The sequence below is a fragment of the Ictidomys tridecemlineatus genome, chromosome 3 (genome assembly GCF_052094955.1).
Source record: "Ictidomys tridecemlineatus isolate mIctTri1 chromosome 3, mIctTri1.hap1, whole genome shotgun sequence".
NCBI classification, from domain to species: Eukaryota; Metazoa; Chordata; class Mammalia; order Rodentia; family Sciuridae; genus Ictidomys; species Ictidomys tridecemlineatus.
Genome location: NC_135479.1, coordinates 19,565,893 through 19,704,643, shown reverse-complemented (window position 1 = coordinate 19,704,643; position 138,751 = coordinate 19,565,893). Strand labels below are relative to the sequence as shown.

The following is a 138,751-nucleotide window of genomic DNA, read 5'->3' as shown; positions in this document are numbered from 1 at the left end:
CTTTGAGTTTTGGCCAGGCAAGGATTTGTATTCTCTTTGATTTTTACATAGTGTAAACACTTTCTTAGTTCTTTTCTCTCTGACTCCTTATCCTGATCCCCAGGATCACCAAACATTCCAGTCTTTACTGGGGCAACAGGGGGTACCTCCCTTTCTCTTAGTTCCTGGATGCATCGGCAGAGTTTACTACTCTTGGCTGTTCCACTGCCCTGCAGGCCTCTGCTTGCTACTCCCACCATCACCCCATGACTTCAGTGCTGTAGCCTGGCCCAGTCCATCATTCAGGCTGGGCAAAGCTGGAGCCTTCTTCTGAATGCAGTCTCCCTGACTTGAGCTGGACCCATGCAGGAGGTGAGGTGAGCAAGCCTGTCAGGGCTTGCCTGGTGCCTCTCACATTTCCCTGCAATATCTTTCCATATCTCTATACTCAGCTGGCCTTTGGCTCCTAGCTCTGTCCCGTTCAACTAAGAAGGATATCAGTGCTGGACTTTTAACAGTCTCTAGTGAGGGCTAGTGGCTGTACTTTTTTGTGTTAAGACAGACCCTAATTTGTTCAAATATTCAGTTAGAGTCAGTATCTGGTGACAAGGGCCCTGACTTCCAGAGGGCTGATTGGAAGGGCCCCTTCTTTGTGCCCCAAAAGCAGATGGTATCATTCATGTGCCATCTAATAGGAGCAAGGGACAGGAGGGCTGTGGGGGGTGAGGTTACAGGAGAACCAGGGAGGGGGAAATAAGCCTGAACTCACTTTTTGCTGACTTAAGCTTTCTTCTGCCCTTACTTTTTTTTTTTTTAATATAGTGATAATGAGTATATTAATTTGCTTGATTGCAACAATCATTTCACAATGCACATGTATATAAAAATGTCAAGTTGTACAACTTATACAATTTTTATGTCAGTGATATCTTAATGAAGTTGTTATAAATAAAAATGTTAGTAATGCCCACAACATTCAGAACTACATAATAGGGAAGACTGGCAGATAGATATAATCTCTGAATTTTGCAACAGGGGTAAGATTAGGGGAATGGGAGGTGATTTATCAGGTAGTGTCCTTAAGAAATGGCCTGCCACCCTGACTCTTAAGGAGTGCCCAGTAAATGTGGGTGGCGTATGCAGCAGTGTAGATGGCATGTGCATACCCTGGCTCTGGAATGTCTCAGTTTCCAGTTTGGCTGTTCTCCTCAGTGCACCTAGGAACTGAACCTCCCTAATTGCCCATCTCTTCCTGTCCAGAGTTCCATGGTCTGGATGAGGCAACCCTACTTCGGGCTCTGCAGGCTCTACAGCAGGAGCACAAGGCTGAGATCATCACCGTCAGCGATGGCCGTGGTGTCAAGTTCTTCTAGAAGAGACTTGTCTCTCTTTACTTCTTACCTCCCACCCTTCTAGGGCTTTCAAAAAAAGACAGACTTAGTATCCCCACAGACTGGATCTGTGACTCCACTAGATTTAAAAGGGCTCTAGTCCTGAAGGCTGAGCCCCAGGGATGAGTATCCTGTTACCCCATATGTCTGTCCCTGGGATGGGTGAGTCCAAGGTGCCAAGGAGAAAAGATATGCTTCTTTGTGCCCTACCTCCTCTCCCATCCTAGACTGTCCCTGAGCCAGGGTCTGTAAACTGACACTTTACATGTGTCCACACAAGTAAGTACATATACATATGCACCTGCACAAGTTTCTGTCTCCACCTTCCCACCATTTGCTGCTGTTGCCTCCTTTCTCAGGCTGATGCTTGGTCCTTCCTAGGGAATGAGAAGCCCTGGCTGCAGGCAGCCTTCCAGGCAATATGAAGATAGGAGGCTCCAGAAGGGACCTGGCCATGAGAGGCAGGTCTGACCCTGATTTATGATATTAAAATCTTAAATCTTACTGCCTGCATGTTAAGTCACTGTTGAAATGAGGTTGGAGAGGGCTGTAAGGTGTTACGCCTGAGTTTCAGCCCAGGGGAAAAAAGAAGGCCTGTGGACTGGGCCCAGGAGGCTCCAATGAGCTTATGATTTTGCATCTGTTGTGTGGGCTGTGTGGATTGCTGATGGAACACAGCTTGAGGAAAAACTGCTTGATCTCTGAAATGGAGTGGCATAATGGCTCCCTCTTCCCTCACCATCTCCCGCATGAAAATCCTGAACTACTCTAAAACCCGTCCCTCCACTCATCTGGTCTGGGTGGGGTGGTTATGGCCAAGAGGAGCTGAGGGGGGGTAAACCGGATGTGGACTTCGGTTTATTGGAGACTTTGGCAAACAGAAGGAGGAGGAAGGAGCCCACAGCAAAAACAGCCACTCTGGCCAGGACCAGGCTGCGGCCAAGGTGGGGTAGAGTGGATGAGTGATCAAGCCCTTGGTTTAGAGGAGGGCCTTGTCTTGGGTGCTCACACCCATCCTTGTGCATACCAGAAGGACAACAGAGTTGGAGAACCATACTTTTCCACTGACCTCTATGTTCGGCCTGGGGCTACTCCAGATGATTAGAACCGAGCAGTGTTTCCTTATCTGTGGTGTGCAGGCGGGTAGTGGCCTCCCCAAACCACCCCCCACACACTACGGGTCCGGCCCGGCCCGGAGCCTTTCTCTGTTTGCTCCAGTGTCGTCCAATCCCCGCCCACTTCCACACCCCCCATCCCCCCCCCAAAAAAAAAACAGGTTTGCACACGCAGTGCGGGAGAACACTCTGCCGCCTTACACTCCACCCTTGCCAGGAATTGAGGTAGAAGGCTAGTGCTCAGAGACCGCACGCAGAGGGGGTGCACTGGCAGCTGCTGAGGCTAGGAGGGATGCACCGCGGCCTCTGAACCGCCGTGCGGATCACTGCTGGGAGTGGACCGCCCTGGGGGGTAAGGCCAGGGGCGGGCGCAAGGCGGGGCCGGGGGCGGGGCCGCGAGTAGGCAACCCGGGCTTGGGGCCCCTACAGTTCAGCCGGATAGCTGCGCACCCAGCTAGTCAGCCTGTCAAGCTGCCTCCTCCTCCGTCATCTGGCTTGGTCAGCGGCGCCCGGTCCTTCCCCATGCTGGCACCCCGGACCACGGACAACGCGGTCCCCATGTCCCAGACCGAGGCTGACCTAGCTCTGCTGCCCGCGCCGTCTCTCTCCACTACGGGGCCACCCCGCATCGGGCCCCCTCCTCGCAGAGCACGCCGCTTCTCTGGGAAGGCTGAGCCCCGGCCTCGCTCTTCCCGTGTCACCCGCCGCAGCTCAGTCGACTTGGGTCTGCTGAGCTCTTGGTGCCAGCCAGCGACACCCGTTCCGGAACCTCCTGACCCTCCTGACTTTGCTCCTCCGGGTCTCTCGAGTAGCCCACCACCTTGCTTCAAAGAGCTCCCCGAGGGCACGCGGACCGGAGCAGCCCCTGTGAAGACTGTGAATTCAGTGCATCCCGAGTTTACGGGATCTGCAGGAGGCTCACGGTCTGGGGAGCCGCCGAGAGTCTCAGATGCCGCAGCCCGGGAGCGACAGCGGGAGCAAGAAGAAAAGGAGGACACAGAGACCCAGGCTGTGGCAACATCCCCAGACGGCCGATACCTCAAGTTTGACATTGAGATTGGACGTGGCTCCTTCAAGACAGTGTATCGAGGGCTAGACACTGACACCACGGTGGAGGTGGCCTGGTGTGAGCTGCAGGTGCGGCTGGGTGCCCCCTCTGTGGCACCTCGGGATGGGACCTTTTGGAGGTATTAGGATGGGAGACTGGGCAGATGGAATCAAGGAAAGGATGTATTTTTCCTGCTGAATGCCCAGAAATCCCTGCCCTTACTGAGATATCTGGCTGACTGGCTGGACTCAGGAGAAACAGGAAGATAGTATATAGTAGCTCCCCAAGGGGCATGGACATTCTCATTTTAAAATCTCTCTGCAAATCCCTGACAGTTGGAAATTAGGATGGGAAATAGGATGGGGGAGCCAGTTCAGATCTGGGTGGGGACACCCTACCAATTTCCTTCCCTGAATACCCACAATCTTTCCCCATCGTTTCTCTGTAAGTCCTGAGACTTTCCGTTGTGACCCTGAGCCTTTTGCTCCCCCTTCTCCTCTGCTGAACAAAAGACTGGGATGCTAGAGATCAGGAGCTGGGTCAGGGTCTTCTCCTCTCCATCTCCAGAAGGATTTAGGGCAGTTTCCACAGAATGATTCTTTCCCAGGCTGCTTCTGGAGTAGTGGGGAAGGCCTGTGGACAGGAAGCTCCAGCCTTGGCCTGAGTTTCAGTCCTGCTTCTCATCCCTCTGCCTACCTGGGTTCTTTCTTACCAGACCCAAAGGCTCTAAGCTCTTGGACTTCAGGAAGATGTTGGTTGGCAGAACTTTCTTCCTATTGCTACTCTTCTGCATTTGCATGGGGAGAACCCAGTTGACTCTGGTCAGAAGCTTCAGATTCAGATTGGGGGACAGAGCCTGGGGGAAGGTTCCCTTCACTTTGGCCCTGGCACTGGGTTCACCTCTTGCGCCTGCCAGTGCCGCGCCCCAGGCTCTAGGCCAGGCCAACAGAGGAGGCCAAACCCGGTACGGGAGGGAGAGGAGAGGGGGGCGTGGCAGCCATGGTGGTGGTGGGGAAGGGCTCCTGGCGCCTGGTCTTAGAGTTTTTCGTTCTCTATACGTCCCTCTGCAACCTCCGCCTTCTGTCTGAATCTAGCAGTTCCCAGTATCTGGGGCCAAACCCTTGCCGGCCCCAATTCCCTGCCTGAGGTCCGCCTGCTGCCAGCCCCCGAGGCACCCCTCCCGCCCCACGACAGGCCAGGGCGGCCACAAAGGCGCTATTGAGCTCAGGGCTCCTGGACCGGGCTGCATAAAGGCGCTTGTGTCCAGCAGGGGGTCCAAGGGGCGGCCCCAGGCCTAGGATGGGTGTGTTCTTGGAGCAAACCTAAGGGACTGACAAGGAGTTTGGGTCTACAGTCCGTTGGGCTAACTATCCCATCATCCCCACCCCATCCATGGATTCCATCACCCTTTCCCCCTGCTCCACTCTAGGTGCCCCATCCTTCTCTGGGCCTAATGGGATCCCATTCGCCATTCCACAGACTCGGAAACTGTCTCGGGCTGAGCGGCAGCGCTTCTCCGAAGAGGTGGAGATGCTCAAGGGGCTGCAGCACCCCAACATCGTCCGCTTTTATGACTCCTGGAAGTCGGTGCTGAGGGGCCAGGTTTGCATCGTGCTGGTCACAGAACTCATGACCTCGGGCACACTCAAGACGTGAGCTCTGGCCGGGGTGGGAGGGAAAGGGTGGAACATCTCCTCACTGTCTCCCCACTGCTTCCTGAACTTTCCCAGGTTGCACAAATTTTTTACATCCAGGTCCAAAACCAGGCTCACCGTCTCCCATCCAACCTACCTATGTTCCTGCCTGGATGAATAGCAATGTCCACCCTGGACTTCAGTCAAAATCTTAGGTGTCTTTCCAGACATCTCTCTTCTCTGCTACACCCTCACCTTTATCAGTACAGTCTCCAAGTTCCTCTTCAGTATCTCCACACTGGGCTTTTCCCACCCCATCCTTCCCTGCAGCAGTATCCTAAAGGGCCTCACTTGGCTCTGCCCTCCCTCGGAGCTTTCCTAACTTCCTGCAACCTGGAGGATCTTTCCTAGGTTTCTCATGTCCCTGGGGGTAATGTCCATACTGGTTAACCCATTTCCAAAATTTTTAGGATTCAGCCTCCTCTGCTTTCGGCCAAAGATCCAGACTTCCAGAATTCTCAGGAACTCCTCCCACCCTCTCCTGTCACTTGCTTTGTCCCTTCCTTTGAGGGTAGTGTCCTCTCTGCCTGGAAAGTCTCCATCCCTTACCCTTTTCACACTTGAACTTCCTCTCCTGCAAGATACAAGTTTTTCCTCTGTGAAGCTTTCCCCCATGCTTGGGACAGTTAGTCATCCCTTCCCACAAACACTTTGGCTGTGGCCCTATCTATTTATCATCAGACCCATTTTGTAATCTCATGGCTATCTACCACACCCAACTTAAGTTTCTCCCAGGGACCTAGTGTGGAGCTAAGCTAGAAAAAGGCTGGTAGAAGGTGCAGAGGCAAGGGTGGGATGAAGGGGAACTTCTCAGTGGGAGCCCTTCCCCTGCTTACTTTTCCTGCACCACTGCCCTGGTTATGCACCCTTTCCCAGGTACCTGAGAAGGTTCCGCGAAATGAAACCAAGAGTCCTTCAGCGCTGGAGCCGCCAAATTCTCCGGGGACTTCATTTTCTACATTCCCGGGTCCCCCCTATACTGCACCGGGATCTCAAGTGTGACAACGTCTTCATCACAGGCCCTACAGGCTCCGTCAAAATCGGGGACCTGGGCCTGGCCACGCTCAAGCGCGCCTCCTTCGCCAAAAGCGTCATTGGTGCGTCCTTCCAGGCGGGTCCTTGCCATTAATATCTCCCCCACCTCAGAAGAGAAATGGGATCCTCCCTTCCCAGCAGAGCTTTAGAGATACACGAATTAGGAATTGGGGAGATCTATGGCATCCCTCCCACACACATTATAGGCAAGGGTTGGTCACTTGCATTTAAGAACTCCTGGGTTTGCCCCTGCACTTCCTAGCCCATGATATGCCCGTGTGGAGGGATGAGGTCAGAAGGAAGATTTGGCAGCCTGATCCTTGTTGTGGATCTTACAGGGACCCCGGAATTCATGGCCCCCGAGATGTACGAGGAAAAGTACGATGAGGCAGTGGATGTGTACGCGTTTGGCATGTGCATGCTGGAGATGGCTACCTCAGAGTATCCCTATTCAGAGTGCCAAAATGCTGCGCAAATCTACCGCAAGGTCACTTCGGTGAGAGAGGTGTGGCTAGGGGAGGAGGGATTCCAGATGCCCCTCTCATTTTCCTGCCCCAGCTAGCCGGTGATCAATGCCCTTTCCCTTCACAAAGAAAAAGATACCTTAGAGAACACTTAAGAATATTGGATGTACAATGCCTCCCCCAATCCCCGCAAGCTGATAATATTAATAATATATCTAGGGTTCCCAGAATTTTACAAAGGATTTCATATCCATTCTCTCATCCAGTCTTTCTAGCTGCTCCGCAAGTTGAGGGAGGCAAATGTTCTATCTTGCATGTTACAAATAAAACAGTCAGTCTTGTTCAAGGTCACACTGTTAATAATGGAGGAACTTTTAATTTTTTTTTTTTCCTGGTGCTAGAGATTGAACCCAGGGTCTAGTGCTTGCTTTGCTGAGCTACACCCCCAGCCCTAAGGACTAGGATTGGAATTAAAATCTTCTAGTAGTAGTCGCCAAGCTTTGGTGAATGCCTGCACTGCTGCCCGCACTAGAGCCGGGGTGTGTGTTGGGGGGTGTCTAGCAGAAAGCTGAGGTGTGGAGGACCGGAGACGTCAAGCAACCCCTTCTCCTAGGGTACAAAACCGAACAGCTTCTACAAAGTGAAGATGCCCGAGGTGAAGGAGATCATTGAAGGCTGCATTCGTACCGATAAGAATGAGAGGTGGGGTACCGGGAAGAGCTGGGTGGGGAAGAGGTGCAAACACTGTGGGGCTCAGCTCACCGCGGAACCACTCACAGGTTCACCATCCAGGATCTCCTGGCCCACGCCTTCTTCCGTGAGGAGCGCGGTGTGCACGTGGAGCTGGCGGAGGAGGACGACGGCGAGAAACCCGGGCTCAAGCTCTGGTTGCGTATGGAGGGCGCGCGACACGGGGGGCGCCCGCGGGACAACCAGGCCATTGAGTTCCTTTTCCAGTTGGGCCGGGACGCGGCAGAGGAGGTGGCACAGGAGATGGTGAGCGGAGGTCAGACTGTGCTGTGGCTGAGCGTGTAAAGGGCGGGTTGGCATTGACCAGAGGACCCTGAAGCGGAAGGAGGTGGTCTCTCCCCACTTTTGTGGCATCTCCTACAGGTGTCTCCCTGCCTCTCCTGTCCTAATGCACCTGCAAACACATTCAGTGTTTCTTTCCAGAAAAAGCCTGGATTCTCGAATTCCCCTGCTTTAGCTCCTGCAGATGTGTTTATCTTGGAATGCCGTTTACCTATTTTTCCTTTCCACCTTTCCCCTCCCCTATGCTTTTCTTCTTCTTCCCCCCCCCCCTCCTTTCTGTATACGCAGAACCCTCGGTTTCACTAAGGCTTCCCCTCTAGAATCAAAATTAAAAGCTTCTTTTCATGCCAGTGCATCCTTGAGTAGCCCTCAAGCTGTGGGTCTAGTTGTATGCATACATTCTGGTCTTTCTCCTCCATTAGATTATCAACTCCTTGAGGACAGAGACTGTCACCCCCCCCCCCCCGCGCCCCTATCCATGACAGTGTTTGGCATTGGCATGTGGTAGCCTACATTCCTATATGGTTTAAAGTACTTTAAAATGCATTTGATCATTGCTACCAATCCTACAGGAAGAGTAATTTTATCCTAACTTATTGATGAGGAAACGGAAGTTCAAAGAGGTTGAATATCTTGTCCAAGATGCCAAGTAAGTGGCAAATCTGGATTTAAACTCAGGTAGTTTAAATTTGCAGTCAGATCACCTGTATTTACTACCGCTACTCACCCAATAAATTTAACAGTTGAAATTAATGAGGAAAGAAGAGGGATGAATAGATGCTGGTGGAAGAGGGTGTGTGTGAATAAATGGAGGTTGAAGATGCCAGGGCAGAAACATGGGGAGAGATTTAGGAAGGCTTGAGTAGGGGAAAGGGAGAGAGGATGGGATCTTCAATAGAGAAATGGCAGTTGCTAAGGTGAGGATCATTGAAGGTGGGTGAAGAACCTGAGACAGTTTGAATGTAGCATAACAGCAGCTCTTCACAGCACAGCCCAATATGATCTGACATCAAACCCTACTTGAGTATGTACAAGGGATTCTTGACTTTGGCACTACTGACATTTTGTGTTGTTCTGTGCATTGTAGGATGTTGAAAGAATCCCTGGCTTCTACTTACTAAGTGAAGTAGCATCTACACTGTAGTTGTGATGATTAAAAATGTTTTGCAGCTGGGCATTGTGGCACATGCCTATAATCCCAATGATTGGATAGGTTAAGGCTGGGAGATCATAAGTTTGAGGCCAGCCTCAGCAATTTAGCAAGACCCGATCTCAAAATGAAAAGTAAAAAGGGCTGGGGGTGTGGCTCAGTGGCAAAGTGCCCCTGGGTTCAATCCTCAGTACAAAAAAAAAAAAAAAAGACTCTAGATTTTGTCAAGCTCTCCCCCTTTAAGAGCCACTGACTTACATGAACTGGTCACTCAATTTTTTTTCTCTAAAATGGGCTGATAAGACCTATCTCACAACGTTATTGGAAGGACTTAATGATGACAGTGTTAAGGAGTTGCCAATTAATGGATAGAGTGACTAATCAATAAATGGTTCTCTTCCTCCCTTATCCTCAAGATGTCCCGCTGGATCTTCGAGGGGGATCCCACACTGTCTTCCTCATTCTTCCAATTCCAGGTAGCCCTGGGGTTGGTTTGTGAAGCTGATTACCAGCCAGTGGCCCGTGCGGTACGTGAACGGGTTGCTGCCATCCAGCGAAAGCGTGAGAAGCTTCGAAAAGCTAGGGAGTTGGAAGCTCTCCCACCTGAGCCAGGACCTCTGCCAGCAACTGTTCCCATGGCTCCTGGTCCCTCAGTTGCCTTCCCCCTAGAACCTGAGGAGCCAGAGGCAGACCAGCACCAGTCTTTCCTCTTCCGCCATGCCAGCTACTCATCTACCACTTGTAAGTCATGTCTGATGGTGGACCTAGGTCAACTCTGGCTCTCTGCACCCCACCTACAAGTCCAACCCAGAAGCACTGTCACTCATCCTGCCTTCCACCCCAGCCATGAAGCTCCCTCTGGGAAAGAACTCTCCACAGCTCCCTCTTTACACTAGACCCCTGTGCTCAGACAGGGCCTCTTCTCTGCCACCACTTCCCTTTATTTTTTTGATTCCCTCCCTCCCTCCCTCACTAGCGGATTGTGAGACTGATGGCTACCTCAGCTCCTCTGGCTTCCTGGATGCCTCAGACCCTGCCCTTCAGCCCCCTGGGGGGGTGCCATCCAGCCCCGATGAGTCCCATCTCTGCCTACCCTCGGTGAGAAGGGATTACATGGGGGCTCCCAGCCATTCCAAGCCTATGACCTATCTCTCTCCTTGAAAGCCCAACTCCCTAACCTGTCCCCATGTCCTGGAAATTCACTACTTTTGTCCTTACCTTCCCCAATTCCCTATCCCTACTATCCTCCCAACATCCTTGCTGTGGTCTCTCTGGATCTCAATAGTTATCTTCCCCTGACCTCATGAACCCTTATCCTATTTCAGGCTTTTGCCTTGTCCATTCCACGTTCTGGCCCTGGCAGTGAGTTTTCTCCTGGGGACAGGTATGTTTTGGAATGAGTTGGGGTGCCAGGATGAGATATTTGGAACTCTGGGTTCCCATTGTCTACACAGACTCTTCCATCTCCCTTCCCTTTTCCAGCTATGCCTCAGATGCAGCATCAGGCCTCAGCGACATAGGAGAAGGGATGGGACAGATGAGGAGACCTCCAGGGAAGAATCTCCGGCGTAGACCCCGATCCCGGCTAAGGGTCACTAGTGTAAGAAAGAACATGGAGAATGACCTACAGGGCTAGGAGGGCAGTTTCCGTGGATGGGGAAGGTCAGCCAAGAAAGCAGAATAATGTAAATGACTAGCCATGAAGCAACTAGTCTAGTTTCTAATACTAGACTTTGGGGGTAGAGTCTACTTCTCTCCAAGTCCAGTCTGGCACTGTCACTTGGCTGGAGTAGAGTAGGAACACATGATGAAGACAGAGGCACTGACCACATCCCCTCTCCTGACTTTGACTCTGAAGGTCTCAGACCAGAATGACAGAGTGGTCGAGTGCCAGCTACAGACTCACAACAGCAAGATGGTGACTTTCCGATTTGATCTGGATGGGGACAGCCCAGAAGAAATTGCAGCTGCCATGGTGAGGGGGGTGAGACAGATAAGGACAGAGTGTATGCATCTGGGAAAAAAAGAGTCTCCCTCCTGATGTGTATTGGTGCTGAAACGCCTGATCCCACAGCAAGGGGAATGAATATAAAACCCTGCTTAGCATTGAGCACAGTGACTCTGAAGACATCTCAGCATTTGTTTTGGGGAAGATTTCTGTTTATCTGGTCAGGATTGGCTCCTCAGCTGGAGCTATTTGGGACTGGCTGTACACAAGTGCTGCATGTAAACTGCATGCTAGATGTGATACTGTGGCTGTAAGAAAAGCATGGATGGGCAGCAGTGGAACAAGTGGGGCTTACCCAAAGTCTTGAAAGATAAATAAGAAAGGAAAGGAGGGTATGCCTAGCTGGAGGTGCAGCATAAGCAAAGGCATTCCAAGTAGGGAGTCACTTGGAGTATGGGGCTGTGAGGACATCATGAGGCAACTACTGTCACTGGAAGTAAATGCTATAAGAAAATTGTGGGATGTAGAGGTGGGTTTGGAGTGGGCACAGATTATAGATTGTCATAAGAGTTAGGCAGGGTGTAATACAATAAGAGAAGGTTTTGAAGAATGAAGACTATTCTGCCATAGAATATGGGAGGGGACTACAGGTAGAGAATCCAGCTAGAAGGTAAACAAACACAAGAAGCCAGATGTGGCTGGGTGTGGTGGTACATGCCTATAATCCTAGTGACTCAGGAGGCTGAGGCAAGAGGATTGCAATTTTCAGGTCAGCCTCAGCAATTTAGTGAGTCCTTGTCTCAAAAAATAAAAAGGGTCGGGATCATGGCTCAGTAATAGAAAGCTCCTGGGTTCAACCCCCAGTGCAAAAGAAAAGAAAAGAAAATCTAGATGTGGATGAAGGAGAAGATGGATTATAGAGATGGGAAAAGAAGGGGTAAATCTGAGATTGTTTCAGGAAATTAGTAACCTGTTGATATAGTACAGTGAAGGTAATAGATGTCCAATAAATATTTGCTGAGTTGATATGATAGAGAGTTAGGGAGGGGTGATGTCAAGGGCGACTTGTAGCTTGGCAGAACTAAGAGGAGCAGGCCACCGAGAGAGAGAGAGAGAGAGAGAGAGAGAGAGAGAGAGAGAGAGAGAGAGAGGGGAGAGAGAGAGAGAGAGAGAGAGAGAGAGAGAGAGAGAGAGAGAGAGAGAGAGAGAGAGAGAGAGAGAGAGAGAGAGAGAGAGAGAGAGAGAGAGAGTGAGTGTTAAAAGCAGGCTTTTAAGGGGCTATATTGAGCTTGAGTGATAGCCAAGACAAGATCCTCCATAGCAACAGGATATGGGTTGGACTGGCCCTCGCAGTGAGTTTTCTCCTGGGGACAGGTATGCTTTGGAATGAGAGGTGGGTTTAGAAGTCATCAGTACAGAGTTGAGATTGAAGAAAGATGGGCCTGCAAAGTCAGAGACATATAGGACTTGAGTGCATCTCAGTGGATACCACCTGTTCTAGAAGGGGGAAACTAAGTTATTAAAGGGCATGGAGATAGAGCCAAAGAGGTAGGAAGATGTTAGTAAAATCTGAGTGAGGAGAGTTTCTAGTGACATAGGGTGAAGGCTGAGGCAAGACCACACTAGCTTTTTTTTAGGAGAAGGTCTTTGTGGGAGACTATTTTCAATAGAATAGAGTAGGTAGACACAAGCTTCTGGGATGTTGCAGTGAAGGCATTAAGAGAAATGTCAGGCTCCAGAAACTATAAATCATCTTCATCATGTCATTCACCTGTGTCTAGGAAAAAGAAAAATGTCACCCTGTACACAAGTCTGTCTTCTTCCATCAGGCCACTTACCCCTTCTAGAGTCTTTCCTCCAGCCATTACTGATTTCTTTTTCTTTTTCTGTACTACCAGGGTAAATCCAGGGACTCTGTACTACTGAGCTATACCCCCAGCCCTTTTTTGAAATTTTGAGACAGGGTCTTGCTAAGTTGCCCAGGCTGGCCTCAAACTTGCATTCTTTTTGCCTCAGTCTTTTGAGTAACTGGGATTACAGGCATGTACCACTATGCACAGCAAACCACACTGGTTTTTGAGTGGTCCTCTAAAGAGGCTGGGTGCCTTCCTGCCTCTGCTCCATCTGCTCAGGTACCTGTCACTGTTAACAGCCTTCTCTTCTAGGCTCTCATGCCCACTCAGACCACATACAACTAAAGTGACCTTGCCCCTGAACTCAAGATCAATTCCCCTCTACTTTCTTCTTACCAATTCTCCTGAGACTTGGATCTGATCTTGTTGCTTTTCACTCCAAAATCTTTAGTGGCTGCTTTGGTTGTAGAGTAAGGTCCAAATGACAAAGCATGGCCTTTAACATCTACAGCTTGCTCAGTTATGCTTGAGTCCTCACTATCTGAAGAATGTGCCATGCTTATGCCTCAAAGCTGTTTTACTGTTCTCTCTGCCTAAACTGCGGAACAGATGAAAGGGGAGCTTTTCCCCCTGCTCCCTCTAAGCTCCCACCCTGGGCACTGGGGGATTGAACCCAGGGGTGTTCTACCACTGAGACACACCCTAGTCTTTTTATTTTTTATTTTGAGACAAGGACTCACCAAGTTGCCTAGACTAGCCTCAAATTTGCAATTTTTCTGCCTCAGCCTCCTGAGTTGCTGGTATTACACGTGTGTGCCTCCATGCCTGGCAAAGGGTGGGCTTTTGTGTAAATACTTCAGTGTAAATTTCAGCTCTGTTGAAATTTGGTGAACTTGGGCAAGTTTTTTTTCTCTTTCTTTCCCTCTCCCTCTCTGTCTCTCTCTAACCCAGGACCTCGTGCATGCTAGGCAAGTGCTCTACCACTGAGTTAACATCACCAGTCCCTTGGGCAAGTTTCTTTACCTCTCTGAATCTCATTTGCTTATCAGGTGGTAATATTCATTTTGCAAAGATGTTCTGATATGATATGATATAATGCACGAGAAGTGGCCACTTATGGTAGGTGCTCAAAAAATAGTTGCTTTTCTTACTCCAACAAAGTAAAGTTCAGCTCCAAAGACTTACTCCGAAAAGTTGTCCCAGGTTCTCCCATTCCCAGGGTTGTGTGACCTGTTCCCTCATGGGAATAACATTTGGGGGAGGGTGATAAATAACAGACTTTTGGCATTTTTTAAAAAAAATATTTTTTAGTTGTCAGTAGACTTTATTTATTTATATATGGTGCTGAGAATTGAACCCAGTGCCTCACACATGCTAGACAAGGGCTCTCCCACTGAGCTCCAGCCCCAGCCCTAGCATCTTTTTATTGTGGTAAAAAAAAAATACAACATAAAATTTACAATTTTAACCATTTTTAAGTGTACAGTTCAGTAATGTTTGGTATGTTCACTTTGTTGTGGAACATCCATGAAACAGCTCTCCTTAGCTGCAGGGTAGTGTTTCTATCTGTCCTTATCTAAGAAAAGACTCATAAGCAGCTTACCTATGAGCACCTTACCAATGAGGCTAACTTGCAGTAGCCTTTGTGTTTGTTTGTCCCCTCCACTAGATTTTGGGCTCACGATTAGGACCTTGCTTCATGTTTCCATGTATTACATTGTACCTAGTACAATGCATGTCATGTAGTAGGTACTAAATATGTGTGGAGTTGAATGTGATATTTACCATTTATTGCCTTATTTCCTACTTCACTTTGTCATATGTGTGTATGTGAGCCTGTGTGATATAGTTTATAAATCCTAAGAGGGCAGGAGTTATGTCCAAAAGCATGCCAGGCAACAGAATAAAGAACTCAGATTCTAGTTAGTAGACCTGGGTTCAAATCTTGTGACAGCCTGAATTCAACCTGTTTGAGCACTGGTTATCTTTACTCTAAACTGAGGATGTTAATACCGACCTCAGAAAGTTATTGGTGTTAAATGTGATAATATATGTAAGGCATCTTGTATATACAGTACATGCATCCTTTGAGTGTTAGTCTGTCACATAATAGATATTGGTAAATACTTGTTTTAGGTTGGTGGTTGGCAGAAATGGCACTGTGAATGGTTGGTTTTTAAAGAGCAAGAGCAAGGGCCAGGGATGAGTGAGATAATGAGTATCCTTCCTATCCTATTAACCCTTGTTAGGTGTATAATGAGTTCATTTTGCCTTCGGAGAGAGATGGATTCCTGAGTCGGATTCGGGAGATTATCCAGCGAGTAGAGACCCTGTTGAAGAGAGATAATGGTCCCTCCGAGTCTGCTGAAGATGCACTAAGCCCCCAGGTCAGGCCCTTCTGGACATTTCCAGGAAGAATGGATTTTCTGCCAGAGTTCACTACTCTTTCCTCCACAGTCCCCTTGGATTAACTCCTCTTTACCTCTGGGACCTTGAACAGTGGCTCTTACCCCATTTGAAAATATGATGAAAGCCATAGACTCTTGTTAAAAAAAAAAAGTGTTGAATGCATACTTTTCTTTTAGCTCATTATTTTGAAATAATTTCAGACTTTCAAAGTTGCAAGAATTATTCAGAGAATTTGCAATTTGCCAATTTTTTGTTTCATGACATCAGCATTATCATTCTTTCCTCCTCTCTCCCCTCCCTGTTTGTATGTATGTATATGCACATATAAATATACATAATTTTCTTCTGAGCCACCTGAAAGTAAGTTGCAGACCTCATGCCCCTTTACACCTAAATATTTCAGCACATACTTTTGAATCCCTTGAAACTCATGTCTGGACTCTAGAGGCTCATGGATCCTTGCTTAAAAATCCCAGTCTGAAACCTTCCATCTAAGACTCAGCTTTCCCCACTGTGACTGTGCCACACCTTTTTTTCCCCTTAGGAGGAGCCACCACCACTGCCTGCCCTCTCAGGCCCCTTCCCAGACCCATCCACTGGTATGTACTGTGTATCCCACTCTTAGGATTGCTTCTGGGAAGGACCTAGGGCATGGGGGATTGGAATCGCAACACTTACTTCTCCCCACCCAGCAGAGCCCCAGTACAGCACCTTCCCAGAACAGAGAAGCTGGGCAACCTTCTCCACTTCTCCTGGAACACCCTTGTCTCCTGGAAACCCATTTTCCCCTGGAACCCCCATCCTTCCAAGTCCCATTTTCCCCATCATTTCTCCCCCGTGTCATCCTAGCCCTTTCCCACTCTCCGAGGTCTCCTCAAATCCCGTTCTCCACTCCCCCAGCTCTCCACTTCCATTCTCCTCCAATGCATCCCAGTTTCCAATTCCATCCTCTCCATTTCCTCTGAGTTCTCTCTCCACCAGTTCTCCACCCCCATTCTCTCCTAGTTGTTCCCAGCTCACTCTTAATCCTCCTTCTTTTCCTCTCTGCCCCTCCCCTTCTCCCCTCCCCTCCACTACAGCAGCCCCTCTCCTCTCTCTGGCTAGTGCCTTCTCTCTGGCTGTGATGACTGTGGCCCAGTCCCTGCTGTCCCCCTCTCCGGGGCTCCTTTCCCAGTCTCCTCCAGCCTCTCCTGATCCACTGCCTAGCCTGTCCACTGCCCTTGTTCCTTGTGACCAGGAGAGCCTTTCACCTCAAGCAGCTGAGATGGAGAGTGAGGTAAGTAGGAAATCAAGAGGGATGATTAGGGGGTCTCCATTCTGGATCATTTCCCTCCTCATGAACCCACACTTTGTAGGCCTCCCCAAATCCTGCTTGGCCACTCCTGGGTGAAGCCAGACTGGCACCCATCTCTGAAGGTGAGGCTTCTGCCTGCCCATTATTCCCAATCTGCTTTATATCCTACCAGATTTCTCTGTCTTCATTCTCTCCTTGTCTTCCTGCAGAGGGAAAACCACAGCTTGTTGGGCGTTTCCATGTGACTTCATCTAAGGAACCAACGGAACCTCTTTCCTTGCAACCAACATCCCCAACTCTCTCCAGTTCTGTAAAGCTTCCAACTCCTCAGCTGACCTCAGAGAGTTCAGACACAGAGGATGGTGCTGGAAGTGGGCCAGAGACCAGGGAGGCTCTGGCGGAGAGTGACAGGGCAACTGAGGGTCTGGGGGATGGAGTTGAGGAGGAAGGGGATGATGGGAAGGAACCCCGAGTTGGGGGCAGCCCCCCACCCCTGATCCATCCCAGCCCAGTGTGGATGAACTACTCCTACAGCAGCCTGTGTCTAAGCAGTGAGGAGTCAGAAAGCAGTGGGGAAGATGAGGAATTCTGGGCGGAGCTGCAGAATCTTCGGCAGAAGTGAGTCTGGGGAGAATGGTGGAGCAACAGGTGAACTTGGAGGAACAACATGGGAGAGCTCTCTCATGCCCTTGGTACATCCTCAGGCACTTGTCAGAGGTGGAAACATTACAGACACTACAGAAAAAGGAAATTGAGGACTTGTACAGCCGACTTGGGAAGCAGCCCCCACCTGGTATTGTGGCCCCGGCAGCTATGCTGTCCAGTCGCCAGCGTCGCCTCTCCAAGGGCAGTTTCCCTACCTCGCGCCGCAACAGTCTGCAGCGCTCAGAGCCCCCAGGCCCTGGTGAGACTGCAGCTGCACAGTTTCCATCTTTCCCAAAACCCCTTCCTTATCAATTCAGTTTTCTTGTAGGCCCTAGGGGACTAGCCTCCCTCTTCTCACTGGCCCTTCCCTCACTTAGTGCTCTCTGTCCCCCATCCTGCTCCCAGGCATCATGAGAAGGAACTCCCTGAGCGGCAGCAGCACCGGCTCCCAGGAGCAGCGGGCAAGCAAAGGGGTGACATTCGCCGGGGATGTTAGCAGGATGGTGAGGGTGGGCCCAAGGGAGGGAGAGCCCAGGGAATGGTAACTGGCAGCACTTTTGCCTTCTTCTCACCTTAAAGTTTTCTTCAGTGCTTTTTTTTTTTCCTTCCAGTGAATTCAGAACAGAAGCCATTTGTCTCCCCCCACACCATGGCCCAACATGGTGCTTGTGCTCTCTGAACCTGATGCTTTTCTGACCAACTCAACTCGGCAAGAAAGACTTCAGTACTGAGGGGCAAACAGCCAGGGTTGCATGGAGAATGCAGTTGTTATTTATGAGTCAAACATGGCAACTGTTTGCTTTGTGGAGGTGTCAGTTCTACAGCTACCATCTTCATTTCCAACCCCTCCCCAGCCAAAGGCCAACCACTAAGCAATCCCACACAAGCTCGGATGCTTCTAGAGGGCTCACTCCCAGATGGAAGAGTGTAGGTGGTGTGCTCACATCAGAATTAGTGGCAGCCAATAAAAAATGCTGGAAATAAGGACTGAATCTCTGTTATGTTTTAGAACTGGGGGCAAAGTCTTGTGCACTGAGTCAGGGGAGGATTTAAAGGGACTCTCTTTCACAATAGGAGGCAGAGTGGAAGCTGCCGAGCAGGCTTCCTGCCACAGAGGTCATGAGGAAATTACAAGGTCAGTGATCCACTAGACCAAGCTAACATCCCCTTCAGATCCCACCCTAAGCCTGTAAAGGGCAGTACCAGTGAAAATTAAAAGACAAGGCTTGTTTTTTTTTGTCTCACATCCTTCATCCATTTACCTAAGGATAAGAAAAGGCAGTAAAGTTTGAGTAAGTTTGTTCTTGAGGGTAGAGGGCAGAAAAGTGACCTTCCTTCCCCTAAGACCTGGTTCAGTCTCAAACAGCCCAATGATCTCTCCCTTAAATCAGGCGGAAAGATCTCAGGAAAAAGTGATTCTAGTTAAACATTTACAGCTCCCTGAGGCAATGCCACTGTGGTAACTGCTGCCCATGGAGCTTTCCAGCATTAAGTACCATGCATTTCTCAGCCCCCCCACCCCAGCATAGCTCCAGGAGAAATGACTCAGTTTATTATTCTTAACTTGACCTTACCTTTTCCACTTTAGCTTCTAACACTGCACAGAAGTGCCACCCCCACCCCAAACAATTGGGCCTCTGGAAAGTGAAGGAGGCTAAACCACAAAGAAAGTTTGAGAAAAGCCAATGTTGTATACGCTCAATCAAGGAAAAAAACAAAAAGGAGTCACTGTACACACTGCATAGGAAACGGACAAGATTGCATTGAGAATGGCCAAATGCATAGTCTCTTGGGTTCAATCATGATCCAAAGTCAGTAAGTAGGCCAGTGAGACTGTGAGCAGGCAATTTCTACAGGATCATGGGGTATCATCCATCATGTGAAGGGGCTCCACCAGATTGGAGATAGATAATGCCCGTCTGCCCATTCAGGGTCCTGATGCCCTCGCAAGAGCTCGGGCTCTGGCAGCTTTAGCCTCGTCTTCCAGCTCATCAAGGAAACGCTCCTGGGACACTGAGTAGAAGGTGTATCCATCTAGAGAGGTGGGTTCAGGAAGTTACTTGGAATATAGATTTTCCCTTCTCCTATCACCCTTTATTCTCCCAAATCAGTGATTCCAGAATCTCACACCGCTCTTTTTGAACCCTGACCCCAACAACTCCCTCATCATTCCCAAATCACATTTAAAAAGAACCTTAAAAATAGAACAGCTGGTATTAACCCTATTTCACCCAAACATTAAATGCTTGGTTCAGTCCTCCCACACGCTTCTGTTCCCCTGCCCTTATCAGGACGGATACAAATAGCTAACACCACGGCCCCGATGCCCAGGCCGGTCACGATGTTCCGGGTCCGCCGCTGTGGCAGCGTTTTCTGCCACTGGGCAAGCTGCACCTGCTGCATGAACTGCAGTTGCGCGGGAGTCAGTTTTTCCCGGGTCGGGTCGATGCGCTGAGCAAAAGGAGCCTTTCCGTTCTTGGCATCGAGAGGGTCACCAGCACCTGGCGCCGCCATGTTGCCGCTCCGCCCTTCGCAGTGCCGGGGTGCGGGGCTTGCTGGGAAAGTAGTCCTTGCCCACCGCCAGGAACGCTGGGAGTTGTAGTCCTTATTCACTTTCCCGGGAAGAGCGGAGGCTTTGGGCCCTAGGGCGAAGGCCCGGAATGGCGGGAAGGGGCTGTGTTTTCTGATTGGCTGAGGGTCCCGCGGCCGGCCGTTGGAGCGGGGAAAAACTGTGGAGAGCTCGAGGCTGTGGTGGGAATTGGGCTTTCCTCAGACTTGAGGCGGGGACAGACACATTGGAAGGGGACGAGGAACCCAGGGTGTGGCTGAAGGCTTCTGAGAGAAGCTAAGGGGGAGAATTTATGGATCCAGTGAACTGTCCCAGGGTCCCCAAAGGCTTCTGAATATGGACGGATCTATGAGGCCAAGATTGAGCTCCCTCGGTGACTTTCAGTTTGGGGCTGTTGCCACAGAAACTATTGAAGACGCCCTGCTTCACTTGGCCCAGCAGAATGAGCAAGCAGTGCAGGCGGCTGGGGGACGCATGGGCAGCTTCAGGGAGACCCGGATCGTGGGTGTGGATGCAGGGCCTGGGAGTGGGGTTGAGGGGAGCCTTTGAGGCACCAACTTTAAGATTCTTTTATTTTTTCAAAAAAAAAATTTTTTTTTTGTTACTTTGTACCTGCTTTATTGCTGGGTGCTAGGGCCATAGTGATGAACTTCTCTAGCACCTTCACTTCTCCAACATTATATAGAGTACTTAGACATTGCCTGCCATAGAAAGAAGAAATAGGTGGCCCTTGTTCTCAAACTATGTGCAATCTTTGGGGGGTTATTTGGACAAATAGGTAAATGACTAGGTACAAGCTTGGTTAGATAAGTGACATAAGAGATAAACTTTTAGGGGGATTGAAAGGAGGGATGGGGTAATAGGGAGAATTAAGGAGTGGTCTAGGCATTGAGATATTTGAAGCAGACCTTAAAGGAAGGTTGGTTGGTGAAGGTGGAGGAGGGGGACAGCCTTTCTACCAAAATGGGATAGCAGGAATAAAGTGAAGGAAGCTTAGGATGTGTGGGGGTCAGAGTAGCCCACCAGCCAGAGTTCATGGAAGAGTTGTTGGATTGAAGACATAAAGGTAGTTTGGAGAAGTTCCATGTAGAAGTTTGAATGTCAAGGGGGAGGATTTTATATTTAATAGGAAGATGTTGGAGGTTTTGAAATAAGGCAGTGGTATGACTGTAACTTTTGCCTGGGCAAAACTCATTTTGGATGTTATGTAAAGGATGAATTTGACTAGAGGAAGATGGGAAGTAGGCAGACCAGAGGAGCCTAGGTGACAGGATGGAGAAAATGACAAAGGAGGATGGATTAAAAACATTTAGGCAAAATCTAGGGTTCTTCCCTAGGTGACTTAAAGACATGAAGAAGGAAAAATGACTCTGCCAAAGGATTGAGTCTGAGAGACTGGGAGTATAATGGTGCCATTAACACACACACCAAAAACCAAAAGAGGAAGATCTGTGACTTTGAGAAAAATAATTGCTTTGGTTTCGGATTTATTGAGTTTAAGGTACTTGAAGAACATCTAGAGGAAATTTTCTAACAGGCTGTTTTAAAAAGCAGATCAGGGGCTGGGGAGAGAGCTCAGTGGTAGGGTGCTTTCCAATCATTTTGTTAAATTTTAAAAATTTTTTAGTTGTAGTTGGATATAATATATTTATTTTTATGTGGTGTTGAGGCTCTAATGTAGGGCCTTGCCCGTGCTACGTGAGGGCTCTACTGCTGAGCCATAATCCCAGCTCCCAATCATTTAAAAAATTTTTTTAAAAAAAATTTAGTTGTAGATGGACACGATATCTTTATTTATTTTTATGTGGTGCTGAGGATCGAACCCAGGGCCTCACACATGCGAGGCGAGCAGCTCTGCCTCTGAACCATAACCCCAGCCCCTCTTACCAATCATTTAAAACACACACACACACACAAAGAAGTAGGTCAGAACTAGAAATAAAGGTTTGCAAGTTATCTTCATAATGATATTGTTGAAACTGTTGGAGAGGATGAATGTGTAGGAGAAAAGAAAAGCAGGTCAAGGACATTTCCTTGGGAAACATTTTGTTTTGAGGGAATTAGAATAGGTGAAAGAGTTGTGAAGGGAATGGAGTGGTTGGGGATACAGGAGCAGAAACAAGGACTTTTGGAAACCAAGAGGAGAGTTTCCAGAAAGATGATGTCAGCAGGTTCAGACATTTTAGGAATATCAACAGGAATGAAGGTTGCAAAGAAATCCACGATATTTAACAATCTGGACATATAATCATTTCAGCAAGTTGGGGAAAGTAGAAGCCAAATTGCAGGAAATTAGAGAGTTACAAAAGTGGAAACAGCGGGTGTGTAAGAAATTCAGCAGTGATAGGAAGGAGAGAGATGGAGACTCAGCTTATGAGCATGGTAGGGGAGCTTCTTTTTATTTAATAGCAGATATGAATATGTTTGTAAGCAGAAGAGGTGGAGCCAGTATTGAGGGAAAGATGTAACCATCATCTATTCCTCCTAAGCCAAGCTGTTTTCTTGGAAAATTAAAATGGAAACCATAAATGAATGCCTAGATTATTCAGACCAAAACCAAAACAAATGTAAACATACACATGTAGGCATGCATGTGCATGCGCGCACACACACAAACACGTGTGCGCTCACACACACACTCCCCAAAACTGCTAAGAAATAAAGCCTGAAGTCCAGACTGGCTAGTAATACACAATTAGGTATTTTTTTTTTCTGAATTGTTTAATTCTATTCTGCATTGGACATTGCTAGCAAAGCTGTAGTCTGTAATAAGGTTTTGTACATATATGTGTGTAATGTGTGTTGGGTAGATCTTTAAACTGATCATGTGTCTTTTTTTAAAATAGTTTTTTTTTTAAGAGAGATTTTTCTCTAAAGACAAGTGATAATTCAACTACATGTGTACAGATTGAGCATCCTTAATCCCCATAAAAAATTTTGGAGCATTTCAGATTTTCAGATTAGGGATGCAAATATTACAAAATCCAAAAAGCCCTGAAGTCTGCAACGCTTCTGGTCCAAAGCATTTCAGATAAGAGATACTCAATCTGTACTCTTTGGTCATCAAGGTTAAAAGTTCTTAGGTCTGTAGGAGATTTCTTTCCTAAAATGGACATTTACCCTTGTTTCTAATGATATTGCAAGCTAAATAGAATTATATTGGGGATGTTCTTTTAAAGAGTAACAAGCAGACTAAAATCTTGCCAAAGTGTCTTGGTCTTCTCACCTTCCCAATGATTCTTTCCCACTAAATTGAACTATGTGCTCTGATTTAGGGTATGTCTCTTTAAGACAAGTCACTCCACAGTAATAAGTTTGCTCCTAGGGAGAGGCTCAGCCACCATAGATTTACCCAACAAACTGGTGGAGGGGAGGTAGTGTCCAGCTGTAAGGTGAATCCTGTTTGTAAAGCAATGGGAGTTCTCCAGAGGGTGGTTACTAAACAAACAGTGTTATAAAGACAGCCCCAGGAGGGACCTTTCTGTTCCCTGCCAATATTCCACTGAAAACAGAATATAGAGGTTAGGATTTTTATCAGAGAATCTTCCTTGAAGCTGAGAGTTCCTAGCATGGTGCAGCTGCTATATTTATGTGTAACTGGCCAAGGCCTTTATCAGCTGAGACCCACAAGAATGCTTTTGGGCTACTGAGGGCGCTTGTGAAGCCCATGACCCAGTCAGCCTCCTTTTCATGCCTCTGATCTGCCTTACTTGCAGCAAAGGAAATCAAGCTCTGCTTTGGTTGTTTCTGTCTCATCTTTCTAACCTCTTGACCCTCTTCTCAGTCCCATCATGGCTTTTACACAACACCAAGAGTTCACAGAGTGGCTTTGGTTGCATTTTGTAAATGAGCTCTTCTTTCCTGTTTTGGCAGAGTTTATTTTTCTCCTGTCTGAACAATGGTGTTTGGAGAAATCTGTGAGCTACCAAGCTGTAGAAATCCTAGAAAGGTAAAACCCTGAGCCTTTGTGAGTGGTACTTCTCAGAATGGCTAATGTGCCTAAATCTTAAAAAAAAAATTTTTTTTCATCCAGAGGAGGCGGTGCATGCCTATAATATCAGGAACTTGGGAGGCTGAGGCAGGAGGATGGCAAATTTGAGACTAGCCTCAGCAACTTGAGACTGTCTCAAAAAGCAGCTCAGTGGTAGAGCACTCCTAGGTTCAATCCTCAGTACTGAAAAACAAAACAGAAAAGTACTAGTTGCCCCTTACTCTTACATCCTCTCTCTTTTACTTGCAAGTATAAATTTCTTAGCCAGCACTTGTACCGGAAGTTAAAATATAGCATAGTTTGAAGCACAAACTCCCTTTAGTTTAAGTGTGGGTTCTCTCCTCTCCCTCTCCCTTCCTTGCAGGTTTATGGTTAAGCAGGCAGAGAACATCTGTAGGCAAGCTACAATCCAGCTGAGGGGTAATGAGAAGACAGAGTCTCAGAATTGGAGGGCTCTGAAAGAGCAGCTTTTCAATAAGTTTATCCTTCGCCTGGTGTCATGTGTTCAGCTGGCCAGCAAACTTTCCTTCCACTACAAAGTAAGGAGCTGGGGTAGCTTGTGGGCACCTGAGTGTTAGAAAGAAACCAGTTCATTGAAGGTGGCTCAGAAACCCATTCCTAGGCCAGGTGGTACTGCTCATGTGGAAATTCCAGAGTGTAATTGTTTCCTAAGCATACCTCCTAACACACACACACACACACACACACACACACACACACACACACACACACACCGAAGTAGTTATTAAATAACCTGAGGTTCTGTTCCCAAAGTATAATTACTGGACAGATGCCATCATTCATACAGGTCACCTTTCCTCTCCTTGGATTCAAGGACAGTTTGCATAAGATGCCTGATTTGCCAACATACCTATCACCATTTAAGGAAAAGTATTACATTTAAAAGGGATAAAATGTTACCACATGACTACCCAGTGCCTGTGCAGAAAAATGACATTAAATTTTTTAAGTTTCTCCTATGGCCAGATGTTGCACTAGGTACCACGGCCACAACAGTAAATATATTATCTGTGTTCTCAAGGAATTTATTATCTAATAAGAAAAGACAAATATGCAAGCAGGGTAAAAAGGTGCTATGATTAATATAAACAATAGAGGGTGAGACTACCTCATTGGCCTTAGAGAGTTAAGGAAGTGTATTTAGAGAATATGATTTCTTGAAGTAGGGGTGGGTGGCAGAAGAGTGAATCCCAAGAAAAGAGGGTTAGGGAGGGCAGGGAGAGAAGAAGGGGAGGGAAGAAAGTAAGATCTAGGTCCAGGAAGCAGTTTGGTAGATTTGGGAACAGCAAACATTCTGTGCAATAAGCATAGAGTTTAAGAGAATTACCAAGAGGGGAGATTAGTAATGAAGGCATGGGTTGGGCTGTGAAGAACTTAGTACAGTCTGCCAAGATAAGATGACCTATATCCTGACATCCTTCTCTCCCTCCCTGTTTTGTTCTTCTTTGCTCAGATAATCAGCAACATTACAGTCTTGAATTTCCTCCAGGCTCTGGGGTATCTATACACTAAAGAAGAACTGCTGGAGTCAGAGCTTGATGTTTTGAAGTCCCTGAACTTTCAAATCAATCTACCCACTCCCCTGGCATATGTAGAAATGCTCCTAGAGGTTTTAGGTACTTTGTTGTGTCAAGAAATGTGGGTTGGAGATTTCCATAGAAGGCAATAAAAATACGTGCCTGGGGTGTGGGAACAGCAGGCAGAACTTGCCAATGAGGAGCAGCAGGAAGCTGATATTGTCTCTAAATGACTGAAAAAGGTGTCCCCTCCAGCACCTGATAGGGGAAGGAGCCAGAAGTCTCAGAAACTGGTTTCTGTTTGGACTCGCTAGGTACTTTCTTATTGCAGGATCTAAGGGTTGATTTTATGGAAACATAAGATAGGAACAAATACTGTAATTGTATGTATACTATAGATGGAGGTTCTCTACCTGTCCCTTTGTCCTTTACAACTGACTTGCTTATAGAATGTAGGAACCAGGAAGCACATTAGTAGCTAAACAGCTTTATGTCATAAGACAATTGTCAGTACAATTAGAGTACAACCACTTAATGTTTCCTACTCTGCTCACACTCCATCTAGGATACAATGGTTGTTTGGTCCCAGCAACACAGCTGCATGCAACCTGCCTGACCCTGCTTGACCTGGTCTATCTTCTACATGAACCCATATATGAAAGTTTGCTGAGGGCTTCAATTGAGAACTCTACGCCCAGTCAACTCCAAGGGTAAGCAACTCCTCTAGGGTTGGCTCCTTCCAGGAACAGGGAATGGGGGATAGATCACAAGATTGTGGAGAATGGAATTACCCTAGTAAGGCATCTAGTCCACTGAAAACCTACACAGGTTACTGGTTCTTATTAACTTTTTAAATGTTGCTTGGATGCAGATGACTGAACCCAATCAGGAAAACTCTAAAAGCTTTTACTTCTGGATTTAAATTACTTCAAGTAATTAACTTACTTTCCTAGGTTTTTCTTTATAGCTGCTTATAATTTTAGGTTAGTAAACTGTTTTTATAGTTACTTGGGGGGGGGAAACAGTCATACGGTTGCAACTTGAACAAAAGTTTTTGATTACTGTAAATTCAGGCTGCTCAAAGGCCTTACAGATACATTTGTTAGGGAGACAGATGGAACAATAAAAAGCCTTATCACTCAAAGACATGAGGGCATGTTTTAATGCCAGTTGAGTTGGGGGAGTATAGGGGAGCAGGTCAATTAGCTATTACTTGACCATTTCCTTCCATGTCTCAAAACATCCAAGATGATCAATATAAGCAATTTATAGTGTAAGTTGGAAGATCAAGGATTTGGAAATTTCTTTCTAGCTCCAAAATTAATATGGTTTTAATCACTCAGGGAAAAGTTTATTTCAGTAAAGGAAGACTTCATGCTGTTGGCAGTAGGAATCATTGCAGCAAGTGCTTTCATCCAAAACCATGAGTGTTGGAGCCAGGTATGCATCACTGAGCAGGACCAGCATGGCCAGAATTAATTTAATAGAAAGCATTTCTCCATCAGTTAAACAGAAGACAACCTATAAAAGATAGGTGCCAAGACCCAGAACTGGGGTGATTGAACAGGATTTGGGAGGGGAAAAACTAAGGCAGGATTGAAATATTTTCTCTAGTTTTTCCCTTATGAAATTGGAAATAGATGCTCAAATTTAGCATGTTCATTTCCCTTTAAAATTCTGACCCACTATTATGTTTAAAGTCTAATAAGTATATCCTCCCCCAAAAGAAATGTTAAAGCCTAAATATCCCCCTTATATTCTCAAAACTTATCTCCAGTAGAGGGATATGTCCACAGAAAATTTCCATGCCAACACTAGCAGGACAAAGGTATCCTAATGTAATTTGGCCACTGGCAAACACTGGAATCTGGACTCTTCCCCATAAGTTCAGAGAAATGAAAAAAGTTTATATTTGGCTTAAGAGAACATCCCAAGCAGTGTGTGTTTGTGTGCATGTGCGCATGCACATGTGCACAAAACACATTGAGATTATTTAGTAATACAAAATCTGTCTCTATTTGTGAAGGTTGTGGAACATTTGCAGAGCATCACTGGTATTGCTTCGGAGAGCATTGCTGAGTTCTCTTATGCAATCCTGACTCACAGCGTGGGAGCCAACACTCCAGGGCGACAGCAGCCTGTTCCTCCCCACCTGGCAGCCAGAGCTCTGAAGGCTGCTGCTTCCTCTAACACATGATGCAGGCTGAATCCACCAAATATAAACAGCCTTCCATCACTGTACTCATCCCTCCCTTTGTTTACTTTCATACTCAGTGTACAAAAGTTCCAAGTCTCTTTTGAACTGTATTTTGTATTCTTTTTTTTTTTTTTTTTTTTTTTTTGCATAATAGGGATTGAATGCAGGACCTTCTGGTATGCTAGGCAAATGCTCCACTATTGAGCTATATTCCCAATACTTTTTATTTTCCATTTTGAAACAGGGTCTTGCTAAATTGCTCAGGTTGGTCTCAAATTTGGCAATCTTCCTGCTTCAGTCTTCGAAGTAGCTGGATTATTGTGAGTGCCACCACACCTGGGTGTTATTCCAAATTCATGCACATTTTCTTACATCAGAGAGTCAGGGTGGATAAGAATGTCCTTTTTGTCATATAAAACTAAAAGTGTCAAAGAGCTTGGAGGATATAGATTAGTGAAGTTGGTTCATTTTTATTTAAGAGTATATTCATAGCTTTTGACTTAATTTCATTAATCAGGACAATAAGACATAGAGATTAGCATAACCGGAGTCTCAAAACAGACTATCTGGTGACCTTGACTAAGTATCAAGGAGATAGTGTTTATTTATTTCTCCTTAGTTTAATGTTTCTCTCTGTTATCAAGGTCTACACAAACAGGGCTTTCTCTATAGCTATTTTCACTACTTTTTGTTTTTTCTAAAACCATACCATCTCTAAACATGTTTCAAAAGAATTTCCACATATCTGCACTTGAATTCAATTCTCCCAGAATACAAAGTACTCTATTTTAGTTAAAGAAAAACTCAACAGTACACCTCTGGACAGTTATTAGACTATAGCAAAATTTTATTACAAATAAATTTCTCCATAATGTCTCAAACAGTATCAAACACCATTTCATAACGTTATTCTTAACACAGAGCAAAATAGGCATTCAGTACTTGAACTGAGTGAGAAGTGTTAAATTTCAAGCTTCTGATCACATCACATGGTGACCAGGCAAAGCTTAGATGTCATTTTCCCACGTTATCCAACTGTGTATTTCAAACATCTCATCGTCTCAGTGGAGACAAAAGCTTGTATTTCATATTTTAAGTGCAGGAAGTTGAGAGAGATAAAATCCAGTGAAAACACACCAGTCTCAGTTCAACTCAAAGAAAAAAAAAAGCAAACTTAAATTAGTTGTTTGTTCAGGGGATAAAGGGAAGAGAAGGCATGGGATTAGGAGCGAAATTGTGACAAGGGCTGGTAACTATACATGGCATGTTGTAGCTCTGGAAATTATCTGTCATATGATATTTTAAAATAAAGTGGCTTTTATCTCTTTTGGTATTGTAAACATGTGCTGTTTAATATTTTCCAAATTTAAAACTTTTTCTTTTTTTGCAAACAAAAACAAAATTTAAAGCCTTTAAGACAAGTATCCTAAGAAAACAAGAAAGTCATTTATTATAAAACTGTGAGGATACCCAAGCAAGACCCCACTTAAGATTCGTCAGCATGAACTTGAGAGCTTTTGTCCACTGTTCCTCAGAGTTAAACTGGGTTTTGATGGAATAGGAGCCGCCACTGCCTCCTGTGTCTTCAATCTTGCCTTTTTCCACATCCATCCTGCAGATGGACACAGCAGAACTCATTAGTAACTGAGATCTGAGTTAAGTCAGTTCAAGCAAATGGACAGGGATTTGATCATGGGACCATTCACGTCATCTAATAAAGAACTCTTGGCGAGAAATGGTAGTGTATTTTGGATTTGCTTGAAAGCCAAAAATCAAGAAGGCTGTCACAAGAGCTTCATTGTCATTGTGGAGTACAGGGACAAGACACACACCCAAACACATGAGAAGCCAGAAGCGCAGGGGTAAGTGAGGGTTACAGTACATTGTTTTCCTAGGCCATCCCTGAACTCATAATAAAGGGTGAAGAAAGCAAAAGAAAAAATGCTTTATTTCAGGGTGATAGGAGTGGCTTAAGCTTTCTCTCTTGAACTAGGGTTTCCACCTATTACGAGGCTCCTCCAAATCTGACCCAAAGCGTTCCTGTATATTTCCAAAGGTTTCAAGGAAAAAGCTTCCTGAAATCAGGCTTGAGATTTGTGCCAAGAAAATCTCCAAAACCACCAAAAACAACATTCTATTACTATAGGACCAGGTGTCACACTATCTAGCTTGCAGTATTGGATCCGTCTTGCCCATCAGTATCACGTGCTTTCCACATCATGTTTTGCTTTCCCCCCATCTGTGTGTTTTCGCCTCTGTTCTGACTGTCCCTCAATTCTGTTCTGCTGGGTCCCACTACAAGCTCATTTGGTACTGGGGGATACTGACCTGTAAGGAAGACAAAATCGTGTTTCACCTTTCTCCACCTCTTCTTTGAATTGCTGCACACAGTCCAGGAAAGCTACCATTGCATGGTCAAACTTGTTGTCCCAGAAAAACCGCAAACCCCCAGAACAATATAATGGCAGCTCCTGTCCAAGAAAAGAAAACTGAATGGAAGCAAAGAAAGGCCACCAGAGATTGTTCTAAGTCCTATCAATCTTTCAAGTCATATTCTGTCTGTATCCACTGGCAACAAGATCGGGGCTGGGCTGTATCTTCCATAACCTTGAACAAATACAATTAACAAGGCACCTAGAACTACTTTCCCATCAGTGCAAATGTACTTTACCTCACAGTGACTCCTTCTCCATCCTAGTACATACATTCTCCTCTGATCTGCCCAAATTCCTTCTCAACAAGTTCTAAAAACCTAATTTTTCTCTATAAGCCCCAAAGAGCTAAGCCTGAACAAGACATTGACTCTTTGATTATCTCATTTTAAGAAAGAAAATAATACCAATATCAAACTAAACCACTTTGTTAGGAGGAATAGGAACTCTATTCCAGTGAAAAAGGGGCCTCCCATAGTACCTTAGATTTGTCTGTCAGAGACTCCAGATATGAATGATTTCCATAGGGAACAAGTCGATACCTAAAATCAAGATGCAGACAGAGATGGATACAGGACTCCTAAAGAGTAATGGGAAATTGTAGATTTTTGATCTGCATCCTACCCAAGGACTCTTTTATTATTCCCAACCCTCTCTCCAAGCTGCCCATAGATCCATGTTTAAAAGATTTTGTTTACTGAAAAAATTACATTTATTATATAACTATCTGGGGGCCTTCATGAACTAATATATGTTTTAGTTTAGAATTTAGAAAAAACTGAGCTAGTTTCAGTGGCACATGCTTATAACCCAAGCTACTCAGGAGGCTGAGGCAGGATGATTGCAAGTTAGTGAGATTCTGCCTCAAATTAAAAAATAAAGGGGCTGGGATTGTGACTCAGCGGTAGAGCACTCGCCTAGCATGGGAGGGATCTGGGTTCGATCCTCAGCACCACATAAAAATAAAGGCATTGTGTGTGTCCATCTACACCTAAAAAATAAATATTAAAAAAATAAATTTTAAAAATAAAATAAGGGGCTGGATTGTGGCTCAAGCGGTAGCGCGCTCGCCTGGAATGCGTGCGGCCCGGGTTCAATCCTCAGCACCACATGCCAACAAAGATGTTGTGTCCGCTGAGAACTAAAAAATAAATATTAAAAAATTCTCTCTCTCTCTCTCTAAAAAAAAAAAATAAAATAAAATAAAATAAAAAGGGGGGCTGGGGTTGTAGCTCAGTGATGGAGCACCTGCCTGGCATGTGTGAGACACTAGGTTTAATCCACATAAAAATGAATAAATAAAACAAAGGTACTGTGTCCATCTGTAACTAAAAAATATTTTTAAAAATAAAAAGTGCTGGAGCTGTTAACTCAGTGGTAGAGTGCTTGCCAAGCATGCATGAGACCCTGGGTTCAATCCCCAGTACCGTAAAACAACAAAAACCCCTGAAACTTAGTGTCTTGAGGGACACTAAGGTTCTAGAGACTACAAGTTGGGGACCACCACTCCCATCATATAGCTTGATGACTGCTCTATCAGTGGAACGAGCCCTGTGATAAAGGAAGAACCTCATGCAGACAGAGCCTCTACCCACAGAAAATTCTCAGTCTGCTGGCAGCAAGGGCTCCTGCCACAGTAGAGAGAAGTAGCAGGTGGGAGATACAGATTATGTCAAAGATACACCACACCCCAAGGAAGGACTGTTTCTCACCTCTGAAATTTCAGACCCATCTTATTGGCCAGGGCGTGAAGCAGCAACACTGTCTGACCCCAAGCAGCATTAATCTCATTCCATTCCACAGGAACACTGGGCAGACGACCCAGTCTGAAGTTATTAATTGTGCCAAATTGTCCACTGTGCCTGTAGAGGAAGGCAGAAAGGTAGAAGGAAAATACAGGGATTAATAAAACTTCTGAGATTTCCCACTCTCACTCCCAAATCAGCATAAATTTCTCTCCCTATCTTCAGATTCATGTATTCAACATCTACTTGGCCTTTTAAATACATGCCCAAAACTTGAGTCATCAACTTTCTCCTAGCTTCGCAGAAGCCAAAGCAAAAACCTGGGTGTCACCACTGAATGCTCTCTCTCAGCTCCCTCCCAGCAAAACCCATCAAATTCTATTGATCTTAACTCCTCAATCTCTTAAATCTGTCCACTTATCTCCAACTCAACTGCTCTTATGTCTTCTTCTTTCCAACCACTGTTTTCCTGTCTAGATTCCTACTGACAAATTTCCTTAATCTACTTCTCCCAGTCATTTCTCACATAGTAGGTAAGGCTCTCCTTATAAATAAAAATTCAATGATGTCAGTTCCTCATCTGAAATGCTTCAATTGTTCCTTCTGCCTTTTGGATCAAGTGCAAACCCCTTAATGAGGTCTACAAGATCCTTTAGGAAATGGTAACTCTCTAATTTCATATCCAATCACTTACCCCTTTACACTCAATCTTCAGTCACAATAAGCTCCTTTCATTTCTTTGAATTTACCACACCCTCATTCCTATTTTTTTTGCACATGATGTTCTCTCTGCCAGGAACAACTCCCCCTCTGCAGACATCTTCTTCACCTCTCAACTAAACCATCAACCTCTAGGGGGAATTTTCATGCTGCCTCCCTGAATTGGGTAAAGTTCCCACAGCACCCTTCTCATACTGTATTATCCTTGCCTACTATTTATCTATCCCTTCCACCAGATTATAAGTAACCTGAAGGTAGACTGCATATTGTCTGCTGTGGCCTTTCTGGTACAGCCCCTACAAAAGGTAGGCACACCAACAGTTACTAGCTAAGTGGATAAAACATGAAATGAATACATGAAAGACCTTGGGGTAAGAAATTACCAGGAAGCTGACCAGGTCCTCACTTAGTGGCTGGAAGACTCAGATCCTTCCCTTTCCTTGGATGAGTAGATATCACCAAGCTCTAGAATTCTAAGCCCTTGATTGTGCCTATCCCATCACAAGGAATGACAGAAACTTAAGATGGGGTGAAGATGATCTACAATCTCTCTTTTAGGGGAGTCAGACACCATGACTTAGTAGTCAACTGCTAAGGTCCACGTTGGTAGTGCTGCCCAGACATATCTCCAGCCTCATTACCAGATATGGAAGGTTGCATTAAAGACGTTGGTTTTCTTCAGCTTGTCCAGCTGCATCTGGGCATACCGCATCTGATTTTCTACACTCTTCAGCTCATCATCCAGCTCTAGCTGTTGTCGTTTAAATTCACTATATTCTCTCTGATACCTGTGAGAGCAAAGGGGGCCATTGAAGACTGTTAGTTTGGGGACTGATTTCTCTCCAATCACACGTCTGAACAACTTATTCTAATGATTACAGTTACATTTAGTTACAGAATTTTCTATATTTGGCATAGATCCCTCTCAGGAACATACATGCCTTTACCTAGGAGGAAAACAAATGTCTCAAATTCCAGCTGGCCCATATGCGTAAAGGTGGAGGAAAAAAGACTCTTCTGAACTAGACCAAAAAACTCTGATGATATTTCCAATCTTTTTCAAAAGTGAGGTGAATGCATTAAGACGGGCTTCTCTCATGAACTGGCAATAATTGGCCCCTATAACTTCACTTCTACACTTATTATCCTTTAAGTAGTTAGTATACACCATTTCCAGTGCAACTTTTATATCACTGTGAAAAATTGACATTTTTTCTCTTTCCTTCATTTCCCCAAATTTAGTGCAGACACTGTTATGTCCTCCATTCAACAGAGGGTTCTCTCAGGTCAAGAATATCCATGAGCCAGGCATGGTGGCACATGCCTGTAATCCCAGCTACTTGGAGGCTTAGATAGGAGGAGATCAAGCTGAAAGCCAGTCTCAGCAACATAGCAAGATCCTGCCTCAAAACAGAATTTAAAGGGCTGGGGGTGTAGCTCAACGGTAGAGCACCCCTGGGTTCAAGCCCCAGTACCACAAAAAACAAAACAAACAAAAACAACACCCATGAAACTTTTGCTCTGGGAGGGAACAAATGTAGGCCAATAGGCTCATCTTTCCAGATGATGGCTGCAAAGTATATTATCCAAATAGGCCCATTCTCTCGAGGACAGAACCAAAACCAGTGTTCTGGTGCTGGCACTCTCTAACCAACACCTTTTCACTTGATCATGCTGACTCTTCATATACAACCTTCCAAACAATCCTCTAGAAACAGGGCCTGGAAACAACATGCAGGATCTGGAGCAGACATGCTGCCAAATGACAGCCAGCTACAGTTTACAAAACTAATCAGACACATTCAGCTGGGAACCCTTCCCTCTCCTGGTGCCTGGAGGGCAGGAAGACAGAACAGGGTGAGCACTCACTGAGCTTCCTCCTGATCCAGTCTCTCAGCCTCAGCCTGGACCTTCTCCAGATTTTCTGCCACTACCTTGCGGTTCTTTTCCACATCTTCCAACTCCTGGATCAGTCTTTCCTCCTCTAGTGCCAGCTCCTTCAGCTCTCTCTGTAGTTGTTCACTGTCATCCTCATTCATTTGTTCTAGGATTTCCAGACAGCATCTGCCGAGGATGCAGGCAGAATATACTTACCAAAGGAACCTGTTGTTCTGTGTGTTCCAAGTGCAGTAAAGCCTTGGCTAAGGGATAAATAGCCTTCCAGACCCAGGTCTTAGTTGTTGAGCCCTGGCTCTGGAGACACTCACTTGTAGTTCTGACACTCATTTTCAGTAACATTGAGCTGAGTATCCAGCTGGTCTAAAAGAGTATCTGTGCATTCTTCACACAGTGGGTGATCCACATCTGTCTGGCCCGACATGATGTCAAAAAGGTCCCCAGTGACCTGGAAGTGTTGGAGAGGTGGGGTAGGGTCTCCTTTATAATACCTGCCCAGCCACACCCTCTACCAATTGGTTCAACTGCTTGACATTGGAATGAGGCCGACTTGCCTTTAGTCTTCGGCTGAGATTCTCCATAGTGCCGCCATCAGATGCCTCCCCGATCAGAGTGAAGCTGTTAGCACTTTCTGTAGACATCATCCTGCAGACAGCCCCCCGCCCATGGGCCACATGAGGGAGCAGAGAGGTCTCCTCCACCTACTGTGCTGCCAGTGGCAGAGACTCTCAAGCACCAGGTGAGGGGCCTCAAGGCACACATCCATTCCTAGCCTCACCTCCCAAGGGCACCTCTCTCCCAAGAGAAGGTCATATTGGTCTTCCACAGCAAAAGGTTGGCCTGGATGGACTAAGGAAGGAGAGGGAGCACCAAAAACTGATATATGGCCAGGCATGGTGGTGCACGCCTGTAATCCCAATGACTCAGGAGGCTGAGGCAGGAGGATCACAAGTTTGAGGCCAGCCTCAGCAACTTAGCAAGGCCCTAAGCAACTTAGTGAAACCCTGTCTCAATAAATAAATAAATAAACAAACAAACAAATAAATAAAAATAAAATGGCTGGGGGTGCAGCTCAGTGGTAAAGTGTCCTTGGGTTAAATCCCCAATACCAAAACCAAAAAAAAAAAAATAAATAAAATACAATAAAAATAAAAACAAACCCCAAAAACCCAACAACAACAACAAAAAAACTGACATGTGTCTATAGTGAAAATGGAAGGAGAATTAAGAATGACTATTTTTTTTAATATTACACTCATTGTCAGCAACCTTTAACTTGCTGTATTAATGAGAACTAAGGATCTGAATATCTGACCACATTTGCTATTTTCAAACTTCTCAAGAGCCCAATCACTCCTTCAATATTTCTCAATTCTTCACATTTAAGCTACTATCCCTTCCCACTGTGTGAATGGCTTCATGAAAAACTTAATACTAGGCCAGGAATAAGGGAATACATTTTTTTTCTAGAAGAGCCAACAGGCTGGGTGATGATTTGTCTACATCACCTAGCCCCAGGTCTCAATTTCTGCCTTTAATTAAAATTTGACTAGCAAGGAACGAGGGGCCAAGGAGTAGTAGGCACCTGGCAGGGGGGATGAATCTGCGAGAGACACCATCCTGGCGAGTTTCAATAAATGGCTCCTGGGAAAGAAACAGGTGGGCATTAGAGTTCTGGAAGCTTAGAGATGGAGTCTATTTCCCAAATAGCCTCTGAACTACTTGGTTTCACCCTTGATTGATAACCACAAGACTTAAGAAATAGCTACTATCTATCTAATCCTTATATTTATGAACTAAGAAAGGAAAGCAAGCCCCATGTCCATTTGACAGCTTTTGTGTGTGTGTGTGTGGGGGGGACAGCATTTTCTAGCTATTCTATACTTTATTTATGGTTAATTTTGCATTTTCTCAACACTTATCAATCAGGGGTAGGGGAGAAAATGCCCTAAATCATGGTACAAGGAGAAAGTCAGATCTGACTGCAACGAAATTTCTCAGCAAAGACAAAGTGGATAATTTATATATTCATACCACTTATGTGATCAAAATCTTATATGACATCTACTAACTTCAACTGCCAGTCCCAGGTGCCTCTTTGCTGAAAGCTTTCTCTGTCCCCTGCCCCTGCACTGTCTGCAAAAGGTCTCAGCCAGAATTAAAATCCTTCATCCCACCTGAGGTCAGCCTGCCCTCACACACTGGTAACAGTGGGTGGACATTACAGCCCTCTTGTTACTCAGGCAGGATAAGTCTCAGGTATGTGTTTAACACCATCTCACAGGATGGAATTCAAAGTATCCACAGGTGTTACTGGCTTGACCATATCCCCTTCCTTGGTTTATTTTACTTCCCATTTCACATCCTTGCTTCCTACTAGAGTTTCCTGGGATCTGCTTCCAAATAAATGACTTGTACTTAAAAAAAAAAAAAAATCTCATAACATCTGCCTTTGGCAATGCAAATTATCATCAGCATTGTCAGAGTTTAAAAATTAAATATTATCTAACACTGATAATCCTTTCTGTCTAGGGCAATCATATAATTCGCTGTCCAAACCAAGGTACCTTTATGAATGGGAGAAGTAGATGTGAAAAACTAACTAGAACAACAGACGCAAACCAGGAATGCCCTGGAATGACCTATATATCACCTTAGTAACTTTTAATCATACTTTTTAATGGATGCCTTATTCAGTAACCTATGACCTTAGGAGTACTTTGATACCTTCAATGATCTGCAGTGGCCTAATCATGTATATACCATCTCTTGTTAACCAGACTCTTCGTTAACCCCCAAAGTCTGGGAACTCTTACAGCACAAGTACCCTGCAGGAACCTAGCCTGTATTTTCATATCAAATCTCCCACTAAGCATATTTATTGTATGAGGAAGACAGGGGAGAAGGCACGTCTGTTACCTCTCCTGAGTTAGCCTCTTCCTCCTGGGTGTCTCCTGGTTTTGCCTGGGCTGTGGCAAGTAATGGAGCTAAGAACAAGGAAAATTCTGAGTCAGAAACGTCTTATCAAAGCTGGAGGGATTAGGGAAGTATGGGCAAAGAATCTAAAATATCCTCATCATTACCCCCACTCTTAATTTTTTCTTAAAGTTACTATTTACACACAGAAGAATGTCTTCCCCATCTCCTCATTAAATCAGATCAAAGAAATGTTAAAATTTTAAAGGGTAATGGGTATAATAATTATTTTTTAAAAAGAGTCCTTATTTTTCAAAAATACTTACAGAAATATGTATAACTTTTGTATGTTAGGAATATGCTTCAAGATAATTCAAGGTGGGGAGGAATGGATGGGGCTGTAGATGAAACATGATTAAATATGTGTTGACAATTGTTAAAACTAGGTGATGGATACATAGCAATTTGAAATTTTCTATCATAAAAGTTAACATCCTTGCTGCCTGCAGAAGCATACACCTATAATCCCAGTGACTTGAGAGGTTGAGGCAAGAGAACTGTAAGTTTGAGGCCAGCCTCAGCAAATTATTAAGGTCCTCAGCAATTCAGTGAGAGTCTCAAAATAAAAAATAAAAAGAGCTGGGATGTGGCTCAGTGGTAGAAGGGATAGAGCATCCCTGGGTTCAATCCCCAGTACTGAAAAAAAAAAAAAAAGGTAATATTCCCTTTCCCCTAGAATAACCGGGAAGGAACAAAGGACCATGTGGGAACTTTCTGAGAAGATAAAAATCTTTCCACATCATAATGATTAGAATTACATAAGTGTATCCATTTGTAAAAAATGTACAGCTAATATACACACTACAGAATCCTATTAAGTCATAAAAAAAGAATGAAATCCTATTATTTGTGACAACATGAAGGTAACTGGAGGACATTATGTTAAATGAAATAACCAGACACAGAAGGACAAATACTGCATGTTTTCACTTATATGTGGTATCTAAAAAATTTGATTCCATAGAAGTTGAGAGAAGAATGGTGGTTGCTAGAGACTGGGGAAGAGTAGAGGGGAGGTAGCTGGAGAGATGAGGAAGGGTTAGCCAATAGGAACTAAGTTATAGTTAGATAGAACCCTATCACACAGTGCAGTGATGGTAGATAACAATAATATACTTTATATCTCAAAAAAGTTAGAAGAAACAATTTTGAATATTTTTGCCACAAAAAATGATAAATATTGGACTGGGGTTGTGGCTCGGAGGTAGAGCACTTGCTTAGCATGTGTGAGGCACTGGGTTCAATCCTCAGCACTACACAAAAATAAAATAAAGGTACTGTGTCCACCTACAACTAAAAAATAAATGTTTAAAAAAATGATAAACATTGATGAAGACAGACATGCTTTTCCTGATTTGAACATTAACTGAAACAACACATGGCACCACATAAATATATCAATTAAAAAATGTAAGTAAAGGGGGCTGGGGTTATGGCTCAGTGGTAGAGTGCTTTTGCCTAGCACACATGAGGCACTGGGTTCAATACTGAACACCACATAAAAATAAATAAAATAAATAAACAAACAAACAAAATAAAGGTATTTAAAAAAATGACACCATGTTTTGAAAAAAATATATAGGTAAATGGCTGTAGCTCAGTGGTAGAGCGCTTGTCTAGCACATGTGAGGCTTGCCTAGCACTGGGTTCGATCTCAGCACCACGTAAAAATAAATAAATAAAATAAAGGTATTATGTTCATCTATAACTAACTAACAAACAAACAAACAAACAAATAAATAAATAAATAAATAAAGGTAGATGCTGGAGGTATAGCTCAGTGGTAAAACATACAATGCATTAGATCTGGGTTTGATCCCCATAATCAAAAAAACGATAGGGCTGGGGATATAGTTCAGTTCGTAGACTCCTTGCCTTGCATGAACAAGGCCCTGGATTCAATTCCCAGCAACACACACACACCCACAAACACACAAAAAAACCAACAACAATAAAAAACACCAAAATAAAACAACCAGGCTTGGTGGTCCATGTTTATAAATCCAGCTACTTAGGAGGAGGGAGGATAGGAAGACTGAGGCTAGTCTGCGTAATTTAATGAAACCTTGTCTCAAAATAAAATATTAAAAGGGCTGGGAAGCCGGGTATGATGGTACTCGCCTATAATAGCAGTGATTTGGGAGGCTGAGGCAGATGGATTACAAATTCAAGGCCAGCTTGGAAACCTAGTGAGACTCTCAACAACTTAGTAAGAATCTGTCTCAAAATAAAAAATAAAAAGAACTGGGAATGTAGCTTAGGCACTTGCCTCTGGATTTAATCTCTAGTACCAAATTTTAAAAAGTTAGAGGGCTGAGGGTGAAACTCAGTGGTAATATGCTTGCCTAGCATGCTAGAGGTTTTCAGTAGAATCCTTAGTACCCAACATACTCTTACAAACACACAGAGCTAAGATTTGTACATTTCAACACACAATTAAACTTTAAAAAAGTGTTAAAAACATATTAAGAGACAGATGGGAGGTGAGAGGAGGTATAGATCAGGGTCCGGTGTCTCAAGCCTGTAGTTACTGAGACTTAGCTCCTCAGCTCCTCCTAGGCTGAGGGAGGAAGATCACAAGTTTGAGCCCAGTCAGGAAAACTTGGCAAAATAGAGAAATGAGGTAATAATAATAATATCTAACATTTATTGAGTACTACTTGCTTTGCATATTTCTAAGTACTTATGTGCTTTGTCATGTATAATCTTTACAACTAACTTATGAGGCTGTTTTACATTTTAAAGATAAAAAAAAAGCCCAGGGTTTAGAGAGGTAAAATAACTTGCAAAGTCAGGCACAGTGGCACATGCCTGTAATCCCAAATTGGGGAAGTTGAGGACTGCAAGTTCCAAGCCAGCCTAGATAATTTACTGAGACCCTCTTAAAAGAAAAAGGGCTGGAGATGTAGCTCAGTGGTAAAGTGCCTCTGGGTTCAATCTCCAGTACTAGTGGAAAAAAACCACAACAGAGTCTTTCATTGCATGACAGCCAGGATTGAAACACAAGCAGTGTGACTCCGAGCCCATGAGCTTAAACTGCCTATTCAGTCTCCTCTAACTTCATCTCGCTTTTTGGGACTTTGAGTCTCTATTTATCCACTTACCAGGTGTTGGACTTCGGGGAAGTCACTTTAACCTCTCTAAGCCTCAGTTCTTCACCTGTAAAATGATGCAATGATGGTACTTCTCCACAGGGTTGCAGAAGGGAATAAGTGAAGTAATACATGTAATGCACTAGATGTAGAGTAAGTACTCAACAAATGCCATTTATTATTATATATACATATTCCTTTACACTGAGACAGCAGGAGCAGAAAAATAAGGACCTTTGTTTTGTTTCAGAAAGCACACAACGTCAGAACTCTTTTATGTTCCCGATGAGAAAACAGGGAGCCAGAGAGATGAGAGATGATGTGACTTTTCTAGATTCACGTGGCGAGACTAAGGCAGTCTACAGATTGTCACCACAAGACCTATGTCTCCAAAGTTGCCCACTTTTCACGTTCTTGACCACCCTCTTTCCACGGTCTTGCTGACCTGTGAGCTCTTGGATGGTAACACGGTCCAGGATCTTGAAGCTCGTGTCCAGTTTCAGAGGCTGGCTGCAGCGCTGGCACACGAAGCTCACCTGCATGGTGCTGCTAGACGTCTTAGATCCCTCCATCCCTGCGGCGGTGGAGAGGAGATTGTTGTTAAGGCAGAATCGGCGCCCTTGAACCTCCAGCCCGGGGCTACCCTCAGCTTTGGTGACGGTGGTGAGGGGGTGAAATCCTGGTCCGCGCCGTTCTCTGAGGAGCGGTATATCAAATGGACCTGCTTCTGGGGCAGCCTGGCAAAGGCAATTTAGAGGCCAGGATCAGGAAAGAGGCCGTAAGGGTTCTCAGGCTCCTCTCTAAGGTCCCAGGTCATCCCCACAGCTCTTCACCTCGGGACCCGGAGCCTGCCACCCAGGTCTGCTCTACCGCGGGGGCACAGTAGCATCGGGTCCCGTCCGGAGCAAGGCCTCCTGAACTCCCATCGCCCAGTCTGCAGCTACTTCCTGGTCCGCCAGCAGAAGACTTCCGCTAGAGACCGGATGTGACGCCAGGACCGTGGAAGGTCCTGGTTCTCAGACCTACCCTCCCGGCTGCGGCCTCCAGAGGCTGAGCCGGGAAGAGCAGCCGGCATAGGCAGGTGTAACTAGGATGCAGGAGAAGGGAAACCCTGGGTTGAAGAGAATGAGGAGAGTCTACTGTTTTCTCATTCTATTCTCTAAAGATTTGTCACTCCCACGTTCATTCAAACAAAACAGAAAAATTAAAAATTTTGTCTTGGTGCAGGAATAGATGGATCAATGAGTTCAAATTTAGATCAAATATATGGAGAATTATGTGATAAAAATGGTATTTAGAATCAGTGAGGAATGAACTATTTAATAAATGAGTGGAGTTGTACTAGTAGCCAAGTGACGGGACGTGCCTGGATCCGGCCGATTGGAAACCATTGCTTGCCCATGCAGGAAATAAGCAATGTCTTACTGTTTGATAGAATTGCATGAAATTAATGCAACTTTTAATTAATGCAATTGCATGAAATTAATGTAACCTTTCACATAGTTAGCTTATTTCTTATGCAGGCCTGTGGCCAAGTCTGGCCAGTTGGGATCCAGGCAGGATCTGAATCTTCTATTGTACTGTTTACACCAAAATAAATTTCAAATTTACTACAAATTTTAATGAAGAATAAATATTTGGGGTTGGAGGTGTAGCTCAGTGATAGAGTTTGTGCTTTGTAGCATGCAGGAGGTCCTGAATTCAATCCCAGCATCACTTACAATTAAAAAAAAGAAACAGAAGGAAAAAAGAAAAGAAAGAAAAAGTTTAAAGGCATCAAGTGAAAGCATGAGTGGAAAAAATATATATATAAAATCTTGGAATAGGAAAGGTCTGTTTAAGCATGGTATGAAATCAGAATCCAAAAAGGAAAATATTGATTTCACTCCTTGAAAATTAAAAGTTGACCAACTATCTGAGGCATTGTAAACAAAATTTATGGAAGAAAAATGTGAAAAATAGTTGGAGCTTATAAGATAGAAGGTGATTTTCCCTAATATCCAGAACTCTGATCTATCAATTAAAATACCAATAAAAGCAACTCATAGAAATACAAATGTTTGATTAAAAATATATCTCATTTCACTTTTAACTAAATTAATGAAAATTAAATTATAGATGAGCTAACATTTCTAATGAGATTGGTAAAGACTAAACCAGTTGATAACATCTAGTGTGGATGACAGATTGAGGAACTCTTGAATAATATTGACTAGGAGTGTAAATTAGTGTAATCTTTTTGGAGATCAATTTGGGAATATTTATTGAAATTTTGTTCATAGTATTTGACTCACAAAATCTCTTTCTAGGAATTTTTTATAATGAATAGATGAGTGCCCAAATATATATAGTTGTCCCTCAGTGTTGCAGGGAATTGATTCCAATATCCCCTTCACATACCAAAATCTATGGATGCTCAAGTCCCTTATATTAACATGGCATAGTATTTGCTTATAATCTATGCATATCCCCCTGTATTTGTTAAATCATCTCTAGAATACTTACAATACCTAATACAAGTAAGTGATATGTAAACAGTTGTTATACTAGATAGTAAATAGTGATAAGGGAAAAGTCTGTATATGTTCAGTACAGGTGCAATTGAAAAAATATTTTAAATCAGTGGTTGGGCGACTCCTAAGTTGAAGGGCTGACTCATTATACAAGAAATTTCACTACCGAATGTCCTCGAGTAATAAGGAATTGTTCAAACAAATTATAGAATTATTAATTCAGTAGAAACTATGCAGCCATTATACAGCCAAAGGGGAACTGGATCTGGCTGAACTCAAGACATGTAAGCGCCCCATACTCCCTCTGGAAGCTCAGAAATAAGAAAGACTGTTTTCAAGTTAGGCTATACAAATTTATCTTTGATGCCATGGTGCAAGGGAAAGTAACCCCTGAGATCCTAATCCACCACACAAAATTGTGTCCAGACAAGCCACTGGGGCCTTCAGTGCTGCGGCATGCCTGGCAGAGAGGCTTTTCTGTGAAGTCTTTGGGTGACCTCATGGAACTGGTCTTCTTGTCTCTCACACTATCTGACCTCCCAGTTATTGATATTCTAAAGATTGAATATAGCCATCAAGAGACTGCCACTGCATTAGGTACAGAGATTGAAGCCTTTGAAGAGAAGGAGACGAGAGGCAAGGTACAGCATTATATGGCTTACTGGATGGGCCACCGAGAGCTTCAAGGGGTTGATGTGGAAGAGGCTTGGAAGTGCCATACATGCAACTATGCAGACATTTGTGAGTGGAGGAAGGGCAGTGGAGTGCTCAGCTCCACACTGGAACCTCAAAAAAGCCAAGTGAATAGAAAAAATGTTTTCCTGAAGAAAAGAGGACTGGCTTCTGAGCATGGCTTTCATGGATATTGTTCTTATTTTTTAATATTTCTACAACCTCTAATCACGTTCAGTCCAGGACCAAGGTTCACAGCTGAGTAGGAGAGATCTGGAGTTACACTGTCTCTGAGCTTTGACAAGGATTGCCAAGAGTAAAGATGCTTATCATGGCTGGAGCAAAGGCAATACCTTCAGCAAGCATTGCTTTCCTAAGAAAACTCTTTAGGTTCTAATAAATCTTATTTTTTTTCTCAAAGTTCTATAAAATAAATGGAAATGCTGTCCAAAAAAAAAAGAAGAAGAAGAAGGAGAAGAAACTATGTAGCCATTAAAAAGAATGAAGTAAACTTTTTTCTTTTTAATATTTATTTTTTGGTTAGACACAATACCTTTATTTTGTTTATTTATTTATTTTTATGTGGTGTTGAGGATCGAACCCAGGGCCTCACACATGCTAGGCAAACACTCTACCACTGAGCCACAACCCCAGCCCAAGAATGAAGTAAACTTATATGGAAAGAAGTCTATGAAATATTATTTATTCACTCAATAAATTTATTAAGGGCTTACTATGTGCTAAGAACTGTTCTAGGCATTGAATATACAACAACTAACAACAGACAACTATCAATACATTCAGAGCTTTGTCCTACTGGGAAAGAAGGACTACAAATAAAATAAATAAATATAGTATGTTGTCATATAATTAAAATTACTAAGAGCAAGGCATGGTGGCACATGCCTGTAATCTCAGCAACTGGGAAGGCTGAGAAGGAGGATTCCAAGTTCAAGGCCAACCTCTGCAAATTAGCCAGGCCCTAAGCAACTTAGCAAGACTCTGTCTCAAAATAAAAAAAGAAAATTACTAAGGAGAAAAATAAACTAAGGAAAGGAGATTTAAGAATGTGTGTAGGTTAGGGGCAGGCGTATGATTTTAGGAAGGTGTTCAAGGAAAGTCTCATGAAGAAAGAGATTTAAATGAAGACTCGAATGGTGAGGAAGAAATTCTGTATGTATCTGAAGGAAGAGCATTCTAGGCCAAGGGAACAGCAAGAGCAAAGGCCCTAAGGACAAAGGGTGTCTGATTGAGGAATAGTGAGGAGACTGGTGTGGCTAGAGGATGAGCAAGGAGAGGAGAGAAAGGATATGGCTTTCTTTGCGAATGAGTCTGGGTCTCAACCAAAGGAACTTATTAAAGTCACCCATTTTAACTGTAAAGTTTAATGATCTCTAATAACTTTACTGAGTTGTGGTACTATTACTAAAATCCAATTTTAGAATACTTCTTGTCACTCTCTGGGAAATTTATAGGTAATCCTCATTCTTACTCCAGCCTGGGGCCACCTCTAATTTACTTTCTATCCCTATAAATTTCCCCTTTTCAGGGGCTGAGGCTGTAGCTCAGGTAAAGTGCTTGCCTCCTAAGTGGGAGGGAGGCACTGAGTTCAATCCTCAGCACCACATAAAAATAAATAAAGATACTGTGTGTTCATCTACAACTAAATAGTTAAAAAATAAATAAATTTGCCTTTTTCAAACATTTCCTTGTAATGGAATTATATGATATATGGTCTTTTTGTCTGTCCTTTTCCATTTGTTTTGTGTGACAATTATGTTAATAAAAATAAACTTCCCTTTAATTTCCTTTAAATAGCTTTAGTAAGAAATAATTCACATAATATACAATTCACCCATTCAAGAGTGTATACTTGAATGTTTATTTTTTTGTTGTTTTTACAGTACTGGGGATTGAACCCAGGGGTGCTTTACCTCTGAGCTACAGCCCCAGTCCTTTTTATTTTTTTGAGACAGGGTCTCACTAAGTTGCAGAGCCTGGCCTTGAATTTGTGATTCTCTTGCCTCAGTCTCCAAAGACATTGGGACTACAGGTCTGCACCACTGCACCTGACTTGAAAGGTTTTTAGTATATTCGTGGAGTTGTGCAACCATCATAACAATTAGTTTTAGAACATTTTCATTTTCCTCTCAAAAGACCTCAGACATGTTAGCAGTTACTCCCCATTTTGTTCCAGATCACTCAGTTCTAGGCAACTCCTACTCTACTTTCTGTCTCTATAGATTTTGTCTTTTTTGTAGACATTTCATAAAGACAAAATCTTACAATTAATAGTGTCTTGTGACTAGTTTTATTTAGAATAACTTTTTCAAAATTCATCCATGTTGTACCATTTATCAGCACTTATTCCTTTTTATGTCCAAATAATGTTCAATTGTGTGGCAGAACATATTTTATTTATCCACTCCTTAGTTGATAGATATTTAGGCTGTTTCCACTTTGGGGCTATTATGAATAATGCTGCTGTGAACATTTGTGTACAAATTTTTTATATGGAATATGTTTTCATTTCTATTGGGTATATACCTATAGTGGAATTGCTGGGTTGTATGGTAATTCTACGTTTAACCTTTTGAAAAACTGCTAGACTATCTTCCAAAATGACTGTACCCTTGTGTATCTCCACCAAGCAGTGTATGAGTGCTCCTTTTTTTCTACATCTTTGTTACCACTTGTTATTTTTCCTTTTGATTATAGTCATTGTGTGCATATTTATTTGTGGCTTTGTTGTTGTTTTGGTTTTTGTGATGTTGGGGATCAAATCCAGAATGTTATACATGCTAAACACACTCTACCACTGAGCTACATTTCAGGCTATATCCTGCTTTTAGTTTTTGTTATTAACATTCTCATGGCTACATTATATTACTTCACATATGCCACTTTAATGTATTTCTTTATTGCTGAAATTTTTTTTGCTTCAAATTTTGGTGATTATGATAATGCCACAATGAAGAGATGAATGTTTCTTTATTAAAAGAGCTTCAAAATTGGTAATAATGACTTAAAATGTGGCTATTCTATGTCATTTGGTTAACACTGGCAATTGTCATTTGGTTAACACTGGCAAAAAGTTATTACAGATAATTATATTCTGCCTCCAGAAATGCTTGAGGGAGTCTGTTTCATGATGCTTTGACATTATTTGGCATCATATTTTGGGAAACAAAACAAAACAAAAATACACTTCTCTGTTTTAGTTGGCATTGTTGGTTACTGGTAAGGCTGAAAAATTTGCCAGATATTTGCCTGTTGTAGTTCCTCCTTTATGAACCATCTGTTTGCATTTTTCACTAATTTATCTCTTGGATATGTGTGTGTGGAGGGTGGATATTGAATCTAGAACTTCACACATGCTAGGCAAGCACTCTACCAACTGAGTTACATTTCCGGCCCATATACTGGATTCCTAATATTTTTCTCAAAAAAAAATTTAGCAATTTTCATAAATGGTTTAGCTAAGGTATTATCCAGATGTAGCAAAAGGTTAAAAATTTTATAAAGTCAAATCTATCTTTCTTGGAGACTTAGAAAGTTATTCCCATTTCCAGATGTGACTTTCCTATTATTTTAAATATATATTGTCCTTCTAATGATATGACATGTGAAACTAGGTTAATTTTCTCCTGGTCTTGCTAACTAGACTTTTTACAATCTTTCTTCCTCTTGGATCTTTCAGCATGAGACCCCCTCTAGAGGAGATGAGTGGAATCATAAGAATTTTCACCTAGGCCTGATGTGGCTGATTCAGTCTTAGATTTCTTCTTGCATGGCTGTCATTAACACTATCTCAGAAAGGCTTAGAGAATTATTGGACTTCTGGAGAGGTAGGGTTACAAATGAGGGTTTGGATGCCCAGACTTCCTGGGTTCAAAACCTATCTTTGCTATATACAAAACCTGTGACTTTGAGCAAATCATTCAACTGCTCCAGGACTGGGGATGTGGCTCAGTGGTAGAGTGCTTGCCTAGCTTGCATGAAGCCCTGGGTTCAACCTCCAACACGGGGGGGGGGGGGGGGAAGAACTGCTCTCTTCTATGTTTTATAATTTACAAAATAAGAATATTATATAGTAGTTTATATTATAGGGTGTAGTGTAATAATGAAATGAGCTGATACATGTGAAGCAAAGAGCAATGCCTAGCACATAGTAAATGCCCTGTACCCTGATATTTGGAAAGTATATGATAGTTGCTATATATAGTGCTTATGGGATTGTGAATAATCAACATATCCTAGTTCATTGATTTATCAAATATTGATAAATATATTTAATAAATATTGATAAATATTCAGGTTCCCACTATGTGCCAGTCAGTATTCTACACCTTTGAGGACACACGAGTAAACTGCTATAATAGTTTATATTCTAGAGGAGAGAGTGAGTAAGATCATTTCAGATAATGGTGGGTGCTGACAAAATGTTGAATATGACCTTATTTGGAAATAGAGTCTTCGCAAATGATCAAGTTCTTGAGTTCATCAAGCTAAATAATCCCTAAAACATGATTGGTATCCTTATTTAAATGGGCAACCTAGACAGACACAGACATATACAGAGGGAAGATGAAGTGAAGAGACACAAGGTCATCTCGAACCAAGCTACCAGAAGCTAGTAAACAGGTCTGGAACAGATTCTTTCCTAGTGGCACTAGCAAACTAATATAGTAGGTAGGATGTAAATTAAAAAGAATGATATGACAGAGAATAAATAAAGGCAGGGGTGAGTGGAACTACTTAAACTGGGAAATTGAGAAAGGGCTTTGTTGTCTGGGAAACCCATTTCAGGTAATACATAGGAAGGAGACATGATCTGGCTGGCTTCTTAAAAAACTATTTACTTGGGACTGGGGTTGTGGCTCAGTGGTAGAGTACATGCTTAGCATGTGGGAAGCCCCAGGTTCCATCTTTGGCACCACATAAAATGAAGGTATTGTGTTCAACTACAACTAGAAAATAAATATTAAAAAAGCTATCTACTTAAGGATAAAATACATAGAGAAAAATACACAAATCCTAAGTGTATAAAAATGAATTTTTCAAAAAAAAAAACCTCTCTGGTACTCAACTTCCCTTCCCTATACCCCTTTTAGTTAGTACCTACCCCAAGGGTAACTAACACCCTCAATTCTGACAACAGATTCACTTGAACTTCATGTAAATGGAATCATACATTATGTACTCTTTCATTTCTGGTTTCTTTCACTCAGTATTATGTTCATGAAATTCACCCATCAGAGGATTTTAGTTCATCCTTTCTCAATACTTTGCAGTATTCTGCTGTGTAACTATATTAAAAGGTAATTATTGGTGTGGAGGTTGTGGTTCAGTGGTAGAGAGCTTGCCTAGCATGCATGAGGCACTGGGTTTGAGCCTCAGTACCACATAAAAATAAAGGTATTGTGTCCACCTACAACTAAAAATAATATATATGTGTGTGTGTGTGTGTGTGTGTGTGTGTGTGTAATTATCTATCTTCCTATGAGGAGCATTTGGGTAGTTTCTAGTTGGAGCATTGTGTGCCTTGGTGAATATGTTCATTAATTTCTGTTGGGTATATTCCCTAAAGTTGAGATTTCTGGATCACAGATATATATTTCAGCTTGAACAGATAGTGCCATATCTGTGGTTGACATATTAAAAGATGTACTATATACAGAATGGTAATAACAGAATGGTAGTTGGAGAGATGGCAAGAGTGGAAATGGAGAGACCAGATAGAAGCCTATTGTAATAGTCCTAGCATTCAATCACAGTAGCTATAATTGGGATAACAAGTGAGGAAATCGAGAAAAGTATACTCATACAATATACACTATATAGGTATACAAGTTCTAACAGGACCTGCTAATGAACTGATTATGGGAGGATGAGGGAAACAGAGCAATCAGGCTAACTGTTAGGATTTTGGTTTGAATAAATAGGTGGATATTTATGTCAGTTACTGAGATGTAGAAAAACAGGAAAATAACAAGTGTGTAGATGAATAAAGAATTCTAGTTTGCTCATGTTAATTCTGAGATACCTATTAACTATCCAAGTAGAGATATCAAATAGTTGGAGTTCAGACTGGTGATATACATTTGGGACCATCAGCATACATATTACTGTTAAGGAGAAAGAAAGTGTGAGGAGAGAAGAATAAAGACTTGAGTCCTGGAGCATGCCATCACTAAGAAGTAGAGGAGCTGGGTGCAGTGGCTCATGCCTGTTATCCCAGTCACATGAGAGGCTGAGGCAGGAGGAATACAAGTTTGAGGCCAGTCTCAGAAATTTAGGGAGGTCCTAGGTCACTTAGTGAGGCCCTACCTATGGTAGAATGAGACAGACATTATTACACTATATACAAGTATGGTTACACTACTGGACTGACTCTGTACCATGTACAGCTAGAGGAATGAAGTTATGTTCTATTTGTGTACAATATGTCAAAATGCATTCTACTGTAAAAAATAAATAAACAAATAAATAATTTTAAAAAGATGGGCACTATTATGTTAGGTTTGAAACTGATATAGTAAAAAGGGCAAATGTGATATAGAAAGGGGGCAATCACTGAGGTACAGACCTAGAAAAGTAAAAAGAGATGAGATAAAAAGCACAAATGAAAGAGGGGTTTTGTTGAGAGTGATGTTTCCATCAAAGAAAAAAGGAGAAAAGCAGAAAGTACTTGCAGGTTGGTAGATATGATGGTGGGAGGGAATAAAAAACTTCTCATTTGTGTTTTTCTTCTCAATGAAGAATGAGCCAAGACCATAAATTCAAGGCAAATGGGAAGGAATACTGGAGGTTCTGGGAGAAAGTATAATGACCATTTGAGGTATGGAAGAGAAAATTTGTCAGGAGCATAGAGTAGGAGGTCAGGCAGTATTGCGCTTTCACTTGAGATCTGTGGACATGAAGTTAAAAAGAAACCAGTCATCAGTGATTACGTGTGAGTTATAAGCACTCTGACAAGTAGTGCTTATTAAATATAATGATACCCTCCAGTTGTTCACTCAATGAATAAGCACACTTGTGGAATATTAAACTTGGATAGGGAAGGAAGAAGGGAAATAAACAACGCATATGCCTTCTTACAACCTACTTAAAGGAGACAAAAAATGATTATTTGAGAATATAAGCACAAACATGTTAATTTTGCAAGTTGAAGTTATAAATTCTAAAAGAAATTTAGGATAATGGCATATTTAAAATAGGATGAAGTTAATTTGGGAAAGAATTCTTGAAGTTAATTTTCAGATCAGATCTCAAAAATTACTATGGGCATGTTAACAAAAAGCAGATGAAAAGGGGCAAAATTACTAGATGTTAATAATAAGCCAGATGGATAGTATGGGCTATGGCCAGGAATAAGTGGAAAAGGACTTTGAGCTTGAAAGCAGGGATAAAAAACACTACTACAGCTTAAGTAACAACCTCTTCATGCTGAGCACTAGATCACTTATCTAACAATGGCTATTATTTTTTCTGGTGCCTGCACTGTGTCTAGGCAATGTGCTAGTTGTTTCACATATGTAATTTTTAATATACACAACAACCCTACAAAATTACATATCATTAATTACTTATCAATAATTATTAAAATTCTACTTTATAGAATAAAAAAATCAAGTCTCAGTATTTCAGTAATTTGCCCAAGATTCCAGTTAATAAGGATCTGACGTGGGATTTGAAGCCAGATCACTCTGATTCCAAAGGCCATAGTCAGTGTTCTTATGCCTTTTTTCAATTAACTGACTATTCCTTCATTTTCCCTAGCCTTTAGTACCAATAGCAGCCCAGGATAAATGTTCAGCAACAAGAGTGACCGGAAAACGTAAACCTAATGACCAATCTTTGCACTTAATCCAAATTGTTTCCTAACAACCTTCTCCAACACCCCCAACTCACTATTTCACTTTCTTCAACTTCTTCCTTTCCCTATTTGCCTGATCCTGTGAAGGCTCTTCTCATTCTTCCCAAGCAGCTCTCAGCTTAATTGTCACTTCATCAGAGGACTTCCTTGGTCATTCTATCTAAAACAGATCCCTGGTATTGTCTGTTATCAATTTGTTTCCTAACATTTATCAAAATTTCCAATTATGCTGTTGGCTTAATTTCTGGAGTCAGGAAATATTAAAATATTAAACCCCATGAAATCAGAGACCTTGAAAATCTTGTTTATCTTCAATTTCTTCTGTTCAATAGAGGGGGCACTAAACACGTGGCTCTTGAGTACCAGTGGCACCTCTATATTGAGATGGTAAAATATATACCAGATTTCAAAGTCTTGGTATGAGAAAAGAAATGTGTAATATTGCATTATTTTTTTCATATCGATTACATGTTGAAATGATAATATATTCTTTCCCCTTAGTATCCCCAGGGGATTAATCCCAGGACCCCTGCAGATAACAAAATCTGATGTGCAAGTTCTTTTTAGAAATTGGCATAGTATTAGCATACAACCTACCTACATCCTCCTTTATGTTTTAAATCACCCATAGATTACTTATAATACTTAATACAATGTAAATGTTATGTAAATAATTGTTGAAATGTATTACTTAGGGAACAACAACAAGAAAAAAAATGTCTGTATATATATGCAACTTTTTTTTTTCTGAATGTTTCACATCCAGTTGGTTGAACCCTGTGGTTTGAAACCCACAGACACAGAAGGCTGACTTACTTGTATAAACTGGACTAAACATATAGCAAAAATTAATTTCACCTTCATTTTTGAAAGGAAATGTGGCTACTAAGAGAGTTTAACCTACATATGGAACTCACATATTTCTTGGCTCTGGGACAGGGCTATTCCAGAGCCCAGCACAGAATTTGGGCCCATTTTATTGAGTGAAATAACCAATCTTAAGATATATACTGAATGACTGGTGAACGAAGAGGTAGTCTTCTACTAGGAAAATGGATACCGCTTTGTCCTAGAAGTCAGGAGATCTAGGTCGTGGTCCAGAGTATACTGGAAACGCTGTGTTGCCTTGGACAAACCCTATCTTGCTCTGGGCATCAATTCACCTATCAGGTTGTTGATCTTTGAGGTCTGGAAGTCTGTAACAATAACTGGCGCAGAATTATACCAGGAAACCTGATAAAAACGGAACTTAGCTCTAGCCTAAACACTTAAGCCTTGGCCCAAGGGAGAAGATAGCGGACTAGACCCCTGAACTCAGAACCTAGGCGGCCGGCTTCCTCGGGTCTACGTCACTGGGGCGCGACAGCGTAGTTCCCCGGTCCGCAGCGGCTCAGAAGGTCCCTTTGGTGAAGGCGAGTTCCGGGCCAATGAAGGGTCAAACATTCCTAAATCTCTTGGAGGCTGAGCACTCAGTAACCCCTCCACCCCTCCCACCCTCCTTTTTATTTCGATACTACTCAGCACAGGAGCCCGGGTAAGACGAGCTACCCCATGAGCCCACCGAGCTAAGTCTCAGAGAGGCTGCGCGGAGCACGTGCACATCCTCGCAGGAGTCTCGGCGATTGGCTGTGACGTAACTTCCGGCGTGAGCGGCGAAAGCCGGGAGGGCGAGCGAGGGAGCGAGCAGGCAGCAGGCAGCAGGCGGGCCGCCGGACGTACGGCCGGCACGGAGGGAGGGAACGAGCGAGTAGTGAGAAAGCCAGAGAGGGCGGCGGGGTCCCGAGGGCTGCCGAGATTCCTCAGGTCCCTCTGGCCCCCTCCCCGGAGCCCACAGCGCCTCCGGTCTCCAGCGGAGCGGACACGGCCCGGCCCGGCCATGGCCTCGTTGCTGAAAGTGGATCAGGAAGTGAAGCTCAAGGTAGCCGCACCGGTCCGGCACTTCTTACCCCCGGCTTCGAACCCCCAGCAGCCTGAACAGCTCCCCACTCTCCATGGCGTCTTTGTCTCCCTGGGGACATCAGCTCTGAGCTTCCGCTCTGTTCAGCCCAGCCCCCCACTCCCGGAGATGGCATGGGGGAAAGGATAACATTGGGTGGCTTTCTGTACTGCGTATGGTATTGGAGAGTCCGGAGGAGACCTCCGCGGACGCGAGTTGGACTCAGTGCTTTAGGCCAGTGACAGCTGGAAGTCCCTCAGCCCAGCAACGTCCCCGCCCCCAGACGCTGCTGCTGACCCTGCCCTTGGAGGCCCGCCTGGCTCGTGTATAGGCCAGGCCTGGGTGGGAGTTGGCACGTTTGTGAGCTCACATCCCTCTATCTACCTGTCTTTTGTCTGCTTAATCAAATTCAAACAGCTTCAGACACAGGGAGGAGGGAGGGAGGAAGGGGAGAGGAGAGGACACAAACGGGTGCCCTCAAGCCCCGACTTTCCCTCTCCTGAGATGGAGAAATGGATCCTCAAAAAAATAAAGTATCTGCAGTCTGGGGGCCTCTCACCTTCTCATTACAATTTCAAGGTGAGGGAGACGGCTGGGTTTGGGATTTCCCATCCTGCCCTTACCTCTTTTGCCAGATACTGAATTGCTCCTACTGAGTAACTCTCTTTGTTAATTTTAGGTTGATTCTTTCAGGGAGCGGATCACAAGTGAGGTAAGTGAAATAAATAGAAAAATGAATGTTGATTAATAGTTGGTAATTTCCCAGAGAAGAGAGATCTGTAGAGAGACCTTCCCACAGTTATTAATTCAGCTGTATTTCCCCTCATCTAGGCAGAAGACTTGGTGGCAAATTTTTTCCCAAAGAAGTTATTAGAACTTGATAGTTTTTTGAAGGTGAGAGACCTTTTTCTTTCTTAAATTCCCCATTTTGGGGGTCCTGATCTTTCTGATAAGTGACAAATTGTGTTGATTCTGCTTTGTTTTGTACTGTAAAGCACTTCATTCCTTGACCTTCAAATGAAGTATTTCTTTGTTCAGCTTGAAAAAACTAATTTGGTTTTTGGGGTTGGTGTCTCTCTTTTAGGAACCAATCCTAAACATCCATGACCTAACTCAGATCCACTCGGACATGAATCTCCCAGTCCCTGATCCCATTCTTCTCACGAATAGCCATGATGGACTGGATGGTGTAAGTGTCTATTTATCTTTGTGTTCTTAAGCAGTAGGTTCTTGATCCTCTATTTCCTGGTAACTTGAAGATGTACATAGAAGACAATGGGAATCAGATATGAGGACTAGGATTCTTGAGTGTTATAGACATGATGGTTCAGTATATTCCTTTTAACCCCTGATTCTCACTTATAACATGAGGTGAATATGTTAATGCTACTTTTAGTGTTTGAGCGAGTTTCAAATAGGATTAACCTCAGGTTGCCTGACTTTTCCCATGGCTCTAAACAAGACTTTTCATACCTCTTTTCAATGTCTTGAGTCTTGTTATGGATGAGAAATTCTTACTATATAATTACAGGCCCTGTCTTTGCTGTTCATCTTTAGCACCTAGTCCTCATTAGTCATATGTCCACATTCTGTTATAATACCAATGAAGTTGTATTGTTTTTTGCTTGCATCACTGTCTCATTGATAGACCTTGCACATCTGGAAGTCAGGAACTGTCTCCACTTTGTATTCTCAACTCCTAGTATTGTTCCTGGTTACATAGCAGGTGCTAATTACATGTTTGTTGATTGAATATTGTCTTTATTTGTAGAACCAGCAGATTTGTGCGTATTTCTTTGATTATTTTCACTATTTTCACCATGCCTTGATTAGTTTATTTTTCCTGTACTTTATCATCTTCCCTCTCCCTTGATTGCTTTGTGGCAAAAACCTTTTCTGAAAGCCTTATGTGTACTTGGGAATTTGTGCAGAGATTAAAAGACAATCTATGGGATTGAGGAAGGGAGTAAACTTGCTTGAAGGGTATCTTGTGATGGGCATGTGAGTGTTGAAGGCAGGCTAATTCCTGCCTTTTTGTTCCTCAGCCCACTTATAAGAAGCGAAGGTTGGATGAGTGTGAAGAGGCGTTCCAAGGTAAGAGCTGCCTCTACCCCAGCTCAACAGCAGCCCTGAGAAATAGGATGGATCTAGACTTCAGTCAGGAAGCAAGATCTGATTTTATTTCTCAGAGTAATCACCAGTCCTCCAAACGTAGCCATTATTTAATGCTCTAAACTTGGTTTTCCAAAAAACAGAGTATTTGATTTAGTGTGGATTGCTAAGAGAGAACAATTAGAAATTGAAACTCCACATCTCAGATTTTTTGTGGAAATTCCAGTTCTGGGTTATTTTTTAAACTCACACACACATGCACATACATATACATACACACAGATATATATATATATATATATATATATATATATATATATATATATATATATACACACACACACACACACACACACACCCTTTTTTTCCTTTTTAAAATTTCCTTATTCTGAAAAGCTTTTAGCATACTTTAGCTATTCATCTATTGATGCATGTGTCTCTTACTCTGATAGTGGTGTCGTGGTAGGACTGTGACAGATAAAAAGGAGTGGTCATAGCATCTCATGAGTGCAGGGAAGAAGAGAAAAAGGTAGAGGATGCTGAGGTTTCCTCCCACCCTAATCATTTGACCTTCCTATCTCTGCCAGGAACAAAGGTGTTTGTGATGCCCAATGGGATGCTAAAAAGCAACCAGCAGCTGGTGGACATAATTGAGAAAGTGAAACCTGAGATCCGGCTGCTGATTGAGAAATGTAACACGGTAAGGCTGGGGCTAGTGACCTGTGGGCTGGCCTTAAATAGTTCCACTTGAACTGTGAAAACTGATGGATGCAGGGTTGGAGGCATGTGTAGGGGTTGGCAGACTAGGTAATCCTGAGTCCTGTGTCCCTAGCATCTAGCTCCAGCATCATGAATCATGGGCTTCAGGGTTTCAGCAGAAAAGGCCAAAGTCGTCATATGTATGTTTTGATCTCGCAATTTCCAGGTCAAAATGTGGGTACAGCTCCTGATTCCCAGGATAGAAGATGGGAACAACTTTGGTGTGTCCATTCAGGTAAGATGCTTATATTACAAGGTTGGGGAGATACGTCATCTCCCCTGTTTTATCTATTTTCTCTTTGGGATTGCTGTATAGTAACATGGAAGTGGCTTTTGACTCACTTATTTTTGTTTGCTTTTTCCCAGGAGGAGACAGTTGCAGAATTAAGAACTGTTGAGAGTGAAGCTGCATCTTATCTGGACCAGATTTCTAGGTAGGGCTGCTTATGCTTGGCCCAATAACTCGCGGTTGTGAGGTGGTAGGCACTATTCAGGATCTCCTGCAGCTTCTTCCTCTTCTTTCTCCTTCCAGATATTATATTACAAGAGCCAAATTGGTTTCTAAAATAGCTAAATATCCCCATGTGGTAAGTGTTTGTGGCCAAAGGGTGGAGGTGGCAGGATAAGGAGGAGTGACATTACTGGGAATGAGCTATCTGAACAGTCAGATCTTGGGGACTAGCCTTTTTCTCTGCCTGTCCTCATAGGAGGACTATCGCCGCACCGTGACAGAGATTGATGAGAAAGAATACATCAGTCTTCGGCTTATCATATCAGAGCTGAGGAATCAATATGTGAGTAACTTTGGTTCTTGCCTGAAGTTGCCTTGATTTCTACTTCTTTTGAGAATTTTCTTAAAACTTTCTGAGGGTTGGTGGTAAAATAAATAAAACAGCCAGATGCAGTAGCATGTGCATGTAATCCGAGCCACTCAGGACTCTTGAGGCAGGAGAATGGTGAGTTGAAGGATAGCCTAAATAACAGTAAGACCCCATCTCAGAACAAAAAACAAAACTGTAGAACAAATTCTTCTCATGAAGGGGTGCTGGGAACATGAAATCATTGAGGGGGGTCTACCTGGGTATCTCCTTTCTATCTAGGTGGGTGTGTATATGAAATATAGTGGTAATGGTTAGATATGAGTCTTAGAGTCAGAAAGACCTAGGTTTAGGACCAAATTCCATTTATGATATGTGACTTCTGTCTTGTTCAAGCTTGATTTCAGTTTCTTAATCTCTAAAAGGGGATTTAATATCTACTGTACAAAAATAAGTTGTTAAAATAAGGGGTATCGTACATTTAGACTCTGGGGCAATGCTCAGTCAGGCCCACTTGAATGATTTAAGAGAGGTAGTACAGCCAATCTGAATGCAGTTTCAGTGAGTGGGACTGGGATGACATGAATGATAGCTTGGGGATTTGTGGCAGTATTTCATTTTCTTGGTAAGGGTTGAACAGATGTGTGATTCCCTGATCCCTCTTCTCCCAGGTCACTCTACATGACATGATCCTGAAAAATATCGAGAAGATCAAACGGCCCCGGAGTAGCAATGCAGAGACACTGTACTGAGGCCAGGGCCAGGGCCAGGGGACTCTGTGAGTCTGGCTCAAGACCGACATTGCCTTGGTTTGTTACATGACTATCGTGATGGGGAAACTGGCTGGAAATAGTAATCACACCTCTCTGTTTTTAGTTAGAGTCTAATGAAACTCTCATCTAGTTCCGTGATGTGTTTACCTCTTTTTTCAGGCCTCAGGAACTCTTCTGTCCTTCCCTAGTACCCTACACCCAGCTTGTCCTAATTTCTGGAGAACTCCCAGGTTTGTGCTTACAGGATATTGGCACAAGAACACTTGTGTTTTCTCTCTCCCCTTTCGCACTCTGCTTGTCAGACTTTGTGTTCTCTTCCTTTTGATTGATTGGTTAGAAGCTAAGGGAACTATAGGGAGAATGCTAGGTGGTTTTTAGGAACTGAAGTGTGTGTGTGTGGGGGAACCATCTCCTCTCTTCTTGTTGTAAGGCTAGATGGTGTGTCTTGCATCTGTGGGACATTGAATTCTCCCTGCCACAGTTGCCCTGGTGATAACTTAGAGTTTCCCTTTTATTCACATCCCACCTTGAACCTAATCGTGACAAACAACATCTTAGGCCTTCAATATCCTTAACACCCTCAGATGTTTTATAACTGGGGGTTTCACATACACATGTATATGCGTGTTGTACACACACATACGGATTTGCACACACACCTTCTTACTCCAATACCTTGCATACCTTCTTCTTCCTCTGTAGTCCCTTTCACATACACCCCTTTCAGGAGGTGATAGTTGTCATATACCCAGGGAAAAGTCCTGGAGCCATCCTCCCTCCTGATATTGTTGCTGCTTGGTGCCCAGGGTGAGTTGGAGGAGAACTGAGAGTGGAGATCAAAGGGCTGAGTTAGGCCTGTTCTCTGACTTGGTCCTTCTGGTGTTATGAAATGGCTGGTCCTTTGACTCCTGATTGCCTTTTCCCAGGCCAGTTGTACATTGGGGTGGGGTGTCTGCAACTGTGAGGTCTAGACGCTGCTGCTCCTTTGGGAAATATTTCTCTTATTTATAGTATTGTGCTTCTGGGGAAAGCAGCCATTTGTGTGTATATGTGTGTGTGTGTGCACATACATATGATGTATATATGTGTGCGTGTGGGAATACGCCAGGCAAGTCAAAACCATAGAAGAGTCAGTTGCCTCTCTTGAACCTTCCAGAGATATCATTTATTGTTACAGCTTTTTTGTTAACCCCCGTTTCCCCCCAGCTTTTATTTTCCTGCTAATGAGAGTTGATATCTGTGTAGTCTGCCAGTGACTCTCAGTGTCTATTTCTGAATTTTATTCTTCCCTGTCTCTGTCTTCCAACCCCAATCATATCCATCTGGGATGCATCATTTTTACTCCCAGTATTCTGTAGAAAAGGAGCCGGGATGCTGTCTTCCCATGAATAGTGTTCAGTAACAAACCAATTGCATTTTAGTTGGGCAGTGCCCTTACCTACCTGTACCCCCGCATCCTTTCCAACTAAAACCCTTCCCTCCTCCCACCATGTGTTTCTCAGTTTCCCTTTTTGTTCAATTGTTCTGCTGCCTCCTCACCTTACTACCCTTGGATTGTAATGTAAAATTCTTTTACCATGTCAAGAAATTATTAAAAATACAGGTACTTTGACCTCTTTCTAAAGCTGGAGACCCTGGTGCCATGCTCTATTGGCAAGGGACATACTGGTTCATGCATGCATATTCAGACACCTGCCTCCACAGACACCTCTAGCCATGCTATTATGTGTCCTTTTGCCAACTGAGCTGCCTCTTTTTCTAGGTTAGTGGAAAGACTGAGACATGCACACCAAGAGGGACGGGTGGATCCTTCTTTTGTGTTCATTTTGAAATTATGTGAAAGTTAGCTCTTCCCAAACCTTAGCTGCCTTTTGTCCTACCTGCACAAGATCCCAGTTCCTTCCTTCCCATGAGCTGCCAGTAGAGGCTGCTATAGTTCCATGTGGGGAATGATGTGGTCAAGGAATATCCTTCTCAGTCAGACTTTTTCTTTACCTTATATTAATTCTCCTCTCTGAATAATGTCTTAAATTGTTGAGGAGATTCTGGTCTTGGTTTTAAACTTACTTGGAGGGCTGCTTAGGACTCTTATTTCCCTCTGAAATAAAGTTTCCTCATCTTGCAAGTAGCTTTATGGTTTCCAGTGATCCCATTGTTTCTGTAAAGAGTTTTAAGGTCTTAAACAATGAAAGTACATCTACTCTATTCTCTTTCACAGATTAGTACCAATAGCTAGCAGTTTTTTGACTATCTACCCTGTGTTGGGTTGGTAAGCACTTGATGTGCATGATCACATTTAATCTTCAAGAATCTATTGGGTAGTTTTATGCCTTCTGTATGCCTTCTGTATAGATGAGGACTCAGAATTTAAAGACTTAAATTCTGTCCCCTAAGATCACATAGCTTAGGAAGCTGGAATCTGAATACAAAGGCCAGGCCCTCAACCTCTCCTCCTTTCTCACTGATTAGATAGAAGAAGCCTGAGGCTAAATCAGGGGATTGCCATTAGGTCACAGGCAGAACTGAGTGCTTACTGCTGAACGGGGCAGTATATTCTGGAGCTACTGGGGTATAGTGCAGTCTAGTGCCTGGCAGAAAGTTAAAAAAAAAAAAAATGGTTTAGTTGCCTATATGTGTGATATGCAGAACTGAATTAGGCACCAGAGATTTGCTTTCTTCTCAGACCTATTCTGGGTGGAAGGTGAAGTTTCATATCATTAGTCCAGATACATTTTCAACTGGTCTAAGTGATGGGAATCAGTGGTTGATACTGACTGCTACTAGTAGGAGTTCAGGGACAAGGAAAAAGCCAAACCACAGGGCAGAAAATTGGAACAAAATTATGCAAATCAAGTTAGACATTTCCTGTCCAACCCACAGGGTGGAGTTTTCTCCATTCGTATCCATCCTACTGAATATAAACACTGACTTGATGTCAGGAACTGGAAGGAGCTGCTAGCAGGATTCTGATTTTAGTTTTCAGCATCTACCATGAAGCTCAAGGTGGTTCTGGTATTCCTGGTGCTGTCCCTTGTTACCATCTTCACTCTGGCCTACATCTTGTTGACCAGGCAAGGTGGTTCCAGCCAGCATCCTCGCTGTCCCTCCGTATATCCCAGTGCCCAGCCCTGGACATACCCTGCCCAGAGCCAGCTGTTTGCAGACCTGAGCCCAGAGGAGCTGACAGCTGTGATGAGTTTTCTGGCCCAGAAGCTGGGGCCAGGGCTGGTGGATGCAGCCCAGGCTCGCTCCTCAGACAACTGTGTCTTCTCAGTGGAGCTGCAGCTGCCCCCCAAGGCTGCAGCCTTGACCCACTTGGACAGAGGGGGCCCGCCACCTGCCCGAGAAGCGCTGGCCATCATCATCTTTGGCGGACAACCCCAGCCCAATGTGAGTGAACTGGTGGTGGGGCCACTGCCTCACCCCTCCTACATGCGGGATGTGACTGTGGAGCGTCATGGTGGTCCACTGCCCTATCACCGACGTCCCATGCTGAGATCTGAATTGGTACAGACATGGAGGCATTTGAAAGAGGTGGAACTACCCAAGGCACCTGTCTTCCTGGCTTCTGTCCTGAACTACAATGGCTCCACTTTGGCACCTCTACATTCCTCCCCTAGAGGTTTGCGCTCAGGGGACCGGGCTACCTGGATTGCCCTCTATCATAATGTCTCAGGTCTTGGTATTTTCCTTCACCCTGTGGGGCTGGAAATACTGTTGGATCACAGTGCCCTGGACCCTGCCCGCTGGACTGTCCAGCAGGTCTTCTACCTTGGGCACTACTATGCAGACTTGGGCCAATTAGAATGGGAGTTTAAAGCTGGCCGGCTAGAAGTGGTTAGAGTGCCTCTACCCACACCAAATGGGTCTTCATCCCTCAGGTCCCGAATCACCCTGGGCCCTCTTCCCCCTCTTCATTTCTCACACCAGGGTTCTCAGTACAGTGTACAAGGGAACTTGGTGGTATCCCCCCTCTGGACATTGAGCTTTGGCCATGGGGTATTTAGTGGCATAAGGATTTTTGATGTTCGGTTCAAGGGTGAGCGAGTGGCCTATGAAGTCAGTGTCCAGGAGTGCCTGTCTGTCTATGGTGCTGACTCACCCAAGACAATGATGACCCGATATTTGGATAGCAGCTATGGACTTGGCCTTAACAGCCGAGGCTTAGTACGGGGTGTGGACTGCCCCTATCAAGCCACAATGGTGGACATCCACATATTAGCAGGCAAAGGGACAGTCCAGCTGCTCCCAGGGGCAGTGTGTGTATTTGAGGAGGTTCAGGGACTACCTCTTCGAAGGCACCACAATTACATTGAGAGTCATTTCTATGGTGGTTTGGCCAGCTCAGCCCTTGTGGTCAGGTCTGTGTCATCTGTGGGTAACTATGACTACATTTGGGACTTTGTGTTGCACCCAAATGGGGCGCTTGAAGGGCGGGTCCATGCCACAGGCTATGTCAACACAGCTTTCCTGAGTGGAGGAGCAGAGAGCCTCCTCTTTGGTAATCGTGTAGGGGAATGGGTGCTGGGGGCGGTGCACACGCACGCCTTCCACTTCAAGCTGGACCTGGATGTGGCAGGTGAGTATTCAGGGTGTGAAAATTGAGGGGTGGGGTTAGGGGAGGGGAGGGAATCCCTTAGGTTAAGCTGAGGTCTCTGAACAGCAAGGCAACTATGCCAACTCCACAGTGATTATGGAAGGGGAGAACCTGGACTGTGAGTGTAGTCAGCTAGTCCACATCCGGGCTTCTGGGTATCTGGCCAAAGGTGTAAAGGGTTCTTCCACCCAGCCCCAACCTCCAAGACCAGCAGCAGTTGTGAAATTAGTTTAAATGTAATGTCTGCCTGGCTGCCTTAGCCTTGGGTGACACCTTGGGAGAGTGAATTAGCCCTGTCAGTTTGGATGGGGCTGGAGTTATGCACTTTGCTACTTGCTCAGTAATATTGAGAGTGAGTGGGGGTGGGGAGGACAGAGTTGAGCATAGGCAGAAAGCAACCTGGGGCTTGGAGGACAGGGTCTTATACTAGGGGTTTCTCCACAGTGCTAACTGGCCTTGTGGGGAGGGCTGCCCCATACGTGTCATCACAATGAACTAACTTTCCAGAGATGAGTCAGATATGTGATAGGCTTGCTGCAAGTGTAGAAAGGAATTCTTAAAGAAGACTTGCTGCTCTTGACAGATCTTTCAAGGACAGAAAGCAAACTTGTCAAATCACAGACTTAGACCCAGAAAGAAAATTAGATATCTACCAGCCCCTCCTCATTTTATAGTTGGGGAAATTAAGGAGGATGGGGCAGGAAGTGTCTGCTCAAGAATAATGCAGTAATAACTAAGTATTTCTTGTGAAACATTAGCCTCCTAAGTACAAAATCTGTACCCTGCATGCAATACAGGCTTGTGCTTGAGTTTGTGGAGGGGTGATGGGAGGAAAAACTCAAACCAAAACACATCTGAAATAATCATATTAGCTAGATTACTCTGACATAATTGGACTATGACTTTTCCAATTGGAAGTTTCACTTCAGTGTTTTTGGCATTAAAGAGCCTAATTTTGGGAAGTCAATTCAGGTAATGTTAATGTTGAGTTGCTAGTGTGTGCAGCCCAGCTGCTGCTGTGGGACCAGAAGTTGGTAGTTAGGTGCCAGCACAGAACTGCAGCTGGCAGAGGTGCTAGCCCCAGTGGAGTGCTTCACTGTCAGGTACCTTCCATAGGTCACATTTAAAGGAACTAACAGTCTCAACCTGAAGAGAGGGTGATCAAATACTGCATTGGGCAATGCAGGCTGTGGGTGCAATAGAATTCCAAGGCACTCCCAAACAAAAGACAAATCTGGCCGGGCATGGTGGCTCATGTCTATAATCCAAGTAACTTGGGAGGCTGAGGCAGGAGGGTCACAAGTCAAGGCTAGCCTGGGCAACTGAGTGAGACTGTCAAAATAACAAGAGCCATGGATGTAGCTTGGTGTGGTAGAGTGTCCCTAAATTCCATCCCTAGTACTGCAAGGAAAAAGAAAGAGTTACAAATCTGCTGGTTTTGAAAATGATCGGAAGCTTTCCCTACCTTGCTGGTAAAAAGCAGTCACAGAGCTTGGAGATCTGGGACTGTGGAAGGGGATTGAGTTTTCCTAACTAGTTTCTCCAAGACCGATTCCTTTCATAGTTAAAAGAATGTTACTACCCAGTTGCATGTGCTTTTCCATTTACTGGAAAAATAGCAATAAAACTGCTTTGATTATGCCTAGGGTAGAGATTCAGAAAGAATCAGAGAAGCAAATATTCTTCTGTATAAGATCTACTGGTGAGCTAATGGAACTTTCTGCGATGCTGGAAATGTTTGTTATCTGTGCTGTCATTATATACAAGAGCTGCTAGCCATATGTGGCTACCAAACAATGTAAATGCAGCCACTGCATCCAAGGAACTGAATTTTCAATTTAAAAAGCCACATGAGAATAGTGGTTATCCTACTGGACAGGGCAAGTTAGAAGATGGTGGGGTAACACTGTGCTAGCACAGGGTGGTACTCTCTGATGTCAGGCCAGTGCAGTTAGCATTGTGGGGAAGATGGGCCTGTCCAAACCACCTTACTTGGTATAGAACTCCTTTCCCTTCCCTCACCCTGACAGGGCTGAAAAACTGGGTGGTAGCAGAAGACGTGGTGTTTAAACCTGTTGCAGTCCCCTGGAGCCCAGAGCACCAGCTGCAGCGGCCACAGCTGACACGGCAGGTCCTGAGAAGGGAGGATTTGGCAGCATTTTCCTGGGGAAGCCCCCTTCCCCGCTACCTTTACCTGGCCAGCAACCAGACTAATGCCTGGGGTCATCAGCGTGGATACCGAATCCAGATCCACAGCCCCCCTGGCATACACATGCCCCTGGAGAGCAGCATGGAGAGGGCTCTCAGCTGGGGGAGGTGAGGAGGGCCCTGGGCAGTGGGTGGTAGGGAAGGACTGGCCCTAACTCACTACCCATGGCCTACCATTTATCCCTGGACCTGCCCTCAGATCCAAGTAGAAATGGGGTGGGAAGTGGACTCTCAGAATGTGATCCAAAGGACTTGTGGGCTAGTAATGGCTCTTGATATTTTCCAACACCACCTTCCTATGACAATTCCTGGTCAGATACCAGCTTGTGGTGACCCAGAGGAAGGAGAAGGAATCACAGAGCAGCAGCATCTATTTCCAGTCTGACATCTGGACACCCTCAGTTGTCTTCGCTGACTTCATCAACAACGAAACCCTCTTAGGAGAGGTTGGTAGCTGTAGGTTCAGGAGGGCTGCTCCTCTATGCCTGTATCTTGGCTGCCCAGCCTTTAGCCATAGGTTAGAGGGAATGGTTTCCATTTCTGATTTGGGGGCCAAGGAGTTTTCTGTTGACCAAAGTGGGTCATCCCTCCTAGGGTGAGATTAGCCATGGGACACTGCCCACTTTCCAGCTGCTGGGCAGAGGTGTAAAACAGCCTGAGGGAGTTGTGACTGAGGGGTGGTTCTTTGGGTTTTGCCTCCAAAGTCCTCCAGCTCTTCCTTTTTCCTGCAGGATCTGGTGGCTTGGGTTACAGCCAGCTTCCTGCACATTCCCCATGCTGAGGATGTCCCCAATACGGTGACTTTGGGGAACAGAGTTGGCTTCTTGCTCCAACCTCATAACTTCTTTGATGAAGACCCCTCCATCTTCTCCCCTGGCAGTGTCTACTTTGAGAGGGGCCAGGATGCTGGGCTCTGCAGTATCAACCCTGTGGCCTGCACCCCCAACTTGGCAGCCTGTGTCCCAGACCTTCCCCTTTTTTCTTATCAAGGTTTCTAGATCTGAGAGTAGGGGGGAACATAGGGGGTAGGGGTAGGGAGCAGCATCTGATGAGACACTTGCCTTCTCCATTCCCCCTTCAGTTCTCTGTATTTTTATCACATTGCTCCTCAGACTCTTTACCCTCCGTACTCCTTAGGGAATATCCTCCTCCCAAGCTATAAAATCTCCATGTGTCACTTTGGTTAATTCTTACTGTCTGCTCATTTTTTAAATGACAAATTTATAAAAACAATTTTGAAATATTCAAGCAAAAACACCACAAATCCCACCACTCAGAATTAGCTGATGTTTGCATCATACCAGGCATTCCTTTATGCATGTGTATTAAAAAGGAATGGTTGTTATGTGTAATTGATAATAAAAAGTGTTATAAGAATTTCACTTGAGTTTGTTCTGTTTGACTTTTTAAGTGTGTAGAGTCCTCTAAGGAATACTGAGGACTCGTGCCAATGAAATTAGCATTGGAGGAAAGAGTGTAAGGGGGGGTAGACCTGGCCAAGGAATGCTGCTTGGGAAGCTGAGGAGGCTGGAGGTAAGGGTTTGCTTGGGAGGAGAACAATAGTTCCTAGTTACAGGAAAGAGAACATCTGGCCCAGAGAAGGTGGGGTTTATAGAAGAAACCGGGCTCAGAGGCCCAGGGACTGCTGGGCAGACCCACCTCTTTGCTGGTGGTGGATTTTTCTGCACAAGCTCTCTTTCTCACCCTTCCGCCAGCCCCAGCTTTCCCCAACTCCAACCCTGACCTACAGACCAGAGTCTGATTTGGAGCCTGGAAAACAAAGCCATGTAAGGTCTGTGGAAATTGCTGCAGCCTGCTGAGACCGCCCCCCAACTCTGGTGTGCCCCTCCCCCCGCCCCACCCTGCCTGCCTCTCCTCTTCGGCAGCCTTCAGCCTAAGCAGCTGACTACCAGGAACTGCAGCCAGAGTCCCGGAGCCCCTGATCCAGCAGCCAAGAGAGCCCCTCATGCTTGCCTGAGAATATACAGATTCACACTGGTAGAATCCTGCCCCATCTCAAGGGACAATGAACCAGAAGACCACCCTGGTGCTCCTCGCTCTGGCCATCATCACCATCTTTGCCTTGGTTTGTGTCCTACTAGCTGGCAGGGGTGGAGATGGGACTGAACCTAGCCAACTTTCCCATTGCCCCTCTGTATCTCCAAGTGCCCAGCCCTGGACACACCCTGCCCAGAGCCAGCTGTTTGCAGACCTGAGCCCCGAAGAGCTGACAGCTGTGATGAGTTTTCTAGCCCAGAAGCTGGGGCCAGGGCTGGTGGATGCAGCCCAGGCTCGCCCCTCAGACAACTGTGTCTTCTCAGTGGAGCTGCAGCTGCCTCCCAAGGCTGCAGCCTTGACCCACTTGGACAGAGGGGGCCCGCCACCTGCCCGAGAAGCGCTGGCCATCATCTTCTTTGGCGGACAACCCCAGCCCAATGTGAGTGAACTGGTGGTGGGGCCACTGCCTCACCCCTCCTACATGCGGGATGTGACTGTGGAGCGTCATGGGGGCCCCCTGCCCTACCACCGACGCCCTGTGCTGATCCGAGAATACCTGGACATAGACCAGATGATCTTCAACAGAGAACTGCCCCAGGCTAAGGGACTCCTTCACCACTGCTGCTTCTACAAAATCCAGAGAAAAAACTTGATGACAATGACCACAGCCCCCCGTGGTCTACAATCAGGGGACCGGGCCACCTGGTTTGGCCTCTACTACAACCTCTCAGGGGCTGGGTTTTTCCTGCACCCTGTGGGGTTGGAGCTGCTGGTGGACCACAAGGCCCTGGACCCTGCCCACTGGACCATCCAGAAGGTATTCTATCAAGGCCGCTACTATGAGAGTCTGGCCCAGCTAGAGGACCAATTTGAGGCTGGCCTGGTGAATGTGGTTGTAATCCCAGACAATGGCACAGGTGGGTCCTGGTCCCTGAAGTCCCCAGTGGCCCCTGGTCGGGCTCCCCCTCTGCAGTTCCATCCCCAGGGTCCCCGCTTCAGTGTCCAGGGGAATCAAGTGGCCTCCTCAATGTGGACTTTCTCCTTTGGCCTTGGAGCTTTCAGTGGCCCAAGGATCTTTGACATCCGTTTCCAAGGGGAGAGGGTGGCCTATGAAGTCAGCGTCCAGGAGGCCGTGGCCATCTATGGTGGAAATTCTCCAGCTGCAATGTTGACCCGCTATATGGATGGTAGCTTTGGCATTGGCAAGTACTCCACACCCTTGACACGTGGGGTGGACTGCCCCTACCTGGCCACATATGTGGACTGGCACTTCCTTTTGGAGTCCCAGACCCCCAAGACAATACATGATGCCTTTTGTGTGTTTGAACAGAATCAGGGCCTCCCGCTGCGGCGACACCACTCAGATTTCAACTCCTACTATTTTGGGGGCCTTGCGGAGACAGTGCTGGTCTTCAGATCTGTTTCTACCTTGCTCAACTATGACTATGTGTGGGATATGATCTTCCATCCCAACGGGGCCATAGAAGTCAAAGTCCATGCCACGGGCTACATCAGCTCTTCGTTCTTCTTTGGTGCTGCCCAAAAGTACGGGAACCGAGTTGGGGAACACACACTGGGCACGGTTCACACCCACAGTGCCCACTTCAAGGTGGATCTGGATGTGGCAGGTAAGACATCTTGATGGGGACAAGGATTGTGCAAGAAGGACTGAAGAGTTCCATTTGTCTGGGATTTTTTGTAGGTTATGCAGGAAAGAAAGAATTTTGATTTTCATGGTTCCCTTCTGGCTGTATGGGAGAAAGCTGGCTGTTGAGTTTTATTTGGATCTTAGCTTGCTGTCTGGGAACACAACTGCCAGCTTTCCTCCATGTGACCCCGTTAGAAAATCTTGGGAATCATCTGGGTGCTATGCTGCAAGCCTATGATCCAAGAGACATAGGGGACTGAAGTAGAAAGATAGCAAGTTTGAGGCCAGCCAGGGCACCTTAGAGAGATCCTGTCTCAAAAAATAAATATCTGAGCTCTGTGGCATATGCCACAAAGGCTGAAACAGAAGTATCCCAATTTCAAGGCCAAAAAGGCCCTCAGTAGTTTAATAAAATGAAATTTATTGAAAATAAAATAAAAAATAAAAGGGCTGGTAATACAGCTTAATGGTAAAGTGCCCTGGGTTCAATCCCCCAGTATTGCAGTAAAAGAAAAAAAAAAAAAAAGAAAGAAAATCTTGAGAAATGGCTAAGTCAGGATGGAGCCAGGGTCTGTTCCCTATTATCTCCTATGCACTTATGTGGGCCCCACTTCAGGGAGGCAGCTCTTGGTTTTCCGGCTCATTTCTCTGTGTCTGGACCATAGTGCTGGTATGTTAGAGGATCTGTTTGCATTCTGCTGAGTCCCTGGCACAAGGAGACCATCATGGAACAACCTAAGTTGTACATTTCCTGGGAGATGTGTCCTCCTCTTCCCTGATTTTCTATTACTCATTCTGGCTACAATTAACTTCATTGTGAGAGGTAGAATGAATACTGTGGAGAATTCCAGGAATTTCCTGAAGTTGGTCAGTCAAGGCTACATGATGTCTTGAAATTTCTGTCTTTGTCTTTTCACTTCCCTCCTTTAGTTCATTATCACTGTTTTTTTCCCCTGCTCTTCCTCTGCAATATCTCAGAACCCTCACTGGTGACCCCTATAGATATCAGCCCTCTCTTTGCTGCCTCCACTCTTGATGCTGTCAGATCCAGGGTCGACTCTGTGCTGAGAGGGCCACCGGTGCCAGCCTGCTATTTACATAGCTCCCAACTTACCCAGCCCCTGCAGGACATCAGCTACAGAAAAAACTACAAGGATCATCCCCTCTTGGAGGAGCTCCAACCTGCCCTGCTTGACCACAGCCACACCCACATCCTCCCTGTGCCTGAGCAAACAGGTTATAGTTAGTCTTCTTGATTTTGGCTTAGGCTTTGTCCATGCCTAGAATGACCCTCCATGTCATTTCTTTTGGTGACAACCCTTCAGGCTAGGCAGAAAATTTTCCCCAGATGGGCCATATCCCTGCCTGCACCTATATTCCTGTAACCCTGACTCTGCTCACCCGTGCCCCTCTCCCATTATAGGGTTGGCAGTGATTTCCTGTCTTTGTCCCCTGGTACAACAGTAGGGTTAGGATGGTGTTTCATTCATCTCTGTCCCCAGGGACAAGCACAGTCCTGTCTGCTAAAGAATGTTGAAAGGACCAGGCACGCTTGTAATCCCAGCAGTTGGGAGGCTGAGACAGAAGGATCTCAAGTTCAAAACCAGCCTCAGAAACTTCAAGGCACTAAGGGCTGGGGATGTGGCTCAAGTGGTAGCGCGCTCCTCTGGCATGCGTGCGGCCCAGGTTCGATCCTCAGCACCACATACCAACAAAGATGTTGTGTCCGCAGAGAACTAAAAAATGAATATTAAAAAAATTCTCTCTCTCTCTCTCTCCTCTCTCACTCTCTCTTTAAAAAAAAAAAAAAAAAAAAAAGAAACTTCAAGGCACTAAGCAATTCAGTGAGACCCTGTCTCTAAATAAAATACAGAATAGCTCTGGGGATGTGGCTCAGTGGTTGAGTGCCCCTGAGTTCAATCCTCAGTACCAAAAAAAAAAAAATGTTGAAAGGGGCTGGAGTGGTACCTCAGTGGTAAAGCATTTGCCTAGATGTGTGAAGCCCTGGGTTCAATCCTCAGCACCACATATAATTAAATAAAATAAAGGTATTGTGTCCATCTACAACTTATAATAATAAGAAGAATGCTGAAAGGAAAATTAAAAAATATTTTAATTAGAGATCAACATCTTCGACTGGCAGGTTGGGGTTGTCTCAGAGGGAAGGGAAGCAGGGGCCACACTCTGTCCTGGGATGCTTTTTGACCCCCCTCTGAAGCCAGGTGGCGGAGGACTCCAGGGGGACCAGGGCAACTACATGATCAGCCTTCCACCCTCACCCACCCCACACAGGACTGGAGAACTGGGTCTGGGCTGAAGACATGGCCTTTGTCCCCACGACTGTGCCCTGGAACCCTGAACGCCAGGTACAGAGAATGCAGGTGACCCGAAAGCTGCTGGAAACAGAGGAGCAGGCTGCTTTCCCCCTGGGAGGGGCCACTCCCCGCTACCTATACCTGGCCAGCAACCACAGCAACAAGTGGGGTCACCCACGAGGCTACCGCATCCAGATACTTAGTTTTGCGGGGGAGCCACTGCCCCAGAACAGCTCCATGGAGAGAGCCTTCAGTTGGGAGAGGTGAGTGGTGGGCTGTCAGGGCTGCAGGAGGTGAGAGTGGGAGGGAAGCATTGGAGGGGACACTAGGATCAGTTGGGACTGTACTCACGATGAGATGAGATCTCAGCATTTCTTAGCTATCAGTGTGCCAATGGGACTCATTTCTCTTTGGAAGACTAAAACTGAGAAGTGAAGACTTATTCCTGTTTTGGATGGGGGAGGGACCATGCAGTAAAATGGCAGGGTGACCAATAGGAAGATGGAACCCTCTAGGATGACATCAGGAATTCCGCAATCCTGAGTTGGTATGTGAATGGGAGGAAGAAGCTGAAGTCTGAGCACCCAGATTCCTTTTATCATGATCAGGCAGCAGAATGGGGTTAGTGACAATGGAGTCCTGAGCAGTCCCCCTCTAGGTACCATCTGGCTGTGACCCAGCGGAAGGAGGAGGAGCCCAGTAGCAGCAGCATCTTTAATCAAAATGACCCTTGGGCCCCCACTGTGGATTTCAATGATTTCATCAACAATGAGACCATTGCTGGAGAGGTGAGCTGACTTCGGGGGCAGGATATCAGAGGGATGGAGGTACAAGGATGAGTCTCACCTTCTCTTGGGAGAGTCCCTGAAAACCATGGGATCTCAGGTGGAGTGGACACTTGCTTTCTGCACTTTAGTGGACCTGATCCTTTACTCTTGAAAACCTTCCTGAGCTGGGAAGTCATATGCATCAGATGGGTGAGGAGCAGGGCCTGTCCTCCAAACCCTACAGCACTTGAATTCATGGACTGAGTCCTTTTCAAGTCCCAAGACTCAAGCAGGGCTGGAAATTAATAGAGAAGACCACAGCTCTGCACTTTGAGCTTCTTCCATTCCTTCCTTGACCATTAAAGAGTCTCCATGGCAGCCTGCTTCTGCTTCTCAAGCCCTGTCTTCCCTCATCCAATCCTTCTGGCTTGAGTTGTAATGTGGGAACCCTCAGAGAGTTGGGGGTGGGGAGAGCAGCTGAAGTAGCCTTCGGGTTGGTAGGCAGAGGGCAGAGGGATAGGAAGCGTCAGAGATGGAGGGTGCAGGCCAGGTACAGTACACTATGAAATTGACTCTTCATGCTTTGACTTTGGGGTCAGAAGGGAAAATATTTAAAGGTTCAAGAACCATGGGTTGGTGAGCTGAAGCCTTCCCTGAAGGGCCACTTGGGGAGGCAGGGCATATCCCTAGAAAAGCCTGACCTCATGATCCTCTTTCTTCTCTCCCTGATAGGACTTGGTGGCCTGGGTGACAGCTGGTTTTCTGCACATCCCACATGCAGAGGATATTCCCAACACGGTGACTGTGGGGAATGGAGTGGGCTTCTTCCTCCGACCCTACAACTTCTTTGATGAGGACCCTTCCTTCTACTCTGCTGACTCCGTCTACTTCCGGGAGGACCAGGATGCTGGGGACTGTGGGATCAATCCCCTGGCTTGCCTGTCCCAAGCTGCTGCCTGTGCCCCTGACCTCCCTGCCTTCTCCCATGGGGGCTTCTCTTACAACTAGTTGGTTCCTGGGATGGCCAATCTGACCAGAGGCTGAGTCAGGTTAGGATGGCTGGGGCAGCAACTGGACACTGGGCAGGGCAGGGCAGCCTGTTTCCCTCTTCTCCTTCCTTATACCTCTGATGTCTCTGTCAAGGTCCTCTCTCTTCCACTGTCCTCCTTTCCCTCCTCCTCTTATTATCATTCTGATCCTGAGATGCCTGACATAAGAACACTGGGCTTGGTTGGTCCCAGCTGTGCTGAGTTCCTACCTTAGGGAGAGGAGGAATGACCCAGCCAGGGGGCTGGAGTAATAGCTATGCTTTTCTTCAAATGCTTCTCTCTTTAAAAAAAAAAATCTTTTATTTCCAAATATTTAGACGATTTCCAAGGACTCTGCAATGGAAATAATTCCCTAGAGATCCCAGGGCAGAGTGCCCATCAGTCCTGCATGTCCACAGATGAGCTAGAAGGGACCCTTTGCCCACATTCCCTCTATCCAAGTCCCTTCCTTCTCTCATCCTTACTCCCTCTTACCCACTGCCTCCTTCTTGAGTGCCTGCCTGCTTTTGTGTTCTGGAATTTCCCCTCAAGTCCTGAGTGATTGTCCCTCTATCCTAGCCCCCATGTTTTCCAGTCCTCGTTTCTCAACTACAGTCTCTTCTGGTCCTGAGATTATGGAAGTCTCAAAGATGCAACGGGACAAATCATTGAAGAGGATAATCCCTGTCTGTCACATATCAGGAGTAGGAGTTGCCCCCACTTCTGATCTGGAGCAGGATGTGTTTCTGGAAAGTTCTCTCTGCCCATTTCATCTGCTGGCCCTGTTCTCTCTTGATGAGAATGTTCATAGTGTGAGCAGCAACTAGGCCTAGCATTGCAGGTGGTTTTGGGTAATGAAAAATGGTCATCTTGTCTCAGGGTTGTGTGTGACCAAGATGCAAGAAACCCTGGGAACTCCACCCTCAGGCCAGGGCTGTCCAATCATGTGCAGACGTGTAAATGAGCTGGGGACTCTAATGGGGAGGAGCCTGACCTGGAGGGATCTGTTTGTCCCTCCTGGGTTTGGCCTGGGATGGTTACAGTAATATCAAGAGATTGGAAACAATAGAAACATTCCTCCCTAGATAATTGGTCAAAACATACTTGCAGGTGTGGTTTTTTTTTTTTTTTTTTTTTTTTGATACCAGGGGTGCTTAACCACTGAGCCACATCCCCAGCCCTTTATTTTTTATTTTGAGACAGGGTCTCATTGTGTTGAGGCTGGCTTTGAACTTGTGATCCTTCTGCCTCAGCCTCCCAGCAGCTGGGATTGCAGGCATGTGTCATCCCACCTGGCACTTGATGCAATCTTATAATGCAATACTATCCAGCTAAAAAAAACATGTGTCTTTAGGTATTAATAATAAATAATCTTCAAGTAAAAAAGGAAAGGCATAGGAATATGTATAGTGTACACTTCCTGTTTGTTTTTGAAAGAATGAGAATATAAATACATATTTGCTTATGCACGCATATTTAAGAGAAATGGGTAACACTGATTACCTCTGGGGAGGGGGCAGGCTTGGGAGGGGACTTAGCACTGTATACCTTTCTGTACATTTTGAATTTCAAACCATGTAACTTTATTATCTCGGAAAAATAAGTAAATTGACTCAAATGGAAGATGACCTTTACTGACAGGCTTTTGGGGAAGAGAGAGGTGGTCAGGGGGAGAAAAAAGTGAAGGGGTAGGCCCAATTTTCAAGTGTTTGAGAATCAGAGGAGTATGGCATCTATAATACTTTCTTTGCCCAAATTTTAATTTTCAGTCAACTACCCACCCTTCTCCATCTGCCTTTGAGAGGAGAGGGCAATGAGAAGGAATAGGGTAGGGGGACTTCTGTTTGCTGGAAGCCAAAGGTCAGGAGATAAAGTGCAAGAAACAGTTTTGAATGCTACTCAGCTTCTGACCAGAGGGAGATCATGTTCTGGGAGCTGGGACACCACCAAAGCTTTTGTACACTTGGGTCTGTTCTCCCCCAAGTCCAGGCCATCCCTTAGGTCAATGGAACAGGAAGTCAGTCAGCTACAGAGTAAGTAGTTTCCAAAGAACATGAATAAAGATTCAGTCTGGAACAGAAGGCCAACAATGGCTGGCTTCATTCATCATGTGGCCTGGTTGGGGACAGGGAAGGACAAAGAGACACTGAGATGACATGGAGGAGAAAATGGGATATGTGGCCAGTTGTTATTTTGCTGACTTCATTACTCCCTGTTCCTCTGACCTGAAGACTCTAAACAAAAGGAGACTCTAACTTCTCCTTTTGCTTCTAATCCCTCACTGTTCCTTCTTATGGCTTGTTGAACCATGGTGGATGCTGGAGGGAACAGGAACAAAGGAATGCTGCCCATCACCATCATGTCCACTTGAGACTCATTTCCTTGATATCCATCTCTACCAAAGAGTGGGAGTGCTGGTGTGTGGTGGTGGTGTGTGTGAGTGCCCATGTGATTTTATTTGAAAACACGACTGGTTGTGTCCCTATACATCTCACCACAGAAATGATGACACCTGCCCCAGAAACTCAATGAGGGGAAGCAGAATGGACCTCCACATTATTAGAACATCATCCCCGTTCAGGTCAGGAGGACTGCAAGGTCAACCTCCAGCCGCCCATCCCAATCCAAGCTCTTCCAAAGGCCATCAAAGTTGTCTGGAGTCTTGTCTTCAGGCTTGTAAATTGGGTTTAGCAGTGAGAAGTGACTGAGGATTGATGTCATGAGGGATTGAAGGAAATCATGCCACCAAGCCTCAGACCCTGAAGCTTGGGTCAAAGGACATGACTGGGACTTCTTCAAGAATGTAGTCACAGGCAGCCCTCATGAGGAAAATAACATGTGCCCACCTGCCTCTTCTTTGGGAACCATTAGGAAGGGCTCCAATGGCAAATGTCAGGAAGTATCACTTCATGCATTCAGCAAAGGTTTATGGAGCACCTTCCAAATGCCAGGCCATGTGAGCAGCACTAGAATGTGCTAGTGAATAGAGGCAACTGCCACCCTCAGGGGCAACAGGTACAATTACAATCAGGGAAGGAAAAAGACCATAGCAGGGCTCCTAACCCAGACTTGGGGGGCTGGAGGAGTCTTCCTGAGGGATGTGATATTTATTTATCTGTATTGTGTGGTGTGTGTGTGTGTGTGTGTGGTGCTGGGGATTAAATCCATTGCCTTGTGCATGCGAGGAAAGCCTCAGTTCTACCAACTGAGCTATATCCCCAACTCCCAAGATGTCTATATTGATCCTGACAGAGAAATAGAAGTTGGTTGGGGAAGAGAGAGAGAAGTGGAGAGTCACTGGTCAAAGTAAGATCCTACCCACCAATCAGTCCTCTTGCTAGTCACTTTGGTTTTGCAATAATTGGTCAGATCCTCCTTGCACACTTATGCAATGTACAGAGGGTTTGGGAAGAAAAAAAAATAAGGAAGCCCTAAATGTGGGGAGGAAATTGATGCTGTCCTGATTGCTTCTTTGGGTTTGGTGATACAGAGGTGATGCACAGGTGCCTGTAGAGGTGAAGCCCACTGATTCCAGCTCCTTCTGGAAGGTTCTCTTTTCCATACCTCCTCTGTGGTTTCAATCTCTCACTATTGACTGGCTCTTTCCTAGTTACTCTCATCTTGCTCTGCCTCTCGCTGGGCCCTGCTGCATCTCCTGGGGTGGGGGTCTTCACACACCCTTTCCTCCAAGGAGTGATCTCTACCTTTTGGATCTGCTTCCTGTCCTCCTCCAATCACTCCTCTCACTGGTGACTCAGAGTGAACTTCATTGACCTCTCCTTGGTAATGCAGTTCAGGATAAAGGTACATGGGCCATAGTAATGCTGTATTTATTTATTTATTCATTCATCTTGTTACTTATTTTTGTGGTACTGGGGAATTAAACTCAGGGCTTTGCACATACTAGGCAAATGCCTAGTACTGAGCTACATTCCCAGCACATTTTATTTATTTACTTTTTTTGAAACAGGTTCTCATTTTGTTGCCCAGGCTGACCTCAAACTTGTGATCCTTCTGCCTGAGCCTTCTGAGTCACTGGGTTTACATACATGTTTCATTGTGCATGGCCAATGCTGTGTTCTTCCACTTTTTTAATAGTTTTTTAGGGGCTAGGGCTGTAGCTCAGTGGTAAAACACTTGCCTCACATGTGTGAGACACTGGGTTCCATCATCAGCACCACATAAAAATAAAGATACTGTGTATTAATTTACGATTAAATAAATATTAACAAGAAAAAATAATTTTTTAGTTGTAGATAGGCACATTACCTTTATTTTTCTGTGGTGCTAAGGATTGACCCCTGTGCCTCACATGTGCTAGGTGAGTGTTCTACCACTGAGCCACAACCCCAGTTCAACTCTGTGTTCTTAATTTAGCACTGGACATACATTCCCCAGCACTAACTATAACTTACCAAAGGGCCCAGACTTATATTCCCTGGTTGGAATGGCTTCCCTTTGTCAGGGCTGGATCTTGACATTAGATTATTCCTTATTTTAATGGGCACACAACCCTTTCCCAATGACCTTTGCTGCTTTAGTTATTGTAATTTTATTGCTTCTATCTTGATTGTAAGAAGCTCTGCAGGGTCTTTTTTTTTTTTTCATCTTTCACTCAGTTTATGGGATGTTGGTTGTGAATTTTTTTCTCCCCAACATTTGGGGTCACATTATTTTATTTTTCTATACCAGATAGCCAACTCTGGACCCTTACCCCACCCCCACCCCCACCCCCACCCCATGATTGGCAAGAAATTCAATTTCAGGCATGTTTGTCAGTGTTCATCTTTAGGTTTAGGTAAGACTCAGGAATGTGGGAATTTTGTGGATGGCCAGCTAGTCTTCAGTGGTCACAGCTATGGTGTTCACCTTCTGCTAGCCTGAGGTAAGCCTGGCCAAGGTGATGATGGAGGAGAGGCCTGGGTTCCAGTTCCTCTGAGTCTTACATCCTCAGGCCCCAGTGGGAAGGGGGCACTAGTTCTTCCTACCTGCCACAACATGCCCATAAACACACATGAATGCACACCCATGTGTGTACACACACATACTCTCTACTTGTGAACCCCACATAATTCCACAAGACACACCCTTCCTGTATTAGGAAGTTCTCTGAAACTTCTCTACCCACAGTGAACACTTACTCTCTTTCTCCTACTACAAAACTCCCACTGTCTCCCAGAGGAATGGGACCCTGCTTTTCTTACAGCCTTGAAAGAAGCCCCACTCCTCCTACAGATTTCAAGAACAGGGAAGAGAACCTGGCTTCGTAACTCATGCCTATAATCCCAGTTACTCTGGAGAACCGTAAATTCAAGGCCAGACTTAGCAATTTAGCAAGACCCTCAGTGACTTAGTGAGATCCTGCCTTAAAATAAAAAATAAAAAGGGAGTGAGTTGTGGCTCAGTGGTAGAACGCTTGCCTTGCACATGTGTGACTCTGGGTTCAATCCTCAGCACCACATATAAATAAATAAATAAAATAAAGATATTGTGTCCATGTATAACTAAAAAAAATATTTAAAAAAATAAATAAAAAGAACTGGGCATGGGGCTCAGAGGTAGGGTGCCCCTGGGTTCAATCCCTGGTACCAAAAAAAAAAAAAAGGAAAGGCAAACCTGCCGGAGCCAATGGCACAATGGTACAAACATCAACATCTCTTGTCTGATCTTTCGGGTTTTGTTTTCTCTGGTTTGATGATTCAGGTTTCCAGGAATCTCACTGTGTTCCTGCAAAAAAGACCTTGGGTAAAACATAGCCGACTTTGTGATCTTACCTCTTTCTGTCCCTTTCTTCCCAGCCCCCACTCCACACTGAACTGGCTGACCTCCTGGCTGTTGCCTGTCCTGGCCTGTACTTCTGCAACTTCTGTTCCCTTAGGCTGGGATGTCCCTTCTCTGCCATGAAAATGAATTGCTTCATGTTCCCCTTAAGCATCTTTGCCTAGATGTCTTCTAGGAAATATCCAGGTCAGAGAGGATCCTTCACTCCCAGCACATGAGATACAGGTGTCCTCTCAGGGACCCTCAGTCTCTCCTGGTTCTGCTCAGGATTCAGCTGGTCAAATGGCAATGGCTTTCCACATATCCACCCCCTAGCAGAGAGGCTCCCAGTTATGGGCTGTGAAGAATGGAGTCAGTTGCATTCCCTGCATCTCCACCATTTTGGCAAAGGTTTCCTGGAGTTGAGAGCAGAGCTGCTAGGTTCCCTAGCCCCATTTTACCTCGCCCTGGCCCGTCAGTAGGTCAGTCCTATTCAGGGGGATGTTGAAGGAAGAAGAAAGGTCAGACAGTTAGTGTAAATAGAGGAATCGGAAGATGGAAGCTGAATAGGGTTGGGAAGAAGAAAGCTGGTTCAAGAAAAAAGGAATGTTAATACCTTCAGGACACATCCCCCTCATCATGGCCAAAGTCACCTGCTTCTGGGGTATTGGAATGTTAATGTCTTCAGGACACTCCCCCCTCCCTTAATTGATAACCAAAAACTCACATGCAACCAGGGAGATTGTGCCTCACAGTAGCAAATTATTAAGGAGTCTTCCTGGGCGGGTGGCTCCCTCTGAATTGCCCCTCACCCGCTTTTTCACCGCCTGGGATAAAGGGAGGGGACATGAGAAGAAAGAAACCTGGGTATTAAAAAGGGACAAGATTCACTCCTCCCACAGACACCCAGTTCTAGGCCCCCTTCTGTGCGAAGAAGTCTGTGTTACTATTTTTTAAATAAAACTAGTTTACTAGCTTGCCTGGGCATTTCCCAGGTGATCAATCTTCATATCTGAGGAAGGAGAAGTCCTTGTCACTGGTAACTGGCCTGGCAGTAACAATGTGAGGGTCTTAGCACCCACCCCCAAGGAAAAAATGGCACAATGGTACAAGCATCAACATCTCTTGTCTGACCTTTTACTGCCACTGCTGTACAATCCCCTCCAGAGATTTAGGGTGCTTACGGCTTCCACAAAACGTACTTGGCTTAGCCTCAGAATAGTCCCTCCTGGATGCTTTGTATTGTTCTCATTATTCTCCAGCTTCACTTGGGCTGCCAGGAGGATTCTGGTTGCTGGGGGGAGCAGGAGACAGTGGTGGGAATCACAGCCTGGTGGGTGTCACAAACTAGAGGAGGGAAGGAGGGAACCTGACAGAGGGGTAGGCAGGTGAGTTTCTCCTGGTGGCCTTGTACCAGGATTTCATCACTAGCCTAGAGAAGGAAGAGCCCCAGGACAGGGTGGCTTCTCCTTCCTCTTGCCTCCTGCCAGCTGTTTTCTCCAAAACCCACCCTGCCAGCTATGTGCCTGACCCTGAGTGTGCTGTTTGATTTGCAACAGGAGGCTTGTGTGGGTTATACAAAGTCCAGGGTCCTATCTAAGCCCCACCTCCTGTACTTGACCTGAGCCCTGGTCCCCTCCAGCTCCACCCCTCTGCTCTGGGTTGCTGGTCATTCCCATTACTGTTACTATCATGCCTCTTGCTGGCCGTACTGCCCAGAGACCACTACCCTCTGGAGACTGAAAGGCAACCTACACTCAGGCCCTGTCTATCTTCTGTTCTGCATTCAGAATCAGAGCCTGGAGACAGCCCTCAGCTTTAGAGATGGCTATCCTTATTATTTTTTACCTACTTAGTGTTCTGGTGACAGGTATGTGTAAAGATGGGGCTGGGAGTGACAGGGAATGTAAACCAGGCCTGGCTCCCCATTGCCCCTCCATTCCTCCTAGTGCCCAGCCCTGGACACACCCTGCCCAGGGCCAGCTGTTTGCAGACCTGAGCCCCGAAGAGCTGACAGCTGTGATGAGTTTTCTAGCCCAGAAGCTGGGGCCAGGGCTGGTGGATGCAGCCCAGGCTCGCCCCTCAGACAACTGTGTCTTCTCAGTGGAGCTGCAGCTGCCCCCCAAGGCTGCAGCCTTGACCCACTTGGACAGAGGGGGCCCGCCACCTGCCCGAGAAGCGCTGGCCATCATCTTCTTTGGCGGACAACCCCAGCCCAATGTGAGTGAACTGGTGGTGGGGCCACTGCCTCACCCCTCCTACATGCGGGATGTGACTGTGGAGCGTCATGGGGGCCCCCTGCCCTACCACCGACGCCCTGTGCTGATCCGAGAATACCTGGACATAGACCAGATGATCTTCAACAGAGAACTGCCCCAGGCTAAGGGACTCCTTCACCACTGCTGCTTCTACAAAATCCAGAGAAAAAACTTGGTGACAATGAACACAGCCCCCCGTGGTCTACAATCAGGGGACCGGGCCACCTGGTTTGGCCTCTACTACAACCTCTCAGGGGCTGGGTTTTTCCTGCACCCTGTGGGGTTGGAGCTGCTGGTGGACCACAAGGCCCTGGACCCTGCCCACTGGACCATCCAGAAGGTATTCTATCAAGGCCGCTACTATGAGAGTCTGGCCCAGCTAGAGGACCAATTTGAGGCTGGCCTGGTGAATGTGGTTGTAATCCCAGACAATGGCACAGGTGGGTCCTGGTCCCTGAAGTCCCCAGTGGCCCCTGGTCGGGCTCCCCCTCTGCAGTTCCATCCTCAGGGTCCCCGCTTCAGTGTCCAGGGGAATCAAGTGGCCTCCTCAATGTGGACTTTCTCCTTTGGCCTTGGAGCTTTCAGTGGCCCGAGGATCTTTGACATCCGTTTCCAAGGGGAGAGGGTGGCCTATGAAGTCAGCGTCCAGGAGGCCTTGACTATCTATGGTGGAAATTCTCCTGCTGCTCTGCGAAGCCGCTACACAGATGGTGGCTTTGGCCTAGGCCACTTCTCTTCACCCTTGACGCGTGGGGTGGACTGCCCCTACCTGGCCACATATGTGGACTGGCACTTCCTTTTGGAGTCCCAGACCCCCAAGACAATACATGATGCCTTTTGTGTGTTTGAACAGAATCAGGGCCTCCCGCTGCGGCGACACCACTCAGATTTCAACTCCTACTATTTTGGGGGCCTTGCGGAGACAGTGCTGGTCGTCAGATCTGTGTCCACCATGCTCAACTATGACTATGTGTGGGATATGATCTTCCACCCCAACGGGGCCATAGAAGTCAAAGTCCATGCCACGGGCTACATCAGCTCTTCGTTCCTCTTTGGTGCTGCTCAAAGGTATGGGAACCGAGTTGGGGAGCACACGCTGGGCACGATTCACACCCACAGTGCCCACTTCAAGGTGGATCTGGATGTGGCAGGTAAGATATCCTGATGGGGACAAAGGTGCCAGAGGAGTAGCCTGAAGTCTCCATGGCCAGTTTTAAAAGTTTTCTTTGAAACAATAAAATATAAAAGGATATGCAAAAATCATCCTGCTCAGAGCTTTTCATTCTTACCAGGTTCATATTCTCCTATACTGAAAAGAAAAATTTCATACTTAAAAAATTGTTTCTGGGGGCTGTGATTGTGGCTCAGTGGTAGAGCGCTCGCCTAGCATGTGCAAGGTCCTGGGTTCGATCCTCAGCATCACATAAAAATAAAATAAAGAAATTGTGTCCAACTACAAACTAAAAAATATATTTAAAAATGTTTCTGTGGTTGATGTATCATGATACAAATATGAGATACTAGTGTACATAGTTAGATTTCTATATCAAAATGGGATTATAATGTACATATATTTTGCTATTTCTATCTTTTCTCATCACAAGGTCATTCAAGTTAACAATGCATGTTTACTAAAAACATACCTGTGCCAAGCCCTCCCCTACACAAATTAACTAAAGAAATGCACTCTTGTTTCCAGAAAGCTTGCTTTATAATGGAGAACTAGAGCATGCTTGGAGAGGTTCTGGGAAGATGTGTCCCGTCTGGCAGGACACATCAACGTGGGCAGCGAACCTAGATGGGGAGGAATGAAGGGACAAGAGACACGAAAGGTGACAGCAAGACAAAAGTTCTGATCAAGCTGCAAACTTTTATTGTTCACACAGGGGTATTTATATGCTGGGGATGGGGAAACTCTTCGAAATTGCTGAATGTGGGTGGGTAAAACTGCCAGCTGCAAGATGTCTGATGATCCTGATAACCGCAGGGTGTTCCAGGGAGATAGGTAGCTGCAGGATGCCTTCAGGGCAGAATGTCTCCCAGAGGGCTGTCAGGCTAATCTTTGAAGGAGAATGTCCTTCTAGTTCCCGACAAAGATGTGTATGATGGAAACTTTTTAGGTTTAACATCTCTTTACCTCAGTTTACTTAAGCATAAAAATAATATAACTGTGCATTCTTTTAAAAATTTTTTTTGGGGGGTTGTAAATGGATCTTTTATTTTATTTATATGCGGTGCTGCGGATTAAACCCAGGGCCTCACACATGCCAGGCAAGTGCTCTACCACTGAGCCACAACTCCAACGCCTAACAGTGCCTTCTTTATAAAATTAACAACTACTTCAAATTTGGGTGGCTTTTAAATAATTTTAGATATTCCAAGAAGTTGCCAACATTGTACAAAGAATTCCCATCTACTCTTCACTCAAATTCCTATAATGTTGATATCTTATATAATCATAAGTAAGGATCAAAAGCAGGAGATTAACATTATAATTCCATTAACTAATCTAGAGAGTTTAATTGTTCTTCTGCTAATGTTCTTATTCTGTTTCAGAATCTAATCCAAGTCTCTGCATTGCATTTAGATGTTGTATATCTTAGTCTCGTCCAACCTGTGATGGTTTTTTAGGTTTCTCCTTCTTTCATGACCTTGGCATTCCATAACACGGGTCAATTATTTTTGTAAACTCTCTCTCAATCTGGGTTTCTCTGATGTTTTGTCATGGTTAGATTGCAACTACATTTTGGGAGGCAAGAAAACCACAAAATTGATGTATGTCCTTCTCAGTGCATCATATCAAGGGGTACATGATATTAGTATGTCTTATTATTATTATTTTTTAATATTTTTAGTTATAGATGAATATAATACCTTTATTTGGTCTATTTTTTATATATTTATGTGGCATGAGGGTTGAACCAGTGTCTCATGCATGTAAGGCAAGTGCTCTACCACTGGGCTAGAACCCAAGCCCCGATATGTCTTATTATTAATGATGTTGGCCTCATGCACTTGTTTAAAATGTGTCTTTTGGCTTTCTCCCTCATAAAAGTTAATATTTTACATTTTCAATTAATAAATATCTTGGGGAAAATACTTTGATGTTATGCAAATATTCTATTTTTTCCTCAAACTTTTGTTCACTAATTTTAGCCTCTATTGGAAGATTTTGCTTACAACTATTATTACTGTGGTGTTTCCCTACTAGTCATTTAGACTTTTTGCCTTTTTAAAAGATATTTAATTGACAACTATAAATTTATGCATTTACCAAGTACAACATGTTGTTTTGAAATATGTATACATTGTGGAATGGTTACATGGAGCTAATTAACATGCATTACTTCATCTACTTATCTCTTATTTTCTGATGAGAGCACTTAAAATCTACTCTTTTAGCAATTTTCAAGAATATAATATAAGTTTTTTTTTTGTACCAGGAATTGAACTCAGGGGCATTTGACCACTGAGCCATATTCCCAGCCCTATTTTTGTACTTTATTTAGAGACAGAGTGTCACTGAGTTGTTTAGAACCTCACCATTGCTGAGGCTGACTTTGACCTTGTTTTGCTCTTGACTCAGCCTCCTGAGCTGCTGGGATTACAGGCGTGCACCACTGCACCCAGTTTATAATATAAGATTTTTAACAATAGTCACCAGTTTCTACAATGAGTCTCTTGAATTTATTCCTCATAACTAACCAAAATGTTATATCCTTTGACCAACATCTCCCTAATCCCCACCCCGAACCTTAGTTCTTGATAACCAACATTTCTATGGGTTCAGAGTCTATACATGAATGAGACAATGCAGTCTTGTCTTTCTCTCCCTGGCTTATTTCACTTAACACACTGTCTTCCAGGTTCATCCCTTTTATTACAAACAAATTCTTTTTAAAGGCTGTTTATGTACAATATTTTATTTATCTATTAAATTTTTCCTTATGTCTTGTGTGTGTGTGTGTGTGTGTGTGTGTGTGTGTGTGTGTGGTGCTGGAATCAAACCCAGGACCTTGGGCATATGAGGCAAGCACTCTGCCAACTGATCTATATCCCCAGCCCTCCTATGTCTTTTTTTTTCCTCAAATGTTACAATGTCTAATTATAGAACAATTTTTTTAAATACTTTATTTTTTAGTTGTAGATGGACACAATATCTTTATTTTATTTTTATGTGGTGCTGAGGATCAAACCCAGGGCCTTTCACTTGCTAGGCGAGCAATCTTCCGCTGAGCCACAACCCCAGTACCCTCCTACGTTTTTATTCATTGAAGTTTGGCATAAGGAAGAGTCATTCCTCCTTTTTCATTTATTTATGTATTCAATTGTTTATTCATAATTTTATGAACTCCTATTTATTTTATTATATTGTAACCCAGTACTATCGTTTGTTTTGTTCTTTACATTGCTCTGATTTTAGCCATCAGGAAGTCCTTCAGGTTGGTTTCTAAGTCCTTTGGACATGCCTCCATACTTTTTTGAGTACTTCCTTACTTTCCAACACCACAAGATATTTTAATTTCATATAGGATTTTCCCTGCTCTAGTCCTGCAACCAATCACTTCTCTAAAGAGCTCTGGTTCCTTTTATTGCAGAATGGTATTTAGAAACCATGATCTGGACACCAGGTGTGCTCATTATTACTGGGATGGCATTGATTTTAGGCCTTGCCAGAGGACTTGGAAAATTTAGGTATATTTGGCTGAGGAATTAGGTCAGTGGTGGAGTGCTTGCTTAGCATGTGTGAAACCCTGGGTTCATTCCTCAGTACTAAGAAAGAGATAGAGATAAAGAGAGATAGGCGGGGGGGGGGGGGGAGAGAGAGAGAGAGAGAGAGAGAGAGAGAGAGAGAGAGAGAGAGAAAAGAAGAAGAAGAAGAAGAAGAGGAGGAGGAGGAGGAGGAGGAGGAGGAGGGGAAGAGGGGAAGAGGAAGTAAAAGAAAAAAAAACAGAGCCAGGCATGATGGTACATACCCATAATCCCAGTGGTTCAGAAGGCTAAGGCAGGAAGATCGTGAATTCAAAGCCAACCTCAGCAATGGTGAGGTGCTAAGCAACTCTGTGACACCCTATCTTTAAGTAAAATACAAAATAGGGATGGGATGTGGCTCAGTGGTCCAGTGCCCCTGAGTTCCATCCCTAGTACCATCCCCCCCGCCCCCCCCCCAAAAAAACAGAAAGAAAATAAAATTTAAGTATATACTCAAACCAACAAATACACACACTTCTACCTTTGTCTCTGTAGGTTAAATGATAATACTTTTAAAGCACTTGGAACAGTGCTTACACATGGTGAGTCCTTTAGAAATATCAGCTATTGTTATTAGCCTCATGAACCCTCTTCTAGATGGATCAAAAAGAACTCTTAGTCTTTGTGTTCTAAGGGTGAAAACGTTGGACTGTGGTTTAGGGGCAGTAAATCCACAGAAGGAAACTAAGGTTTGCTAAATCAATCTCTGGACTCTCCTGGTCCCCAGAAAGTATGGAGGGATTAGCCAGCATGTTTTGGTTTATTGCTCTTTGATCTCAGATCATGTCAGATGATTCCTAATATGGGACCTAGTTAGGCTGCAATAAAATAATTCAAAACTCCAAATGTTCAGGGAACAAATTGTAAATTTGGCCCCACTCCCAACTCTCTGTCATGTTCTAAACTATAGGAGATGCCTCTAATCCTCAACAGTGTCAGGCCTAGCGTATAGTTTCCCTTCCTGTTGGCCCCCATGTCTGTAGACCATATGTGTGTGTTTTGGGATTGCTCTGGGCTGGCTTCCTGTGTGATTAAAAAATCACACCAAGATTTTGGTCCCCAGCATTGCTACAATAGTATGTATCCTTTTGACCACCAAGGCACATTATTCAAATTCTCTATGCTTCAGTTGTCCCAGCTATAAGTGGAGACAGTTTATAGTTTCTCCTTCATAAGGTTGTCATAAAAATAAGAGTGGCAGTGTATATAAAGCACTCAACATGGTGCATGCACAGAACTTCAGCTTTCATAAGTGTGAGTCTTATTTCCATGAGAAGGCAGTTCAGGTGATGTCATAGGGCTTGAGTAGTGAGAAGCCGTTCCTCTCTTCAAGTCAGAGCAGTCTCACCCTGAGCCATGCACACTGGGTAAACCACCGTTTTGTGATTACTGAGAGGGTAAATGTAGGTGGGGGCCCAGTCCCAAGTCATCTGGAATAATTACTAAAAATGACATAAGTGAGGAAGAACTTCTCATATCTGTGCATTGGGGATATCTTGGGGAGAGGGAAGGGAAGCAGGGGCCACACTCTGTCCTGGGATGCTCTTTGACCCCCCTCTGAAGCCAGGTGGCGGAGGACTCCAGGGGGACCAGGGCAACTACATGATCAGCCTTCCACCCTCACCCACCCCACACAGGACTGGAGAACTGGGTCTGGGCTGAAGACATGGCCTTTGTCCCCACGACTGTGCCCTGGAACCCTGAACGCCAGGTACAGAGAATGCAGGTGACCCGAAAGCTGCTGGAAACAGAGGAGCAGGCTGCTTTCCCCCTGGGAGGGGCCACTCCCCGCTACCTGTACCTGGCCAGCAACCACAGCAACAAGTGGGGTCACCCACGAGGCTACCGCATCCAGATACTTAGTTTTGCAGGGGAGCCACTGCCCCAGAACAGCTCCATGGAGAGAGCCTTCAGCTGGGGGAGGTAAGTGGTGGGCTGTCAGAGAGGGCTGGGGGAAGTGGACTGAACAAAGGGGCTTTCATTGCTCTATTTTTTTAATGGGTACATGTGTACCTATCCTCTTCTATGGATCTTGAGTTGCTCAAAATGAAGATTAGTGGATGGATGGATGGATGGATGGATGGATGGATGGATGGATGGATGACAGGTAAGATATGGTGCATTCAAGCAAATACAGAAAATATTAATGGTAGAACCTAGGCAGTAGTTATTATGGTGTTTACTATACAATCTTTTCAACTTCTCTGTATGTTTAAAATATTTGAAAAAAAAAAAAGGTTGGAGGAAAAAACAAAGAGTTACAGGATCCCAGGTTGGAGAAAGTAATCCCTAATATTCAGGCAGTTGAGATAGAGAACTTGACCTCAGATGGGAATCAAGACACGTCCATATATCTGTAGTTTTTATTGGGGTTTCATTACACAGGCATGATTAGTTGACTTATTGACCACATGACTGATCTCCTCCTCTAGGACAATTCTGTTTCCTGCAGGACTAACTGACATCCCATGGGTAAAACTCCAGTGTTCTAATCACATGGGTTGGCCCTATTACACAGTTCCAGGGTCACCAGACCCATCCTAAGTCATCTCATTAGCATGAACTCAGGCATGGTGTTAGGGAAGCCCCATAAACAACAGGCAAGGCCCTCACTCAGGAAGTTCCAAGGATTTAAAGATTACCTGGAAGGGACCAATGTTTTATTATATTAGAGGCCTCTACTCCACCATGACTGGTCTTCTCAGTGTCCCTTGGCCATGATCAGTTCTAGGTCAGCTCCTTCTGCTGATCATGCCTCAGCTCTCTGTTTTTGACTTTTGTTACATTCATACTTGTAAGTACTTGTTTCTCTGTCTCCCTCCTTAATCTACGAGAACCTTAAAGGAGAGGACCACTTTTGTCACAACATCACACATCACCAGCTCGTCACAATGGTCCAGACCATAGTTAATGGAGTTAAGGGGTCTGGGGGTATGGCTCAAGCGGTAGCGCGCTGGCCTGGCAAGCATGGGACGCTGGGTTCGATCCTCAGCACCACATAAAGATGTTATGTTTGCCGAAAACTAAAAAATAAATATTAAAAAAGTTCCCTCTCTCTTAAAAAAATAAAGTTAAGTAGTAGATAATTAAAAAAAAAAAAAAAAGACACGTCCATAATTTTGGATCCAAACTCCAGGCTCAACACCAGGCTCTGATCTGGAAGCATGGATGAATGACATTCCTACCCAAAGTCTGAATTGTGAACAAGGTGACGTTTGAGGTATAGGATATTGAACAAATGCAGGAACTCTACAGGGTTGGAGAAGAATGAGAACTACATGAGAATGATAAAGAGATTCAGTACCAAGACCTTTATGTTTATTTTGCCCATATGTTCCCTCTTCCTTGCAGCTTTGGGCAGCAGTTTGGGTTGATGACTTTGTATAGCTAAACAAAATTACCTGCAGGTACCAGCTGGCTGTGACACAGCGGAAGGAAGGGGAACCCAGTAGCACCAGCATCTATAATTTGAATGACCCTTGGACACCTACGGTGGACTTCACTGACTTCATCAATAATGAGACTATTGTAGGGCAGGTGAGTTGAATGGGAAGCGAGGAATGAGGTGGAAATGAGAGGAGAAGGCAGGAATGAGCCACTTCTCTTTCACCAGTGAGATTCCTCGGGGGGTCTTAAGAACCCACTTAGAAAAACAAACCTTGATGATTTCACATTTTTCCCTGAGAATTTAAGGGAGTATGGGTTGGTAAGCTGAAGCCTTCCCTGAAGGGCCACTTGGGGAGGCAGGGCATATCCCTAGAAAAGCCTGACCTCATGATCCTCTTTCTTCTCCCCCTGATAGGACTTGGTGGCCTGGGTGACAGCTGGTTTTCTGCACATCCCACATGCAGAGGATATTCCCAACACGGTGACTGTGGGGAATGGAGTGGGCTTCTTCCTCCGACCCTACAACTTCTTTGATGAGGACCCTTCCTTCTACTCTGCTGACTCCGTCTACTTCCGGGAGGACCAGGATGCTGGGGACTGTGGGATCAACCCCCTGGCTTGCCTGTCCCAAGCTGCTGCCTGTGCCCCTGACCTCCCTGCCTTCTCCCATGGGGGCTTCTCTCACAACTAGTTAGTCCCTGGGATGGCCAATCTGACCAGGAGCCCTGGGGTCAGGTTAGAAGGGCTGGGGCAGCAATTGGACACTGGGCAGGGAAGCCTGTTTCCCTCTTCTCCTTCCTCACACCCCTGATGTCTCTGTCAAGGTCCTCTCTCTTCCACTGTCCTCCTTTGCCTCCTCCTCCTTGGCTGGAGCATCCTGACCCTGAGATGCCTGACAGAGGAATACTTGGTCTTGCTGGTCCTAGCTGTGCTGAGTTCCTCCCCAGGGAGGGGAGGAATGACCCAGCCAGGAGACTGAAGCAGTGACCAAGCTTGTCCCCAGATGACTCTTGTATTTTCTAAGCTTTTCTCCCTTATTTTTATAAATGAGATACGAGTCATAAAACCTAAAACCCACTATTTCAAAATATACTATTTAGTGGGTTTTTTTTTAATATGGTCATAAAGTTGTGCAACCTTTGCCACTAATTCCAGAACATTTTCATCACTCCAGAAAGAAACCCCATGCCTAGCTGGTGTGGTGGCGTACAACTGGAATCCCTGAAGCAAGAGGATGACACCAACCTCAGCAACTTAGCAAAGCCCTAAGCAACTTAGTGAGACTCTGTCTCTAAATAAAAAAGGGATGGGAATGTGGCTCAGTGGTTAATTGTCCCTGGGTTCAGTCTCTGATACCAAAACAAAAAACAAAAACAAAATAGGAACCCCAACCCCTACCTATTAGCAGTCACTTCCCATCCCTCTCCCACTCCTTCCCAGATCTGCATAATCATTAATCTACTTTCTATCACTATGGATTTATCTATATTCTGGACATGTTGTATAAATGGATTCATTCAATATATGGTCTTTCATGATTGGCTTCTTTTACTTAGCATGCTTTGAAGTGCATTAATTTTATAGTATATATCATTGCTTCATTTCTACACTGCTAAATAATATTCCATTGTATGTTGCTAGAATTTGGATCTTGAATGTCTCCTAACGGCTTGGTGGTATTATTGGGAGATGATAGAATCTTTGGAAGGTGGGGTTTGTGGGAGGTCCTTAGGTTATTGGGAGTGTGGGAAGGGATTGTGGAATCCCTACTCCTTTCTCTCTTTTTTTGCTCCCTGGCTCATGACATAGTGAGTTTGTTCTGCCTCTCACTTCTGCCGCGATATACTACTTGCCTCAGGCCCAAAGCAACATAACCAATCAATCATGGAATGGAACTTCCAAAACTGTAAGCGAAAATAAATCTTTTCTCTTCATAAGTTAATTGCCTCAGGTATTTTTTTTTGGGGGGGGGTGGTACTAGGGACTGAACTCAGGGGCACTCAGCCACTGAGCCACATCCCCAGCCCTATTTTGTATTTTATTTAGAGACAGGGTCTCACTGAGTTGCGTAGTGCCTAGCCATTACTGAGGCTGGCTTTGAACTTGCAATTCTCTTGCCTCAGCCTCCCAAGTCACTGGGATTACAAGTGTGTGCCACGGCATCTGGCTGCTTCAGGTATTTTGTTATAGTAATGGAAAGATAATTAACACATGTAGATCAACTATATTTTGTTTATTCATTTATTAGTTGATGGGATTTTAAGTTGTTTCCAGTTATTCATTTATTAGTTGATGGGAATTTGAGTTGTTTCCAGATCATGTTGGGAACATTCATGTTCTTGTACAGACTTTATGTTTTCCCTTCTGTTGGGTATATGGCTCAGAGTGGAATTGGTGGGACATATGTTAATTCTGTGTTTAACCTTTTGAGCAACTACTCAAATGTTTTCCAAAGTGACTGGTATTTTCTTTTTCTTTTTTATTGCATAAAATATACATAAAATCTATATTTTTAACAATTTTTCAATAGTCAGAAGCTTGCTTGGGCCATCCCAGACTTTTTTCTGCTCTGGGTCTTAGATATGAGGATAGGGCTTCTAGAGACCTATTTTTCTGTCAAGCTCTAGGGCAAGATCCCCCCTAAGCTCATGTCTCTCCCTTCCTTCTTCCTCTTCCCCATTCCTCTGCTATTTTTCTCCAATGTCCTAGAGTTATGTCCCTGCTGCCTCAGTTCTTATATCCCCCCAATTTGGGTGTCCCCCTCTGTCCCTGTGTTGGAGAAACTTTGGCCGGCAGAGGCTATCTTGTTTGAGAGGACAATCCCTAGTTATCTCTTATGAGAGACATATGTCTCTGTACAGCTCTCTTCTTGTCTCTTTGCTTCTCTGTCTGAATAAAAATCTTCCTCCTATTATCCTGTCATCTGGGGCTGGGGATGTGGCTCAAGTGGTAGCGTGCTCGCCTGGCATGCGTGCGGCCCGGGTTCGATCCTCAGCACCACATATCCTGTCATCTGTCTAATAATCCCCTTCCAAGTCCCCAACATTTACATAGGCCGCATGGCATGTGCTTTTAGGAGGGAAAAGGATGGTCAAGTGGCAGCAGCAGCTCAAGAGTTTTTTTAATTTTAATTTTTATTTTTTATAGTTGTAGATGGACAGCATGTCTTTATTTGTTTAGTTTTTTTATGTGGCGCTGAGGATCAAACCCAGTCCCAGTGCCTCACACATGCTAAGCAAGTGCTCTGTGACTGAGCTATAGCCCCAGCCCTCAAGAGGTTTTGTGGGTGGAATGACAAAGGGTCATCTGTTCCCAGAGACATGGTGGCAGTGACCTCTATAACTTTAAAGCAGCCAGCATAGGAGACAATAATGTCACTGGGAGTAAGAACCTAAAGACCTCAGGAGCTCAGGCCACTAGCCTGGGAGCTGCAAATGAGGCAGGTGCCTCCCACTGGGGACCTTCTTTGTCTGGTCAGCATAACAGCCTCCGGGGCTGCCACCAGTCCTGTGGTGTGGACTTTGGAAAGGCATAAAGAAGAAGTGGGATCTTTTCCAGGAAGAAGTTTGGGGACAGGAGTAAAGTAGGGAGGAGATAGGGCTCAAAGACCAAGTTTCATGCTGTGCATGGGGTCCACACGTCTGCTTCTTTGGTTGGCCCACTTGTCATTGTCATTTCTGTTGGTCACAAAATTAAGAAGAGATGGGATGCTATCATGCATAATAAATTAGAATTAAAAAAATTTTTTTTTAAAGAAGAGATGGGATTCCTTTCCCAGGAGCAAGCCCAGGCTACCCACCTAGCTTTTGGGACATTAAAAGGATACAGCAAGGGGCTGGGGTTGTGGCTCAGTTTTAGAGCACTTGCCTTGCATGTGTGAGGCACTGGGTTCAATTCTCAGCACTGCATATAAATAAATGAATAAAATAAAGTTCCTTTGACAACTAAAAAAAAATTTAAAAAAAGATATTGCAAGAGGAGAGCTCAGGACACAAGATTTGGGTCTAATTCAGCTTGTGACCCGAGGGGTTACAAACCTGGAGTTCAGACCACATAGAATCCTGGGGCTCCCTTGACAAGTGGACCCCTGTTAACCACATGAGTCGGAGAAAAACTAGGTTTTGACCAGGGGACTTTCCTACAAATACTAAAAGTGTTCTGGGTATGGTGGCACAAGCCTGTAATCCCAGCTATTTGGGATTACAGACAAAATAAAAAAGAAAAAAGGCCTGGGGATGTAACTCAGTGGCAGAGTTCTTGCCTAAGATACATGAAGCCATGGAGGTTTAATCCCCAGTATCCCCCCCCCACCAAAATAAGAATAATGAAAAACAACAGTGTAGGAGCCTCTATTGTCAGGTGGTGACTCTCAACAGGATGTGGTGAACAGTGCTTAGATGGCAAGGGGTAAAGGCAGAGCCTGTTTGCTTCAATTGCTGATTCTTTCCGTTTGCACCTCAGCTCCATGATTCAGCCTCTCTGTACTCTTCCAGCCCAGACAAATACCTTGTACTGAATTCTTCCATTTTCTCATTTAAAGAAATTTGGGCCATGATGGGTGGAGATACTCCCTCTTACTCCCAAAATAAACTCTGTAGGGAAGCAAAGCTGCTCCTCCAGAGGCAGGGATGGGGCCTGGGGATCCATGACCCCAGGCTGAGATATGCTGGGAAGCATGCTGCTGTGACCTAGGAGTGTGCAATAGGGCTACCTGCAGAAGTCAAAGGGCATAGCCCAGGGACCCTGAGGAAGGGTGTGCACCACTAATGTTAAGGAAAAAAACAGGAAAGTTACTTCTAAGTCCACATCTTTCCAGCCTCAAGAACCAACCAGACGCCAGGCGTGGTGGCATACAACTCGGGAGGCTGAGGCAGGAGGATTGCAGGTTCAGAGCCATCCTCAGCAACAGCAAGGTGCTAAGCAACTCAGTGAGAGTTGCTTAAAAAAATCAGGCTGGAGATGTAGCTCAGTGGTTGAGTGCCCCTGAGTTCAATCCCTGGTACCCACCCCCCACACACCAGAAAAAAGAACCAACCAGACCCTGAGAAATGAAACCCAGAAAGATCCAAGAGGTCTGAATTTCAAAGTTCTGGGACAAATCTAGAGGTAAGAAGCTTTGGGAATTGTGGGCCTTCTAGGGACCTATAAACCTATAGACCTTGCTGGAAGTGTGTGTGCTCCTGGGGGTTCTACAGGTTCATTTTTTTCTTCCTTTCTTTTTTTTTAGTTGTAGATGGACACAATACCTTTATTTATTTATTTATTTAATGTGGTGCTGAGGATGGAACACACTGCCTCATGTGTGCTAGGCAAGAGCTCTACCACTGAGCCACAACCCCAGTCCTCTACAGGTTCATTTCTACCCTGCTCAGCAGTCTGGCTTAAGCCTCCTCATGGAGCCTATCTGTGTCCCTACTCTGATACTTGGCCTGTGGCTGATGACTGACCATTTTACCCCCCCTCAGGTTCTGCAGGTGGAAGTATACAACATCTGTGGCATTCCTCCTCCTCTGCACCTCCAGGTCCTCTGACTGTAACAATCTCATTTAGCTTCTCAAGAGACTCATGAGTCCTTCACTCATTCAGCTTGGATTTCGCAGTCCCTATTAATTCTATAGTAGTAATCATTATAGTCAATAAAATTGCTTTCATAGTAATGTCACAGTGGAGTGAAGGACATTCAAATGAAGAGGCGAAACTCCTACTTCTGGTCCCAAGAGGCCAGCTGTGTGTCTCTACATTTCAAAAACTGGGTCTGTCTAAGAAAGAGATGGACAGAGAGCAAAATGGAGATGGGTTTGGAGAAGGAGTTGGAGAGGGGATGGGGGTAAGGATGGGAGTGGAACAGAGGTCCAGAGGGAGTGGGGAGGGGATTAGTGATACAGAGGAGGTGGGATGATAGATGAGGTGGAGATGAGATGAGGTGTGGTGGGGGCAGAGATATGGATGAGAGCCAGGAGGACTGTGTGGCCCTCTGGCCTCCCCAGATTACAAACCTGTGCTTCCTACCTTACCCCATGGATCTTGACGCAAAAAAACTTGATTCCTTCATTCATCAAACATATCTTGGACTCGTCTTGAATGCCAGGCTTACATTGATAGACCACACACACACACACACACACACAAACACATACACACTGAGTGTCTTCCATCATTTCCTTCAAAAAGCTCAACGTCGGGCTGGGGATGTGGCTCAAGCGGTAGCGCGCTCGCCTGGCATGCGTGCGGCCCGGGTTCGATCCTCAGCACCACATACCAACAAAGATGTTGTGTCCGCCGAGAACTAAACAATAAATGTTAAAAATTCTCTCTCTCTCTCTCTCTCTCTCTCTCTCTCTCCCCTCTCTCACTCTCTCTTTAAAAAAAAAAAATCTTTAAAAAAAAAAAAAAAAAAAGCTCAACGTCTAAGGTAGGGAGAGGTCTTTTGATAAACAAAACACTGGGGTAGGAGCTGGCAGACAAGCTGATCACAGAACAGGGTGTCTGTAGGAGTCTGGGAGGGCTTCATGGAAAAGGTGATCCTTATCTCTGTGTTTGTATAGATTTACTTATTAAATTCATAAAACATTTGCATGTTGAAAAATTCTAAAAAGCAAATGTGTCTAGTGCTGATTGTACAACAATTCTGAGAATTACTACAGCCTAATGAAAGATACATTTTAAATGGGTAAACAATATGGTATGTGACTTAAATCTCAGTAATGTTCTATTTTAAAATAAGGGTATGTGTTCTCATCTCAACTCTGCTCTTGGTCTCTTCCTGAATTCAACCAATGTTGGATACTTGGATGTCATGCAGAACACTCTGGTCTCCCATGATGAGTCAAACCACAAACAAAATCACACACACACAAAAAAAACCCAACAATGCAACAATAACAGAAAAACATATCCCAAAGATCCCTTCAAAATCTTCTTCTCTCATTCATCTAAATTTTGATGCAGTTTTTATCTCTGAGCACTTGTGTTTTTACATAGGTAAGGACAGTCTAGATACTCTTTTGTACTCTTTTTCCTTTAAGGGTACATCATAAGCATTTCAGCAGTTTACTATGTAACACTCAAAAGGATGGTTTTCAAAGGATGAGATACTCTATCAAGTTGATAGTAAAGGAATCTTTCCTCACTAGGTGATTGGGCTGGTTCTAAATTGCTATGAAGTAGAAGAATGATCCACCAGACCTTGACTTGGGACAATAGCTTTCATATGGCAGACTCACAGTCTTAGAGCTAAAAGGGATTCTGGATAGGCTTTTCTAGTACTGGAAAGGTTTTCCATAGCCCCAACTACTATGCACCAAAGGAACTATTAGAAGACAGAGAGGTCCAGATGGATTCTCCCTATCTTCTGGCCTAGCAAATTCCCCCTTACCCTCTTGCCTTCCTTGGTGAAATGGCAAAGTATGTCTGGGGAAGGTGAACTCTGGAGACTCAGGAGGAGACATTTGGGACTGTCTACTACAATGCCAGGGCTGCCAGTTCACTTTCTTTGACATTATGAATGAATTAGTCCACTGGGCACTGTGCTAGGTGCTGGGGAAACAGTGGGATGCAGATAGACAGCCATGGTCCACTTCCTGGCTTGGACCAGTGAAGACACTGCTGGAACAAGAAAACTTCTGTGATGATTCTTGAAAGTGAGAGCCAGCCCTGGGTCCCACACTTGCCCTTTATCTCCCTCTCTTAAAGCTGATTCTTCTTTGCCCCAACTATCTGGCCCCAGCTTCTCTGTAGGCGCCAGAGAGACCTTATCAAAAGAAGGGAAATTGATTGAAGCATGCTCAGCTGGACTAGGTCTAAAACCTTCCACTGCACGTCTCTCACTCTCCTTGATTTCACATGCCTGGGCCAGAACATGAAGGGGAACTCCCCTTTTCTTGAGGTCCTTCAAGGAATATGATGTCTTAGTCTCTCCTAATTCTCTTATGGGAAAGGAGAAGCCAGTATAGTCTAGACAACTCTGAGTCAAGTGATTTCCATCTACTCCTTTTGTTTGATTCTCACAACAACCTTGAGAGATATAAATCAGATGCTGAGTGCTTCTCAAATATTACTTTGTTTTAATTCTAAAAACAGGTCCACCAGGCAACAAAAAAGCGCTGTAGCCCAGGGGAAGGCAAGGAGGTATGATTTTCTATGAAGATCTGTTTTGATACCAGCCAGGTGACTTTGGGCAAGTTACTTCATCTCTCTGAATTCTAGTTTCCTCATCTGTAAAATGGGAATAATATCTATCTCTCAGTGGACAAGAGCATAAATATGCACAGTTGCTTTTCCCATAAGCCCTCAACCTTGACTGGACTGTACTGAAATTTGAATAAACAGTAATAATTGTTATATTCAAGTAATTTTTTTTTATTTTGGAGTTGGGTGTAGTAGTGTATACCTATGGTTCCGGCTACTGCAGAGACTGAGACAGAAGATTGTTGGAGCCCAGGAATTCAGGGTCAGACTGGGTAACATAGCAAGACCCTGACTCAACAACAATAAAAAAGCCGCCTCACAGCCGTTTTCTTATTTGGCTACCACAAGAGGGAAAAATCTAAGAAAGTCCAAAAATTCTGTGTAAAAAAAAAAAAAAAAAAATCACCCTTGCTGCACAGTTCAAACTGGGACATGAGGCCAAAGAGCAATATTGACATATGGAGCCCAAGCACTTCCTTTCCGGATGAGACCTACACTACCTGAGCCAGCAACTGGCAAAGGTTGCAGGAAGGAGGAGTCGAGGCTCAAGGGTTCCTGGGTAGGTGGACATTGGCAGGTCTGTAAATCAGTTCCTCACACAGCCCAGGAGGCGCCCAGAGCCTTGAGGTAGACCCAGAGGGCATGGAGATTTATAAGGACAGAATAGGAAACTGGACCACAAAATACTATAGAATTTAAAAAAAATTTTTTTAAATATTTTTTAGTTGTATATGGACAGAATACCTTTATTTTATTTATTTACTTGTATGTGATCCTCAGGATCGAACCCAGGGCCTCACTCATGCTGGGCAAGTGCTGTACCACTGAGCCACAACCCCAGCCCTAGAATTTGACATATATGTAAGGAGAGGTGTTTGGAGGCAATCAATCAATAAGTTAATGTTTTCTTCATTCCGGATAAGCAGAGGTAACAGCCTAGTGGTTTATAATGTGGCTTCTGGAGCAAGTTTGCTAGGGTTTAAATCCAGCAAATGTGACCCTGGGTAAATTATTTAGCATCTCTGTACCATATTTTCCTTGCCTACAAAAATGGGAAGAGTAATAAAATCTACTCAGAACTTTTATGAGAAGTAGAAGAGTTAATCCATATAATTTCCCTAAACTAGTCCTTGACATATGGTAAATGTTCAGTGAATGCTAGCTATTATTTACTTTTTTTAATATTTATTTTTTAGTTGTAGTTGGACACAATATCTTTATTCTACTTATTTATTCATTTTATGTGGTGCTGAGGATCGAATCCAGGTCCTTGCAACGTGCTAGCTGAGCCACAACCCCGGCCCTATTATTTACCTTTTTTTTTTTTTAACTAGTATCTACTGGGTGTTTCATTGGCTGTATAAGAAGCCATTCTGAAATTTGGTGGCTTAAAACAACAAACCAATTTATCTTGCTTCTGTAGGGGAACAATCTAGGCTGGCTTTAGTTGATTAGTTCTGCTGGATTCTCCTGCGATCACTATGTTGCTGAGGATCTCTGGCAGATAAGACTGGGGCTGGGTAGTCCACGATGCCCTCACATGTCTGGCGGCTGGGGCTGGCTGTCAGTGATAGCAATGTATCTCCACTGATTTCCTGTTATGGTCCAGAGTTCCAACTGTAGCCCAAAGAGGGCAAGCCCTAGTGAACAAATACCTTCAGCCTCTACTTGAATGGAATTTGCTGATGTTTCATTAGCCAAGACAAGTCCAGATTCAAAGGATAGACATAAACTTCACATCTTGACGGGAAGAGAGGCAAAATCACAATGCAAAAGGACATGTGTCAGGGATGGTAATACTTTTCTGGCCATTTAATTTACACCCACCACACTGATATGTAAACAGAGCTTTGTTTTAGAGCTGGAAGGGATGAGTTCAGGATAGAAGGAAAAATAATTAAAACATGAGAAAAAACAACTATGTTGCAGAGTTTGAATATGATAAGTAAGTGCCTTACAATAGGATCAGCTAAGTGTGAGGGGAGTTCAGATCAGAGAGATCCTTATTCATTTTTTTTGGCGGGGGGCTGGGGAGAGTGCCAAGGATTGAACCTAGGGGCACTCAACCACTAAGCCACACCCCAGCCCTATTTTTTTGTTTTATTTAGAGACAGGGTCTCACTGAGTAGCTTAGTGCCTCGCTTTTGCTGAGCATGGCTTTGAACTCAGGATCCTCCTGCCTCAGCATCCCGAGCCGCTGGGATTATAGGCATACACCACTGTGCCCAGCCAGAGAGATCCTTTATTGCCAATGAGGGGTGAGTCAGTGAGTTGGGAAGGCTTCATTAGCTTGACCCTGAAATATGACTAGTATCTGGATATGTGGAGATGGAGAAAATTCTATTCCAGGTAAAGAGAAGAGTAAAGTTAGGGCAACCAAGATAGGTTTAGGAAATCCAAACACTTCTAGCCTATCTGGGGTGTGAAGGTCAAGAAGGGGGGTTGTGGGCCCAAGACTGGAAAGATAAGGGTGGTCCACCTGTGGATGAATTTGAGATTGAACTTCATTCTGTAGGCAATGGGAAGCCATTAAATACTTTTCAGAAGACAAGTGAAAAGAACTGTATTATAAGAAGACTCTTGCTCATAGTCATTAGGATGGCTTGGAGTGGGAAGCGAAAAGGGAATTAGGCGCTCATTAGGTAACGAAGGAGCTAGGGGTCTAGACAGAGGGATTGGCCAGGAGCATCAGGAGTAGGAAAAACATGGATAGTTCCTGATGTGTGGCTGCAGGGGGGAATGAAGAGGTGTCAAGGATGATTCTGATGCCTATAGGATGGCAGAGGGGAAGAAGATTCACTTACAGACCAAGAAAGTCTGGGGGAAGACCAGGTCTGGAAGGAACTCATGGATGTGGGAAATCTATGGGACCTCCAGGCAGTGCCCAAACGACTATGGAAGGAGAGAGAAAGGCAGGGAGAGTAGAAGAAGTTGCTGGAGCAACCCTGCACAGAGTGTTTTAAGGTGCTTAACTACCAAAAACATCAGACGTGGTCAGATGCTTGAGGAGGAAGAATGAGGAAAGACCACTCAGCAGATTTGGCCATGAGATCAGGGCAACCTCCCAGTAGATCAGAGGAGACTGAAATTCCATGGTGTTTGAGGAAGAAGAGACAGGCATCCTGCTCTCTGGAATTCATGTTGGAGAGAGCCTCTGTTCTCACATAACCCCAGAACTACCCTCTCTTTCCACTTCAAACCTACTAAAGTGAAAATTTTTAAAATCTTGAAAATAAAACAAACATGGCTGTTCCTTTCCACCCTTGAGGAGGGAGACAGCTGGTCTGTCCCTGATCTGTCTCCCTTTCTCCAGCCAGAGATCAGGCACTGGCGGGCTGTTTACTTCCCAGTGGAGCCCTGCTGTGTTTTCATATCTAAAAATAGTCATACACACACACACACACACACACACACACACACACACACACGCAGGCGTGGCGGGAGAGGAACCTCACTAACCTCACTGTTTGTTTTCATGAGGATTCTGGGCTTCATCTCTTCCTTCCCCTGCATCAGGGCCTTTATTTTAGAACTCTCAGAGGGGGTAATGTGTGGGTCGAAAGGGTCCCAAACTACTAATTTTCTAATTATCACACCCAGTTGGGATTCTGGAAAAGGAAAGCAATAATAACCTTCTGTACAGCATTGGTGTTTGGGTTGGGATGAAATTGTCCCAGCTATTAAAGAAACAGTTAATGAAAGGATTACAAGGACAGAGCTGGAGGGTGAAGGGGTGAGTCAGATCTGAACGGTAGCCAGGTACACTGTGGGGAGCTGACTTTGCTACAGGATTGTGGGGTCCTCTCTGACTCGTGGCACCTGTGTTAGCCAGCTTTTCATGACTGTTTCCAACCTATCTGAAAAGGACAATTTAGTGGAGGAAAAGTGGTTTTTTGTTTGTTTTGTTTTTATTTTCTTGAAGTACCAGAGATTAAACCCAGGATCCTGCACAAGTTATGCAAGTGCTCTACTAATGAGCTAAATAGCTGGCCCTTTTTTATTTTGAAATAAGGTCTCACTAAGTTGCCCAGGCTGGCCTTGAACTTGCAATCCTTGTGTCTCAGCTTCCTGAGTAGCTGGGATTACAAGCATGTGCCCCCATAATCAGCAGAAAAGTTTATTTTGGTTCATATTTTCAGAGTTGTCCAATTCACAGAAGGCTAACTCCATTACTGTGGGCCAGAGTTGAGGCAGGACATCATGGCAGAAGGGTAGTGGCACCAGCTAGTGGCACCCAGAAAGCAGAGAAAGAGTGAGAGGAGAAGGGAAGGGAGGGAGGGAGGAAAGGGGGTGAGGCTAGGGAGAAGATAAGCCATTCCAAGGTATGCCCCTAGTCCCCCAACTAGGACCTACCTCCCAGTAGTCCATTCAACTATCCATGAATTAATCTATCAAATGGAGCACTGATGAGGTCAGAGCCCTCGGGATCCAATCATTGCTTAAAAGCCCTACCTCTGAACCTTGCTGCAACTGGGGACCATGCTTTTAACAAACAAGACTTTGTGAGGACATTCCAAAAACAAATATTAATAGCAACCCTTGGGTGTGTGTTCTGACAGCCTTGGTATTTAGATGTCCCAGGGTAGAAAGAAGACTAACTTCACTGGGTATTCTTTAAAATTATTTGCATTTTAAAAAATCAGTGAATGTATTACTTTTGAAAAAAATTTTCTTGAGAAACGGTGTCTCACTATGAACCCCAAGCTGACCCCAAACTTGTGGGTTCAAGTAATCCTCCTATTTCAGCCTCCCAAGCAGCTGGGGCTATAGGCAAATACTATTGCACCCAGATAACAATATTTTAATTTAAAAAGCAGTGCTTTCTAGCCATGTGCTGTAGCACATCCATGTAATGCCAGTGAATAGAGAGGTTGAAGTGAAACGATCTCAAGTTCAGGTCAGCCCGGGTAACTTAGGTAGGCCCTATCTCAAAATAAAAAAATAAAGAAGGCTCTGAAAGAAATTATGAAAGCAATTCCAACCACATTTTGAAAGCTTCCTTCCCTTGCCTCTGCCTCCCCCCATCAACCAAGATTAACTCCTAACAGGAAGGAGCTACATTTGACAGAAAGAACACTTCCTAACTGCAAGAATGGTTTTGGCTCTGTCAAAGGATAGATTGATAATGGTAAAAGAGTCTACCATCTGTTCATGTGAGAACTGGCTGACCCTGTGTGGAAACAAGATACTTCCTGGTGGGAACAACAGCTTCTTTGGGTGTGGGGGCTTGAGGAAAAGGGGGGAGAGGAAGAGAAAGGTCAGGCTGGGATTCCCATAAAGGTTGTGGAGCTTCCTTTGATTTTGGTAGAAGGCAGGTCCTGGGTTGGCAGAAGGCAGGGAGTGAGTGGGAAGCTCTTAGCTATTTGTAATGAAGCAAATACCTTCAGCTGTTTTTCTGTGGACAAAATGTCCAGCCTTTTCTGAGACCCAGGCTCCCACCACCTGGTCAATAGATGCACAGTTCAAGGTCCTAAAGCTGAACTTTCTCACCGCACCAGAGATAAGTTAGCCATTTTCGCTGGCTAACAATGATTAATCCATCTCCACCTGTTTTTCCCAACATGTTTTTCTAGCACATGAGCTGGGTCACTCACTCTGAGGGTGATAGCCGTTGAACCAGCCAGTTTCTACCATCCACCACTACACACCTCCCCCATTGATCACCTAATAGGAGAGCAAAAAAGCGCCTAAAAGATTTTTAAAAATTAATACTTTTAATGAGACAGTGCATCTTCCTGTTTGGGTTGTAACCCTTCAGAGAATCTACCCTGCTGCTGAGAGGAAGTTAGGATGTTAAGCCATGCTACAAAGAAAAGACCACTGATTCCAATTTTAAATCAAATTAAAGCAAGCTTGTAATTCTGGCCAGGACTGTGTCTCCTGAAAATCCCTGGGTTAGAGAACAGTGCCCCAGCTCTCTAGGAGCTTAGTTTTATAGCACAAAAAGTTGCAAAGAGTGTGTAAGGGGGTGCCTTGAGAACTTATAGATAATAGAATTTCGAAAAGCATAATACAAAGGCAGATAGTAGATTAATGATCTAAATGGTTCAACATTTCAAGTTAGGGAGTAAATCTATTTATTTATTTATTTACTTACTTACTTATTTTTGAGATAAAGGAAATTATACATCATTTATTATCATATGATACTAGATAATATTAAAGAATCACTCTTAATTTTGTTGGCAACATATAACAGTAGTATTGTTACATACTTTATGGTTATTAAGTCCTTACAATTTTTGAGAGAACCAAATATAACAAATAACCAAATAACACTTGTTACATGAAAAACATCTATACCTTCATATTGTTCTTTTGTGGAAAATCAAGCTTTATTTCAAAGTAACCCAAGAAGAGAAGAGCAGTCAGGGGGAACATACTTACAAACTGGATGGGAGCATACAGATACTTAATCTATTTGGCAAAGGCTCAGTCAGAAGACTCAGCAATTCCTGCTGATCCTCCAACACCTACTCAGTTTCCTCTTCAGGCTGAAACTACTGAGTAGTCTGGAAGATGCCCATGATGTCTGTGTTATCCAAACACACTCCCATTTCAGGAAAGAGGACATCTGGGCTCTACTTACTGAGGGATCTAATTAATTATTAAAATAAATATTTACATTGAGAATATAGTAAACTATTAGCTTTCTTTGCGTTTTCACATTTTAAAAAGAACCAGAGGTTTCATGTTTTAAGCAATTGAGTTGGTAAAGATCCTGTCTCCATCTTATAGGTGATGGATTACATTCAGTTACTCCTTATAACTGAAAGATCACTTCATTGCTTTTGAAGTACTGCATGAGTTGGCATCTGCGATGGTGCTAAATAAATGAGATTTCTATGTAACACAATCTGGTTCTGGACACACTTGTTCGCTCGACCCTTGTTCTGATACTCCACAATACAGCGGATCAGCTGGTCGTTCTCCAGGAGCTTCCTTTGATTTTGGATGGTCTCTTGATGGGCTTCTGCCTTGCCCCTCATCCAGTCAGGTACAAAGGCCAAACAGACATCACAGGGGGCCCGGGTCAGCACCCCACCTCAGAAAAAGACACCCATTGTGCAGTCAGACAGACGCTATCTCCGCTCTGAAGGCTAGGGAGTAAATTTGGATCCCAACACTAGAATTTACGAGGCACCACTGAGGTTTCAGAGAGGGTTGTTATCTGGTCAGGGAAAACCAGAATTTATGAGGCGCCAGTAAGGTTTCAGAGAGGGCTATTATCTGGTCAGGGAAAGCCAAGCATGAGTGAGTTCAAGGCCCGGGCAGGCATTAGAAATTGCAGTAATTTATAGTAAAACAAAAATCAACTTTTCATGATTTGTGATGAGATGGCTCCCAATCTTTAGATGGAATTAGGCTGGGCTTATCATTCCCCACTTGTCTTCTGTGTCCCTTTCAAATCTTTGATAGAGTAGAGGAAGAGCTCTGGAGGAATTTTAATCCCTCAGGTGACCGTCCCCAACTTCCTGGACTCCTCCAAAACTGGCCTCCCTGATCCAACCTGACTCGATTTACCTATCTATATTGACTGTCTATCTATTTCTAACTTCATTGTTGTAAGAAAAAGGGGCAACAATCATTTTAGCTTCTTCATAGCTGAGAGGGGGCAATGTGGGGTGGGGGGCAAACAGCATTAGAATTCAGGTCAGATTGAAGTCTGATTGGGGAAGAACAGGTTGTAAAGTCCTGGGCAGATGGGTGCTTCTATGAATGAGAAACAAAAAAACATGAGTACTGAACAAATATTGCTGCCTTTGGAACATGTCAATGAATATCATGAAGATGACAGAAGTTTCTCACCAGGAGGTGTGAAGACTGAGAAGGTGTCCCCATAATAAGGCCAGAGTGGACAAAGCCTTTATATAGGAATGTAAATCTCTAACATCTTTAGAGTTATCAAGAACGTAAACACAACATTTAACTTTTAACGTTGGAGATGTCCATCTCCATGAGATGTAGTTAAGCTACTCAATGTCATCTGATCTTGTAAAATTTGTGCTGGTATGACCTCTGTGTCTAGTAGAGAACCCTTTATTTCTGTTACTTAGGGCTGGTAATCATACTAGCAAACACCAAGCCTACCTGTAGGCTTTAAATTAACTAAAAACTTCTGACTCTGGCAGTTCCTCTTGATAGTTTCTTTTGATAGTTATCAGACATTCCTGCCTAAGAATCTCTCTTTATAGCCTCCAGTCTTACTTATTTTAGGGGCTAACAAAAGTGTATATCTTAAGTTATATTTAACTATTATTATTTATCTTTAAATGTCCTGGCGTGACTATGTTTTGGTTTTAACTGTTTTTGCTATGTGTTTAAGATGAAGCAAGTCAAACTGACTTTTGTTTTTATCTATTATTAAGAGTCAGCTGAGTTTCCATAGGAGTCATTCTGGGGGGAACTTGAGAGCAATTTCTTAGTTCTGCTAGTGCCATTTGCGCTAGGATGGGTCCAGGTCTTGCTGACCATATGGCTTCCCTTGGAAGCACCAGGGATGTCTCCCTTCTCCAATAACCCTCCTCTTCATGGTAAGTGCCTCCATTGGCTTTCTGTTCTCCAGTGGTCTCATGAATCTCCCTGATTGGGAGTTTATGTGGCCCAGAGTTGCAAAGCTCTTTAGAGAAGTTCCCTGTTCCCTGGGTTTAGACTGATTCAGAAGGCAAAAGCCAAATATTGGTTCTTGGCCCCTTTTAATTTAACTTTAATCTTTAAATCTTGATCTTAAACATCTAGCAAGTCAGTTTCATCAGTCTTAAATTAAGAACACTGGGCTTTAACTTTAATGTCTATAACCTTACATTAATTGGGGTCTGTGCTATCCTGTGCATCCTTTAAGTGATGGCTTATTATCTTAAATTAACACAGGTTGTGTGCTCTTGAAGCAATACTTCTTTAAAACATTAACAGGCAACATTCAGACATTTTTAAAGAAAATACAAAATAAAATTTACAAGAGTAAAAACGTATTTAATTTGTGCAATAACTACCTTGAGCTTTGACTGAGTTATATTATAACCCCTATTTGAGATCCTAGTAATCTTAACAACAAAAATCAATCTTTTGAATACAACTTTAAATAAACTGAAGTCTGGCCTGCTGTGGAGTCATTCTGACAGGGATTGAGATGGGAGGCAGAGCCTTATCTCAGGTAAGGCAGGGCTCTTCATAAATCTTAAGTGTTCTAGTACTAAAGCTGATTTTTGTTTCTTAAGTATCATTTTATAAAGTTTACAGATATTGTTGCTCTAGGTCATATGAATATTAGCTAACACAATATGATATTACATTTAAAATATGAATTACAGAAAGGCTGAGAGCTTTTAACCTTTTGTGGAAAAGTTGCAAAATGTTTGTGTTCTACATTTTTAACCTTTACATAGATTAGGCTCTCATTAACTTAAAAATTGTACCCCAGTGTAAAAAGTAACATAAAACTTTAGATCTTATTGATAATAGGTCCCGTTATAGAATATTAAATGGTATAAATAAATCTCCAATAAAGTTTATCATCCTTATAAGCCCAAAATTACCATACAACTTTAGTTTGGAGAACACCAGCTTGATATAATGTTCTTTTAAAGCTTCTACCTTAAAGACTTATATACCTGGAAGATATGAACATATTTAATATACAAATAATAGTAATAACACCATAATTACATTGATATTTTTATATTAATTAAGTTTAGGTCTTAAGGAAATAACATGTTATAATATTTCAAAATGACAGTGTTGTTGAACCATAATTGTATAATCCTTAATCCCTTTAAGATTACTTGATCAAAAAAAAAGACTAAAACACAATGTTATGGGTAAATAAATGTTTTAAGAAATCCTTGTCTTTTTAACATATAGATTAAACTTTGGTTTAATCAGTATATTAACATTTGACCTTAAGGAAAAACTTCAAATAGCCTTGACTGATCATTTTACACACACACACACACACACACACACACACACACATATATATATATATATATATATCCAACACATATAGAACTTTTAATTTCTCTTTTCTATCTATTATCCCCCTTTTTGTTCACAATGTGAAACAATCCTTGTAAATTTTTGAATTTAGATAAATTATTTCATTTTAATAAAAAGAAATACTTTATGTTGTTTACATTACTCTTAATTGAAACAGTTAAAACTTTTGGGCATTTTCATATAGAAATCTTCAATATCCTTTGTTTATAGAATTAGATCTGTTTACCATTTCATGAAAACAACAATGTTTAAGTATATAGAATTATGACTGTTGGGACTTTAATTTTTTAGTAAAACCTTTTTTAGTGATTACAAAGCAAGTTTAAACCCTTTTTTTTTTTCATTTACCAATTTATGAAAACATCAATAATGTTATTAAATCAAATTTAAGGAGTTAAGAGCACTTGGTGGTATATTTAACAGTTAGTATTTTAACCTTGTAAATTAATCAGATGTCTAACAAAAAAATTACTGATAAATATGAGTAATCTCACGTCAAATCTACTTTACTTATTTTACCAAAATATCAGACAAGTATATTTAATGGTATTCGCCATTTCTTCCTTGTTGAAGAAAATTTCTAGAACCAAGGGATATTAGACATTTTATAAACATCAACATTTTATTATTTTTTTGACCACCTAGGGAGACTTGTGAGTTAAATTTGATTTTAAAGACATATTTATTTTCATCTGTTTACCCAAATTAAATTGAACCATTTTAAATCATGTGAATTAAAGGTATTTGGATCTATTTTTTAATGTTATGAGCACTCCTTATACACCTGCCAATTTTCATATCATTTACATGATATATGGACACATGCACATATAGACATACAACACATAACACAAGTGTGCACACATAACACAATGGTAAAGGCTTTGTAGCTTTTTGCAGGTGAAATCTCCATTGCAATGTTTAAAACCTCCATAGTTGAACAAAAATTAGGACTGATTGAAAAAACATTAACCTAGGTCTGTAGGATTAAAATTATGAGCTCAAAAAATACAAAATCTAAGAAAAACAAGAGTCCTAGAAAAAATTGACCAGGGGGTAATTAGTAAAGTATCATACAATTTATTTTTTTGGTTTAGTCTAATATAATTTCAGGTAAAGGGCACGTTTACTTTCTTTTTTTAGGGTCTAATACCAGTCTCCTACTGAGCTTGCATTTGCATTTCAGTGTGAGTCCTGGCTGAGGTCCAGAAAGAGCTAGGGAAAACTGCTGTTCTGAGCAGAAACCTCATGCCTAAGGCGTTTTAACCATTTTTTTCCCCTAGTCAGTAATTGGACAGGTTTGGATGTCTAGAATTATGCTACCTTACTTCCTATTACCTTTGGGAACAAAGCTATGATGTTAAGTTCCTTACTAAGATAAGCCATTTGTTGTTGAGCAAGTCCACTTTCTTGTGTGGCCATTCCTAGGTTTTGTCTTCCTCTCTCAGTGACAAACAGGTTAAATCTTGCTCCAAAACCTGTTCATAACTCAGGGGGAGTAAACCTTTTGGTTATAGGCTGTTCAGATATTTTTAAGAGGTCTAAGGTAAGAGGTGAGAACAGAAAAGCTGGTACTTGTATTCAAGGAGAAATTGGCTTCTGGCCCCTACAGAGAATCTGGAGAAGCATACCTGGGGCATCTGAGGCTAGAGTTTGGCTAAGGTTACTTCCACACATCTAAGACAGATCAGAACTTGGGACACTGTGTACTCGTGACAATTGCTCTCTGGGCCTAGACAGAAAAGTAGGAAAGGGCATCAGCAGGCAGAGCCCAACGTGCCTGCTCTGTATGGAACGGTGATTGAGAGCTGCCTAGGCCGGGAAACCTTTCACCCGAGTTTTGAGGAGTTGCAGCTGCATTAGCTGCATTTATAGACATCGGGGGCTCATATCATCCTTCAGAAAGAAAGAAAGTGGCACGGCGGTGAGAGGATAAAGAGGAGCTAAAGTATTTGCATCCAACTCAGTTTTTTAAAAAATATTTATTTTTTAGTTTAAGGTGGACACAATATTTTTATGTGGTGCTGAGAATCGAACCCAGTGTCTCATGCATGCTAGGCGAGCGCGCTACCACTTGAGCCACATCTCCAGCCCCTCCAACTCAGTTTTTGACTATTAAGACTCCTTATTAATTATTTTATCTCTGACAAACCAACTTTTAACTGTAAGATTGTACAATGCTTCAAAAACCCATTCAGATGCCAGATTGTTACAGTAAAACATCATCTTTTTAGACACATGTACATCTATAGGTAGCCCATTCAGCCAAGATCATTCCCAAGAAACAATCTATAGTATCAACACATTATTGCCCATGTCTTAAAAGGGCCAAAAACAGATACAAACAAAGACACAATGACAGGCAGAGAGGAGCTCCAAACTATGGCCGACAGAGAGGAACCTTTAAAATAGACCAGATAAGGGAAAAATTTCCCCAAGTTTCCAACTCCCATTTAACCATGAGTCCTACACCAGTGGCACCATAGATGTCACCAGGAGTGAACCAGATATTCCCACAAAGGGTCTTGATGTAGTGACTTCACTGCATTCAGTTTCCCTTTTTTTTTTTTTTTTTTTTTTTTAATAGACAGAGATGAAGCAATCCTTACAGTGCAGGGAAGGAAGGCAGGAGTTCCCCAAAGCAAAAGGGGCTTTGGCAGCTGTTGGGAGTCCCTCGCTCACTCCTTTTACTTACAGGAATAGCTCCTCTGGTTCGGTCTGACCCCAGGCACACTCCCATATCTCCTAACTTTCCAGTAGTCAGCTCTTAAAAAGTTCATCTTACATCCTCGGCATGCAGTTACTTGGAGTGCTAGGCTTCCCCAAGAAAGTGGAGCTGGGGCTCCTCTGGAGTCCCACCTGGGGTGTCAAAATTTGTAACTGAAAGTTCAGTTCCTGTCCTCAAAGCCAATTAATGCCAATTTAATAATGAGGACAGGGTTTTGAGAGAAAGGAAAAATAAGTTTTATTGCTTTGCTAACAAAGAAGAAAAACAGGGACTCCTGTCCCAAAGGCGGTGACTCTCTTACTCTGGAGGGACAAAGGGGTTTTAAAGGAATTTTTCTAGAGTTAATTTCGGGGCTGGGGATGTGGCTCAAGTGGTAGTGCGCTCGCCTGGTGCGGCCTGGGTTCGATCCTCAGCACCACATACAAACAAAGATGTTGTGTACGCCGAAAACTGAAAAATAAATATTGAAATTCTCAAAAAAAAAAAAAAAATAGAGTTAATTTCGGTAGGGCTTCCCAGGGTGCCCTAATGGCAGGTTAGGATTCACTTGTTAATTTGGGAAATATTCATTTCCTAGATCCCCAGCAGGCATTTTCCTGAATTTATGGGATGCTGCTGAGGTTTTAGAGAGGATTATTATCTGGTCAGGGAAAACCAGAATTTATGAGGCGCCACTAAGGTTTCAGAGAGGGTTGTCATCTGGTCAGGGAAAGCCATGCATGGTGAGTTCAAGGCACGGGCAGGCATTCCAAGCAAGTTTAGAAATCTCAGTAATTTATAGTAAAACAGAAATTAACTTTTCATGTGGTATGCTCAAGGCAGCCAACTAGGGGAAGAAAAGAAAGCATTGCTTCCCTAATCCTGCTTAACAAAGGGGAATAACATTTATCAAAATTCCTTAAAACACAGCTCAAAGGGTTGTCAGGCTTACTTGCCTTATCACCTATTTTTGATGTTCAATTGTCTTAATTTTCTACCAGAGAAGACATACAACAAAAAGGCAGAAAAAGCATATATAACACAGACCAAAACACAAGAAAACAAGAACCAGGCACCAAAACCGAGGGAGCAGTGCAACATCTTGCTAATGCTCTGGACAGGAGCGCATATGTGTCTCATCAACACCTCTCTGTCCTTCCAAGGAATTCCTTACCGAACCAGTACAGAGGACAGAGCGACACTTCACTACTGTCCTGGACAGGAGTGTATGTGCCTCATCAGGAACTTCTGTGTCCCCAGAAGAGATCTCTCTTAACCCAATACCAAATGTTATAAGGGCGCCACTTACCTATGGAGGCCTCCTCCACCAAATGCTTGCTAATTGTTTTAGTGCGGCAGTTCATTCCAGCAATCCAATAAACCAAAGGCACATGCGGGGCCTTGGAACGTCTTAAGCAGGACTCCAGCCTGGAGTCCCAAAGTGAAGATCCGGCTTCAGAATTTTTGGTGATCTGATCTTGCTGGGGCCTCCAGATGTTAAATTATGCTGCAAAGAAAAGACCACCGACTCCAATTTTAAGTCAAATTAAAGCAAGCTTGTAATTCCAGCCAGGACTGTCTCTCCCGAAATCTTTGGGTTAGAGAACAGTACTCCAGTTCTCTAGGAACATAGTTTTACAGCACAAAAACTTGCAAATGGAGGTATCTTGAGAACTTACAGATAACAGGATTTTGACAAGAGTAATACAAAGGCAGATAGTAGGTTAATGATCTAAATGATTCAACATTTCAAGTTAGGGAGTAAATTTAGATCCCAACACCAGAATTTAAGGGATGCTGCTGAGGTTTTAGAGAAGATTATTGTCTGGTCAGGGAAAACCAGAATTTATGAGGCACCACTAAGGTTTCAGAGAGGGTTGTCATCTGGTCAGGGAAAGCCATGCATGGTGAGTTCAAGGCACGGGCAGGCATTCCAAGCAAGTTTAGAAATCTCAGTAATTTATAGTAAAACAGAAATTAACTTTTCATGAATTTGTGATGAGATGGCTCCCAATCTTTAGATGGATTTATGCTGGGTTCATCAGTGGGTTGAAGCTGGGTTTCATACTGTTGACTACAATATGTTGATAAGACCCATTCTAGTGTGATAACAACTAGCCAAAAGAATCCAGAGCTCCAGTCAGAAGAGAAGATGCAGCTGTAGATAAAATCAAACTTTGTCTTTTATAATTAATGCAACTGGAGGATGGTAAACGCAGTACATTATGGCTCCTTCCTCTCAGTGCTTTCCTGTTGGCAAATAAACTTGAGCGAATGAGTCAATCTTGCTTTGGGAGAAGGTGTCAGCCAGGACTTTGGATCCTGCTGTCCTTATTTAACAGAAGACCAGACTGTACTTTTTGGCACATTTCTTCTATTGGCTTCCCAAACCAAAACCTCAGTGCCTCTGGGTTTATAGTTGTGGAGAAAATGCTCAGGGATCCCAAGTAATTTTCCTTTAATACTGCTTCCCAAATTTTGCTGGTATTTTCCCAGAGGGCACTAATAAGTTTTGAGGGTTCTCCGCTGAGGACAAATAATAAGGAGCATATTTTTTGTACAAATGAAAATTTTTTAGTTATTTTTATTTTTTGGTACCAGGGATGGAGCCCAGAGGCACTGAATCACTGAGCCATATCCCCAACCATTTCTTTATTTTTCATTTTGAGACAGGGTCTTACAGCCTCACTAAGTTGCTGAGGCTGGCTTCAAACCTGTGATCCTCCTGCCTCAGCCTCTGGGATGACAGGCATGCCTCACTGTGCCTGGCTGAGATTAATTTTCAATATAGTGATCCCCCAGTTTACATTGTTGTGCAATGTCTGGCTTCCCTGCCCCACTAGACTGTCAAAGTCCCAGAGGACAACTGGGATTTCACCTTGAATTCCTGAAAGGGAGGCACAGTGCTTTACTCAGGAAACGTTGGTAAAAATTAAACTGGAGAATTTCTTGAAAGAGAGGATGACAAACGTTTAGAGGAAGATGATGGGATTCCCCTCTCTGGAGACAGCTTTTGTTTGTTTTTGCAGTGCTGCAGGTTGAACCTAGGGCCTCACAAATCCTAGGCAAGTGCTCTACTACTGACCTACACCCTCAGCCCAGAGATAGTCCTTTATTCTTAGGAAAACCCTCCGCAACCCAAATGCTTTGTCCACCTTATTCACCTCACATGAGAACTTTGAAAATGCACAGTTTCTCTCTTCAATCAGCTTCCCAGCAGGCTCAGGTCCTGTGGGGCCTCAACCTCTTTGTGCACTGGATAAAAAAAAAAAAAAAAAAAAATGCTGAAGGAAGCAAAAAAAAAAAAAAAAAAGCTGAAAGGTCAAAAGGAGGGGGTCCAGCCAATAGTTTCATGATGTAATCCACTGTTGTTGACCCAAGAGGGTCCCCTGCCTGGCGGGCAACCTGCTAGAAATTTTCCCACTGTCTCTGCATACCCAGAATGCCATATCAGCCCCATTATGACTCCTTATCAGCATTCTCCCTGAGTTTCCTCAGAAGATAAAGCTCTCCTCTTGCTCCCCATATGCTAAGCACATGACAGAACCCCTCCTGACCGAGAGGTCCTGGCTCAACGGTTTTACAAAGATCCAGATAGTGGCCTTTGGCTATTTTGCCAGAAGATCTGCCCTACTTCCCCTCAATTCACCTCAGACCACAGAAAATCCAGTTCCAGAGAGGACCACTGTAGTTGCTCAGTTCTCTCTAGGAAGACTTATCTGCTCTAAGGAAGGAGCTGTCTGTTCTGGTGAGGCCCACCACCTGGGGCCCCCCGCAGCCTAACCATGCAGGATACCATGTCCCACCTCGCAAACTGCCAAACACAGGCTTCCTTTGCAGCCCACTCACAGCCACACCATTATCACGTGCTCTCCAGGTTATATGTGGCAAGATAAAGTTGCTTGGACCATAGAGACAATATGGTCAAGGGCAATTAAGTCTGAGGGGGTGCCCCAGGGGTGGTGATGAGACTTCAGATTATACCTCCAGGATGATAATTGCATCATTTCCAACATGGAATGCTGTCCACCTTTGCTATAGACTAATGAGCTCTGAGTTTGGTTTCACTGACCCCAACTTACCCCTTAACTGTCAACATGAATTTTCCATCATACATTATTGGTAGGAAATTCAGGCCAGTTTTTAGAAGTTTTATTCCCACTGGCTCTTTTTTTTTTTTTTTTTTAACATTTATTTCCTTTAGTTTTCGGCAGACACAACATCTTTGTTTGTATGTGGTGCTGAGGATCGAACCCGGGCAGCATGCATGCCAGGTGAGCGCGCTACCGCTTGAGCTACATCCCCAGCCCCTTCCCACTGGCTCTTATCATTGAAAATGCATGAGTCCAGCTGGGCACTGTGGCGGATGCCCATAATTCCAGCAGCTCAGGAGGCTAAGGCAGGAGGATAGCGAGTTCAAAGCCAGCCTAAGCAATGATGAAGGGCTAAGCAACTCAGCAAGACCCTGTCTCTAAATAAAATACAAAATAGGGCTGGGGATGTGCTCAGTGGTTGAGTGTCCTTGAGTTCAATCCCTAGTACAAAAAAAGAAAGAAAAGAAAAGAAAAGAAAATATATGAGTCCATCTCTCAATTCACTCCCTGGGTCCTTTCTGAGTTCTAAGTAGCACAGTATGAGTTTTGGGGTCTCTTTCCTGCTTGTGACTCATTATATAAACAAATATAAAGAAAGCTCAAGATTCTGAAGCCCATTCTCAAAAATAGCAAAAATTCTAACTTTTTCTCCAGAGTCCCCAGCTACCAAGTTGCTGGTGTTCTTATTTAAAGTCATATATTTATCTTATTGTTGCATAGACATACATTCATTCTAGTGCTTAAACTTGAATGTTAAACCAAAAAAAACAACCCAATCAATAAACGGACAAAGGAACTAAACAGACACTTCCTAGAAGAAATACGATTGGTCAACAAATACATGAAAATATGTTGAACATCACTAGCAATTTGAGAAATGCAAATTAAAACTACATTGAGGGGCTAGGGTTATGGCTCAGTGGTAGAGCACTTGCCTAGCATGTGTGAGGCACTGGGTTCGATCCTCAGCACCACATGTAAACAAATAAATAAATAAAGGTCCATCAATAACTAATAAAACATTTAAAAAAAAAACTACATTGAGATTTCATCTCACTCCAGTCAGAATAGCAATTATCAAGAATACAAGTACCAATAAATGTTGGCAAGGATGTGGGCAAAATGGTACACTCATACACATTGCTAGTGGGACTGCAAATTGGTGCAACAACTCTAGAAAGCAGTATGGAGATTCCTCAGAAAACTTGGAATGGAACCACCATTTGACCCAGTTTTCCCACTCCACAGCATGTACCCAAAGGACTTAAAATCAGCCTACTGTAGTGATTCGACCACATTAATGTTCAATTCACAATAGCTAAGCTATGGAACCAACCTAGGTGCCCTTCAACAGAGGAATGGATAAATAAAATGTGGTACATAATCACAAGGGAACATTACTCAGCCATAGAGAAGAATGATATTATGGCATTTGCCTGTAAATGGATGGAACTAGAGACTATCATGCTAAGTGTAATAAGCCAATCTCAAAAAAACAAAAGCCAAATGTTCTCTCTGATATGTGGATGCTGACTCACAATGTGTATGTGTGTGTGTGTGTGTGTATGTGTGTAGAGGTTCACTGGATTGAACAGGGGGAATGAGGGAAGGGAGAGGGTTGAGAATGGAAAAGTAGAATGAATGGGACATAACTTTCCTATGTTCATATATGAATACATGACTAGTGTAACTTCACATCATATAAAACCACAAGAAGTGGAAGTTATACTATATATATGCATGGTATGTCAAAATGCATTCTACTGTCATGTATCACTAAAATGAACAAATAAAAAAAACTTGTATGTTTAAACTCCAAAGGTCTTCACTTTAAGTTCATTCAATAAATTAATCACTACATGAAAAAAATGAGGGCTGGGGCTGGGGCTCAGTGGTAGAGCACTTGCCTAGCACGTGTGAGGCATTCGGTTCAATCCTCAGCACCACATAAAGAAAGAAAGAAAAAGAAAGAAAGAAAGAAAGAATGAATGAATGAATGAATGAAAGAGAGAGAGAGAGAAAGGAAGGAAGGAAGGAAGGAAGGAAGGAAGGAAGGAAGGAAGGAAGGAAGGAATGGTATCCATCTACAACTAAAAAATTTTTTTTTTTAATTTTTGATGATTATTTTCTGGTCCTATGAGATACTTCGAAACTTTTCTTTGTCCCCAAATAAGTACAGTTGCACATTGTACTTACTTTTTTTTCTAAAAAATCAGACTCCTTTGCAAGAACCATAGTGGAGTTAGACTCTGTCCTGAGTCTCTGGCCTAGTTTCAGGAACCAGGAGGGCAGCACCTTGCACCGTCAAGCAGCATGCCCAGGTTAATAATTGGCCTTGCCAATGACCGATCAAGCTGTTTTTGTGTGCTTGTTTTGCTATTTTACGTAAATCACCCTGAACATGTTTGTATCAACTTACTGGTGATGCACCTTTGATCAATAGATTTTAGACAAAAGTGGTTTTCAAGTCCAAAGATCAGGGCTGGGTTGGCTGCAGACTGGATATGGGGCATATAAAACTGGGGCAAAGCGCAGACTGATAGCAGAGCAATCACCACCAAGCCTGAACCAACTGCACAGGCTCTGCTGACAACTTCCTAAGGTGCCAGGGGAATGAGGATGGAGGAAGGAATGAATGCTCTCCATGACTTTGGGATCCAGTCAACTCGCTACCTCCAGGTGAATTACCAAGACTCCCAGGACTGGTTCATCTTAGTGTCTGTGATCGCTGACCTCAGGAATGCCTTCTATGTCCTTTTCCCCATCTGGTTCCATCTTCGAGAAAGCGTGGGCATCAAACTCCTCTGGGTTGCTGTGATTGGAGACTGGCTCAACCTCGTCTTTAAGTGGTAAGGACCATGAGGAGAGATGGGCAAGGAAAGAGGCTGGCATTCTCTCTGGAAATTTCTCCATCAGAGTTGCAGTCCCCATGCTACTCAGGAAGCCACACGCTTCTCCCCTCTTGACTTGGGATTATCTACACAGAGAAAGAAAACAGAGAAAATCTTGCCAGGGAGTTGGAAATTCTGGAAAACCTATTTCATGGGAATTGAAGGGGTTGATGGACAGTTGAATTTAGTGAAAATTTAGTTATAGACTTTAAAAAGCAAAGAAGCACAGTTTTGTTACTTCAAATCAGAATAGATAACATAAGATAGATGTTGGAAAGAAGACAGATGATGTATAGAAAAAGGAAAGAAATGATTCAGAAACTTTTTGTATGGAGTAGTGAAAAGTAATCCAGAGAACTGAGTTCCAACCCTTGTTCTGCCACCTACCAGCTATATGTCCTTAGCAAGTTCCATCAATTCTCTGAGTTTCTATTTTGTAATCTATTAACTTATATTAGCTCCAGAATCTTTTTAAAAACATTTTTTAGTTGTTGATGGATCTTTATATTATTTTATTTGTATGTGATGCTGAGAATTGAACCCAGTGCTTCACACATGCTAGGAAAGTGCTCTACCACTGAGCTACAACCCCAGCCCCAGAATCTTTTTTTAAATATTTTTTTTTAGTTGTAGATGGACACAATACCTTTATTTTATTTATTTATTTTATATGGTGCTGAGGATCAAACCTAGTGTCTTACACATGCTATGCAAGTGCTCTACCATTGAGCCACAACCCCAGCACCTAGCACTAGAATCTTAATGATAATGCACATAGTTAACATTTACCAAACATTTAGTGTGTGCTAGGCCATGTGCTGTTCTGTGTGATAGTTACTACTATGTCACAGAAGAAAATACTGAGGTGCTGAGTTAACTGGATAGACAAACATGGTTAGTAAATGTCAGAGCCAGGATTGAAGATCAAAGCAGGCAATGTTCTTAAAAACTGTGTATTATCCAAAGCTGATAAACTGACTCTCAGGGGTCAGGGGAAGCCCCAATTTTAACATTTTCCAGAATTTACCAGTGAGCTACATCTGCAGCATCTAGTGATAATCTTAAGATCTACTCCAGCTCTGATATTCTTTGGCCTCTTCAATTAAAGTCCTTTAGAGAAAAAAAAAATTATTGGATTCTAGTGCCCAAGCATATTAATGAGATTCTTGAAAGTTATATTGGAAAGCTACTAAATGTTGTCTGTAACTTCCCTAATTCAGCAGCATGACCCTAAAAATTAAAAGACTAATGTTTATCCCAATACCTGACCTCATGAAACCCCATGGATTCTTCCCCTGTTGGTAGAGGTAAGAGTAATGATTCCTAATTTCAGTAAGAAATCACTGTTCTACTATCCCTGGAAAAAGGAGGCATCCTGAGGACCTTTGACTTTTGTTTCCACAGTGAAAACCTTACGTGGTATTTTTAAAGGGGAAGTGTTTTGTCTGAGATATTCTGTTTCAAACCAGAGAGGATACAGAGCAACCTTACAGAGACCAATTCTGATGGGAATGGAGGCCAGGTCTTGAGTCTCATGGGAGGCTTTCCTTGAGGCTGGGGCGTGTTCTCAGATGTCAAAGGAAATGCAATACTCCCAGAGGCCTGAATAAAAAGAGGAACTCTGTAGTAGAGATTCAAGTGCAAGTTGTAAATCATAGTTCTGTATGCATTCTTCCAAGACAAATTCTTCTGCGTGTTTGAAAAAAAAAGAAAGAGAAATAATGTTCACATTAATTAATTGCAATTAATGGGTTTTCAGATCTTGTGTTATTTACTTACTTACTTACTCATTTGTTTTATTAAGAAGCAGTCTTGGGCTGGGATGTGGCTCAAGCGGTAGCGCGCTCGCCTAGCATGCGTGCTGCCCGGGTTCGATCCTCAGCAGCACCACATACCAACAAAGATGTTGTGTCCGCCGAGAACTAAGAAAAAATAAATAAATGTTAAAACTCTCTCTCTCTCTCTGTCCCCCTCTCTCACTCTCTCTTAAAAAAAAAAAAAAAAAAAAAAAGCAGTCTTGCTGTATTGCTCAGGCTCTCTGCCATGTTTCTGCCTCCTATGTACTGGGACTATAAGCATGCCACCAGCCTCAACCTCTGGATTTATTTATGTTTGGATAGATAATATATTAAAGTGACTCAAATTTCAAGCTATCTAAAGGATGCATCATAAAAACTCTCCCCCTTTGGGCCTCTTCCCTGGTCCCCTTTCTGGAGGCAACTCACTAATGTCCTCAAACCCCTTTCTCTTCTTGAAAGTGTGGACTTTGAACTGGGCACAATCCCATAATCCCAACTACTTGGGAGACTGAGGCAGGAGGATCAAAATTTCAAGACTGCCTCAATAACTTAGCAAGGCCCCATGTAACTGATGCCCTTGTCTCAAAAAAAGAAAAAGAAAAAAGAAAGTGCAGACTTTGGTTAAAAGCATCCACTGAGTAACTCCAGATGCTGGCTCTGCTTTTCCACAGGATTCTCTTTGGACAGCGCCCGTACTGGTGGGTCCTGGACACCGACTACTACAGCAACAGCTCTGTACCACTGATCAAGCAGTTCCCTGTCACCTGTGAGACTGGACCAGGTGAGAGTCCCAGACACCGTAGAGACAGCAAGGGGGTAAATCTTGTTCAGCAAAGATCATAGATACCTATCGGCCTCTCTTGTGGATGAAGCTGAACTTAAAGGTTCATAGGGAGAGCTATTACTTCACACTTTTGTCACAGTCTTCTAATTAGGTACAACTTCATTTTCATTCACTTCAGGAACGCCTTCCTGAATAACATGATATTGTCACTTTAGAAATCTGTGTGATGGGGGGTGGGATTGTAGCTCAATGGTAGGGGCACTGGGTTCAATCTTTAGCACCACATAAAAAAATGAAATAAAGGTATTGTGTCCATCTACAAAAAAAAAAAGAAAGAAAGAAAGAAAAAGAAAAAGAAATCTGTATGATGTTTCCAGGACCTGAGTTACTAGTCCAAGAGAAGTACAGGCACCCCCATGGGAAAAGGGCTTGTGAGAGTAACTGTGCCAGGCCCCTTAGTCCAAAGAGGGCAAAGTGGTAGAACTCCGAGTCCCTCCCTGTCTTGCCCAACAGCCTGGACCAGTGAACATATTCCCATGAGCTGATCATCCAACCTCACAATCTGCTTGCCTGCATTTTGCTGGTTACAGACATAATTTTTTTTTTCAATGCTAAGAATTGAACCCCAGACTTTGCACAATTTAGGAGAGCACTCTGCCACTAAGCTACACTCTACTCCAGCCCCAGACATGAATTCTTAAATCAAATGATAGGTTTTATTTTTTTTGTTTGTTTGTAGTAGGAATATCCAACCTCATCCCTCCCCTCAAAGACCCTTTCCTTGGCCCCATACTGGTTATTTGCTCTCACAGACCATGAATTCACTTTAGAGTATATTCACTCATATTCAGCTGTGATTTATTGAGCACTACCATGTTCCAGACACTGTTCTAGGTGCCAGGGACACCTTTGTCAGTGAACAAAATAGACACAAAGATCCCTGCCCTTATGAAGCTGAAATTTGAATGGGGGGTACATCATACAAAAATCAGAATAAATAATTAAAGTATATAAGATATTAGAAGATGATAATTTACATGAAAAAAAAAGAATAGATGGCTTAACCCGTGAGATTCCCTGGAAAACTGACTCAGGTGGAGACAAGCAAGCAGGAGTTTAGGGACTCTATGGAGCAACTGTTATGGAGGGGAAGGGACAGGCCAACCTGGCAGATGGAGAATTCCAGAGATTCAGTCTCAACGAACCCCACACGGAGCTCTGAAACTAGGGTAGCTCTTCAGTGTTGCCCTGAGTGGGTTAAGGGGGCCATGACTTTATGATTTGATAGAGGCCAGTTATTGGCAGGCTGCCCCTAAGGAGGGAGTCGATCAAGGTGACTCTTCAGCTCAGGACAATGCCTATAGAAAGCTGAGAGCTGAGGGCCATTGGCAACCTACTTTTCACAGCTGGGAAATAAGCTCTTTAGTCCAGAAGGGGATCTGGATGGCATATCTCAGGGCCTTTTATCCCTCAGAGTAGAAGAATAACGAATAGGAACTGATTATAGCATTAAATAGAGTGACCAGAGTAGGACTCATTGAAAGGAGAGATCTGAGACAAGACTTGAAGGATGCATTAGAATTGAGCAGGGACTGGGGATGTGGCTCAAGCGGTAGCGTGCTCGCCTGGCATGCGTGCGGCCCGGGTTCGATCCTCAGCACCACATACAAACAAAGATGTTGTGTCCGCCGAGAACTAAAAAATAAATGTTAAAAAATTCTCTCTCTCTCTCTCTCTTTAAAAAAAAAAAAAAAAGAATTGAGCAGGAAAGTTCTAGGGGAAGAGCTGTCTAGCCAAAGGGGAGAGATAACAAGGCAAAGGTTCTCATGTGGGAGCACACTTGGCCTATTAAAGGTCAACAATGAGGCAAGGTGTGGCCAGAGCAGAGTGAACAAGGAACAGGTAGAAGAGAAGCGGCAGGCAGATCAGTGTGTAGTTGCACATCTGGTGTGCTGATCTTGGGTAATCTCCAGATGTACATAACATACATAACAACATGCCGCAGTCTGGCTGGGCACAAGATCATGAGCCACTCACGCCTTGTAGATTCAAACAGCAATTCTTTATTCCCGAACTCACACCAGCCCTGTACAAACACGTTCTGGGGAAATCCAAGTTCTGCCCCAAATTCACGTACTCCACCAGGCTTTTAATCCCAAAAACTTTCTGAATTCCACGAGAACTCAATGGGAACTCAGGCAGCAGGATATGCCCTATTTCCAGCAGGAATAACCTTAAACCTTGAACTGCCCTAAACCCAGATTGTCCTAAACCGGGAATGCCCTAAACCCAAGGAGCGGGATACTTCCTAAAACCTGCAGGATACACCCTAAACCTGGATCCACCCTGGTCCTTGAGCAGGGTCACCTTTCTCAAACATACATGCAATGTCACAGCGAATGTCCAACGCAAGTCCATTTCCACGAGTCCTTCCTCTAAGCAACATGGGGTACGCTGACAAGGAAATTTCGATGCGTCATTCCTACTTGGCAATGGCCCTCAGCAACAACAAAAAGGGACCTTCTCTGGAGAGTCTTGCACGATGCTAGGCACATAGTAGGAGCTCAACAGATATTGTTAAATGAACAAGTTATAGATAAATGAATGGATGGTTGAATGAATGGATAGAAGGGTAGATGAATGGAAGGATGGATAGGAAATAATATTCAGATGATTGGGTAGATGATGCTCTCTGGCAGTCTCTCAGATGGAGATCTTTTCATCTATAGTATATTTGTCTCTTTCCTGCCCTTTAGGAAGTCCTTCTGGCCATGCCATGGGTACAGCCGGTGTATACTATGTGATGGTCACATCTACCCTCTCTATCTTTCGTGGAAAGGAAAAGCCAACATACAGATTTCGGTAAGAACTCACCATCCAGGCGGAATGGTGGAAAGCAGGAAGTGGCTCTCTCTGTGTCTGAGACACCATTTATTTTTCCTCACATTCCCCAAAACCCATTCTCACACTATGCATTGGCACTGATAAAAGTTGTGGCACTTATGCTAAGGGTGAACACCAGAGTCACAGAATGTTAGGAATGGAAGGAACCCACTAGTGCAACCTTTGCTTTACAGACAAGCGTACAAAGCCTAACATGAGGGGCTTCTAAAGATCAGGTTGTGGAGTCGGGCATGGTGGCACATGCCTGTAATCCCAGCAGCTCAAGAGGCTGAGGCAGGAGGATCACCTTAAGCAATTTAGTGAGACCCTGTCTCAAAATCAATCAATCAATAAATAAAAGGGCTGGAGATGTGGTTCAGTGGTTAAGTGCCCTTGGGTTCAATCCCTTAATCCATCTGCCCCGCCCCCTCCAAAAAAAAAAAGATCAGTGGAGCTGAAATATAACTCAGGGGTATAGTAAGTGCAAGGCCCGGGGTTTGATCACCAGCACCCAAAAAAATCAAGTAATGACTTAGGAGCAGGGATTAATTAAAAATCCATTTCTGTACCAACCATAGAGTTGTCCCATCAGGGTTAAAACAGACATAAAACAGTCAAACTGTACAAATCCTTAGTTATGAAACAAATACAATTGGGTGGTTCAAATTCATTCAAGCAGTTTCATCTCTTACTACAGACATCTTTGTGCCTTTGAGAAGGGGCTGCAACTTACAAAAATTCCACTGATGGAATTTGCTAGGCTCCACCATTTCCCCTGGGATTGTTTTCTTTACTGCAGTATCCACTTCTGGGTTCTGTTATGGCTCCCTCTTCCATTGCAGGTGCTTGAACGTCATTTTGTGGTTGGGATTCTGGGCTGTGCAACTGAATGTCTGTCTGTCTCGAATCTACCTTGCTGCTCATTTCCCCCACCAGGTTGTTGCTGGAGTCTTATCAGGTATCAGCTGCTCCAACTTCCTCCTTCCCTTCTACCCACTCCATCCTTAATTCCCTAATCAGTTCAAAATCTCAGCATTGCAGCTATGTTCTGAGAAGTTCTGTTAATATTTCAGTAGTTTGAAAGTCAAGAGTGACTAGCTTGGAGTGGTGGAGTATGCCTGTAATCCCAGCTGAGAGGAGACTGAGACAGGAGGGTTGAGAGGTCAAAGCCAGCCTCAGCAATGGTGAGGCACTAAGCAACTCAGTGAGACTCTGTCTCTAAATAAAATACAAAATAGGGCTGGGGATGTGGCTCAGTGGTCGAGAGCCCCTGAATTCAATCCCCAGTACAAATATATATATATAAAGGGTTGGGGGCATAGATCAGTGATAGAGCATCCCCAAGTTTAATCTCCAGTTTGTGGGTAGGTGGAGGGGAAGAAAGGAAGAAAATGCAGGGTGACTATTTGAAATAATTAATTTCTATAGTATTCCCACATCTACACAAGTATGTTCCAGAAAAGGTGTAATACATCAAGTTAACCCACCCAATTTAATTAGCTTGAAATTTCCAAGCTCATTACCTTCTTTATTTCCTACTGAGCTTCAATTGGAAATGGGATTCTATCAAATTTAGCAAATAAATACGATGTCCTAGGCTAGCTCTTTATTTAAATATATTCCTTTGCAAACCCTAATAAATATGTACACCTGATCTCTTACAGGTTCAGGTTTTGTATTTCTGCATTTTTCTTAGATCTAATTAAAAAGGGGCAAAAAAAATTTAGGTAGGTTGATTTCTGTGGATGGAATTAGAACATAAGATCTTAAGGAAATTGTAGGATTTTCCCCAAGAGCAGAACATAGTAGCTAAAAAAATATTGAGGAGGAACATAATGGTTTCATAGTAATCACAAAAGCAACATAGCAATTAGTAGTCGGTCCCATGTCTGAGGAAGAATCTGGAAGCCATGTTACATGAAAAATCTGGGCACTGGGAATATAGCTCAGTGGTTGAGCACTTGCCTTGCATATGCAAGGCCCTGGTACCATTCAATCCCCAGTACCATGAATAGACGAGACAAGATCCGGGAACGTTTAGGTTAGAGAGGGAAATCTTCAAATGTGTCAAAGGGACTAAATTCATAACTTACTAATTCCTGTGGAAACAATTGAGACCAACAGGGGGTATTAGAGGGAGACAGATGTCAGCTGAGCACAAGGAAGAACTATATGGCAATCAAATTCATTCAAAACCAAAAATGGGTTGTTTTAGTAGGAGTGAGTTCTCCATCATGAGAGTATTCCAGGAGTACACTCTGATCTGAAATCCGTGATTTAATTCCACAATGCCAGGATGGATGGCATGCTACCCATTGCTCCTGATCCACCCCTAGTGAAAGTCCAGAATCTTCTCCATTTCTCACAGTCATTCTTTGTCCTGCTCAGGCATTGCTGTTGCTGAAACTTTCCACCACATCCGGAGCATCTACAATGCCAGTCTCAAGAAATATTTTCTCATTACCTTCTTCCTGTTCAGCTTCGCCATTGGATTTTACTTGGTGCTAAAGGGGCTGGGGGTGGACCTCCTGTGGACTCTGGAGAAAGCCAAGAGATGGTGTGAGAGGCCAGAATGGGTCCATATTGACACTACGCCCTTTGCCAGCCTGCTCAAGAACCTGGGGACCCTCTTTGGCCTGGGCCTGGCTCTCAACTCCAGCATGTATAGGGAGAGCTGCAGGGGGAGTCTCAGCAAGTGGCTCCCTTTCCGCCTCAGCTGCATCGTGACTTCCCTCATCCTCCTGCATCTCTTTGACTCTCTGAAACCCCCATCCCAAATTGAGCTGATCTTCTATGTATTGTCCTTCTGCAAGAGTATGACAGTGCCCTTGGCCTCTGTCAGTCTCATCCCCTACTGCATCACGCGCATCCTGGGCCAATCACACAAGAAGTCTTTGTAAAGCATGTGGCGGAGTCTTCAGTATTTAAATTCAGTGACTGTGCCAAGGTCCTAGACCAAGGAACTAAGGTCTTCTCCCAGCCCATTTTGAGGTTGGAGTTGTTAAAGTTAGCTCAAGTGACCTTCCCCCTTTCTCAATCCTGATTATAGTGGATGGTGTTTTTTGAAAAGCTAATGAGGCCATGTGAGAAAGCCTCAACCATTAGAAGTTGGGTAGTTCTGGATTTTTCCCTGAAGACCTACTTACCTGTTTTTCTGTCAGAGATACAGAAGCAAGACTTCCAGTAGGGAAGCTCACAAATCCAGGCCAAAATCCCAACTGAGAATTTTCTACCTGTGCTCATCCCTCCCATGAAAAGGAGAAAGGATTACATAGATTTGATAGAGGAAAGGGAATGAGTCAAGGAGGATTTCTTAGTATCTCACATATTGTGCAAACTACATGCCAATCAATGTCTAAATGGCTTCAAATATGTTTGAATCTTTTTAGATATGGCACTCTCAATAATGGTAGACCAACTCAAAGTATACTTAATAGGTGATTAGTGGAATAACTGCTTTGGGTATTTTTTTACTTTAGATACATGATACTTGTATTGACTTGGATTTCTAAATGACTGCAGTGACTGAGGTATTCTACAAAGCCACAACATTCAAGCAGAGTTGGTTTTCTTTGATCACATTACATCTTCTTCCTTAATAGCTCAGCTTTACTTTCCCCAAAATTTCCCCCTGGCTCGCCATCTACCCTGCTGGATCCTCAGATGCCTAAATTGTGACTCTTTGGTAGCACTTTTGTATGTCGAAGTTAAGCTCTGAAATCTTGGGCAAAATGGCAGGGAAAGGGCCAGGATTCCTCTCTCCAAAAGGTCACTCCGATGTTACTTTTGATTCATGGAGAGTAAATATGACTCCTTTCTACATTCCAAGTCAACCAAGAGCACTTTCTTAGAGGAAAAGTCAAATCCTTCCAGTCTGTTCTCCAGTCTCAGCTGATTTGCAGGGTGTGCCCTCAAAAACAAACAAAAAAATCCTGAATCTATTTATTTGAGACTCCTTGTTTTTGCTACTAATTTAGGATACCATATGTTATCATTCACACCAACCATCCTGCTCTTAACATATTTGAAAACAAAAAATATGTATGTGCAGTATTTTATTAAAGTGACATTTTATTTAAGAATGAAGTCTTCTTAAAGATGGGTGGGGTGGCCTACACCTATAATCCCAACTACTCAGGAGGCTAAAGCAGGAGGATCATAAGTTCAAGGCCAGCCTGGCCAATTAAGCAAGACAGAATCTCAAAATGAAAAGGGCTGGGGATGTGGCTCAGTGGTAGACATACCCTCGGTTCAATCCCCAGTAATGCAAAAAAAAAAAAAAAAAATCCCAAAAGTCTTAATGATTACTGTAATTTGGATACAATGTGATCCAAAGGGTCTAATTCTGACCCAGTTAAATTTGTAGTTCTTTCTTTGTTTCCTAATCAAATAATTTGGTTTCTCTGTGCCTATGCTTTCACTTTAGAGAAAGAAGATGCTCTGTCTTGAGTTGACCAAGACTTCCAGCAGGGATAGGGGGACTTTTAAGGCAAACACAGGTAGAGTTGATCTCATCAGCATAGGCATAATATTGGCACAGAACAGTTACTGAGCACAGGCCCAGTCTGCTGGTCACATAATGGAAGCCAATTTGTGGAAAGGCAAGACCATGGTAGAGAAAGAACTTTATTACAATTAGCTAGCTAATCAGAGGATGCCAGCCTAAAGGTCCATTGTCCCAGAAAGCTGATTTAGGGGTGGTTTATATAAAAGATGGTTTATATAAGAGATGATTTCAGACTAGTAGGTGCCTTCTCACAGGTGGAAGTTTGTGGCTAAATAATGCACATTGAATCACCTAGTTATGAGAAATCTCAAGAAAAAAAATCATTATTTCCTCAGACTATTCTTGTCACTGGTTAGTTTGCCCACGTGCAGTTCCTGACATATTACTCAATGGATAAGCTAGATGTTGTAACTGGATGCTTCCCTAAGATCTTCTTGCTGATCACCAAATTTATGGTAATGAATAAGAGCATACTTCACCCAATTATTGTAGAAGACAAAGGTCAGGCAAGGTTAAATAGGGAGTGGAGCAGGAGATCTGATCTCCATGCCTGGCTTCAGAACCAGAAAGATGATGTTGGTCAAGGCTTAACCCCAGTTCCCAGACTACAGGTCAGTGTGAGTTTCTCTATATGATTAAATTGTAACTTGAAGGCACATAGGCAGGGACACTACCAAACTGAGCAATCGGAGCATGCAAATCATAGAGCAGAACAAGACTGGGAACACTCTAGAATCCAGTAACCCAGGATCAGCAAGAAATAGGGTTATAGACAAAGTCCAAACAAAACAAGTCATAGCACCAAGGGATGCTCAAGTTTTTCTACTAAGCAATTTATTTCATCCTGGGTGCAGAGTCCTATCTCAGAGGCCTCTACTGATCTCTATAACCTTGGATCATCTGAGAATGAGACTGGCTAACTTAACCCCAGAACATCAGAATGTGCATATTCAGGGAAGATTGAGTCCTACTATTTGATGTGGGTTCTTCAGTGGCAGGGACTAGGCCCACAGAGACACTACCAGGGAGAAAGGAAATAGTCTCCATCTGTGTGAATTGCAACCCACAACTGGGGCATGGCCCATCCTTGAAGTTCCAATTGCTCTCAGGGACCAAGTCTGGGCTCCTTGCAAGAAGATTCTGGCAGAAAGTGAACAGTACTTCTCGCCTTGGCAGTTTGTGAGGTTAAGAACACATAATGTCATAGAATTAGTGTGTACTTACTATGTTCCAGGTTCTGTTTTATGTGCCTTATTTCTACAATTAATTCTCAACATCTCTGTGAGGTGGTTACTATCATTTGTCCTCATATTATGAGGCACAGAGGGATTCAGTATCTTGTCCAGAATGGTGGGGGCAATTCTAGAATCAGGCAGTCTGATTCCAGAGTCCATGCTCTGCCCTCCACCTCTTCTGGTTCCTCATGGATGCCAGTAAGACTCACAGCTGTTTAAATCTCCTTTAAATACCAGATTCATATAACCCATTTTTTAATTTCTTTCCTTTCTTCCTTCATTTTCTCCTCCTCTTTCCCCTCCTCCTCTTCCCCCTCCTCCTCCTTTCCTTTCTTTTCTTTTCTTCCTCCCTTCCTTCCTTCCTTCCTTCCTTCCTCCCTTCCTTCCTTCCTAGGGCTAGAAACCAGGGCCTGGCATGTGCTAGGCAAGTGCTCTGCCACTGAGTCACTCCTCAGCCCCAGATACAATCCTCAGAGAGGATTTGATTTTATTTGGCTGAAAGCCATTACAAAACTTATAGTGGTCCTCCCAGTAGATTAGCATGAACTTCTAAGTATGAAGATACTATGTTTCAACTCCTCAGTCTATACCCAAAGGACTTAAAATCAGTATACTATAAGAACAAAGCCACATTAATATTTATAGCAGCTCAACTCACAATAGCTAAACTATGGAACCAACCTAAGTGTCCTTCAACAGATGAATGGATAAAGAAAATGTGGTATATATACACAATGGAGTATTACCCAGACTTAAAGAAGAATGAAAAAGGCCTTGAATTCAATCCCCAAGAAGAATGAAAAAAAATGATGGTGATGGCATTTGCAGGTAAATGGATAGAGGTGGAGAATATCATACTAAGTGGAATAAGCCAATCTCAAAAAACCAAAGGCCAAATGTTTTCTCTGATATGAGGACGCTAATTCACAATAAAGGGGGTAGTTAGGGAAAAATAGAGTTACTTTGGATTAGGCATAAGGGAGTGAAGGGACAGGAGGGAGTTTGGGGGAAGGAAGGATAGTAGAATAAATTTGACATTGATACCCTATGTGCACATATAACTACACAAATGGTGTGATTCTATATCATGAACAACAAGAAGAATGAAAAGTTATACTCCATTTATGTATAATGTATCAAAGTGCATTCTGCTGTCATGTATAACTAATTAGAACAAATTCTAAAATGGTAATTTCATAAAGCAACTATTAGTTAAATCATTACTTAGTGTTCAACAGCAGTGTCCAAAGCAAATTTAGCTGTGTTTTCTTCCAAGGGTTTAAAACTAAAGGGCTGGGGTTGTAGCTCAGTGGCAGACCACTTGCCTAGCAGGGTAAGGCACTGGGTTTGAGTGCTGGGTTTCTCAGCACCACATAAAAAACAAATAAATAAAAAATAAATAGATTCTTTTTAAAAAGAGTTTAAAAATAAAGTTCTGACTATCTGGGTCACATGATAAGTAACTTACTATTTCTAGAATTAAGATAGAATGAGAAGATATAATTATCACAAAGAATTTTTTATAGAGATCTATATATAAGAATGGAAAATAGACACACTGTGGAATATGGTTTAGATCAGAGACTCCACAAACATGGGTTGGTTATCTTTCTTTAGGACCAGAAAAATCTATAAGTGGACACACATAGAGAATTGAGAATTTATGATACATGGAGCTGAGCAGAGTGTTAACACATGATCAATTTGTAACATAGTCAACTTATTAGAACATATTGATCACTGATCTACTCTGCATAAACCTGTGACTGCTTTAGAAATAGCTTGTGAGGGCTGGGATTGTGGCTAAGCCATACAGCTCTCACCTATCATGTATGAGGCTCTGGTTTCGATCCTCAGCACCACATAGAAATAAAGGTATTGTGTCCAACTACAACTTAAAAAAAAAATATATATATATATGTATATATATATATATATATATATATATATATATCTGTGGAATGCTCAGACTGGAAGCAGGTTTAAGTAACCAATGACAATTTTAAAGTTCATGTTAGAGCATAATTTGATAAAATGTTCTAACATTGTATCCATTTTTAGGTGATAGGCTTTGGGGATTACACACACACACAAACACACAGTGTGTCTATTTTTTTTATTTTAACTTTTTTATTTTGGGGACAAGGAATTCATCCCAGGAGTGCTTAACCACTGAGTCACATCCCTAGCCCTTTTTATTTTTTGTTTTGAGACAAGGCCTCCCTTAGTTGCTAAGGCAAGCTTTGAACTTGATCCTCCTGCTTCAGCCTCCCAAACTGCTAGGATTACAGGCATGCACCACCACACCCAGCTTGCACTTGTATTATAGACCTAGGAAACAGACCTATTAAGATAGTACAGGGAAAGGGATTAGGGATATGGTTCAGTGGTAGAGTGTTTGCCTTCCCTGTGTGAGACTCTGAGTTCTATCCCTGACACTGCAAAAAAAAAAAAAAAAAAAACAAAGTGTAATCCAGTGATAGAGGGTTTATGGGCAAGGCCTTGGATTCAATCCCCAGCACTGCAAAAAAAGAAAAGAAAAAAGGAAAGTACAACTTCGGCTACCTCAGTCAACTGTCATACCACAGATAGACCAAAATCTTAGGGCTTTTTTTTTTTTCCAGTAAAATTATAAAAGCTTTAAATTTTTTTACAATATTTGTATTGGTGTACAATTCACACAGCACACAAAACACTCAACATTTATTAAAGTGTGCAGTGGCTAGTGGGGAATGGTGGCACATGCCTATAATCCCAGCACCTCAGGAGGCTGAGGCAGGAGGATCACAAGTTCAAAGCTAGCCTCAGCAAGTTAGTGAAGCCCTAAGCAGTTTAATTAGGTCCTGTCTCAAAATAAAAAATAAAAAAGGCTGAGGATATGACTCAGTAGTAAAGCACCCCATGGGTTCAAACCCCAGGACCAAAGAAATAAATGAAGTGTGCAGTGGTTTTTAGTACATTCATAGTTATTCAACCATCATCATGAGTCAGTTTTAGAACTTTTTTTTTTTTGCTGCTCCATAAAGAAACCCTCTATCCATTATAGTCACCTAGACTGTTTTCCCAAAGAATTAGTAAGGAAAAGTTTTACAGTGTTTTTGGTTTTTCCATCTCTGGTAATTTTTTACAATCACTCCCTGTAACATAACTTTGTCTACTTCTTTTCTTTGGAAGAATTTTAAAGCAAGATTAATCAAGTAATCAGATTTTATATGATGAAACATTTGTGAGCTCCTCCTACTTTCATTGGCAATGGCTTTCTTGTTCCAATATGTGTTCCAAGGGCGTTTCATTTGAGGACATGTCTGGATATTTTAAGTTCCAGCCCTAGTCAATTGACTGGTTGTTTGTAACCTGTCAAAAGTTGCTGACTTGATTTCTGAAAACCATTACTTTAGCTGCTGAATTATTAATATTTATTGATTTTGTTTGGTAGCAATTGCTGAACTAGGACAGATGCCTTTAAGCCTTATGTGTGTAAATAAAACAGGACTGTATCATTTGTAGGTAAGACTTTTCCAGGAGACCAAGAATGCAAGATCCACCAGATAGACTTCTGGTGATATTTCTAAGAAAATAATAACCAGAAATCATATGAGGAACAGTCAACAAAAGTTACTTCTATCAGAAAATCAAAAGCCTAATTCATTTATAGGGAAAACTAACAATAGTCTAGTCCAACAATGGGCAACCAGAAGCCCTGCATCTAGTTTCAGAATGAAAGATTAAAAAGATGTTAGGAGTTACTGTTTCTCAATAGAAGGAAAACAGTCTATAAATGTTGTATTTTTCCTGAATTGATATTTATTCAAAAAAATTGCTATCGATTCTATTGGGGAAATTTTTTTTCTTTTAATAGTTAGAGAAATTAAGACCAAGAGAGATGCATATGTCTGACCTAAGTTGCAAATATAACTTGTCCCCAGGTCTCCCGATTCTTAGCAGAGCAATCTCCTCTCTGCCAGTCTCCTGAATATATTTAGGCTTCTATGTCAACATGTAGCTGTTGCAACAGAAGTAAAGGACATATTTCAACAGTAGAGCCAGTTTATTTGAAACAAAACCAGGCCACAGCTAAAATATCTGTGTGCAAGGTGGCCTTCTCCTAATTAAGTTATGTGTTCCTCTCTTCTTTTGCTTTCACAAGCCTTCCCAAGACAGATATATAACCAAATAAACAGGGAACAGCTTGGTGGGTTTTTCTGTTTTGTTTTGTTTGTCGTTGTTTGTTTGGTACCAGTGATTGAACCCAGGGGTACTCAACCACCAAGCTATATCCCCAGCCCTTTTTAAATATTTTCTTAGAGACAGGGTCTCAATGAGTTGCTTAGGTCCTCAGTAAGTTGCTGAGGCTGGCTTTGAACTCATGATCCTCCTGCCTCAGCCTCCTGACTAGCTGGGATTATAGGCATGTACCACCACACCCAGCCAGATTGATGTTTTTTTGTTTGTTTGTTTGTTTGTTTGTTTTGTTTTGTTTTTTAACATAACATTGATGGACCTTTATTTTATTCACTTATTTATAAATAGTGCTGAGAATTGAACCCAGTGCCTCACACATGCTAGGCAAGTGCTCTACCACTGAGCCACAACCCCAGCCCCCAGCTCGGTGGTTGGTTTCTTTCTTTCTTCCTTCCTTCCTTCCTTCCTTCCTTCCTTCCTTCCTTCCTTCCTTCCTTCCTTTCTTTCTTTCTTTCTTTCTTTCTTTCTTTCTTTCTTTCTTTCTTTCTTTCTTTTTCTTTCTTTCTTTCTTTCTTTCTTTCTTTCTTTCTTTCTTTTTCTTTTTCTTTTTTCTTTCTTTCTTCTTCTTTTGGTACCAGAAATTGAACTCAGGGATGCTCAACCACTGAGCCACATCCCCAGCCATATTTTGTATTTAGAGACAGGGTCTCATTGAGTTGCTTAGCACCTCTCAGTTGCTGAGGTTAGCTTTGAACTTGTGATTCTCCTGTCTCAGCCTCCCAAACCGCTGGGATTACAGGTGTGCGCCATAGTGCCAGGATCAGTTTGGTGTTTTTATGGTACTTTTTGCTTTGATTTTTTTTTTGTGTGTGTGTGTGTGTTCTTGTTGGTTTTTAAGCATGAGGGCTAGTTTTTCAGTCAACAAATTTTCAGTACTTTCCTTCATGCTGTTTTTTCACTTTCTTCCTTTCTCCTTCTGTCCCACAGGCATTGACTTCAGGTTATCTCCACTCAATTCCTGCGTTTGAGAACAGGTAGAACTCATCTCATTCTGCTTCATCATAAAATTGAAGATTCCAATCCTTTACTATCTGCACTCCTTTATCTTCAGAGACAAAGAGAACAAAACCCAAATTCCTTCCCCTCTGTTGTGAACTGATTTTGGACTTGACCGACATGGGTTTTGATGGTGTGAATTTCATCTTTTCATTTCCATCTTTCCCTCTGATCTTCAGCCCCAGTCAGTTGGCAACACTGCAACAAGTCCCAAATGGATTCACCCTGGTCATGGAGTTAAATGAGCCTTGGAGAGATGTGATGGACTTAATTTATTTTTTTTTAAATTATTTTTTAGTTGTAGTTGGACACAATACCTTTATTTCACTTATTTATTTTTATGTGGTGCTGAGGATCGAACCCAGGGTCGCGCACATGTGAAGCGAGCGCTCTACTGCTAAGCCACAACCCCAGCCCCAACTTAATTGATTTAATAACCCAAGTGGGGGCTGGAGACATAGCTCAGTTGGTAGAGTGCTTGCCTTGCATGCACAAGGCCCTGGGTTCAATCCCCAGTACCACAAAATAATAATAATAATAATAATAATAACCCAAGTGGTGTAGATCTATCTAGTCTTTATTTGACTCTAAATTGCCATGGTCTTCCTTACCAGTCCATTTTATCCCACCCAGTGACTGCCATGAAGTAACATGGCATCGTGTCTTCCTGCAGACTTAGAAAACCACTATGGATATCCTTCTACCAAAGCCTCCCAAAGGCCTTGGTTCAGGAGACACATGGGGGTCCTGACTCCTGACAGGTATCAGAGTGGGCTCAGGAAAAGTCCATGCTCAGCCCCAGTCTTTGATCTGACTCTCCAAGCTTTCTCAGCAGGACACTAAACTCATCTTCAGAATTAGGCCCTTTCTCATTTCCACCTGCCCAGCTAGAAGATATGCTTCCTTACAAAGAACAAATGACTCCACCCCCAACCTAATGACCCCATCAAACTGGTGAGTTTATTCCTCTTCAAGGTGTAGAATGGCTCAACTCAACTATTTTTTTTTCGCCCTCAAATTATCAGTTTATTGTTCTTTCTTCATGTAGCTTTTCAATGAAAACTGAAATGTTGCCAAGTTTATATCCCATGGGTAGGATTTAGGTTTCAACATTTCCTTACACAGTATAGTACTGAAAACTCTCTTCCACGTCTGTCTTAAGTGGGAATTTTATTGCTCTGAATTACAAGGTCTTTCCCTCTAACTAGGTCTACTTGTTTTTTTGTTTGTTTTTTGTTTTTGTTTTTGTTTTGTTGTATTAGAGATGGAACCCAGGGTCTCATGAACATTAGGCAAGCATTCTACCACTGAGCCACATTTTTAGCCCCAGATCTACTTATTAAAGCAACAGATGTCACCACATCTGGAATCATGTAAGTAAAACCATCTTATTGTGGAGTTCCTGATGCTGAAATGTGTTACCAGTAAGCCAAAGATATAAACATCATTAAATGTAAGATAAAATGTGTAGACAGATTCAAAGTTTTAGCCAAAGGGTTAGGGTGAGATGGACAGGGACTGGAAAAGAGCCACCTATTGTAAGCGATTAGTGGACAAATTCGCTCCCTTCAAAGGCTCTGGATGTCCTGAACATTGTTAAATCACCAGGGAGAAAAGTAAATAAAACAAAACATATTCTTACATAAACAAAGAACTTAGTTAAGAGAAGCTGTGCATAATCACATCAGGAGGAAGAGATAAGGCTGAGAGGATAGAGAGATGGGCCCCTGGGAGGGAAACTTCCTGAGCAGTAGAGCACAAACAGCACCTGTGGATATTTGCTAAAAAACAAAAAGGCTAATTTTATATCAAGACTTACATGACTGGGGTCCATGCCTCTCCAAAGGAGGATAATGCCCAATTGATATTGTTTTAATTTTTATTTTTAGTGTTTTAGATGTACATGAGCATAATAACTTTATTTTATTTATTTATTTTTTATGTGGTGCTGAGAATCAAACCCAGTGCCTTACACATGCCAGACAAGCACTCTGCCACTGAGCCAAACCCCAGCTCCTCCCCCCATCGATATTTTGATTGGGCTAAAGGCTGCATGAATATGCTCCTGGACACTGATTGGGCAGGATGTCATCTACCTTAAGCCTATAGATCTATATAAAGCCCTAGACAATAACTGCTCTTTAGTACCACTCTCGGGACCCTTCCCTCTTTGGGAACTCTGCTTTCTTTCTTTTTATTTATTTTTGATATTTATTTTTTAGTATTCGGCGGACGCAACATCTTTGTTTGTATGTGGGCTGGGAATCGAACCCGGGTCGCACGCATGCCAGGCCAGCACGCTACCACTTGAGCCACATCCCCAGCCTTCTTTCTATTACTCTAATAAATTCTGTTACTTTGCTCTCACCAAACCCCATGTTCTGTGCTACATATTTAGGGGCTCATCTGGAATCTATGGAAGGGTAAGTAAAATGGACCAATGGCTTTTTTAAGAGCCCTAAGCTCCATTAAAATGTTCAGCCCTGACTGTCAGAAACAAACAAAATGGTAATCTGTCAGCCAATAAGGGAGAATAGGACAGCTGCCAGTTTACAAGACTCAGATGACTGACTTGCTGGATAGGCAGGGCCAACCCCGCTTCACCCAGGTATTGAGGATGTTGGTCCTGACTTGCTTCAGTTTCTTTTCTGTGGAAGAAAGTTGGTGCATGGGACAAAGGAAGGCTTGAGACAACCGAAGGCAGCTGACCAGGGTAAATCCCCACTGCTTCATGAAGGTCTCATGCACTGAGTCTGACCCCCAAAAGCCCTCAGGGGTACAATTTTTCTTTTTCTCTCTTCTGACACTATCTTTCTGTTTCTGGTTAACTTGGCCCGGTGGTGGAAGGTAACTCACTTAATGAATCTTGGATGAAACTGGTCCTATGAGTGTGAGGACCCCAAAGGAATGCCCCAAAGCAGCAGCATGCCTTTGCTGCCCACCAGGAATCTACAATCAGCTTGTGTTGTAGGATTCCCTCGGTGGGCAGCAAAGGCATGCTGCTGCTTTGGGGCATTCCTTTTGGGTCCTCACACTCATAGGACCATTAATGACTCTGGCCTTGCGCAGACTTCTCAGACCTTGCTTAATAGAAGGAGAATTCTTACTGGCTAGGCTCACTAGTTACATAGACATACAAAGCAGAGGAATACATTTTACTGCAGGCCATCTTTTTATCATTGGGCACTGCATTTGGAAATGTAATAGTGGCAGGGGATTCCATTAAAGGACACTAATACTGGATCTCCTGGCAAACAAAGACCTATGCATCTTTGCTGATAAAGCAGCAATAAATCCAGCAGGACATGGGAGTTAGAGAGGTGAAATTGCTGACCATCAGAAGCTCATTAGGGAGATGTCCCTATGAGAGTGGGCATTTTCTCTGGTGTGGACACCTGAGTTCTGTTTTCTCTTATATAGATGGGAGCTTTGATCTCAACAGTAATGCTAGCTAGCTTCACCACTAGCCTGCATATTGAAAAACTGGGACAAGTTTGACCCACAGATGCTCAAAAAAAAGTGCCTCATTTTCTTCTGCAGCCAATCATGACCTCAATACAAACTCTCTGAAGGAGAATCATGACCATCAAAGGGAAGCATATATTTAAATACCATTCTGCAGCTTAGCCCGTATTGAAAAAAAGGGAAGGAAAATGGCCTGAGGTTCCCTATGTGCAAGCCTTCTTTGCCCTAAGAGAAAAACCCAAATCATGCCAACAAAGTAAATTAAGTTCAGCTATGATTGCTACCTTAATGGAAGAAGCCCCAACTAAGGAAAAATCTGAAAAATCCCCAAACTTCCACTTCTTTTTATCCCCTGTCAATGGTACACATGCCTCCCCCTTTAAATTAAATAGTTATCAAGAAGTTAGTATCCTCCAATCTGAGGCCCAGTTTCCCTCCCCTGACCAAAATTTTTAACTAATGATAGGCTCAGCACAGACAGACCAGAATTTATTACAAGCAATAAGAAATGCATCTAAGGGTTTCATGGTCTCCCAGGTTTATAAGTCATATGGGTATGGGTGGGTAAATCTGGAGGCTTGCACCTTTTTCATAGTCACCCATGAAAGAGGAAAGAATACAGGGGATACCCTAATCATAATTGAGACAAGGGAGCAGCAGGGGAGAGGACTGGTAAGACCCATCAAGTCCAGTCCTCCACCAGTCTCTAGCATGTTGGAGTCTTGTCATAGGTCATGACCACACTGGTAAGGCAGCACTTGAATCCAGTAGGTAACATGGGAGGAGGGGCCAGAACTGCTGACCCTTAGAAGCCCCCAAATCAGGGAGACTCCCTTAGCCAAAGAGACAGTTTTCTTGATGCAGATGCCCATGATCTATACTTTTTCATTCATCTTCCAGTGAGGTGGGAGCCTCAGCCTCAAAAATAAAATGTGCCACTAGCCTACATTTTAAAAAATTGGGTTAGATTTGATCCTTGCCATTAAAAAAAAAAAAAAAAAGGCCTGATAATTTTCTGCCCCCAAGCCTGGACTGATTACCAGCTGAGGAATTTTTTTAAAAAGGCCTCTGAAGGAAAACAGAAACCTTAAAACCATTTGAAAGCTAGACTGACTTTACAAAAGGAAAAAGTTGTCAAAATTGCTCTATGTAAAAGCTTTTGGCTTCTCATGCTCAAAATGGCAGCTGTCTTTGCTCCTGAGCTGCCTGTTTGATGCCCATCTAAAATGTAAGCTACAGACACAAGTGCCCAAATCAGCTTGAGACCAGAGAAGGAAAAAGTGTCACTTTTAAGTCAAGGCTACTGTGAGACATAAAAGACTGTTTTCTCTTTTCTTGCACTCTGGGATTCTGCTTTTTCAATAATTTCCTCCTTAAATGGCTTTCTCTACTCTCCAGATATGCATTTTAAAAAAGAAAAAAAAAATAAAAGATCCTGTAGGTACAAGTTTTCTTTTTCTTAAATTTTTTTCTGGGCTGGGGTTGTAGATCTGTGGCAGAGAGCTTGCCTAGCATGTGTGAGGCACTGGGTTCGATCCTCAGCACCACATATAAAATAACTAAAATATAAAGGTACATCAACAACTAAAAAAAATACTTAAAAAAAAAGAGAAGGCCTGGGGCTGTAGCTCAGCAGTAGTACACTTGCCTGGCATGTGTAAGGCACTGGGTTCGATCCTCAGCACCACATAAAAATAAGCAAATAAAGGCATTCTGTCCATCTGCAACTACAAAAAAAAAAAAAAAAATCTTTAATTTTTTTTTTTTCTGAAGACTTCACAGGCAAACTGGGGTTGTGGCTCAGCACTTTTCTAGGATACGAGAGGTTCTGGGTTCGATCCTCAGCACCTCATAAAAATAAAACAGAGATGTTGTGTCCACCGAAAAATTAAAAAATAAATATTAAAAATGAAATAAAATAAAATAAAGGTATTGTGTCCATCTACAACTAAAAATATTTTTTAAAAAAAAGACCCCACAGGCTTCTAAATTCTTTAAATATCTGAGTTGATGCCAATCGATTCAAAAGTGCTCTCTGTCTAATAAACATGTTGCATGTGCTCCTTTAATATAGTAATTTCATCTGTGTCATTTTTTTTCCCAAAGTCTTTGTCTTATTCTAAACTCAAGGTTTTCTGATTAATTTACCTTTGGTTCTGTACCAAGTAGTCTGGTTTTGTCTAACCGAAGTTTCTAGCCCTCTGTTTTTCTTTCTGCTATTTTTATTCAGAGGCCAGTTGTTCAGGAATTAACACCAAATACACTGGAAAAGGAAAGAGATCTTCTCCTTTGAAGAGTACTAAGCAGGATAAATAAATAGTGGTGATGGTGGTGGTGGATCTGCCCCCATGGAGGACAAGTGACCACCTGAACCTTTGATTTCAGCATCCACCATGGATAACAGACTCTGCTTCTAACATGGCCAATAGGCCTGCCTTATATCTGAGTCATACTGCAAGATCTATGACACACACTCTCTTTTAGTTTCTAAAGGGTTAAATCTAACAGTCTGTATAATTAAACATCTGTAACTTTTACCTTCTAACTGTGGGAATCTAATACCTGGCAGAGG

General features: G+C 43.5%; 10 protein-coding genes, 1 long non-coding RNA gene, 1 other non-coding gene and 1 pseudogene across 24 annotated transcripts in view; 10 read left to right on the top strand and 3 right to left on the bottom strand.

The window, feature by feature from the left end:
- Window positions 1-1,874, top strand: part of Vps25 (vacuolar protein sorting 25 homolog) — a 5,728-nt gene extending 3,854 nt beyond the window's left edge. Inside the window, exons 6-7 of one of the 3 annotated variants that reach the window (XM_021724257.3) lie at window positions 216-351; window positions 1,240-1,874. In XM_021724257.3, coding sequence (XP_021579932.1) covers window positions 216-313 — 98 coding nt within the window. In that variant the 3' untranslated portion in view covers window positions 314-351; window positions 1,240-1,874. Of the gene's footprint in view, window positions 1-161; window positions 352-1,239 lie in introns of all 3 variants that reach the window. The other 2 variants (XM_021724256.3, XM_005321893.5) reach the window with 2 other exon arrangements.
- A 1,021-nt stretch (window positions 1,875-2,895) lies between these two features.
- Window positions 2,896-18,041, top strand: Wnk4 (WNK lysine deficient protein kinase 4). 8 transcript variants are annotated; one of them, XM_040268750.2, is made up of 19 exons: window positions 2,896-3,622; window positions 5,013-5,185; window positions 6,104-6,324; window positions 6,601-6,758; window positions 7,340-7,428; window positions 7,506-7,722; window positions 9,385-9,649; window positions 9,885-10,006; window positions 10,234-10,292; window positions 10,391-10,508; window positions 10,767-10,883; window positions 14,959-15,096; window positions 15,663-15,717; window positions 15,814-16,394; window positions 16,474-16,534; window positions 16,622-17,030; window positions 17,117-17,316; window positions 17,463-17,560; window positions 17,669-18,041. In XM_040268750.2, the coding sequence occupies exons 1-19, from the start codon at window positions 3,008-3,010 to the stop codon at window positions 17,669-17,671; spliced, it is 3,699 nt and encodes a 1,232-aa protein (XP_040124684.2). In that variant the 5' UTR covers window positions 2,896-3,007; the 3' UTR covers window positions 17,672-18,041. The 8 variants fall into 8 exon arrangements, with proteins under 8 accessions (XP_040124684.2, XP_077897134.1, XP_077897133.1 ...); XM_078041008.1 differs by having other exon boundaries at window positions 15,811-16,394; window positions 17,117-17,205; window positions 17,463-17,518; XM_078041007.1 differs by having other exon boundaries at window positions 15,811-16,394; window positions 17,117-17,205; window positions 17,463-17,530.
- Window positions 18,042-18,724: 683 nt separating this feature from the next.
- Window positions 18,725-19,618, bottom strand: Coa3 (cytochrome c oxidase assembly factor 3). The gene is made up of 2 exons (XM_005321896.5): window positions 19,358-19,618; window positions 18,725-19,091 (listed from the first exon to the last, which is right to left on the bottom strand). The coding sequence occupies exons 1-2, from the start codon at window positions 19,569-19,571 to the stop codon at window positions 18,985-18,987; spliced, it is 321 nt and encodes a 106-aa protein (XP_005321953.1). The 5' UTR covers window positions 19,572-19,618; the 3' UTR covers window positions 18,725-18,984.
- On the top strand, window positions 19,587-28,692 carry Cntd1 (cyclin N-terminal domain containing 1). The gene is made up of 7 exons (XM_005321897.3): window positions 19,587-20,131; window positions 23,500-23,575; window positions 23,982-24,156; window positions 25,092-25,254; window positions 25,721-25,865; window positions 26,499-26,595; window positions 27,182-28,692. The coding sequence occupies exons 1-7, from the start codon at window positions 19,963-19,965 to the stop codon at window positions 27,350-27,352; spliced, it is 996 nt and encodes a 331-aa protein (XP_005321954.1). The 5' UTR covers window positions 19,587-19,962; the 3' UTR covers window positions 27,353-28,692.
- On the bottom strand, window positions 28,174-41,196 carry Becn1 (beclin 1). Of its 2 annotated transcripts, XM_078041034.1 has the most exons (12): window positions 41,047-41,196; window positions 40,659-40,787; window positions 37,065-37,132; window positions 35,731-35,789; window positions 34,700-34,790; window positions 34,457-34,593; window positions 34,119-34,313; window positions 32,891-33,037; window positions 31,497-31,646; window positions 30,266-30,326; window positions 29,681-29,823; window positions 28,174-28,964 (listed from the first exon to the last, which is right to left on the bottom strand). In XM_078041034.1, the coding sequence occupies exons 2-12, from the start codon at window positions 40,783-40,785 to the stop codon at window positions 28,796-28,798; spliced, it is 1,347 nt and encodes a 448-aa protein (XP_077897160.1). In that variant the 5' UTR covers window positions 40,786-40,787; window positions 41,047-41,196; the 3' UTR covers window positions 28,174-28,795. The 2 variants fall into 2 exon arrangements, with proteins under 2 accessions (XP_077897160.1, XP_077897161.1); XM_078041035.1 differs by lacking the exons at window positions 40,659-40,787; window positions 41,047-41,196 and adding an exon at window positions 40,226-40,286.
- Window positions 41,197-52,909: 11,713 nt separating this feature from the next.
- Window positions 52,910-59,299, top strand: Psme3 (proteasome activator subunit 3). The gene is made up of 11 exons (XM_078041057.1): window positions 52,910-53,195; window positions 53,893-53,925; window positions 54,045-54,107; window positions 54,298-54,402; window positions 55,259-55,307; window positions 55,913-56,025; window positions 56,251-56,319; window positions 56,451-56,518; window positions 56,617-56,671; window positions 56,792-56,878; window positions 57,574-59,299. The coding sequence occupies exons 1-11, from the start codon at window positions 53,154-53,156 to the stop codon at window positions 57,652-57,654; spliced, it is 765 nt and encodes a 254-aa protein (XP_077897183.1). The 5' UTR covers window positions 52,910-53,153; the 3' UTR covers window positions 57,655-59,299.
- A 143-nt stretch (window positions 59,300-59,442) lies between these two features.
- On the top strand, window positions 59,443-65,862 carry LOC144375603 (amine oxidase [copper-containing] 2-like). Of its 2 annotated transcripts, none has more exons than XM_078041019.1 (4): window positions 59,443-61,297; window positions 64,303-64,588; window positions 64,797-64,926; window positions 65,212-65,862. In XM_078041019.1, exons 1-4 carry the CDS (start codon window positions 60,667-60,669, stop codon window positions 65,476-65,478), a joined length of 1,314 nt encoding a protein of 437 aa, XP_077897145.1. In that variant the 5' UTR covers window positions 59,443-60,666; the 3' UTR covers window positions 65,479-65,862. The 2 variants fall into 2 exon arrangements, with proteins under 2 accessions (XP_077897145.1, XP_077897144.1); XM_078041018.1 differs by having other exon boundaries at window positions 59,443-62,254.
- Window positions 65,863-66,050: 188 nt separating this feature from the next.
- Window positions 66,051-74,317, top strand: LOC144375601 (amine oxidase [copper-containing] 3). Its single transcript, XM_078041016.1, has 4 exons — window positions 66,051-68,106; window positions 70,419-70,704; window positions 71,100-71,229; window positions 71,941-74,317. Exons 1-4 carry the CDS (start codon window positions 66,507-66,509, stop codon window positions 72,214-72,216), a joined length of 2,292 nt encoding a protein of 763 aa, XP_077897142.1. The 5' UTR covers window positions 66,051-66,506; the 3' UTR covers window positions 72,217-74,317.
- A 5,325-nt stretch (window positions 74,318-79,642) lies between these two features.
- Window positions 79,643-90,330, top strand: LOC144375602 (amine oxidase [copper-containing] 3-like). Its single transcript, XM_078041017.1, has 4 exons — window positions 79,643-81,405; window positions 86,644-86,929; window positions 88,414-88,543; window positions 88,809-90,330. The coding sequence occupies exons 1-4, from the start codon at window positions 79,821-79,823 to the stop codon at window positions 89,082-89,084; spliced, it is 2,277 nt and encodes a 758-aa protein (XP_077897143.1). The 5' UTR covers window positions 79,643-79,820; the 3' UTR covers window positions 89,085-90,330.
- On the top strand, window positions 81,607-81,679 carry Trnaa-agc (transfer RNA alanine (anticodon AGC)). The gene has a single exon. It is a non-coding gene; the product is annotated as a tRNA-Ala (tRNA).
- Window positions 90,331-102,799: 12,469 nt separating the features above from the next.
- On the bottom strand, window positions 102,800-110,647 carry LOC144375600 (SS18-like protein 2 pseudogene; annotated as a pseudogene).
- Window positions 110,648-115,859: 5,212 nt separating this feature from the next.
- G6pc1 (glucose-6-phosphatase catalytic subunit 1) lies at window positions 115,860-125,816 on the top strand. The gene is made up of 5 exons (XM_078041047.1): window positions 115,860-116,226; window positions 118,739-118,848; window positions 121,608-121,713; window positions 122,577-122,692; window positions 124,123-125,816. Exons 1-5 carry the CDS (start codon window positions 115,991-115,993, stop codon window positions 124,632-124,634), a joined length of 1,080 nt encoding a protein of 359 aa, XP_077897173.1. The 5' UTR covers window positions 115,860-115,990; the 3' UTR covers window positions 124,635-125,816.
- A 6,882-nt stretch (window positions 125,817-132,698) lies between these two features.
- LOC144375611 (uncharacterized) overlaps window positions 132,699-138,751 on the top strand; it is a 6,411-nt gene continuing 358 nt past the window's right edge. The window contains exons 1-2 of one of the 2 annotated variants that reach the window (XR_013435627.1): window positions 132,699-134,087; window positions 138,410-138,751. The exon at window positions 138,410-138,751 is cut by the window's right edge and continues 358 nt beyond it. This is a non-coding gene — a long non-coding RNA (uncharacterized LOC144375611). Of the gene's footprint in view, window positions 134,088-134,936; window positions 135,087-138,409 lie in introns of those variants that run through there. The other variant, XR_013435626.1, reaches the window with a different exon arrangement.

Bases quoted from the DNA above. Each gene is read 5' to 3' on its own strand.
- Wnk4 (XM_005321895.4), top strand. From the start codon at position 3,008: ATGCTGGCACCCCGGACCACGGACAACGCGGTCCCCATGTCCCAGACC. The intron at 3,623-5,012 runs GTGCGGCTGGGT...GCCATTCCACAG, and splicing joins TGGCCTGGTGTGAGCTGCAG to ACTCGGAAACTGTCTCGGGC. The intron at 10,293-10,390 runs GTATGTTTTGGA...TCCCTTTTCCAG, and splicing joins GAGTTTTCTCCTGGGGACAG to CTATGCCTCAGATGCAGCAT.
- Coa3 (XM_005321896.5), bottom strand. From the start codon at position 19,571: ATGGCGGCGCCAGGTGCTGGTGACCCTCTCGATGCCAAGAACGGAAAG. The intron at 19,092-19,357 runs GTATCCGTCCTG...CCACCTCTCTAG, and splicing joins GGCCGTGGTGTTAGCTATTT to ATGGATACACCTTCTACTCA.
- Cntd1 (XM_005321897.3), top strand. From the start codon at position 19,963: ATGGACGGATCTATGAGGCCAAGATTGAGCTCCCTCGGTGACTTTCAG. The intron at 24,157-25,091 runs GTAAGGAGCTGG...TTCTTTGCTCAG, and splicing joins AACTTTCCTTCCACTACAAA to ATAATCAGCAACATTACAGT. The intron at 26,596-27,181 runs GTATGCATCACT...CTATTTGTGAAG, and splicing joins ACCATGAGTGTTGGAGCCAG to GTTGTGGAACATTTGCAGAG.
- Becn1 (XM_078041034.1), bottom strand. From the start codon at position 40,785: ATGGAGGGATCTAAGACGTCTAGCAGCACCATGCAGGTGAGCTTCGTG. The intron at 35,790-37,064 runs GTAACAGACGTG...TTTCTTTCCCAG, and splicing joins AAGAGGCTAACTCAGGAGAG to GAGCCATTTATTGAAACTCG. The intron at 28,965-29,680 runs GTCAGTATCCCC...GTCCATCTGCAG, and splicing joins CGATTTTGTCTTCCTTACAG to GATGGATGTGGAAAAAGGCA.
- Psme3 (XM_078041057.1), top strand. From the start codon at position 53,154: ATGGCCTCGTTGCTGAAAGTGGATCAGGAAGTGAAGCTCAAG. The intron at 56,672-56,791 runs GTAAGTGTTTGT...CTGTCCTCATAG, and splicing joins TAGCTAAATATCCCCATGTG to GAGGACTATCGCCGCACCGT. The intron at 56,879-57,573 runs GTGAGTAACTTT...CTCTTCTCCCAG, and splicing joins CAGAGCTGAGGAATCAATAT to GTCACTCTACATGACATGAT.
- LOC144375603 (XM_078041018.1), top strand. From the start codon at position 60,667: ATGAAGCTCAAGGTGGTTCTGGTATTCCTGGTGCTGTCCCTTGTTACC. The intron at 62,255-64,302 runs GTGAGTATTCAG...TCACCCTGACAG, and splicing joins GCTGGACCTGGATGTGGCAG to GGCTGAAAAACTGGGTGGTA. The intron at 64,927-65,211 runs GTTGGTAGCTGT...TTTTTCCTGCAG, and splicing joins ACGAAACCCTCTTAGGAGAG to GATCTGGTGGCTTGGGTTAC.
- LOC144375601 (XM_078041016.1), top strand. From the start codon at position 66,507: ATGAACCAGAAGACCACCCTGGTGCTCCTCGCTCTGGCCATCATCACC. The intron at 70,705-71,099 runs GTGAGTGGTGGG...GTCCCCCTCTAG, and splicing joins AGAGCCTTCAGTTGGGAGAG to GTACCATCTGGCTGTGACCC. The intron at 71,230-71,940 runs GTGAGCTGACTT...TCTCCCTGATAG, and splicing joins ATGAGACCATTGCTGGAGAG to GACTTGGTGGCCTGGGTGAC.
- LOC144375602 (XM_078041017.1), top strand. From the start codon at position 79,821: ATGGCTATCCTTATTATTTTTTACCTACTTAGTGTTCTGGTGACAGGT. The intron at 81,406-86,643 runs GTAAGATATCCT...CACCCCACACAG, and splicing joins GGTGGATCTGGATGTGGCAG to GACTGGAGAACTGGGTCTGG. The intron at 88,544-88,808 runs GTGAGTTGAATG...TCCCCCTGATAG, and splicing joins ATGAGACTATTGTAGGGCAG to GACTTGGTGGCCTGGGTGAC.
- G6pc1 (XM_078041047.1), top strand. From the start codon at position 115,991: ATGAGGATGGAGGAAGGAATGAATGCTCTCCATGACTTTGGGATCCAG. The intron at 116,227-118,738 runs GTAAGGACCATG...GCTTTTCCACAG, and splicing joins CTCAACCTCGTCTTTAAGTG to GATTCTCTTTGGACAGCGCC. The intron at 121,714-122,576 runs GTAAGAACTCAC...CTTCCATTGCAG, and splicing joins AAGCCAACATACAGATTTCG to GTGCTTGAACGTCATTTTGT.